Source organism: Pagrus major, chromosome 14 (genome assembly GCF_040436345.1).
Source record: "Pagrus major chromosome 14, Pma_NU_1.0".
NCBI lineage: Eukaryota > Metazoa > Chordata > Actinopteri > Spariformes > Sparidae > Pagrus > Pagrus major.
The window spans coordinates 19,098,604-19,242,782 of record NC_133228.1 but is presented as its reverse complement, the minus strand read 5'-3'; the positions used below and the strand labels follow the sequence as shown (position 1 = coordinate 19,242,782).

Sequence of the window (144,179 nt, the reverse complement as noted above, 5' to 3'; positions counted from 1 at the left end):
CTCCATCTATCTCACCATCCGTCCTCCATCCCCACACCTTGCCTCCCCAGATGTTGTGTCCTACTTATGCTAACTTGATCACAGAAACTCAGAGCTCACACAGACGCAAACCCAGGCCCGCAGAGGTGTGAAATTCCCAATTCAGAAATATTTGTGCCGCTTCTCTTTTCATGACCCCTCCTCGCCATCTCCACGACCAGGGAAACTATGTTCGAGAAAAGTTTTCTTAAATATCTGATGTATTTCTTGCAAGACGACATTCAACGCAGTTTTTTCGTGCAGGCGAGATATTCTGTGTATTCTGGGTGTATTAGCTGTGCTGTTTTCTGTGGTCTTGTGAAAAACAGAGTTAGGAGTTTGCGTTAGCTTGAAGTGGAGAAGCTTAGTTTGGATGCCAGAGGCAGCGTTTAATGCAAAATCAAGTGGGTTTGTTGGTACAGTGTGTTTCAAACCGGAGAGTTTACAGCCCTAACACTCATTCAGCAGCCGAGTTATTCGACTGAACTGTTTCCATGTTATTTCTATTTTCAAGATAATACACGAAGAATATGCACCGCATTTGGCATTTGGACTCATTCAGTGTCACAGATTCTAAAATGAAAAATATACAGTTGAAATGATTTCCACATGAAATTGTACAGATCCCTGAAGGTTTAACTTGATGGTGTCACTAAAATTACTCATTTATTTTAACGTAATCATCATAATTAGCTGTTGCTAGCAGCTTTTGTCAGCTCCAGTCAGATAACTAAGCTAACAATGGCTCCAAGAGTTGGTTGACAACACTGCCGTCGCCTGGCTTTTTGATTTTTACAGCTGACATATTTTTAAAACAAGAACAGTGTCAAAGTCTCTTATATATAGGCTACACTTGACGCGACTTGACGATCCATTTAAGCTTACATTAGAGCAGATAACTGTCTTGTTTTTATGTTTGGGAAAGGCTAAGTTAAGAAATATTCCTCTAAACTCTGCCAAACATCGTTCCTGCTGCTTCAGCTTGTTAGAAAAGCCAAACCTCAACAAGCCTGCTGGGCCTTCGTACAGTCTAGCAGTCAGTTATTATTATCACAATATCAATCATTAAATGTGTTGTGAGTTTTGTCTACAAAGTCATCAGACAGTCATATTATTGTTCTGACACAGCTTAAATTCATTCAGGACTTCGTGTCACCCTCTTCAGCCCGACACACACAAACCCACGATCACACACACAAAACACTGCAGGCGCTAACAAATGCACGCGCCCCGCTGAGAGTCTAAACTGCTCTGTTGTCGCGGCCTCGTCTCGGCAGGGCCACAGAGACCTCTCGTTATGTCGGCAGACTCTTGAACACACTATTATAGGGAGATGAATATGTCATAAAGACTACGCAAGGATGGGACGACGAAAGATGAAGCAGCGGCGTCGGCCTTGGTGCCGGCGAGCGCGGTGTTTACAGTTAAGGTCAGTGTGATTTAGAATATACAGCGGACCTACAGGAGGTTTAATAATGGATGCAGAGAGAGTTATTCTGCGGCCATGAGTGTATTTCCGTCCTGGCTTTTTTAAGTTACATGTCAATTTCTCTGCACTTACATGCACACCATTATTTATGAACATGTTTCTTTATTCAGAGAGTTAAAGTCCCTCTCCTGACAATAATTAACCCCCTGAAAACTCATCTCTGTCACTCACAATACATACCTACAACATAACCTCGTTGGTGGAGGTAATTATGAAATACAATTATTGATTTCAGTTAGACATAGAAAAACGTAGACTTCACATTTGTCGTTGGTGGCTAAAAAGCTAAAATTAGCTACGTGAGTTACCTGAAAACGCCGCATCTGACTAACTTTTGAAACTGTTTTTTACAGCCGCCAGTGTCCGTCGACTACACAAAAACTTGTTCATTTCTCTCAGAATAATGCTTTAATGGAGCTTGATTTAAAAAATCTGATATATTTAGGTGGCTGCCAGGCTATCGAGTGTGTATAAAAGAAGAAGTTTGCGCTCTACTTAGTGCCATTCTAGTTTTTCCTGTGAAACACGGGATCGTTTTTCATTTTCAGTCCTTGAAAAAAAAAAATTAAAATTACAACACGGTCTGCTAAAAAAATCCTTTTTTGCTTAACCTGCTTACAGTTCGTAGAAATGTGTGATCTTTGACGAGGAGTCATGAGTGATGATGATTACTTAAACACAACTGTTACCATCAAAATGATTTCTGAGCTGTTGTAGAGATGCACCGAATGTAATTTTCTCGGCCGATTCCAGTTTTTTAAAAGTCTGACTTGACCTGATTCTGATTTTCTGTCTTTCTAAGAACTTTATTTAACCACATGCACTTTTTATAACCTTTTTTTATTTTAAATTAAATTGTATGTTTGTAATAAAACAGCCTGCCAACTCCCCTCCAGTCAGTTAGAACTGAGGAAAGCCTCTTGGACGAGAGGTGAAACATCTTCAAGAAACTGAAACAAATCCAACTGCCTACGATACAGCACTTACTCACGATAATGACCTGGATGACTGAGAACATTCATCAACATGGAATAAAACACTGACTATTAAATAACTAATAGAAATAACAAGTTGTGAGCTATTTTAATGGCCTGTTGTCTGAACCTGATATATCTGACTGTAACGGGCCAGTTGGTGCATCTCTAAGCTGTTATTTTAAGGTAGAGTCGTTACATAAAGTTGCTTTAAAGGGTCACAAGCCACATCTGTTGGACGGTTGTGGCGGCAGATATCTCTAAGTCTCTTCGTGTATAAGCATGCACGGTAGGATATGTGTCTGCATGTGACTCCATAGCTTTGTCTTGTAGCTGCGTTTCCTCCGTGGTCATGAAGGATGAGATCTGTGGTCGCAGCGAGGGCACCGCGAGGTCACGGCACCATCATTTGTTTTCTGCCCGTGCGCTCAGCTATTGATTCTGACACCGGTGCTCAAGCCAAATGTCGTCGGCGTTTACCCAGATTAATTAAAAAGTCCCTCACGTCACGTTGCCTGGAGGCGTGAGCTCTCTCTGTCAATACAGCCATTAAAACTTTTACAACACATCGCGCTGATATCTTAACCTCGGCTGCTGTCCCTCAGATCGGTCAGGCTCCACTTCAACAGCCAATCCAGGGAAAATCATTATGAACTGCCATGTTGTTTTATAAGAAGTGCCACTGATCCAGCCATTAGTGCTGTCATAGTCGCCCGCTCACATGGAGCCGGCGATTAGGAAGGTGAGGGTCAATCACAAAAGCACACACTTTGCTTATTAATCATGAGAGATCTTTGTTTTTTCCCTTTTGTCTCCCTGCAACACACACTCACACTCTCAACCTGCCCACTCTGTAAAGAGCACGACAATTACGGCTGCAATTACAAAATAATTGTTTTCATTATCAACCCAGGTAATGCTGTTTGTCAAACTTTAGAACGGATCGTGACTATTGTTCCCACTTACCCCGTGTTTTAAAAAGCTGCATGGTGCCTGCACACCGGAGCACACAAATCTATATTTAGTAATGTGGTTGAGACAAAGATAATGTGGAGTGCATTTGCGTAGGGACGTTTAATTGTCACCTAGGTTTTTATCTACATTGCAGTATATTGCAGCGAGCAAGTAAAAAGCACTTGGCCCCGTAAAAGGAAGAAACATTTTAGCCACTTGTCATCAGCACTATTTTACACCTGCAGGCAGATAAAGAAATTGTATGTGATCATTTTTATCTGCAGAAATTGTTTACGGGTGCTTTAAGAGACGGTGTTGATGTACCGCACAGCTGATTGATTACGAGAATAGATGTAGAGAGTCCCGGCACAGTGCAGTTTTCTTTACCCGAGGTTCACTGTGCATCTTCTAATCTTAAGATAAATGATTGCCTCGTTTAGGAGTTGCTATTAAAATCTAAACCTTGTATGAATGCCAATTAATTTGTTGGCATTGGTACAACTACAGCTCTCGTGAAGTGGGAGTGTTGTACATCATCGTAACTGTTTCTTCTTTATCCTTCAACTTTGTCCTCAGCCAAAAAAAATTGTCCTCACAGCCCCCCTGTCTCTCTCTCTTGGGATTTGATTTCCCTTCCTCTTAACTTAGACACGTCTCACTAATCAAAAAAAATGCCGTACTTGCGGCTCATGCCTGAGCATGCGAGATCCCTGCAGGACTTAATCTGCAATTTGCAAGCGACAATTAAACCGGCTCCGGTCTCAGTCCATCAAGCTCGTGCCGTTAACTCGAGACAATCTCAGGTTTGTGGGAAATGATGTTTGTTAAAGGCTACTAATAACAGAAATATTAAATTAACAGTGCTTTTACACTGTTTGCACGCCTGTCCAGGGGCATCTTGGAAGCCTAGTGTGGTTAAAGCTCAAACCATATAATTGCAACGTCCCCAAGTCAGTTTTTTCTACAGAGCCTAACATCACAAATCATAATTTGCCTCAGAGAGCGTCACAGTCCATACAGTATTCAACGCCCTCTGTCCTTCGACCCTCGGTTGGTTAAAACTCCCTTTTAATGGGGACAGACAAACATGTAATACATGTCGATAAGTAGATCCAATAAATCAACAAAAGACTATGGATCCAGGTGTGATTATGAGCCGTGTAATTCTCCTCTTTCCACTTGTTTCCTTTCCTAGAATCAATCACACGACATACTGTAGAGCAAGGTTATATTGTGGGGCAGTATTTTTAGTAATGTGTCGGTTTGAGTTATGACTCTGAAACAGGTATCCGGTACAGATAATGCCCTTTTTTTTACCCGTCTGAGTATCATCGGAGTCAAATGTGTAAATATCCGAACTCATGATGAAGAAAAATGTTCAAGTTTCTGAAAAACTTTTCTGGCAGTAGTTCTGAGGCTGTTCTGTAAAGTAGTTTTCAAATAAATAATAAATATAGCAACTTCTGACCCGAGAATATCAATTTCAGGGACAAACTTACTACTTTTGGAAGTAAGTGAAACCATTACTGTCCACACGTACGGAGGTATTTCCTAAAACAAAGCTTTTCTGTGCATTTTGGCCTTTTGTACACACATGAACAGCATTTTAGTTGACTTATAAAGGACCTTTTTGTCTGGACGGTAAAACGATGACGCTTCCTAACTGGGTATTATCTGTGTATGCAGCATCATTGACAAATCCGGAGTCGGACTGTTATAATATCAGAGTATTTGAGTTTGTACATTGATGGATTGGATGTCGTGTTGTCTATATTTAGAGGGACACAATCAAACTTGATAACACAGTGATGAAAAAGAGGGACAACAACAGCTGCTGACTGCTTTCACAAGAATAGCATTATCCAGGACTATTCTTTGAAGAGATGTCACGTTTCCCTGCCTTTTCATGTTATTTACTGTAACTAAGTAACCAACCAGAGTAATCAATCTGCTTCTTGTGTTGGTGCAAAATAATGCTTAAACGCTCAACAGGAAAGAGATGATTTTATTTAAACACCTTGTTTCCAAAAATGGGGCTCCGATGCTTCTCAAACAGTAAATGTATCTGTATCTACTGTATCAACTTCACCATCTGGACTTGAGCACTAAGTTTCTCTCCGTCCATCCTTTTGTTCGCAGGTGATGTCATCGTCTACATCAACGATGTGTGCGTCCTGGGAACCACCCACGCCGACGTGGTCAAACTCTTCCAGTCGGTGCCGATCGGCCAAAGCGTCACCCTCGTCTTGTGCCGTGGCTACCCTCTGCCCTACGACCCGGAGGATGCCGCCAACACCAACAACAACACCACCACCACCATCATCTCCCCGCTGGGCATCATGGAGCAGCGGCCCATCATGGTGAACGGCAGGACGGGCTACGACAACTACCTGGACTATCTCTCCCGCACGACGCGCTTCGTCGCTGACCCCGGTCAGGACCAGGCCAACGCCCAGCAGTCGCTGCTCACCCCTCACCCGGGTGACACCCACCTGGACGGCTCGCTTCCTCCCACCACCGGCACCACGCCTCCTGACAGCGTCTCCATGGCGTCGTCAGGTGCGACCCAAGGGGAACTACTCACCCTGACCATGGTGAAGGGCGTGGATGGTTTTGGCTTCACTATCGCGGACAGCGCTACTGGCCAGCGGGTCAAACAAGTGCTGGAGCCTCTGGGCTGCCCGGGCCTGTGCGAGGGCGACCTGATTGTGGAAATTAACAAGCAGCCAGTGCAGGGATTCACACACTCGCAGGTGGTGGAGCTTCTCAAGGAGTGCGGCGTCGGAGTCGAGACCTGCCTGGTGATTCAGAGAGGCGGAACAGGTGAGATCAGAAGTGCTGCAGGTAGGGATGGTGCAGAAGATGTTTGGCTTTCTCGCCGCATATCTGTCTGCCTGTTCATCTCTGTCATCTTCTGTAGCCAAGTGAGTCTATGTGTGGCCACAGAAACCTATTATGCAGTCCTGCAGAGCTCAACAATGGCTGACTGATGCACAGCTCCTCTCAAGTGCCCTTCCTAGTCCTCTTTTCTTTACCCAGGGAGAAAAACAGCTTTGCTCCACTCTACCTAAGTAGACCCTTCTGTGCTCTGCTCACTGAGCCGTACCTCCTAGTGGTCAACAAATGTCGCCTGATTGAAGTGCATTGTTTTCGCAGGGCTTGGTTATTTTGAAAGACTCTTTTTAGATTTTTGCCGTCATGTCAGTTTTTATACATATGGTATGTTTTACCTTCTTTTGAGCCACGAGAATAAGACCCCGAATTAAAGTGTGTCAGAAGTAGCAGAGCTTTTGCACAAAAATACTGCAAATGGCTCTGAAGTGCTTTTCTACCCTGTGTTTTTCAGAATGTGTGGCCCCCTTGACAGTCATAATTATGCACTGCAGTCTGTCGTGACTCACACAAAGGTTGTGATTTGCAGAATCAACAGGTTGCTGCTTTCAGCTCTGTGAGTGTGTGTGTGGTGCGTTGCAGCGGGTGTTTGTGGAGTGTGTTTAAAACGTCCTCAAAGAGCCTGAAACCTTCAGACAGCGGACTTCTAATGGCGACATTTGTGACATTGAAACAAAAGGAAAGGTTCGCTCTCACGTCCCCTCTGAATTTGTATACGGCTCAAATGACACAACGTAAGTTATTTGTGAGCCTGCTGTGCCTACAAACCGAGTCTGCCCTCTCATTGAATTATAGAAGTAGTGCATCTGCCAGGGATGAGTCAGCCGAAGCTCCGATGTTGAAGATTAAAACGTTTTAATTACATCTAGAAAACAGCAACATCGGCGTTTCATCACCCCAAACAGATACGATCCATCTGGAATCCTTGTTGTTAAATGTTGTTAAATGATTCTGCTCTTTGAGTCTACCTGTCCTCCATTTATCTTGGCATCGACAGGTGACGACATGTGAATTTAAGCACTTATTTGTCGGGGCGAGCTGGAAGCCAAGCGGATTGAGAAACTAATACTGATTTTGTGGAACCAGTTTGTAGTTGTGCATTTTGCCTTTTTGTGTCGTGTAATGTCACATACCGATCATAATGCCAGCTGCCTGGTGCCACAGACACCACTGAGAATCACCCACAAAAGGTCAGCAGCCGTCCTCTGAATAGATTTATTTGCCATTTATTTCTTTATTAGGCCGCACATGTCTCTGTCAGTGAGCAGGAAGCCAACAAAGACGAAGAGGAGAGACGGAGCGAAGTCTTGTAGGGGTGGAAAATGTGGATATTTTCTCACCCACAAAAGGGAGATGAATGAATATTTTAAAGCCTCGATGTCATCTGCCAGCACATAAACACACACACACACGCATGGGAGAGGTTAAAAGTTTTGTGCCACCGTCTCAAAAAATCTCCAATCTGTCGACACACTCCCCACACACACAAACATAAAAACCGCACAGTCTCCCATCTGCGCGGGAAGCCAACGGTGAAGCGCCTCCCGCCATCTGTCCGGGTTCTTCACTCAACGGAGGAGCTTTAGAAGGTCGGAACAAGCGCTCCCGTCTAAAAAAGCAGCCCGCTGGCCCGTGGAGACTAACGCCAACCTTATTTACATGCTATATTTCATCTCATTATTCCGAATGTGGATATGGCTCGGCTCCGCTACGCAACAATACGCCAGGGTGCAGTGTCGCATCTGCTCGTGTTGATTTTCTGTGACATGACAAGCTGTGGGCGCTAGAGGTGGGAAAAAAAAACGTCCGTGCCACCCAGTCTGCTCCGGCGGTAGCATGACTGCTTGTGGCACATATGTGTAGGAATGAGTACAGCTAAGAAAAGATGCCAGAGTATCCCAGTCAGCCCAGTGGCTTTTAAGGCATCTCTTAAGAGTATTTTTGTGATTTAAAGAGAAAAACTCTGTCAGACTTTAAACTCATTAAGATCAGAGTCTTTAGACCCTCCTGAGAGAAAACAGTCACAATAAAGTATTTATGATTTTTGTCTGTAAACTCTTCTTTTCATGACTAAGAAGAAAACCACATATCTCAATTTTTTTTCATGTGGCAAAGCTAATGATCTGTTATTCTTTCTAAAGTCTTGTGATGTTGGCTTTGTTGACTTTTACCTCTTTAGTCTCGCTTTTCCACACACTTTAAAATGGTAATACAGTCAGGGGTTAGTGTGATGTTTTTTATGCTATTACGGGCAGAAATTCGAGCTGTGGCTCCCGGCATGAGGGTCAACGAGGAACCCAGTGGGTCACGAGATGATTACTCCAGTCGACCACACACCGTGTGCTAACTGCGTCTGATGCAACACAGCGTCAGATGCTCGCTGTCCAACAATGTAGACAAGGGTGTCTTTGCCTTCTTCCTCCTAAAATCAACAATCAGCCTCTTTTGCCGACACTGAGCAGTAGATTGTTCTCTGTACACCACTCTGCAAGGCTGTTGATTGCCTCCTGATATGAACTCTTGCAATGCAGCCAGGATATTATGCTAGCAGTTAAAGTGTCTGCAGTCCACACTAATGTCCAAGGTTGACATTTGTACCCAACGTGGCATATCTTGTTCACATTATATGCTTATTAGCCACCTGTCGCAGCAGGAGGCGGCGGGGGGGATGTGGTGGCATTATTACAAGCCAACAGGGCTGCCAAACAGGCGACCGCAGTTCATATCACACCACTGGATATTTATAACTTTTGATTAATTTCATGCCGACAAAGCCAGGTGTTTTTTTTTAGAAAGCTGCTGACATTTGCAGTGGTGTTTCTTGGGACCCAAACCAGCTAGTTTTCAGGTGAAGCTGGACCATCTACATCCGTGAGCGTGGCGACCAAAACAGGTATTTTAAGCCAAACCATGATGCTCTCGTAACCCTGACCAAGTGTTTTTTGTGCCTAAACCTAACCAGAGCATAAGCACAGCGTTGTGACAAAAGAGAAATAGAAAATTCAATCTTTACAAACATTAGGATGCAAAATAAAGAAACGTCTATATGGAAGATGGAATCAAGCATGTGAAGACTGAGTGTTGGGCAGTGGTTATGGCACCGTCGGGTCCAGGCTGGCAGGGACGTTGTCTTTCTCCATCAGGATGGGTGCGTGAGCCACTGGACGGTAGTCATTGAGACAGGGACGATGGTACTCTCCTGTTGATGGTAGAGGTATATTATCTGTACCAGCAGCCTCATTGATATTCACTCTCAGGAGGATTTGGATTAATGTCTTGAATGTGTTGGTTTCCAGTGAAGTCCATCCCAGTGAAGTTTTGGCTCTCAGTGAAAGTTTTGAAGTAAATCTAGTATAAAAAATGTTGTTGGTCACTTTCATTTCATGAGATCTGAGCTGTGAAATGTCTGAGATGTCTTATTTATTTATTTTACGTTGAAATTGACTATCGCAGACTGTACCCCGATACGAAAATCTACTACTTTCGTGTCATGACATTTGAAGTCTTGGGACTTGGGACATTTGTTGTGGCGAATATTTGTGTTTCCGCACTCAATTATCAGCAACATAAACGCTCCAGACTGTGAGATTTTGAGTTGCGGCTCATTCTCTCAGAAAAGGCCAACTCCGAGCGTTCAGCCAAGCTATTACCCATCCTAATAAAACTGTCACCATGCTGCTGGAATGATGTTCCACCTCTTAACACACCACAATTTGGCCCGCTCGTTTGGACCGCTGGACACCAGCCACACAATCTAATAGAACTGGCTGTTTTCTCTCGTTAAGGACTTGTGCCACTAGCTGGTGTAGTAGAGAGGGAGCGAGAGTCGACCGACTGATATCCGTCACCAAACAACTGTTACGCTCCCGTCTCTCTCCAAATATTTGTCAGTTCAGGGACGAGCAAACAGCTCATCACTTTTTGCTGAAAACACAATCTGAAGCGGGGGACGGAAGAAGCGCCGGGAGCTGACTAAAGTTTAAAAGAGTGCGAGTGTGCATATTTCTGCATGACTGAATTTTGTTGGAACGACTGCGTGTTTATCCTGCGGACAGACCCTACCACCTCTCACTATCTGGTCTGAGGGAGACGAGCATTATCGGCTTCCCTCCCACACATTTGTTGAATTACAATCCCAACGAGTACATGTAGCGTTTTTAGCATCAACAAGTCATTACCACTATCATTTGGAGACATGCAGTAGGTATAATCATCATGAACAAAAGAGACAATCATGGTGGAAAAGTGGCAGTTTCTCACAGTCTTCTTCACTGCGTCAGACTGCAGACAGAAAGCTGCAGATTTGCTCTTTCACTCGGCAGTTTCAGTGCAAATAGAGCAGAAGCTTGTGGGCTGAGTGGAAAAGAAAATCTTCCTCCCGTTCACAATAACGTCAGACGACTAGTGAATTAATCAACTAATTATTTCAGCACTGTAATAATTACACTTAGCCTAATAATCAAGAATGAATTGCCACTTTGTTTCACTTCATTTATTCAGCCCAGCGTTGTCTTCATGTAGGCTGATTTCCTGTTTTGCAGTGAGGGTTACTTTGTTTTGTTTTAACCTAATCAATCAGTAGTAGTGACCAGATCTGGTCTGTTCCTATACATGTCGGGGGCATCTGTGTTGTGGCTGCCGTATCTGGTACACATCTGGACCTGATTCATTGCTGGATGTGGGCCAGATGTAAGTGGCTGTACGACTCTGAGGATCTGATCAGTTGACGGGCAGAAACAGCCATCATCATTTGCAACAAGTCATATTTTAATAGCTGAGGAAATCAAAGGCCTGGGCAGTGATTCAGATGCTGTATCTGGAAACAGGCTAAATATCACCAAGCGAGCAATATGTGCTGACGAGAATGTTGTTGTCACTGTGCGGCTGCCAAGGAACAAGCAGAGATTTCAGGAAGAAATAGTCCAGCTCATAACCCTGAGTAAAGCTGTGTCTTGAATTTACACGTCAGTGTTTGTCTAATATGTTAACTATTGAGCTTTAAAGGTGCTTGTAGGTAGATTTTGTAGTCTTCTGAGAGAGCTACGCTAGCAATTTCCCCCCATTTCCAATGAGCTCAATCTTCTTATCCAACTCTGTTCAAAGAGGTACATAAGCGTACTTCCCCAAATCGCAAAATGTTTCTTAAAAGTTCTCATGAGACAGCTAGCAGAGAGCTGTTTGATTCCTGTAAAAACAGGAAGCTAGGGAGGGGCTGGTCGTGGATATTGATTAGTGTTAATGGTAGCCAATAGCACTGAATGTGCGGCTCGGATCACTAGCTGCACGGCTAACGGAGCTAAAATAAAGCTACTGTCAATCAGGAAACTGTGTAAATGAGTTGAGGGGGGGAAATCGGAGAGAAAACCAGCGAATGTTTCTCCAAAAATATGACCAACTTTCACCCAAATCAGCAAATAAGGTAATAATAAAGTAAATTTGTATTTTTGTCCTGTAATCAATGAAACCCAGACCCAAAAAAAGGCCAAGTGCAGGATGGGTTGTTATTATTTTCCAGGAAAAAACACAGAGATCTATTTCAGTTTCATGGGAACATGATTATGTTCTGGATGTCATTGTAATCATGTGGAACCTTGTTACTTTCTAACAGGTTTATATTTTTGACGTTCCCCCTGCTATCTGTCACAACGCTCACGAAGAACTCGCCATCGAAAGCGAGACACCAGAGCCGACGTGACCGCCGGTTCACCGTCTAAATACGAAGCCATTTACGACCAAACCATCCCGTCAATTAAGCCCCATCACCTTGAAAAAGCCCACGCTCGTAATATAGTTATGATATTTAGCCATCCCTTAAATTTTCACTTTGACTCCAGCAGCCGATTTTCGCCCAACAAATGGGCTCTCATCACCCGTAATCATTGTGCCTATTTGTGTGTGTGTGTGCCAGCGCTCGTGTGTGTGTGTGTGTGTGTGTGCGTGCATGGCAGACAGCCTCATTAGCGGCTATCTAGACCATTAACAGGCTGTGTCCTCGTTGCCACACCAGCAGAGACGCGGGGCTGTAATTAGCAGCAGAGACTTTCAGCTCGTTCACATGTACGCTCGCCCATTTCGCTTCCTCCAACTTGCCGCATTCTCCCCCGCTGCCGCCCACCGCCCACCCACACACTCACACACACACACACACACACACACACACACACACACACACACACACACACACACACACACAAACGCTGAGCCACATGGTTTGGTTCACACAGGTTTTGCACGCACACCTACACGCCAGCCAGGCACACACACTTTCCTCGTCTTATACGCACACATCTCCAAGGCATCGTTCAGCACACACGCCCACGCACGCTTACATAAACTCCCCTTCCCTGGTACCACCCTGGGTAAATTGTACATTATGACTCAGCTGCCTGGTTTGACCTTTAACCTGAGATCGGTCGTGTGCACACGGATGACCTCGGGGCCGCTCTGAGAACCACGCAGAAGGTTTGTAGACAAAGAAAAGAAGAAGGAGGGTTTGATTCACCGAGCCTCCTCCTGCCTCCGAGGGAATCGGTGTGTAACTAGACAGTGATTCATTGGATGTGTGCGAGCACGAAGTTGGAAACAAAAGAGAGGAAGGGAAAGGAGAGAGCCAAGGAGTGATGACTTCGGCTCTCTGCCAGGAGAACACAGACTGTCGGCCATGTTCACACTTACAGCTCTGTCCCCACCGGCTCCACCAGACCCAGAGGAGCTGCTCGCCAGGGATCGATATCCCCGTCCAGTCGGCCTCGGGGAAACCAGCCAAGGGAGAGATTAGATCAGAACAGAAAGGGTTAAAACAAAGCTGATGGAGTTTAGTCTTATCTGTCAAAATTAGATCATGGATGCAAAAGTTTGCTCAACATCTCCTCCCTGCGTGTGGGAGGAGAAGAATTACCAACACCGGCGCCTCTTAAACAAATCAAGCGCTCCTATTTGAGCTTTAATGAGACGGAGTGATTACCCAGTGATTGCGCGAGCGTGGTTAAATAAATTGTGCTTGTTTGGAGCATTAATATCATGCATATTCAACCGAGCACCCCTCAAATAATTTTGTTTTGCACACAAGACAGCTGGTTCTCTGAGAACATCCGGAGCGGACATCTGAATAGAGGTGGATAGTCAGTTTTCTGCCGCGGATGTTAATGTGACGCCGCCAGCAGCGCTCGTGAGATGGAGATACATATTCATAACGGCCTGAAAGATTCACACGCGCTGCAATCCATTGTAGTGTCATCACGGGCTCATTTGAATAATTCAAGGGCTAGTATTAGCCTCTCGTTGTGGAAATTAAAGAGAGATCTGTGGTTTTTTTTGTGGGTGGACGAACGTGGCTCTATGTGTGTTAAGTGGTCGGATGTGTGTCCACCTTCGGCAGCTTCGTTTAACGTGGCGCCCACACGCCGGTTTGATTTATTCAAATTTGACTAAATTCAAGTCGCAGGTGGCTTTAAACAAACTTAGGATGAATGTAATTATGAGAAAGCATGAATATTTTTACTACTAAATTCTTGAATCTTGAATTAATTAAATTCATCACATTAACTTGAATAATTGAAGATAAGAGCTCAGATATCCTTTTCTTCTAATATCTGTTTATCTGGCATCTAATAACTTTATTACTTCTGTAGGAATTTAATCATTTTGTTACATGAAAGGCAGTTAATAAGATATTATTTGAAGCAGCACCATCTTCTTCTTCTTTGCCTGGTTAAAGGTTAATCGTTGTATTTTTAAATCGGGGCCCTATTTTTACTTTTTGAGGCGTAAATGTTGCTGCTGTTTACGTCAAAGGACTCTGGTATGAAGAGCAACGTAACAGCTGTTATTGTCTTTATCTCTGTCGGGATCCTTTCCATAATGTTGTCAGCAGTGACGGAAGTACATCTACTCAAGTACTGTACTTTAGTTCAGTTTAAAATTACTTGTACTTGAGTATTTCTGTTACTTTATACTTTGACTGCACTACATGTATTTGACTGACTCAAGTTACGAGTTACTTTGATTTAACAGCTTTTACTTTTAATATTGATACTTAAAGAGTTTTAGTTGTGCAACTCCAAAGTTATATTTTAACACAACATCTTTACTTTTAATGAAGTATAACTTGTGTACTTTTTACAACACTGGTTGTCAGACACTGAGAACAACAATCTGAGCCTGTCGGTGGCAAAAACGAGAACTTTTAATGCTCACGGCTGCCAGCTGAGGCGATCTAATGGACCAATTGCAAAACTTTTAGTAGCTGTTAGTCATTTAGAAAATATAGAAAAATGGGGGCTAGTTTCAAAAATGTCAGAATTACTCTTTAACCTCATTCAGTAACCCAAAAATCATCGACATTCAGTGAAATTTGAGCTTTTGGAGTCTGAAGGCAGTCGCCCTCTTTACTCAAGATCCATCATCACACCTACCTCTGCTTTTTGAAATTTTAAGGCCATTTTCTCGGCACTCTTTTGTGCATTATGAATCATTGGGACGCTTATTGTCAGTCAAAATGTGCAGCAGCTGAGGATCCATATTGGTGCAGCTGTGTGCAATCTGGCGTGGGCATAGAAAAGCATATTAAAGCATATAGAAACACCATCGTAATCAATTTGAGATGTCTTGCTTTTGCATCTACATCTCCCTGGGTCGAAGTTTCAACTCGCTGGCACTGAGTCTGATCAAAAAGGCACTATTATCGCCGGAGGAAGTAGACGACTCAGCACCGTTGGAGCGGAAAAAAAGCCTCCTTGGAAACACTTCCCAGTTCAGGACTCTTTAATTGCAGTTTTGGCTAGAAACTGAAAACGAGCCACAACTTGAACCATTTGAAGCCGTGCCAGGGGCTGAGGAGGAGGGTGTGGATTTAGGGTTTGTTGCCTTCTCATTACGGAGGATGCATAAGTGAGATATCCTGCAGAAAGACAACACACCGGTTAGCTTAGACCCAAAGGTGCAAGTTTGACACCACAGTTCATGTAGCTTCCTGCAGCCGAGCTGACAAGTCTGGTTAGCGCTCGGTCTAAAGGCTTTCAGCACCACGGACAGCTCCTTTCACTCTCTCTCTCTTCCTCCCAGTCTTTGGCCCAGTCTCTCAGCCCTTCTTCTACAACTTTTAGCCACGGGGCACGCTGACACCCCCGGTCCAACTTAAATGTCTGGTACGCCTGAGCGAGCAGCGACTCTACCCTGTGGAGCACCTCCGTCACCGTTGCCTGGTAGTGTTCCCCCCTCTCTCTCCTGTCCGACCAGCTCAGCTCAGGCTCAGTCGCCTCACTCTGAGGAAAAGCTCCGTCGCTCTTTGTTCGCCGTGTCCTTCGCACTCACTCAGATTGTAGGTATTCTGGAGAGAAAGCCGTCCATCGATTGACCTTCTTTGGCAAGAAAAGGAAACAAATATGCTCTTTCTTTGCCGTTAGCGTACTTTTTGTTTGGTGCTGGCAAAATATCCCCGAGGTGCATTGAGAGTGGAAATGGCATCGAGTTCAAAGTTGTAACTGTTTTCTATACAGCGAGATACTGAGTCTTTGTGTAGCTTTTCATATTGTCACCGTTCCAGTGAAACAAATGTTTTTTACAGTGTGACTGGAGTCTCGCCAGGCCGAGACTGGGAAGGCTGGTGCATCATTCAAGCAGTCACCTCATAACTCTTATCGCTTCGTTTGCATATGCTCGTAGCATCCCAGATGGGAGAGTGTGGCAGCACTCGAAAGACAAGAAGGACAGGAAGTAAATCATGAAGATGGAGCATGCACCTTTTTTTAGTGCTACAGTATGTTTCGTTACGTCTGCTACTTCTGTTTTTGCTTTTTCACTGATTGTTTTCTTTCATCATCCGAGATAGATTTCTGGGTTTTGCGCTTGAACAAACAGCAAAACTGCGTGGCGTACCTTTTCTAAAGGTCAGAACAAGATGAATGGGGAAGTCAAAGGAAAACATGTGGCCTTTACCTTTCTGCACCACGTTACAAACTGAAAACACTTTATTGTGCGGGGCAGTCATCCTGAACCCACTTAAGTGAAGCACTGCCTTTTCAATGTCACTGCTGAGGCCTCTGACAGAACTATTATAGACTCATAAAAGCCCAATTCTGGACAATGAGGAAAGAAAAACATTCCTATAATCGCTGATATTTGACAAGATTTCAGCTGAAGATAGATGAAAGGTCTTTATTTGCACTAAACGGCTTTATTAAATAATGTTTTAACTAACAATGGATCACATGACTCCTTTCATGTTACTGTTTTGATTCAGTCTCACCTGTCTTTGTGTTTTTTTTTATCAAAAAAGTCACTAACTGGTGAACATAGTTCATTGTAGCAGCTAAAGAGGCAGATATTTGGTGGTGGAGACCAAAAACAGAGCAAAAAGACAGTAAATATTGGACATCAGGTGGCCAGAAACACAACAAATGAATGCTGATGTTGCAACTGTTCACCATATCAACTAAGAGAGGTTCTCCAGAGGGTCGTCTGATAATGTGCCTCAGCGTCTGTAGAAGATTGAGTTTGTTTGTCTCGGTGGTGTTTGTAGGTTATTTCTCGATTTAGCATTTTAATTATACTTAATTCTCAGCCATAGTTTTGTGTTTACGTTCCTTCAGACAAAATAAGAAATGCTAAAATGTGTCACTAAGTATACTTTAGTGGCCGTTAATAAACCTGGGCGGCCATCCAAGTACAGTCTATGTGTGGGAAACGAGAGCGAGAGAAGAAAATCAATACATGGCGGCCAATTTTACTATCGTGGCCACAAATAAATGAATGTATGGGAAACACTGTCTCTCTCCGTACTTTTGTGACATGATAGTAGTTATTTTGGAGTTCGCCTTTATTGAGTCTATATTTAGGAAAAACAACAAAAGGTTACCTGAATATCTGAATCCCAAGATTGGAAACCGAATACCTACCCAACAAACGAATATTCAAATAGTCAGATATTCGTTTCCAGCTTTCGTTAGTGTTGCAGCTTGTTTCTGTCGCCCCCTGGTGGCCGAAAAATCTGTTAATGCAGCTTTAATGAACATTTTTCTCATTGTAGACTCGTAAAAAACATTCTCATCTCTGGTGGAAGGGAAGAATTCATCACCCGCCTTTAAAATATCCTCTCTGACACCTGTTGATCACCGTCTGTCATGTTTGTTCATCTCCATCATTTCAATATCAAGACATCTCATTTTATATTCCAGCTCTGCCGTCTTATTTTAATCTCTCTGCCTTCACAATACACTTTACCGCCTCATAGAAATGTATTCACCATCGTCTGCTTTTGTGCCTTTATCCTGTTTCGAGTCTGTGCTTTTTTTCTTTCAAACACATTATATTCATGTCACATCCTTGTTTTCATCTAGTTTATCTGTATTTGGTTGATAATGTTGTTTCTTTCTTCACTTTATTATCCACAAAAATCCTCCTGGAATCGGCTCTCACAAAGCTTTTTCATCTCACGATCTGTTTCCACCATCTTTTTCAGTCTAAAGCATTTTTTTTTTTTGTTCTCTCACCATTGCAGGTCACTATTCACCCTGGAAGACCCCTAAGCAGGTAAAACGTACCAGCCTCTAAAAAACTGTCCACCATTTCTGCTTTTCAGTCATTAATATACAGCAGGTTTTCACTTTAGCGCCGATGGCTGCAGCGTGCATACTGTCAAAGATGTATAAATGACTTTTCGACCCATCTTTCGCCGACACTAACTCTACTGATAATTCACAATATGTCCGTGGCTTTCACAGCAGCCCTTTCTTTATTGTATCAAAGGTCAAGAAGCCGGCTCGTAACACTACTACACTCTTGATCTTTGCAAGTTAAGAGCTAATTCATAACCTGACTCGGTGCCATCGGGGGTTATCCACACTCGGGGCTGTTTGAATTATGCGATCGAGCTGCCGAGTCTCTGTTCTAACTGCTTTGGCAATGCTCAGACGCATTTCCATCTTCATTTTATAACATTTTTCAGATACTTTAAAAGCCTTTTTTCGCACTTTCTTACAACTCTACCTCGGCTTTATTTTCCATTTGTGTCACATTAAGCGAAAGCCTGCATGTGGTATCTCTTTTCTAGCTTCTCTGCCACCGTTAATACTCTACTGTAGTATCATCTGCTGTCCCTCGGCCCACTAGGAAAAAAAACTCAAACATCCTTTCAGATCAGTCTTTTTGTGTATTTGTCACACTCACATACCCACACACGAGTGTGTTTTTTTGCCTGTCTTTCTTTTGTTTCTCTTTGTGCGACTATGTGTGTAATCCATTTCATGCCTGGACGTCCTCCCAGCGCTGCTCTGACCAGCTCCTGACCCTCAACTCCTGTTGTCCTCATTTCCCCAGATCACAAATAGCATCACCGCCATCGTGCTGCTTTTTTTTTGTTTGAGACACTTGCCCCTTGTCATTTCTTCTCTCTCAATTTTAATCAATCTCCTCCATCTCCCTCTGAATAATTGTAATTCTGAGCTCCGAGGGGGAAAAAAAAAAAGCTTTGAACGTCACAAAATAGCAGGCGGCACGCTGAGCCTCGCTCTCTGTTGTCTCGTCTGTTCACATCTCTGGTTCGTCACCCCGCGGTGTTCATTTGTTGGCCGCCCCGCCCCGCCTGGCCCATCTCTGAACCCCCCCGCCACCACCACCACACACCAGAGTTCAGGCTCGGTTTAATTGGGTATCATTCGTTACAGGAAGAGTTGTGCTGTGCTCTGAAAATGAAATATGGAGGTATTTGACTAATAAGGCAAGAACAGGGGGGGGGGGGATCACCTAATTGTCATACGGACTTACAGTCAAGCTCAGCCTGCAGCTCCCGGGAGTTTCATTTTTTTTGCAAACGAGCTTATCAAGATTCGTCCGTCAAATCCATCTAATACTGAAGGCAACAGCTGGAAACACGTGCAGGTGTCTTTATATCCATAAGTCCTGCCTGCCTGCAGTGTCCTCCATCCATTTGACCAACTAGATTATAGCCAGAGTGAACTCGCTTCAGCGCTCCTAATCAAACAGAGACAGAAGCAAAAAAAGAGAGATCAGGATGCAGCTAGTCTAATCCCGGCCTTAACAAGGTCCCCAGCCTCAGCAGCCTGCCCCTGTTGCAGACACGAGTAAAAGTACAAAGAGTGGAAACACTTTTGATTCAGTCTCTGAGCTTTTTTTTTTTTTTCTTTTCTACGAAGCTGATATTTATTCTCGCTACGTCTTGAACCAGATGCCCCCGTAACTCTCGATATTAAAGCGTTGCCATATGCAGCCAGTCGCACCGTCTCAGTTTCCAAAAAAAAGCTGTTGTCATTCCCCTCCGGATCCGTCCCTCACACTTTCTGACATGTCAGCGTGTCATCGTGGCGATCTGCTTAGTGTCGTGCTGCGACTTGAGCTGCCGCGCTTATCTGACACATCAAGGCTGACAACTCTGACTGACTGGTGTTGTCAAAACTGCCGCCGTCACCTCAGACAGTTGACAGCACATTTCCGAATGTGTTTTTGAATGAAGCCTATGAAAATCGGGTATAATATATAGTGTACAACTTTATGCACTGACCAGTAGGGATAATAAAGTACCAGATTTGCTGTCATCCTCTAAAATAGGGCCATATTTATCTGTTTATCATTTTCTTCTAAATGTTTTTGTCTGGAGTTGTTTTGCTTGTTTCAGCTACTAACCTCACTAACTCTCCGGCTTCCTGTCTGTCGGCTAGCATGATTTGATCGTTTGCTAAACCCCACCCCTAAAGGGCGATTGTCCAATCAAAGCATAGCAACTGTAACTAAAAAAGGCCTGTCAAGCTTCTGATTTCTCCACATGCCAAACGGTGTTAAGTCGGCTTTTTTATCGCCTGTTTAAAACACAAAAACACAAAAAAATCTTCTCTAACGCGAGCTGTAAATGTTAGCATAACCAGCTAACTAGCTTACCTCAGACAGGAGTAATCCAGCGTTACTTTAAAGGCATTAGCTAATTATACCAAGTGGGTAATAGGGTGATATCTAAATAGTTTGGAGGCTTGTGACTTTTTTAATCACCTGTTTAAAACCAAAAACACAAAAAAAAAATCTGCTATAGATGTTAGCATAACAAGCTAACTAGCTTACTGCAGACAGGAGTAATCCAGCATTATTTCAAGATCTGGGTACTTCTTCCACCACTTATAAATAATACTGTAGCCTACCATAATACTCGGGCTAACTGCTCCTTTATTTCCATCCTCTATGGATCATCAGATGGTGAGGATCTTAGCCCGGGAGTTTTTAGCCTCAATTATTCAGCAGTTTATCATTTATGTAGCCATCATGTGCATAGCTTAGGTCCTTTTAGAGGCTTTTCATTTTTAAACAAATGTGCAGGGAACATTAAACATTCAGCCGGATAAAGAGAGTTTCTCAACCGCTTAGCTAACGGACTTGTAGCCTAGCGCCTAAACCTTTTAGCACTAGCATTAGCTTTTGAAGCTAGCTGTTGTCATTTCAGCCAACAATAAATGACAAACCTTTCTGTCTGTAATGGTTAAACTGCCACTATTCTCACCATAAACTGTGTGTGTGCTCTGAGAGAACAGAAGCTTGACAGGAGTGCTAACCTGGGGATTAGCGAACGGTCAAAAATCATAACTATGCTTCAGTTTTTCAGTGTTGTTGTCATGGTGACAGGTGAAAATCAAAGTGCCACGAGTGGGAAAAGGTTGGAAGTGAAATACTGACCCCCCCTCCTGCCGATTGTGCTTCACAGGTGCTGGAGCAGTGGGAGTCCCAGCAGGGCCCGGGCAGCCCCGCTCAGACCAGCCTCTCAGCCCCTGTTATCCCCCACAGCGCCCCCTTCCCAACCCACCATCTCCACAGGGCCTCGGTGCCAGACTCAGCCTCCGAGGTCTTAGCCCTGGCTAAACCAGACCCCTATGACCTTTATGAGAAGTCCAGGGCTATCTTTGAGAGTAGGCGTAAGTACCAGAGCTGATACTGCAGGTGTTAGCGTTGTGACAAACACTCCTCTCTAAGCACTGAAGAAAGCTGGAGGACTCCTGATTGGGAAGGTGGAGTACTGAAGATGCATCACTCTTTCTTTCTTTCTTCTCTCTCTCTCTCACAAACACCCACAACTTCTTTGTTGTCGTCTTTTGCTGCTTTACAGAAAACTTGAAAAGCTCTTTCTAGACGAGCCTGACCTCTTTCAATCAAACCGAGAGATCTGTTGATGAATCCTCGGCACAAACACCACGGCTTTACGAGGCTCGTCAGACGATTTGCTGATTTACGCATTTTGCAGCTGCTAATTCCTCATATTATCTCGCTTGATCTCGGCTCGTTGAACACACACACGAGTCAACACGCACCAGGTAAACAAACACAAACCTGCCCGTCAGCTCGTTCTTTTTCCCTGACTGGACGTCTCAAGACGCTGGCGTTCGTCCAGCTCACTTCATAGACAGAGATAATAAACATAGTGCTTTGGTTGCCAGCAGTGTAACCATCCTCTGACTTGTAAAATGTGGGAAAAGCAATTTCATCTTGTTATGATATTATCATGAGTTTAATGCCACAGGCAGGAGAAACTTGTATATGTGGATGTGTACAATTCAGATGTTTTCAAAAAGTAGGTCTTATTTAAATTAGATAATTTAATTGAGTTAGCTGTCTTGTATTTCCCATCGTAAAGGTTTAAATGCTTTAATGCAAGGTCTTCTCCACATTTCCTGGAATAAATACTGTTGAATCTTTTATTTATTGACCTAAAAGTGGTGAGAAATTACATTCCCGACCATGTGTAAAGTTTTAATTGCTTTGCACGGGCTGCCAAAAACCCCAAACTCCCCAGAAAACTCCTGAGAATCGTCCACAATGGCTTAAAAGTAAACATTATGATGTCTGTATATTGTTTTTGCAGAGATATCTATTGAAGTTAGCATGCTAACCAGCTAGCCCAAAGCTCCCGTGCAAGCTGTGTGAACACAAACACTCACCTGGTCCCTCAGCTCCCAGTCCGAACCACTAGCAGCACAGCTAACTGAGCTAACTAGCTAAAGGCAGCTACAGTTAGCAGCAGCTTGTGTGTTGTCGGTTTTTTTTGTCGTCTTTGCGCTGACATGAGTTAGTAAGTTGTCACAGAGAGGACAGGTGTTCCTTCTTCCTGCTACTGAAGAGGACGTGGCTGTCAGACCTCATCAAACCTTCTTCCTGGATCCCTCCTCGCTCCTCTTACAGTGAGCGGCGTAGCATCCACTCTCCTCCTGCTCTCAGTAAAAGGTCAGGGGTCACGTCGGGTGAGGCCCGGCGGGGGAATAGGCACGGACAGATTTATTTAGGACTGCTCCATTTGCTCCGCTAGCTGGTGTGGGTGAAGCAGGTTGTGACCTTTTTTTTTGGCAGCGTCGCGACCTCGGGCTGCTGGTGAAGCTCTGTGAGCTGCTAATGTTGGTTCGTCTTCATCTTCTCTGAGCCTTAATAGATCAATGTCAGCGCTTACGCAACCGGGACGGGTGAAAAGGTCACCCAGACTGCTCTCACAGCCTCCTGTGGTGGAGGCAGATATTTCAGTTTAATGAATGCTCACTGTGTTTTCTGCAGAATAATAGGACACTGATTCTGGAGAGAGTGGGTCAAACTATCTGTGAGAGCAAGTTTAATGTCGGTTGTTCTGTTCGGGTTAACAAATCCTTTAAATGATCCCTGACTGATGCAGAGAGAGAGCTGACGTCAGTCTCATGTCCGTCATTTCATGTAGTATCAACCCCGATCGATGGAGTGGTTGTTTTTCAGTAGATTCCTGCAGAGATGTTATTAAAAAACTGTGGATTTCTTCTTTATTTCCTCTGAGCAGCTCATCTGGAGCATTATATCGTACGGCATGATCTCCATCAGCAGCTGAAGTTCTCATCATAGACACAAAATGACAGTTTGACTCACTGCCTGTATGTTTATGAACAACACTTCTGTTTACACAACCTCCATCAGGTACAAGCATCACTGTAGTAAACTGTAGATGATCCAGTCAGAAGCCACACAAATCAGATAAACCTCGTCATTTATACTGTTCCTTTCCCTCGTGTATCTTTGTCATCTGTTTTATTCTCTTGTCAGTATGTTTTTAAAAGTCAAAATGCCTTTTTTACCTAATTAACTGAGTGTGTAATTAACCGGAGTTGACCTCATTTGTGTGATTATATTATAGTTTATGGAACAGCAGCGAGGTTTGATCATCTGATGTTTATTTACTGATTTGTTCCAGCTCGAAAAACCACCGAGGACGTGTCCTTTTTCACAACAGTGTCAGGATGTGTGAGAAAACAGTTGAACAACGACAAACAACAATGTTTTTTATTTTAAAATAGAGGATCAGTATAACTTAGAGTAAAACAATGAACAGAAGAGTATCCATGAGAAGCACTGCATGGGGTTCTGTGGTAACAGCTGTGTCACTCCTCGTGTCGTCATGAGTCCCGGCGGAGCGCTCAGCGTGATTAAAACAGTTACAATTGAAATCAATTTTTCATCCGCAGCCTCTCGTCTGCGCTCGAGTTCATTTTTGCAAATCGTGTCGTTGTGCGAAGCAGCTGATTGCAGATCAGTGCTCGCGTCCCACCTCACTCTGTAAATAAAGGACGGGTATATTACACGCTGTAAGCACTTCCTGACTTTTATGGATGATGCTGAAATTCGGCGGTGACATTAACGCTGAGGCAGGGCCTTTCTGCCTTGTTCTAGCCTTTATGGGAGAATGTGTGTGTGTGCTGGTGTGCCGACTGTCGATGTGTGTGTTTGTTGGGTGACTGTGTTTGTATAATATTTGTTGTTAACGTGTACTTCCTGCATCTTTTCTCTTTTTTTTTCAGAACCTGGCCAGCCGAGGACTGTTTTTCCTGTGGACTCCTCAGGTAAAAACCTTCATCTCTGCAGGGAAACTGTTAAAAAAACAAACTGTTCACAACCTTAAAACATGCAGGATATCAGGGGCCTCATTACAGGAAGTCTGAAATCTTATCTTATCTCATTGGAGGATGACATTTAAGATCTTTGGTGTTATAAAAACATGTTTTCTCACTGCATTTAGGAAAAAAAACAAACATCTCATCTGAGAAGAGAAATGTATCTGTTACAGAACCATGTACACTGCGCGAAACTTACACTGATGTTAGCCTGTGGAGAAGCTAATACTGATGTCTGCTTGTTGAAGAAGCTAACACTGATGTGAGCCTGTTGGAGAAGCTAGCACTGATGTTAGCCTGTTAGAGGAGCTAACACCGTTCCGAGTCTGTTGGAGAAGCTAAAACTTGACTCTGACTAGCCTGTTTGCGAAACTAATATTGATGTTAGCCTGTTGGAGAGGCTAAGACTGTTGTATGCTTGTTAGAGAAGCTAACATTGATATCAACCTATTTCTAGAAGTTAATGCTGATGTTAGCCTGCTGCTACTTTCCCTGACCATGTGACGCGGTTATACATCCTCCCCTCCACCGACACGGTTTGATTCACCAAAGCTACAGTAAACCTGAACGTCTGTCTTGTCTTGTCCATCATTAGCAAGCTAAGAGCAAGCCTAAACTTAAGCTGACGAGGCCCCTGGACTTTAACATTATCTGTGGTGGTGTCGCCTCAGGAGCGGAGTACCAGGACATCGAGGTTCACCTGCGCAGACAGAAGTCCGGCTTCGGTTTCCGGGTGCTGGGCGGGGACGAGGCCGGGCAGCCTGTGAGTCCGGAGACGCGTGAGAAGGCTCGTATGGCGATGGGCGTGGAACCCTGTCATTTTCTCCTCTCTAACCTACTACACACACACTGTGTACACCTAACCCTGACCTCTGACCCCTGAGAGAGTGCTGGCTCTGGCTGCCTTTGTGTCTTTTGCTGTCTGTTAAAGTAACAAAAACAATAATTCAGTCACCTTATTCAGCTTATTTGTGTGTCAGTATAACAAACCACCTTAACAAACACTGCATGTGACACTCACAGTTTAGCATCTGAAGTCCAGTCCTCCACTTCCTGTTTGTAACGGTCTACGTGTGATAACAGATCTTGATCGGCGCGATCATCGAGAAGAGTCCAGCCGACCTGGACGGACGCTTACGGCCCGGTGACGAGCTGCTGTTTGTGGACGGGATCCCGGTGGTGGGGAAGCCTCACAGATACGTGATCGACTTGATGCACGGGGCGGCACGTAACGGCCAGGTGAACCTGGTGATCAGGAGGAGGGTGCAGCCAGGTGAGGACACTAAAGACCAAATATTTACATCTTCTAGCTTCTCAGATGCAAAGATGTGCTGCTTTTCTCTATTTTTATGCCTCTGCAGCGGGAACAGCCGTGACCGACGGCGATATGTTTTCAGGTTTTGGCGTTCAGAGGTCGAACATCTGTCTTATTCTTGTGAACGAGATAACTGAAGCCTCGAGGGAATTTCTTAGGTCACAGTGACCTCACAAAACTCATTTTTGCCCATTACTCGACAATTCATATGGTAATAATGACCTCTGCAGCACAAAACATAGAAATGACATCAAAACTGTCCTTTTTATTCACATTCTGTTAATAATTTGTTCTTTTTTGAAGGTTTTCAACTAAAATTCTCACATATTTCGCCTTTAAATGATGAGACTTGTGATATTACATATATTTTATAATAAAAAGACCAAAACCAGCAATGAATGTGTCCTACTAAAAAGTAATATCTGTTTATCAGCAGCTTTTGTCCAAAAACTACTTAAAAACGCATCAAGGAGCCGCACTGTTGCACCGGGCGACGCTTTCTTTCATTACCTTGAACACACACAGTGAAGTCCATTTTGAATTAAAGCCACATGAACCGACCTGCTGCTGTAAAAACTCGCCAGAGCACAACATGTGTAATAATCCATGAACTGTAAATAGTCTCAGATTAAATGCACTCCTTACTCCTGCTGGAGGAAATAGTGGTAGAGCTGGAGTTTACTAAGAAGCTGCAGCGTCCAGGTGTGATTGATTTCAAAAAATGAAATATTTATGAGCTGTTTTAAACCTTCAGAAGTTGCTGAACGAACACATTTTTAGAGTTTTTGATGATTAGAAAAATATAAATCATAGTCAGACGAACCCTTCACATGGTCAGTGGTTGGACGTGGTTAATCCTGCACAGAGCAGCTTTACGACACTGTTTTTATAAAGCGAATTGATGCGACACGTCTCTGTCCGTCCTCCTTCTTCTCCTCTCTCCTTGATTCTCATCCTGAACCGATTCAAGGAAATTAATCAGTCGTAAAACTGAAGCACTAATCTCTGTCTTTGTGTGTAATTACGTCCGAAAAACCCTCCACATTCACACACTCTGGCTCAAACACCGTCGCTCTCTGGACGTTGGGCAGATTTCCGTGAACTCCGGCCTTCCCCTTCTTCTCATTATTACCGCCTCCCCACACTCTCTTCTCAGCAATCCACTTCTTCCCACTCTCTGTCAATTCCTTCTCACCAAAGCCTCCCGCCTGACTCACGCCCGGCCTCCTCTGCAGCCCTCACTTCCATCCTAATTGTCTGACTCCCACTGGCACTTTGCAAAGGTGTCTGACTCCTGCTCCCTCTGCTCTGAGCTCGCTCGTACTTCTGCCTGCACCTCATGACCCTGATTTTTAAACACGATTCATTATCTTTTCTCTCGACTACTTAAAATAATATTTGTGCACTTCTCAGTGTAAAGAAACGACGACGTAACAGTAAAGCTGAAGCTACGGTTTCAATTCGTAGCTGTTTAACTACATTAAAAAACCGCGGCGCTGCTTCCCGGCGAGCAATCAAAAGAACGACGCTAGGGTTTGATCCCGCGGTGCGACAGGCGAGAGGTGTAAGAAGATGCGGAAGAAGAAGAAGATGCTTCTCGCTCTGGCTGCTGCTGCATTTTAATGATGTGTTTTACTAGTTGTGTGTGACAGTTGCCTTTTGCTTCTCTTGTTTTGTTTTTGCTTGTTCTCGATCGTTCACAAAGGATGAGATTCAGCTCCGGCTCGTCTGATTTTAAGGGGAAAGACAGAAGACAAAAAGTCCTCGTGCCTGTAAAATTAATTGTGTTTGCACATGAAGAATCATCCTCAGATTCCTTCCAACGCAAATTATGCAGCACATTGAGTAATTCCTCTCTCAGTAAAAAGAGGGAGAGCGTCAGGAATCTTAAGTCGCCTTTAATCAATAAGGGAGATGTTGTGATTGACAGGCTGCATTTGATCTCCGGCGAATGTTGCTCGTGTTTGTCCACCAATTATATCCAACACAGAGTCGGAGAGTGAATTTATTCAAGTGCTTTATTTAAATCTGTGGTTCTTGATTATTTCATGCAACTTCTCTGCTACTTTATACTTTATTTTAATGGTTGTTGGACTCTAAACCTGCAAGATCCCCCGTTTGTACTCGCTCACAGATACTAGGCACCGAAATATGCATGATTTTTTTCAGTATTCCTTGAGAAATAATTGAAAAAAAGAAAGTGAGATCCACACCATAAGTTATTGGGGTCTATTCTGGGCTGGGACCGATCCTCCATCCAAGTTTCATGGAAATCCTTTTAGTAGTTTTTGTGAAATCCTGATCACAAACCAACAAACCAAACATAACCTCATAATATATTAATCTGACAAAAATACAGCACGTAATTAAAGATTAAAGCAGTAGATTCATTTAAACAACTGTTCCCGAGTTGGGAAGTCGTTCTCCCGACTTCAGTTTGTCGGTGGGCATCGTGTTGGATTGTGGAGGCAACATGGACGCCAAGAAGAAAGTTATTTTGCTTATTTTGGTTTCCAGCTATTTGAGTGACGAGGAAGAGCAAAGGAAACGATACGATCATAACTTGGTAAAAGTTTACTTTCATCCACCATGTTTCAGCGTCATATGACGGCAATTCAGCAACTCGTATACCAACATTTTCTCCAACTTTCCGAGTTTTCTCGTGATTTTTCCCATTATGAAAGGTTTTCCAGTAACTCTGATACCACACGACCACACAGCACGGCCTCAAATGTAGAAAATACTGGTATTGTGCAGGACAGTTGTGATGGAGAGGCACAAGCTTTGGATTTAACCAGTCGATCTGTGTTCCAGCTCTCAGCTCATTAGCTTTGGATAGTGACCAAAAGAATGAGGTCACTGATACAAGTGAGCTTCCTCCACTGAGTGGCTCGACTCACCCTTAAGGATGAGCGTAGCGGCTTAGCTAACGCCTCTAAAGCCTTAAAAGTGCCCCGCAGTTCATCAGTTATTATGATACTTTGTTACTTATGCTGGTTCCTACGAGCACCTGAAGTATCGTCCATAATCACTTCTGCAGTAACCTCCCCTGGACACTTGTAGACAGTCGCTGCTCCTTCACATCAAAAAGGAGCTATTTGAAGTGAGGTTTGGGCATCTGGTCAGGATGCTGCTGGGCGGCCTCCTTTGGAGGGTTTCCGAGCACATCCAACTGGCAGGAGACACCGGGCCAGATTCAGAACAAGCTGGAGGGATTATATATCTCATCTGGCCTGGCGAAGCTTAGGGTCCCTCGAGAGGAGCTGGAAAAACCTGCTTAGCACTGCTGCTAACCAGGAGAAGATGGATGGATGGTTAAGACTGAGAAAATGCTTTTTGTCTCCCCCTACAGGTGAGTCCTGTCCGGAGAACGGACGTAGCCCCGGCTCGGTCTCCACGCAGCACAGCTCCCCCCGCAGCGACTTCACATATGCCAACAGCACCATCACCACCCAGGCGCCCAACGCCGCCGACAGGACGACGCCCAACACGCAGCCCAGCGACGTCATCATCAACCGCAAGGAGAGCGAAGGCTTCGGCTTCGTCATCATCAGCTCGCTCAACCGGCCCGAGGCGGCCGCCACCAACAGTGAGTCCATTGATTGTTTTAGTGGCGTTTCACAGAGTCGAGTACACGTTCAGCCGTCCTCTGTACTGCAGAACAAGTGCTGATCTTCATGTGGAGGCTCTTAGACACATATAAACCACCAGGTCAGCTTAATATAGTGTCAAGATAAGAGTCAAAGTTAAGTATAAGGAGGGGTAATGGCTCAATAAAACGTGAAGCACCTCTCATTCCCTCTCTCTTCAATTATACATGCCCTCCCACGATACGTCAGTCACACACATCTCCAGTAAGCGGCTATGAGCATCAGTGCATCGCCCACACACGTTAAAAAAAAAAACTTGGATGCCTTACGTAAGCCTGGGGTGAATAGCAAAATGTGAGAGACAGAGACATATTCAGTCAGTCAGTTAAGGAGTGGTGTATGAGCACAGACAGGCGTAATCCTCCAATCTGCTGCTGCTGCTGCTGCTGCTGCTGAGCGTCTAACCTGCATGTGTGTCGGCGTCTGAATCTCTCCAACAGCTGTGCCACATAAAATTGGCCGCATCATCGAGGGCAGCCCGGCCGACCGCTGCGGGAAGCTGAAGGTGGGAGACAGGATACTGGCGGTGAACAGCCAGTCCATCGTCAACATGCCGCACGCCGACATCGTTAAGCTGATCAAGGACGCGGGCCTCAGCGTCACCCTGAGGATCATACCGCAGGAAGGTGAGAGGAACACGTGGACGAGACGGATGATGAGGAAACTGTGATCCTTGATTTATGACGGCGCTCCATTAAATGAAAGTTTTAACACCAAAGTGTTTCTTTTTTAGATTTGCTGTCACATATTCATGAGTTGTGTTTCTTCTCTTCGCTCCATAACTCTCTTGCATGCAGGTGCTTGAATGCTGAAAAATGTGTGTGATTTCAGTTTCCTGGTGATTTCTTCTTATATGCTGCATGTAGATTTTAGGATTTTAATCCAAATCAGTCTCAGACTTGGTCCCCTGCAACAGATTAAAAAGATAAAGCAAGTAAGACTGACTGACGAATGATTTTCAGTGAATACTCACATCATTTCTGTCTTGTTCCTGTAATAATGGTCTATTTTTTACCTCCATCGAGGAGCTTAACTGTTGGTTTGTCAGCAGGATTACACAAAAACTACCAGATTTCTTTAACTTGGATGGAGGATAGGTCTCCGTCCAGAATAACGGATAAAGAAACAGATCCAGGAATTAGTTCTAACTTTCTTTAACTTTGTGTTTGTCGACATTTTCATTAATTTCTCAGGAAATAAATGCACAGATCTTGTAAAATTAGGTGTATTTAGGTGGCTGATATCCTTGAGTGAGTACAGTTTGATGGTGAATCCGGCTGGATTGAACTAAAGGAGACTACTGGGCCTCTGCTGCAGGTTACATGATTTTCGTCTGAGTGACAGATGTGGCAGTGTGCTAACAAAGACAATGAAGAAGAAGACGAACACATTTTTTAGACCTCAGAATCACATCAGATCAAAATGTTAGGTTGCTGGCAGAGATGAACCCTCAGAGAGCAGTCAGCTGAATCTGCAGCTCCTTTTCTATCAACTTTACAGTTTCGGTTCACTCTCAGCGCTCTTATTTTGTCATTTTGGTCACGACAGGCAGCTGTTCTCAGAGATAAAACCACCTGCCAGCACCGAACGGCAGATGTAAAAAAGTGACTAGCTGCTGAACAGAGTGGAGGATTTAACAGCTAAAGAACCAGATATTTACTTTAGAAGTTGGTAGAGACCAAAAACAGACCAGGTGAACATAAACAAGACATATTTGTCATATAAACTTTATAAGTTTAGTTTTTCAGGGGTCTTTGCTGTTTTGTTTCAGTCTCTCTGCTCTCTACTGCATCTTTTCCAGCAGCGCTGAGTGGGTGTTTATCAGCAAATAACACTTTTCTGTAAAATTAGCAACTAGCTGGTGGACATAGTGGAGATTTTAGCAGCTAAAGAGACAGATATTTCTCAGAGGAGTTGCTGGAGAACAAAAACAAAGCTAAAAGGAGAATAAATATTGATAAAACTTTATACGGTGATAATATTTGAATGTGTTAATTCGTTGCCAGCTGCTTCCAAGTAGGCAAAAAGTCGATTCATGCAGATTTAAGCCCTGAAAAAGACTAATTAAAGCTAAAAAAGTACATGTTCTGATCCGATTTGTCCTGCAGAGATCAGCAACCCCCCATCAGCCCCCAGCTCAGAGAAGCAGAGCCCCATGGCCCACCAGCACAGCCCCAAGATCCAGCCGAGCTCCACCGCCTCACAGCCCAACCCGGCGGTGACAGAACCCAACGCCTCCATCAGCCAGCCGAACCCGTCTGTTAACCAGCCCAACCCCGTGCCCCACCAGAGCCCTGTGACCCAGCTGCCCGCCCCTCCGCCTCAGACCTACACCCACGAGAGCAGGTAAGACACCACTTGGAAGGATTTTCACGTAGCCTAACAAACCGTTGCAATAAAAGCCGTTACGGCGTCACATCTGCAGCTGTCTCCATTTTCTGATGCAGTGAAGCATGTTTATAGACTCGCCCCTCGATCTGTCTCTGGGGCACAAAGCTCTGCTCCTCTGAGGATACAGGTACGACTGAGTGGTACTTTCATCCCCTCGTCCTCATTCTCTCTGACTTTCTCTAACTTTTTTTATTCTTTGTCTCACAGATTCTTCCTCTCGCTTCCACCTTTTCTCTTTTTCTATATCACTGCTCTCTTTATTCACCTCTCACCCTCCCCTCTCGCTCTCCACCGGTTTGTTGTATAACATCACTTAACTCTTATGGACTGCTGAATTATTTACACAAATTGCTTCTTTATAGAGATCTGTTGAATATTTTAGCAAGAACTAGAGGGGTCCAAAATCTACAATGTCATTGCCTCCCCTCCCCTCTTCCTTCCCACAGAATCCACATTTCTTTTTCCTCTGCATCGCCGGCCTCTGAGAGAACTTGTTTTTATTATTAACATTTTATGTGATGTGCAAGAAAAAACTGTTTAATTTGCTCACTGAAGTCTTGTTTAATGGTTGTCAGTGCGAAACCAAAACAAGTCATCTCTATCAGCGCCGGGTGAGCCGGCAGCGTGTCGGGAAGCATTATTTTCTCAGCACGCTGAGGGCCGAAACATTACGAGTGAATTAGGTTTTGATGACGGTCGTAGAAGTTCTTCCTTCATGCTGATTGGTCTGTTAGTTACAGGTCGGAGGTGAAGGCGAGGCAGGATGTTAAACCGGACATCAGACAGCCGCCGTTCACAGATTACAGACAGCCGCCGGTGGACTACCGGCACCCTCCTGTGGCGGACTACAGGCAGCCGCCCACGTTGGACTACAGACACCCGCCGCTGCTGGACTACAGACAGCTAGCTACCGACGCCAGGCAGTTCACCATCCCAGAATACAGGATGCCTCCAGTTCAGGTAAGGATGGAGAGTTATTTCTTAATTCCTGACATGAGAACAGTGACTGAGACTGGATGTGAGGCATCGACCCCTTCTACAGTTCACTGTAGGTCTTCAGAGCATGTTGGTGTCTTTCAGCTCGTTGTTTTGTTTTTTACAGCCCGTAAGTTTACTGTTTTGGTTGTGACTCTCATCAGCCTTATTTCCAAAGGAAGGAAGGAAGAAGGAAGGAAAGAAAGAAAGACAGAAAAGGAAGATAGAAAGGAAGAAGGAAGGAAGGAAGGAAGGATAGAAAGGAAGATAGAAAGGAACAAGGAAGGAAGGAAATAGAAACTTTTCTTCAGACCCTTGTTTTTTTGCAGATATTCTGACATATTTATAGTTTTTACTCCAGATGACCTCGTTATTATTTTTGTGTATATACTTTATATTTTCTCTGCCTCCGATCAGGCGACACTCTGCTACAATTCTTCAATCTATACACCTTCACATATACTGTTATCAGGTTTTTTACAAATTGAAGTCGTATATTTCTACTTAAAGCCGACACTGACAGTTTAAAAGAAGATAATACTTTATTTCCTCAAGGGAAATCAGGGATACACAAACTGTTTGCATGTAAAGCTGCATTTTAAAGAGCTTGTATCACCAGCAGTAGTTTTTTTGTGAGCAGCTCCCTTGTTTACCTTTTTAATGCCTTTTATAACACAAGGTGAGGTCTAATATAATTCTTGGTTGTGCTTTGTTTACCTTGCCTTTACCTAATTCTTATTCATTTGTCTTTGCTGAGTCCTGAGGTTATTTTTCTGCTGTAGTGGCCTTAATCTAATCACATCTGATCTGTGCTCGTCCCAGCTCACACAGGACTTCGACTTCTTCACAGTGGAGCTGGAGAAAAGCGTGAAAGGCTTCGGTTTCAGCATCCGCGGAGGGCGGGAGTACAAGATGGACCTGTTTGTCCTACGGCTGGCGGAGGACGGACCGGCCATCCGCAACGGGAGGATGAGGGTTAGTTTGATGGTGTCGTTTTCTTTTAAGGAAGCCACTAACACCCGCTTTAAAAGGTTAAGCTGCTTTCTATCTTTGTGGATTACATGGCAGACGCTCACTGTAATTGTCTGATGTTATCAAAGCTGCAACGGCAACTTTTTCAGAGCCGGTTAAGAAATAATCTGTCAAAATAACCCAGAGATGCTTTCGTCCTTTTGTGGCTGAGAGTTTTTTTAGACGCTCGTCTCCTCCCAAAGTTTCTAAAACTCTCCGCTGCATTTAGTAACAGATAATATTCATAAAGATAAAGACAGATTAAAGATTTAAGTGGGCCAACTTAGACTGTACTTTAATGTTTCTCCCTCCAGCTACAGTTGCTACTACCGACTGGAGAAAGCAGGCACATGTTTTCTGAAATTTCCAACTAATTTTCCCTTCTTGGTCTCCATTTCCTGCTAGCAAAACATAAATCTGAACTTCCACAGAAGCTTTTCTCTGTTTGTTAATGCAGAATTACAGCCGACACCTCTTCCTCTTCCTCGATTTCCAACGTCCTCCTTCCCTTTTTCTCTTTCCTGAAAGTTTCTCCGATCTTTACGTCTGGAGCTGATAGCTTCAGTCTGCTCTACATTCCTTATCTGTAATGAACCTGTCAAAGATAATTTGTTCAAAATGCCCCCGGGGGAGGTATTACTTCTGTCGTTGGTGTAGTCGATGGAGGCCAGTGGGGCCTCGGCGCAGGTGGAAGAGGAGGAGGATGGGATTTCTCCTGAGCTTAATCTAAAGACTGCGTACGAGCTCGGTGGAGTCTGATGAGTTGTGTAAGACACTGATACAAGAATCAGAAAATACTCTTTTAGAAGTGTCATATATTAAAGGGTACAACAGCATAAAAACAGCATTCATAGTAATATTAATAGTAATATTACGGCAGCTAGGGCGCCAAAAAAACTAAAAAATACAGTTATTTTCCAGGTTTTTGTACGTATCAGAGCTGAGCAGGCAGTGGAGCAAAGTCAAGTGGTGTCTTCACAGTAAAGTTGCTAACTAGCTTGTCAAAGACGCTGCTGGAACGTTGATAAAAACAAATGTATTCAACATTTTTGTTGTGAAAACTCAATTAACAAACAAATCTATGTAAAACTATGGAACCAACACTTTCACTTTATCTAATTTTATAAATGCAATTATTAACGTAATTATTTGTGAAATTATAATACATGTTTCTTTTTTAAGGACCAAAAACATCATAGCAAACACAGCAATATCGTTTACTTTGTTCCATACATTTTTCTAGTTTCTACACCAAAACCTGACGCCTACGTTACCCACAATGCAACTCAGCCTCTGACATTTTGGTTGGAGATTCAGGTGTCTTATGCTAGAAGTAGCTAATGTATAGCGCAGACAAAAAAATGATGTTTTTAATACACATATCTTATGTTTTTGTAAAATCTTGAACTGAAAAGTAACTTTAGCTGTCAAATAAACAAAGTAGAGTAAAAAGTACAAACTTCCTTCTGAAGTGTCGTGAAGTAGACGTATAAAGTTGTAAAAAAATGGAAACACTCCCTCGAAATTTTAGATGAACGGCCTCACAGTAACGCTGCTGGTCGGATATTGAAAAGCAGCCCGACTCTGTGCTGCTGAATAGATTTCAGAGAACAAGGTGCAGAGAACACTTTGATCCCCCCGTCCAATCATCCTCGATCTATACTGCCGAGTGCAGAGACGAATCAATCTGCATTTAACTTAAGTAAATGTGAGCGTCTGCTTAAAAAGCTTTTGACATGCCTGTCACTTTGGATTCGAGCGGCACTTTGACACGTTTTGAGGTGCTGAAACCAAAAGCCCACTTGCTCCGTGACTCCCTGCCGAGTCGGTCTTCTTTGTCACATCTTTAAAAAAACCAAGAAAAGATCTATTTTGATCCTGGTAGCCACAAACTAATCAGTAACAAGGAGCGCTAACTTATTCTAACAAGCTCGTTTTGAGGGTTCAAGTGTCAGCTCAGAGGCTTTTAAGAAAATTGTATGAAGTGATTGGTTATTACAGATAATCATTCAGCTCATTTAATCACCTCTGGGAGCTTTAAACCGTCTCTAACGGAGGGAGTTGGTGCATGGGCTCCTGCTTCACCATTCATGTGCCACGGTCAAAAAAATCCAGCTCCCTCTTTATTAAAGATGAAAATGGAGATCGCTCTCCTCTGCTGTTAGGAGGTGAGGATTAATGAGCGACCCGTCTTGCCTTCCACCTCTCTTCAGACCATCGTAATGACACCTAATGACTCCCCCCCCTCTCTCCAGACTCGAGTCCGCTCCTGACTTTCAAATTACCCCGGCCATTACCGGAGGACTTCTCCATTTGTAAGCGTAATTGGGCGCCATGTTTTGTCCCGTTCCCCGCAAGTCCTCCCCCATTAGTCAAACCTCGTCTCTTGAAGGCCTGCGAGGTGAGAGTCTTGACGGAGGGAGGACTGAAGTTTAACCCGTCAGGCAGGAAGTTGCCACAACAGGAAGAGAGAGTCCAGTTAATACTTACATTAGCTGCGTCCAGGTTATTGGTATTCATCATGGCGTCCCTGATATGTTCCTCGGCAGGCCCGTGAGAACCGGTCCGCCGTATTTCCATCCGAACGACATGTCGAAATTACTGCCAAAATTAATTACAGCGGTTCATGGCGGGTAATGCTTATTAACGCTTACAGGAGCTCACAGGGAAGCCGGTGAATTATAGATCCATATTGATCCTTATAAATCACTGTCGTCCAGAATAACAGAAGCTTGTTAATATTCAATTTCATATGTAGTGCGCTCATTTACAAACCTGCCACATCGTAATCGACTCAATCTCAGGCGTGCCAACACATTCATTAATTTGCTCCTCTTTATTTTCGCCTTTGTGAACTGTGACGGGCAATATGATGGCTAATATTAGGTTTCTATCAATCATTTCTCCAGTACGCACTTTAGGAAGGGATCCTCAAATGCTGTAAATACACAAACATGTCAATAACGTAAGTGTTTTAGTAATTGCAAGAGCTTTACTGGACCTCTAAAATCTATAAAAACAGCGTCAGTGCTTGAAGTTCCTGAAGTTTTCAGCAGCTAAAAGTCCACAAAACATTACAACAAGACAGCGTAGCAGCGTGCTGGATGAGCCACATGGAGCCATTTTAACGTTTATGTAATTATGTTTAAAAGCAGTATGAGAATCTTTTGTTTGAGCAAAACCCTGATTTGGAAGGCGGGAAACTTATTATTAATGATTACACACAAATTTTGGCATTTAGAAGCCGTACATATAAACATTTAATAACATTTAATCACTATAATTTACTTGTCAGCAGCTATACAGCCATTATTAAGTGTTAGATTACCAGACATTATCTCTCTGTTATTCAGTTTCCCTCATATTTGTAGCGACTGATATTAAATCAGTGCAGAAGTTTACGATGGCACTTGAGATATTAATTCAAGGTGAGCCACACCTTTCAAAGCTGAGGTCACTGAGCCTCGGCTATGGCAACCACATGGATCAATATGTCAAACTTTTGACCCTGGCTGCAGAGATTTGCTCCCAATTAGCCGTAAGAGCGTTGATCTTCATCCCAAAGGCGCTCGGGAGGGTCGGGAGTCGAGGCTCTGAGCAACTTCTTTAAAACAAACTCTAAAAACTTTTCCTTGGTGGACCTTGTTTCCAAAATGTTTTGCTTGTTGGCTGGGTGTTCACCAGGTCCGATGGATGGTTACATCTCCTTTTGATTAGGTTATCATCCGAACTCTGGTTTAGTCTCATTTTCGGGACGGTTATTATCAACATCGCTGCTTGTATTTCGGGACTATCACAAATTTTCCAGGACGTCTGGTCGCCCTCCGGCCACATGCGCTCTCACATTATGTTGTTATTTGTCTTTTCTTTAATGGTTATATGCTTTTTTTTAATGTCTGCAACTATTTTAAATGTGCTGCTGCCTGTCTTGGCCAGGAAACTCTCTCTCTTAAAACAGAACAGGGCCCGACCCAAACCACTGCCAAAATGCAAGAAGCACGATTTTGTCTGAAATATCATTATTTCAGGGTCCAGGCCGTGAGAAAACTGCCCCCAAGAACAAAGCAGTACGCACACATTTCCTCTCTCTCTGTTTACGACTTCATTTCCGTCCTGACACCCAGGTCGGGGACCAAATCATCGAGATCAACGGGGAGAGCACCCGGGACATGACCCACGCCAGAGCCATCGAGCTGATCAAGTCCGGAGGCCGGCGCGTTCGTCTCCTCCTGAAGAGGGGAACAGGGCAGGTCCCCGAGTACGGTAAGTACCCACAACAAACTCTATCTTCACAATCATTCCTAACACGTAGACTGTTCTCTCTTCACTGTCTTAATATCACTTTAACTCTTGATAATACTGTTCTAGCATGCATCTATATTCATGTTATATCTTTATAAACTCGCTGTATTCTTGTATTTCTCTCTGTAAAAAAAAAAAGACTAATCATTTGTCTCTTCTATCTTGACTAACATTAGTTTATCTTCTGTCCATTTCAGTGACCTATCACTAATTGATTGGTCTAGGTTGTTACTTCCCCTTCTATAGGAATGGTATCTTCCAGTCTCTCCATGTGCATGAAAAGTGACAAGCATGGCTCCCCCTATTTCTTCCTAACGGGCCACTCTAAAGACACGGTTTGTGACCATACGAATGTTTTTCTCTTCACTTTAACCCCTGGCTTTCTGTGCTGTGGTTCTGTGTGTTGTTTATTCTTGTAACCACCTGTTTCGAGAAGCGTTTTGGCTCCTAAAGTAATCAGCAAATCTGGCTTCAAGCTGCAGGAGGCTGGAAAATTAGGGAACACAGCTCTTCCCCTGACTGAAAGATAAATCGGCAGCCAGCAGCTTCCTACAAGCGCCCAGAAATATAGCATTATGAGCGTTCACCCCGGGTCAGCCAGAGGAGATGAACGTGAAATATTTCGGCAGATTATTTACCCAACGCAGCATGAATCCAGCCTGGGAGGGGACATTTATTTCCGTGACACCGCGGGTAATGAAACGCCGATGCGTCACTCAGTCCCGTGGCCTCTGCACCAGCGTGACGCTCACTTTTCTACATCCTCCCACTAGAGTGAAAGACGTTTAAGGGGAACGCCACGACGCTAAAAAAAAAGCCTGCACAATCATCAGGCCTCGTCGGTCATCCTCCAGCCCTTAAACACAGGAAACAGGCTGATGTGATGTTGTCAGCCCGAGACTTAATCTCTCTGTGCGGAGAGCTTTTGTCATGCTCGCCTCGAGGTTGTTCTTGAAACAATACACGCAGGGAGTCTTACTGTGGTCGGCCAGAAGACGCAGTTCTCCATCATTAGAGATCTTTTGTTTTCAGTTGGAAGCTGCGTGTTTTTTTAAACCCACATGTTTCTCCTCTGTGTGGGCTCGATTCAGCGTTTCATCACTCGTAGTTTGCAGGCTCTTTAATTGCATACTGGAAGGTTATGCAAATCATCTACAGTGATTAATTTGGCTATTTAAAACATTAGCATAATGATGTTTCAAAGGAGCGAAGTTATTTTTGTTTCAGGTTCGCGTGCACTTTTTAGGAAACAGCTGAACACACAAAGAAGAACAAAATGAAAGGATATAAGGAGTGTGATGTTTGCATTAAAAGCATTGATTATGGGCATGTGCATGATATTGTGTGGCTGTTTGTGTGCAGCATTGTGTGTGTTTTTGTGCCTTTAGTACTAAAGTGTTAGATCTGCACTTCAAGGGTATATAGACAGCAAAAAATCCTAAAAATTACACTTAAGAACACAAAGAACACCCGAAAGACCAATATATGTAGAAATTACCAGGAAGTAGGCTTCACCTTATCAATAGGGTAGTTTAAAAGGGCTATAATCAATATTTCTACAACAACACTGACTATATAAATGGCATATAATATGAAAGTGGTCACTTGTGAGAATTATCACCCACATTTGGGAGTTCCACTTGGCTTTATGGAGCTTTGTATTGAATTTTGGCTCATTGCTTTGGTTTTCCAGACTTCAACTTCACTGATTTGTTTCACTTTTCCTGCTCTCATAACATCGTTTAAGCTAACATGCTCTCAGAGCCGACCTTACACCACCCAGCCAGCCCCAAAGAGCAGACAGACACAGTAAGCGACTAGCTGGTGAACATAGTTGAGCATTTAGCAGCTAAAAAGCCAGATAGTTCCCTCAGGAGGCGGTGGAGACCAAAAACAGAGCAAAAAGTGTGAATATTGGATCCTCATTTTGTTATATACGAACTGCATCGTGGTCGCATGACTTCAACAAGCCTCCTACTACACTACTTTACTATAATCTGATCAATGTAGAAGTTGTAAAGTTAGAGTTAGAATAGTTTGTAACTATAGTCGGCCCGTAGAGACGGACTAGTGAGTCTCTGTGTTTGGCCTGATGATGTTTAATGTCCCCGACAGCCTCTGTAGTCTCATTTAGCCTCTTGTTAGCAACCACCGTTTTCAAGGACTCATAAACACTTTAAAATTCACACGTTGGGAATTTTTATGTCTTAGAACAAAACGTGTTAACAGAAACAGACCCACAAACCCATCGACTTCACGACGAGGGAATTGCTAAACAATGCTAACTTATTTCAAGGTTTTAGCTGAAAACATGTCAGTGTTTTGCCCCCAAGTGGCCAAATAATCACTTCCTGCAGTTCTAAGAAGTGAAAATCCAAAATTTTAATGAGCACAGGCCCAATTATAGGACGAACGTACATAATGTAGTTTGTGTTGTGGTGACTCAGCAGAGTTGTAAGCTGACGGCAGGCGTTAACGCAGCATGTGATGATCACGGGGTTCAACGATCACACGTCGTACCTTACATACTGCAGGTAAAAGCCTGTCCCAGCGTACTTAGACATGACCAGTTACTCTCACTCCCTCTTTAAGTCGTGGATCTAATATGCTCCAGCGCTGCATTACAGTCTGCTTATAATTGGGCCTCGTGGCGCTGGTGTAGCCCGCCTAGCCTCTGCCCCCTGCCTAGGCCGGCTGAAAATGACTGATGGCCGAGGGACCGAGACTCATCGGTGCAGTAACAGGAGCTAACAGTCCGTGAGAGTGGAGCGTTGTGGAGGAGCACGCTGTAGATTCACTGCAGCTGCTGCACTCCATACTGACTTCTTCAGGCTTAAGAGAGAGAGAGAGAGACGGAGGCACCCGGCCCCTGAGGTTTTCATTCGCGCTAAAGCACCACCCTATTGGGCACATCATCCATTTCATTAAACCTGTTTTCGATTTTCCGCCAAGGTTTTAGATTGGCCGAGGCTTTAAAGAGAGCTATGGGGAGGCTGATTGATGCCGTCTAAAAGTAGACACGTTCGGAAGTAGGTTGTAGTCCTGCTCGGATATTTACTTTAATGCTTTCAGCTTGTAGAATAGGAATGATTGCTGTGTTTATTGCTTTCTGATTTTTTTTATTTATTGTGTGGTTTTGCAGTGGCATGCTTGCAAGCTTTAAAGCAGAGTGTGTGTGTGTGTGTGTGTGTGCGTGTGTGTGTGTGTGTGTGTGTGTGTGCGTGTGTGTGTGTGTGATTTTCATTCATTACTGACTGTGTGTTTGTGCTCCAGATAATGCCGCCCCATGGGATGCTCGCCCTTCAGCCTCCCCAAGCCTGTCGGAAGTAGCCCCTCCCATCGACAGCCTTTCCATGTCATCGCCCTCATCCCATCTGGCCCCGGCCCCCGACCCACCTCTCCTGCCGCCTCTGGACATCCCTCGAGACGCGGTGGCAGGAGACAGCAGGAAGGAGCGTTCGAAGAGCCCCCAGAAGGCCGAGCTGCTGAGCACAGATCCGAACAGCCACGGGAGGAGAGCGGCTACAACCGGCGGGAGCGGCAGAGCCAAGAAGGAGGGTGGCAGGTCCACCCACAAGGGGCACAGGGTGCAGCCCACTACTGAGGGGGACGGGGGCAAGGAGGGGTTGGAGCCCAAATCTTCCAGGAGCACCAGAGGGAGATCCAAGGAGAGACACACTGGGGACAACAGAGAATCCAGCGCCTCCAAGCTCCCACACACCAACGGGAACAGCAGGGAGGATGTGGAACGTTACGGTGGCGGGCAGCAGCAGCAGCAGCAGCAGGCGGAGTCGGGCCTGGGAGAGAGCCGACCCAGCCTGCCCAACAAGAGCACCGGCGGCGGCGCAGCAGGGAGGAAGGCCACGGTCTCTCCTGGGCCTTGGAAGATCCCCGGATCAGACAAGCTGCCCAGCACGCTGCGCACAGGCACGTCCACGCTGAGCAGATAACAGCGCGGCTCCAGCAGAACACAGTGGTCATCTGGACTGAAACATCTGGATTTAAAAACCACCATCCTCACACCTTTCCTGTGCTCCTTTATCCCCCCCCTCCATTTCTCCCATAGACCACAGAGTCAAAACCAAGGGGGGGGGGCAGGGTGATCTGGACCACGTGTTTTTAGAGTTTTATTTATGATACTGTACTCTAAATTATTTTGAGAAATATTTTACACCCACCACCTTAAGAAACTGGAAAAAATCATCCACTTTTTGAGAAGAGCAACTAGAATGTGTGTGTGTGTGTAGCGTGGCGGGGAATCATTCGCGGGGTACGAACTTTTATTTTGAAAGAACTAGTCGAGTTCCCCAAACAGAACATGCAAATATAAACAACTGACAGGAAGCACCTGCTGGTTGCCATTGGATTTTTTTTTATATATATCTTCACAGTGGAGTCTGATTTATGAACTGGAATGTTAAAAAACAAAACAAAAAAAAAAGGTTTGCCTGTTTTTGACGAAAGCGAATGGAATAACGAGTGACAGCGAGGATGAAATCAGCAGAACTTTGCCTTAACGGAGACTGTGTGGACCTGAATCTGTCTTGAAGAAATCTATCAGATGATTATAGACATGGATATATTATAATGAATATGAATATGTGGGATCATTTTTGTAAATAAGATAATCTTTAAGTGAACAGAACCTTAGTTGCGCCGATGGAAATTCTGGTCCATTCTCAAGACGACGTGTACGACGTGGACGCAGAACTTTCACCGCACCAACTTCTCTTCTCTCTTCTACACTCCCGTTCAGCCCTGTGATTGCAGTCGGAGGGGGGGGGCCTCGCTGCGGTTGACTGCACGGCCTATTTGCGCTTGAATCATCCCCGAGTTCAGCGGGGGTGTCGTGTCAATCCATTTTTTTCTCATTTCTGTGCTTAACGAACAAAGCAAATCCGCGACGGTGGTGTCCAGCCGGACGCCGAGACGGGAGAAGGAGCTCGCACGATACCGACCGAGGGGGCAGAGTGCCTTAGACTGACAGAGGGGTTCAACTCCAAAACACCTGAGAGGGTTCGAAACAGGCTGCTATACAAACATCAACTTTACAGATACAGATAATAAACAGTATTTTTTCAGAGTGTGATATGGTGAAATATATGATTTATTTCACAAGCTGATGTATGAAAATTAGTCCATTACCAGAGGCGTTTGATGGTTTGTGAAAGTGGTTCATTCTGGGTCATGATAGTTTTCACTACTGATTTCTTAATGAGGTCTGACTCTTGTAATTTCCATGAAGAATTGCTCATATGAGATGATCAGATGTTAGCACAGAGCTCCGAGCAGCCAAACCAAACTCAACCGGTAAAGTCTTGATATATTGAATCAATCTCACGTGTCAGAAGCTCGCTCGTCTAACGATCTGTTACCTGAGGATGAAACGTTTCTATAATTTCCAGACCGGCTGAGATGAAGTTGCACCTGTCACAGCCGCTAACAGCTGCTGAATCTGATTTGTGTTTGGGTGGATTTTGTTCGACACTGTGTGATATTAAGAAGTACGTCTCTGTGCCAAAGCTCCCCGTGGATTTTCATTCGCTTCACTTTACACGTACCTGCCCCAGAATCTGACTCTGTTTGAAGGCAATGTGCTGAACATCAGCATCAATGTACAGGTGTACATTTTTATACAACCTGATAACTGACAATTCACTTCGTCTGGTGCTCTCTTAGTTACTGTTGATATGTTTGCTCCATTCACATAATAACAGTGGCAGATTTCCTGATAATTAATGAAAAAATGCTCCCTTTGTTTCAGACAGAAGTGAACGGAAGCAGCTTCTCATTTCTAGCAGCCAGCTGATGATTTTGACTGGCAGGTTTTATCAGCTGTAGCTAGCTAGCTGATGAAGCTAACGTTAGCTCTGGCTGACTTTTGAAAACAAGAAACTTGCAATAAAGAGTCTTAAATATACATTGAAAGGCCTTTACACACTGGGGACGTGACGAGTAAACAGCTCGAAAATACAAAATGATTCACACCGGCAGCGACGGCGATTTGGGATACTGTGCTCCCATTAGAGAATTTGCATTGCGGATATATTATCACATTTAAATTGCCAGAGATTCAGAGACCTGAAAACAACCTGTAGACAGTCATTGACATATGTCACATACATGAAGAGAATACACACAACAGGTGAAGGGCAGTTTTTGTCCTGTGCCTGCTCTGTCTCTTTCAATGAAGGGAAAGTATCAGTAGCCACGCAGGATATGTGCCCCGCTCTGTAAACCCCACACATACAGCAGTCTGTCTGTGCAGGAAGTGATCGAGGTCACTCATCCCAATTCACCTTTGTCACAGGGTCGTGACCAACATGAGCAACCGACGGGTCCAACATGAGCTGTGACACGACGTCCGTTTCACACAACATGATTGGTCGATGCCTTCAGTCACAGTGTGAAAGCTCAGAAAACACTTTCTGTGTTACAGTTCAAAAGACAGATGATGTGAATGAAACACCCCCAGTGTGTACAGGCCTTGAAGCTGCATGTTAGCATCTTCACACGATCATGTAGAGATAAAGGAACGGCATTATTCTCATAGTGCAGGGTAGAGCTAGTGAGTCCTAATATTTTAAGTATGCTAATAAAAAACATTAGATCAGACTGTTATTTCATTCTAACACCATCACTTGTCATTTAAACGGTGTCTTTTAGGATGAGGACTGACTGATGAAGGAGGCAAACATGACTGTCTTGACTAACATTTCCCAAAAATGTCCTCTAACCCTTAAACATAATATGCATGGGGAGGCTGTGAAGATAATCTCGCCCTGGACACAAGCTAGAAGACCAGTAAGCCGGACATGCTAACGATTGCAGCTTCACAGCAGATAATCACACAGGTTAATTGATCCCTAACACTCCTGCTCCTGTGATTTAAGTCGTCTTTCAGGCTTTTTAAATGTTGAGAGTTGCTCGTACGTTGCTTCAACTTGTGGGGAAATCAAAGTTTGACAGGCCCTGCAGTGCTCACAGTGTTTAAGCTGTTATTGCACACTCGCCGTTCAGAACAGAGGATTACACAAAAGGTCAATTTTTAGATCGACAAATCTTTTCACGGCATCTGCACCCTCTCTGCAGACGTGAACATTCAGAGTGGTAGTTTCTCCTCCTGAACGAGCCTCGAGCCATCGCACCAGAACAAAAGTTGTCCCCCTCCTCCTCCTCTCTGCTGAGGGAAGTGCAAGCAGTGTTTAAAGCCATTATGTTTTGCCATTGTGATCCGTAATTACTCGAGGAATAAGCAGCCTGACTTTAAAGCACAATCTCACACCGAGGGGTCTGGGATGTGAATTATTATGTCGGAGGGAATCGTCAGCGAGGCACAAACGGCTTAGCCCCTCAATCACTTGTAGATGGCGCGCGGGGGACAGTATCACACAAAAAAATGAAGCCCCAAAACTAAAATTTTTACATTTGTCAGACTGAAGGTTAGTGTGCTGCCTACATACAGAATCATTCTGCTCTTTGCTCATTTTATTTTTGAGACTTCTGTTTGAAGCAGAAACAAAAAAAAAAGATATAAAAAAATGTGCGTATTTTTGCTCAGCCTTTGCACAACTCACTGCTTTTCCACATCTGAGCTGTTTCCATTGAGCCAAACTGTAAGTAGTTTTCTACAGAAACCATAAAGAACAAAAAAATAAAGAGATTTTTCTTGTTTTGCAGAGTGTGTGTGTTGAAGCAACAGCACGCGCTCCACCATAAACTCCCACCCAAAGCGGCTCAGTATCACTGTGTAGTGTTCTAGCAGTGTGTAGACCCTGAACAAATATCTCTATAAATATGACTCAGTGTACTATTGATGGTCACAAAGACTGTAAGTGGAGCAACTATTTTTATGAAATGCAACACTATGGATATATTAACTTTTGCAGAAATCTTGTTTACCTGTATGATATTCTGAAACGCTGTCAAAATAAAAGAAAATCTTGACACATGACAGATTTATTGAGGAGGCGCTGCTGTGTGATTTATTACGGCTGTCTGTTTTTGTTAAAGCGTTGCGGTTCATATAGAAGAAGAGCGGGTGCAACACTTTACGCCCCTGTTCAGCCCTTTAAAGCAGTAAATACTGGTTCATAACACACTATAATGTAGTTGTAAACACATAAAAGGACATTTCAGGTGTTTATGATTGTATTACAACTATAACTCCTTGTGTATGAACTGAATACACGAATGATAACACTGCTGTAACCCTATTTAAAGGATAAATTCATCAAAAAATGAAAATTCAGTCATTTTCTACAAACTCATGCTGATGGAAAGTCTCAGCATTCTCCTAATCAACCGAAGTAGATGGGGACTTGTGTTAAGACATTAAAAAACAACTGAAAGAAAACAAAATGTCTCCGTACAGCTCGACTGGTGTAATCCAAGTCTCCAGACGTCCTCCTCGACATGTTTAGAAGAACGCTGCAACGCTGTTTTGCTGTGAAGCTCCAGAAATGTTTCACGGACGAGGAAACCTCACCTTACTTCTATCCACACGGGAGAAAGTAGATAATGACTCAATTTTCTTTTTCTTTTTTGGGTGAACTTATCCTTTAAAGGGTCGTTTCGGCTATTTAGTATCACTCTTCCATAATGTCTAGTATCATTTAATCTCCAAAAACACGCACATATTTCAACTTCAACACCTTCGGTTTGTAAAACAGGCTTTCCATAGATTTTGATGACATCACTGTGACATCATCAGGGTCATTTTTGCAAACTTTAAGCTCCCTGTCAGGGGCACAGAAGATATTTTTAAATACTCTTCCCTAAACTGAACTGAACTACTTACTAACAAGGTCTCCTTTAGCTCTTTCAGCTGCGTCTCATGTAGTTCGCACTTTATTACCAAAGCTAGTATTATATAAATGATTAATTATCTTTTTACACGAGACAGATTTGTTATAGGAGAAGTTGTTTAGAGATACATGAATAAACACTATAGTTATAAGCTACTTATGCAGTGTTTATATGCTGCTTATAAATACTAAATAGGCAGACAGGGTTAAAATAAAGTGTAACCAGTGCAGGAAGAAAACCTCCTGTGTGAGCTCCTTTCCTAAAATCTGTATCCTGTTGTAATGCCACTATTTGGCCACATGGAGGCATCTGATGAACCAGGTCAGATAAGGTAGAGTGCTCACTTTAAATATAAGGAATTCATCCTAATGGGTTGATTGGCTCAGGAGAGTATTAGCTTTAAATGTACAGAATATATAATCACTGATAGTTTCCTTGTGCAGGTTGAACAGAAACTCCATAAGGGTTTTTTATGTCCTGTGTGCACATCCTCCATGTGTCCACTAGAGGTCAGTACAGACCAGGCTTTTATTCCTGTGCTGCTTGGTTTCATAATTGTTGAACTTACATAAAGTTATTAGTTAGACATTTCCTCTTACAAAATGTTACAGGGATTTTGACATCCAGTGTGACGATAAAGAATATTACATCATATTTTTTTATGCATGCACGTCCACGTTTGAATAACATATGATGATACATGAGTGTACACACTTCCTCCAGTTGGTGTTGTGGTTTTCACAGGTACATCCTGTTGCAATATGCATGAAAAACACGTGAAACACACACTGCAGTTCATGTCCTGATTAATTCATTACATTTTAGCACAACATAAACTTGATGTAAGGTGTCCTACATGTGATGCTGCTGCTATCTTGTCTTTATTTGATCACATATCTGGCAAGTGAGAAGGTGTCTTCACTGCTGTGCATCAAACAAACAGGAAAGAGACGCAGAAGAAGGCAGAGTGTGAGAGATGAAGCCCTGCAGCAGCAGCATGACGAGCCCTCCTGCAGAGGCAGCGCTGGTCGGGGCCGCCTGCTGCCAGCTGGAAGCTGCTGGCTGGTGCCTGTAGTCTCCACAGGGGCGAATCAATCCAGAGCTGTGCACATGTCTCCACCGGGAGAACGACGAGCTGTGCAGACCTCACCAGGCTGCTCTGCTCTTTCTGAAGAGTCTTACATGTTCATCATCAGACAATGAAGGCAATAACTTATATTTTAGACACTGTTGTGTTCAAATCATTAATAATATCCTGTGAATAAATAATAATTTTGACATTATGTATTGTGAGTGAACACCAACACTCCCCTGGGCCCCCGAGCTCCTATCCAGCTGCACGGCTAACTAGCTAAGGGCAGCTACAGTTGAAGAACCACCTTCGACATGTTCATCAAATGGCAATGATTTATATTTTATACATTACTGGGCTCAAATCTTTAGTAATATTCTGCAGAGAGAGTTTAATGAGTTGAACGTGTTCATTTAAAGCAGCTTTATGTAGGAATTTCTGTTGAAAACATTCAAAACTGATCGACAGAAATGCGAATAAATAGACATTTTGACATTAAGACGTCTGTGTATTGTGTTGCAGAGATAGCTACCAGAGTTAGCATGCTTACCAGCCCGAACCACTAGCTGCATGGCTAACTGAGCTAACTAAGGGCAGCCACAGTAAGCAGCAGTTAGCTAAATACGCTCACAATGTTAAAGAAAGCGAGATTACGTTCCTGAATTCATCCCTTTATTCGGATCCCCATCAGAACTTAATGGGGTCTTTTCAGGGCCGGGACACGTCCTCCATCCAAGTTTCATGGAAATTCATTAAGTAGTTTTTGTGTAACCCTGCTGACAAACCAACCAACCAACAAAGACAGGGTGGAGGCACTAATCAACTCATTTGGGAGCAACACAGGCTGTAGAAAGCCCTGAGCGTGCACAGCTCCATGCTCTTTAATCTTGAAACACATTTTAAACACAGTGCAGCACCCTCGGCTGAATTAAATAATGCATGCAGTGTTTCAGCCATGACTTTCGAATCAACATCCCTGCAATCAGAGAGAAATGTAGACCTGGATCGTGGTGGGAGGCCTCTGACGAAAAACTAAAAATTAAAGGGACGGCAAATAATTTGTTGCACAACAGGGATTACATGCAGAAAAAAGGCAAAGGGGTCGCCCTGTTCATGCGTGCCACTTTGAGGTTTGTGGGTCAAAGCCCGGTGTGTAGCCGGCTCTTTAAAGTTGCGTTGCCTTCAGATTGTTGGGGGAAAAAAAGAAAAGATCAGACATTATTTCACACTGTCTGCTGAACCCAGAGAGTTTTGTCATCCTGTTTTCATAATTTCACGGCTGAATAGAGATTTTATTTGCCGATTGTATTACTGTTATTGCGCAGCTGAGGCGAAAAAGCAAAGCCCTTCAGCTAAGTGCACTGAAACTATGATCGACTGTGAGTCATAATCAAAGCAGTAAGATGTTGAATAATGGCACCGACTGGAGGTTTAAGTGTCCTCCAGCAGGTAACAGGCTGGCTCTAATGACCGATGTGGCGGTATTTGATGCCTGGTACTTGATTACTTTGATTATGCGTCAGTGTTTTGCAACGAGCGAGGCGAATTATCTACTTTGAATGTTTTTACGTGGGCGTCAATAGAAAAAGGGGGCTTGTTCCAGCATGCTGCTTTAGCTGCGCAATGAACAATGAGGCTCAGTTTAAGAGGGATCAATGGATCATTTTATGGTAGGAGATAAGTCGTGTACTGTTTCAGATGATTTAGAGGCATCATTGAGTGGACATGGATAATGTTTGGGTGCATGATGATGAAAATTAATTTGATCTTATCTCATTAGTGTGATTGTTTATGACCAGATTTGATGCTCTTCCCAGAAACGAATGGTCAACTTGGGAGCGGTTCAGGTCACGTTTCAAGAGCGAACGAGATTATTCACAGGCTGCAGTCATTTTCTTGGATCTTAGTATGCATCACAAGTACAGTAGGCAGTAAAGCTACTGATTAGAGTGGATAGAGATATGGCATGAAGAATATCGCACTCATCCTCATATAATCTCTGAGGTGGTTTCAGCTATAATCAGTGTCCTGAAGTCTTCAAGCCCTCGCCCTCCTTTGAAACTCGAATTATAATATTTACTAATATATTTTAATATTAATGAGGTAATAATACAAACTCCGAAATATGTATTTTTTTCCATAACTGAATAAACAAGCTGTTCTCAGAGGAAAATAAGGTCCCCAGAAGACTGTTTGAAGCTAGAAAGGCGGCAGGGTCCGCCACAAAAGTATGAAATTGTGTTTTCCTTTAAGGTCAGTTCGTGTATTTAGTTTATTCAGTCATACAAATGAAGAGAGTTTGTTTGTTTACATATTAAAAATCAGGCAATGGTGAGCTTCCTCAATTTCTTCCCAAAACTACATAGTGCACCTTTAAACTTCATATTTAAATGAAAAAAAAATACGTTTATATTTGTGTTTGGCATATGCCGAACTTGACATTGTGATGATTCAGAGAATACGTCCCGCTTTCCGCATCTCATAGAACAACGTTCACGCCAGCCGCGTTAACTTCGCAGATTTTTGAATGAAGTTTGGCGTGGCGCTCGGTCTCGCATACGACAGAACGGCGTGTACCGGCGGGACTAGGGGAGGGCCCACGGGCGGGGTGACGCGCCCTGCCCACCCACTATCTCGTGTGTGTGTGTGTAGCAGTCTGTCTGGCTGCAGCAGTCCGCAGACAGACAGGCAGTCGGCGGGGCCGGACTGGGCTTTTATAACGGTGGAAGTATCCCAGCAGCCAGAGCCCAGGGGCGGCCGGTGGGAGGAGGCAGAGAGTCCGCAGCTGCCGCACCGCACAGCCTCTTTGAAACCCGCAAGAGGAAGGAGCCGCCCGCATCAAACGATGTCCACGGTAAGAAAGCATTATATTTATTTCTGTTATTTATTTATTTTTGTTGATTGTGGGTGCTGTGGAGCGGGGGAGGCGTCGTGGCACGGAGCATCTTTCACTGGTTTCGTCGGCTGTGCGGTCGCAGCAGCGGGAGTGAGCATCACCACGCCGGGGCTGAACATGTCTCCGAGCAGTCGGTCCAAAAAAAAAAAATCAGAGTGTTTGCGGCTTTTTTTCCCCAATTTTTTATTGTTTTGGACTCAACGCGGGAGTTGTGTGAGGATGGAGTCCGCTCCATTCCTGTAAGTTGTGGCCGCCTCCGACGGCAGGGCGGCGGGCAGCTGTGGAGCTCGAGCCGCAGTCAGCGTGGAGCCGCCGGGAGGAGGAGGGGCAAGCTGACGGCTGCTAGCACCGACCAGACAGGAAGCGGGGACAGGGACTTTCAAAAGAAAAGCGTTCACTGTATTACAAATTAAAAGGAAAAAAATGTACATCTAACCACCTGTCAGATGCATTTAGGAAGCTTTTAAAGCTTTTTTATTAAAAGTAGTGTGTATTAAATCATTCTACGGCCAATAATGGAAAACACTTGAGGAACTCTGCGACAAAATTGGTCTTAACAACCAGTGTTTTCATTTAATTCAGGACAAAATGTCATCACACTGGAGCTCTTTTACAAGTAGACAAGAAGGATCAACTTGTATATCACTAATATAGTAGTATACAAGTATACTAGACAACCACTACTACTATACTACTACTAGACAAGTAGTGTATGCATACTACTTGTCTAGTAGTAGTGTTGTAGTAGTAGTGTTACTAGTATAGCATACTTTCATACTGCTGTACTAGTAGTTTACAAGTATACTATACTCCTTGTCTAGTCTACTACTAGACAAGTATGTATACTATTACTGGAGTATATTTTACATATGTGAGAGAGCTTGATAAAGCTTAATAGTTTCTAAACTATTAAGCTAATTGTAAAGTGATTTAAAAGCAATGCTGGATTTTTACATTTTGTTTCACATCATGGGCATAATAGGTTTTCAACAGGCCTATTATCTGCTGCCATTACATTTTAATTTCAGCAAAAAGTAGACTACTAGTTTTATTTTGAAAACATCCACCGGAAGTGATGTTATATAAACATGTCTACCTTGGCTCTGTCGACTGGAGACTGTTGGCACGTAATAATGATAAATAAAAGCGTTTAGTTCATGGTCACATTATTTTGTAGCTGTCAGGATGATAAAAACAGTGTTTGTGTAGAAAAATGAGCCACAGTTAGAAAAAACTGAAGATCTCAGCGTGTGTGTGTGTGTGTGTGTGTGTGTGTGTGTGTGTGTGTGTGTGTGTGTGTGTGTGTGTGTGTGGTTTGCCATGTGGAGGCGAACCATTTGAATCACCTCCTCTCTGATGAGCTCTTGCTCAGCGGTCTGGGCTGAGATGACAGAGAGCCCAGCTGACTCTCCTGATCATGAATGTGCAGCTGGTCAGCAGCAGCATGTAGCAGCAGCAGTTAGCAGCAGCAGCAGACTGTGTTCACATCTCAGTCTGTGGCTCTTGAGGCAGATCAGCTCTGGCCCCTCACATCACACCACAGACCATAATTGTAACGGAAATGTCCTGCCTGACCCCAGATCTGAGAAGATGTGGTGTTGCATGTGATTTTCTTTTACTTTAGACTCAGAGACAGGAGCTTGGATCAGTGCTGTGTTTACATTTTTAAACATGGAGGAGGAAACTCCCATGATAACTACTGGACCGGCCGGCTCTGCATCTACAGCCACTACATGCCTCTCTTATCACTGTGTGTGTGTTATCATGATAACTTGCTGTTTCCCCTTTTTAGGCAACAGTAAAAGGCCCTAAAATTAGATTAGATGTCTTCAAACAATCACTAATTATATATTTTTTAGTCACTGTGGTTAAGCGATTACAGACCGCAGTGTGAGGTCGTCATCGGTTGAGCTTTATTTTGTGTTATTAGCTCCAGGAAGCACTTTAAACAAACAGATAAAGGTGCATTACGTAGTTCTGGGGAAGAACGTTTAAGCAGAAGATGAAGATCTTTATTTGACGTGATTGTTTTTGTGCTTAAACAAACTATTCGTAAGCAAACTGGCTTTAAAAGGACGACATAGTTTCATACTGTTTTGCTTTGTTTATATGTGGCGGACCCTGCCACCTTTTCTAGCTTCAAACAGTGTTCTGGGGACCTTTCTTTCCTCTGAGAACAGCTTGTTTATTCATAAATATATCTGAGTTTGTGTCGTTACCTCATTAATATTGTAAATATTGTTCAGCGCCCCTTTAAGTTTTCCCACACAGGCCAAAATAACATCTTTACATTTTGTATTTTTACTGACTAACAGTCCAAAACCACGAAATATTCAGTTAACATTCATATAAAACAGAGAAAACCTGCAAAATTTGGCCATCTTGTGGATGAAAAACGACTTTGATAATCAAAACAGCTGCAGATTAAGTATCTATTGATCAATGAATCACCTGTCAATCCCTACAAAAGTGTTTAATTGTTTTTTTTAAGTCCACCGCTGTGTATTTTTCCATTTTCCCACAATAAGCCAATAAAAGCCTAAACGCAGATCGATGTTAGACGCTTTATCTTGTGTAATAAATTGACTGTGATGAGGTCAAACAAGACTGAGGTCAAGTTCATGTGTTATGAATGCGTGACGCCTCAGCTGCTGAAATATATCACCGTCGGGACTATCGGTGCATCATATGGAGCAAACTGTGAGCAGATTTCCCCGTCGAAAGGTGTTTTGACGTGTTGTCGTAAATTTAGCTCGTCACCATCCGAGAGCAAAGTGAGAAAAGTGTCTTGGGCTGATTTTCTAAATCGAGATCACAAATAGAGCTCTAATTATCATCACGAGATGACCTATATTTTGTTCTCAGATAAGTGTTAGGTAGGTGTTCGTGTATGTGTGCTCATTTATGTATTTATAGCCACATCGATGCTGCCGGGAGGTATGTTACTTCACACGTGTGGCTACTTTAACGTGTCTGAGGAGTTTACAGACGTGAGATTTCATTACAAAGTTCCTCTTTTGTCCTGCGGGTTCATCACTTGCCTTGTTTACATCCTCCTGTGATCTCGTACCTCAAGCCACAACCGTTCCTACAAACCCCCGCAGCTCTCTATCCTTTCACCTCAAGCGCTTCCTCTTCCTCCTCCTGTTGCAGGTCTCCATAAATCTTAATGCCAAGTAGGTGTGTTGCTGCTCTTTCCTCTAGTATGCTACACTGATTGTGGAGGCAGTGCTGGAGACGACAGTTTCAGGTGGTTTGAGAAGGCTGTGATGTAGAGGTGCGGTCTGGGCTGAGGGGATTGCAGCGTGCCGCCTCTTCAGCAGTCAGCGGATAAACCGCCGCTGCGAGGATGTTAAATCTCTTTATATCGTCAGTGGAAGAGGAGGAGAGGAAGCCACACTGTGCACTGCCACCTTTTGGCGTCGTCTTTCAGCCTCAGATGTTATCACTCGTTAAAATGTGACGTAACACGTGATGGATCATGCGTGCGGAGAGGAGAATTTTTGAGATGCTTGTGACCATGATTCACTCAGCGAAGCCTACTGGCTTACTTACTCTATCAGTAAGGGTTAGGGTGCACCTGAGGTTAAACGTCATCAGGAAGAAATCTGTGAAATTTAAGGTCATGGATCAACATTTTTTATCTAGAAGTACAGTCAGAACAGTATTTTGTTATCATGCTAACATACTTACAAAAAATGCTGTTGTTAACCGTCTTACTTTAGCTTGTTAGCATGCTAGCATGTGCTAATTGACACTAAACCCAAAGTTCATCTGAGGCTTTTCAGAACGTCAATATTCTGTCAGTTGCGTAAATTAACAGCTCTGGTCTCAACTATTTGACATGTGATTGCTTATCCACCAACACGGTGAGGCAACGTGACAAACGACACTCGATGCTTCATCTTTACTGTCATGTGACGGTGTGGAAATATTGGTTGATCCACATTGTTCTTCCTTTATTGTCTTCTAACCACAGGGCGGTTCTGTGTTGATCTTGATGTCACGCCGGTCAAACCAGATGCCGGTCAAGTGGAAAAAACAATCGAAAGCCTCGTCAAGTGAACAGTAAACAAAAGATTTGTGTGTTTAATGAAAAAAAAATTGCTTTTACTAGATCAGCTAAAAGTAGCACACAGTGCAGTGTCTTTTTCTTCAGAGCCAGGCCAGGGGGGTAATGAAGGAACGGCGTCCCTGCACCTGTGGTTTCTCATGGGAGGATCCGGATCGGCTCGAATCAGCAATCGGCTCGAATGCTGTGGATGTTGTAGGAAAAAATGAGCACAAGAAAGAGGCCAAGGCTGTTAAAGGGAGGGGAGTGTGTAGGTCAACTGCAGGATCGTCCTGTAAGGAGGACTGTAAAGTGTCTGACTGTATACCAAAGACCCTGCTTGTTGGTTTTCATACTGTATGAAACTGATTGAACTGAGTGTTCAAAATCTGTGGCATTGGTCCTTTTTAATTTGAATGCTCAAGCAGATGTTGTAAATTAGCATGGGTCACCTTGCAACACTCTCTCCATCTGTGGTTCCTGTGTGCTGTTAATAACCACACGGGGATATTCACAGTTGGTTGTATGACATTGACCCTCCTGTGACATGTGTGCTCTTTTAACAGCATGTCACAGGAGGGTAATGGAGACGATTTACAGGCGCTTTCCTCGCAGTGAGTCACCCAAGTGTTGATTAACGGAGCCAGTGATCGCTACATGGATTAGGGCTTTCTGAACAACCTTCTAAGATGTCTTTACGAGGTCTGTAGATCACCGTCGGCTGGATTTATAATCACATAGCACTTTGCAGAAATGATTACAAAGTGCCTCAGTGAAAGCAGTGAATACACTTTGCAAAATGTGAAGTAAGCGGGCGGTTGTTGCAACATTACTTTCCCCGGATTACATTGATCTGATGTCAGGGGCGTTGTTGCTTCTCAGGAAACATGATGGTGCAGGTGGTGCGGGGTTTCCAAGATTACACATTTACAAGAATTTATGCAACTCAACACAGATAAATCCAAAGGGTGTGGCCGCAGGACTGTCATCTGTGTTCGCACAAGTCCAAAGAAATCTTAAATACATGAGGGTTTACTGTATAAGAGGAGAAGTTGAGTAATCCACCACCAAGGATGGAAAAGCAGGGTCCTGATCAGGCTCTTTTACAGCCGCCAGAGGAGAAAAAACATGTATTTGCTCATAGTTTGACATTAATCATAACCTCTTGAGCGCATGTCTTTACCTCTTAATGTCATATTTGTTTTGTGCAGGATGAAACTAGAAGTCTATAAAAGGAGGGAGCTGTGTTGTGCTTTCAGTTTTGCTTTAAAAGTCGTCATCAGGAGAACATACCCAGGATTCATTAGCTGTGATTGTGTAACATGTGCAAAAATGTCTCATATTAATGTACTACATAATCTTGTGGAGGTCATAACTCACATATTAATAGAGACTTGACCTGTTATCACAGTCTCCTATAGTATTGACCTTGTTATCGTTGGACTTTCGGCAGTTTTAGTTGCTGTTGCAGGATCTTTAGTGGACTCTTGGTAAATAAAACACCAAGAGTTGAATCACCGGAACGCAAAGTTCCTCATTTTTGAGCCGTTGGGAAGTTGGAGCTCCGACTGTTTGTCAAACAAGTGCATCCTTCCCGACACGAACAACACTCTCCATCACATGAGGCTACAGCTGGACTGCAGGCCGTTCATGCCTGAGGCTATCCTGATGTTTTTTTGTAAAGTTTACCTTTCTCTTCAGATACTGTCTGTCCTATTTCTCAACTCGAGGGCTTTGTTTTTTGAAGGATTAAAAGGAATAAGCCTCTGGGGGCTAATTTGAAGTGATGTTCGTCTCGGACCCCATTAAGAGATGTCTGTGACAGGGTGGCCCAACCTCGCTGTCTGTGTCTGGGACATTTTGGACGAACGCCCAGCCCTCGCATGCACGGACAATATGGCCGGCAGCCAAGTCAATGCATATCTTCCTCTATATACTTTACAGTCTTTTCTTTCCCTGAGACCTGAGAATAATTGTCTCGCATGGTGTTTCCTCTCACTCGCCCACTGATTAGTCCAACAAAGCTCATTGTGATCGCATCCTCCACACAGGCAACACAATGCATCACAGTATTGGTCTGCTGCAGAGGAGATAAAGGCAGAAACTCCCAGGGCTGCTTTGAAGTGAACCAAGCAGTCGTTAAAGGAATAATTGAGGTGGATCAAAGACAGTAAATCCCGGTTTATCTGGTATTTAATAAAGCCCTGTAGCAGGTTGTTATTGACTGTGTGGCCTTTTCTTCTCCCCTTGTATTTACTGTACATGTCAAAGCCATTACATTATGCTCTGGGTTCTGATTAATTGATAATGAACACAAAATTGACATCACCATGAAAATACTTGCTTATTTACACATCAAGCAGACTTGCAGTAACATTAGCATTTATTTGGGAGTCATGTTTCTGGCCACAAGTCCCATATTCACTCACTTTGAGCTCAGGTTTGGTCTCCACCAACCATCTGGCTCCTTAGCTGCTAAATGCTCTGCTATGTTCTCCAGCTAGCTGCTAACTGAGTAGGTGGTGTACGGTCAATGAATCAGAGCTGAAGCTAGACACAAGTTTAGTGAGAGTTGTGGGAGTGATCCAAAATATTAAAATTGTGATCTGTAAAATCAAAACAATTAGCTGAAAGACACTAAACAGCTTTGTATTGTAGCTGCCTTTAGCGAGGTTAGCTTAGTTTACCGTGCAGCTAGCAGGCCCGACTGGGAGCTAGGTTGGGGCTAGCTGGTTAGCATGCTAACTTCAGTAGATAACTCTGTAGCACATTACATGGACATCTTTGACATAACATCAAAACTGTTGTTTCTTCAAATTTTGTTGATAACTTTAATTAATTTTTTAATGTTTTAAGCTAAAATTCTCACATTTTGCACCTTTAAGTCATTCATCAAGAAAAATACGACATATTTGACAGTTTTCAGCCTCTGAAATGTGAGAATCTCCTTCTTTTCTCTGTCATTATATCATCGTAATTTGAACATCTTGAATATCTATTTTACAGATTAAACCTTTTAATTAATTGACAGCGCTAAAATGATTAGCCGATTGATCGACAGCAAACTACAGTAATTGCTTACAATTTTCGATAACCTGTTAATTATTTAAGTTGTTTATCAAGCAAGAATGCAAAACAATCTCATATTAGCTCCTCAAATGAGCGGATTTGATGATTTTCTTGGTTTTGTATTCTTTTAAACTGAGTATCTTTGGGTTTTAGATTGTTAGTCAGGCAAAACAAACCATTAACTTGGGCTGTGGGTACAGTATTTTGTGAAATTTTAGCAACTTACTACAGTAATGAGACTCTTGTAGTCATCCCCTTATTGCTAACTGCAGAGTTTGTTTACTACCTGTTCAAATTAAGCCTAAAAGCGCCTTAAATCTTGAAAGACCCCACGTTGACCCCATAAAAAGATGAACAGTTTTAGACCACTTCGGTCACCCTGGAAGCAAAGTACAGCTCTAAGTGGACCGCATCCCAGCTCCAATCCTAGGAAGAGAGCAGCCTTTTCTTTTAATCTCTCTGCCGAGCCTTGTACCCAGCAGACAGCCAAAGCTGATTGCATCCTCTCTTCCCTGAAACACACAAACACACACACACACACACACACACACACACACTCCTACATCAACAACATCCCCGTCCTTCTGGCCCAGATTTATTTGTCTTCCATTCACAGAAACCGGCAACAACCACTCCGCTGTGTTTTAAAGGTTGTTCATCTCATCATACGCTTCAGATACTATCAGTGCACCGAGCCACACGTGTGATTTTGGGTCGCACTCACCGACGATAAAAAGATTACGATGGTATAGTGTTTGGATCCTGTTGCATTACTCCGTCCTAATCTGTCCACTAGCAGCGTAAATCTGAAATAATCTGTGGATGTTCATGCCTCTCGTGTCCAAAAACCACCAGTGGGGTTGTGTTTTCCACCGCGATTGATGGATGGATGGATGAGATACTCACCAACTGATGCCAGAGATCCCTTGTCATTAATTATAAACCTGGCTGGCAGCACTGTGTATGTGTGTGTGTGTGTGTGTGTGTATAAAGTAGTACATTACTCTTACTCTGCACCGGATACTTGATTAAATGACTAGGTCACACATATTGGTTTCCATGCAAGGGAGCTGATTGTTGTTCAAAGGCACGGACAAGTCAGGAAGTACGAGATGCAGTATCGCTACAATACATCACGCTGTCGAGGCTTCAGCTTTACATTCATGCATTTAAATGTGACTATTACATGTGAAACCGTTGGGTCAAGAGGAAATAGTCCTCCTGATATGGATCTTGGTGCACGTATATATCCTGGCATGGTGAATCTATTTAAAATGCATGTAAGATAAGAGGTTGTGATCCATAAGAGTATCAAAAAGCATTGAAACATTAGTTATAACTTTAGTTATAAATGTAGTTTTGGCTGTTTTGGGAGATGTCACACATAAACCTACATTCGGCCTTATTGTCCCTACTGGTTTGCCGTCTTTTTTGACTCGTATGACTGTGGAAATAGTCAAACTATGAGGTATTAAAGGGTCCGCTCAGATATCAGACGTAACATTAAAGCAGGACAGTAACTCATAATGTAGTTTTTAATGAAATGACCACAGTTACAAAACCAAATGACATCTTATACAAAGTTAAGTCAAACGGTTTCGACTAACAGCCGCGTCTATAACTGCTCATATTGTGATAACGTTTCCTAGAAATTTAATTTGTTACTAATTCAAATCAATTGGTGTGCTTCCAATAAATTAATTCCAACTAACTGCCTGAGCGAGCAAGAGTCTTTAATCAGATCAGCTCACCATGCAGTAATATGAAATCTGTCTACAAGCAAGAACACAGGTTAGTTCAACAATAAAATGAAGAATGAAGTTTCCAATTATAGATTGTTAAATGATTATTTAGAAGTGAATGGGGTCTATTCTGGGCCGAGACTCATCCTCCATCCAAGTTTTCGGGGAAATCTGTTCAGTAGTTTTTGTGCAGTCCTGGTCACAAACCAACAAACGGACACAGGTGAAAAAATAATACAATATATCTTGGCATGGGCAATGTAAATCAGTACACATGAAAATATCAAAAGGTAACACTTTCTTTTCAGGGTTCATAGTGTCCCAGCAAGTTTCCCAGAAATTTAATTTGGTTCTCATTAAAGGGAAGTGGAAATCAATTGGTGTGCTTCCAATTAATTAATTCCAACTAATTGCCAGTACAAGCTAGAGTCTTTAATCAGACCAGTTTACCAGGCAAAAGTGTGAAAATGTGTCTAAAATAGAATTAGAATAGAAATACGAATTAGTTTTCCAATTATAAACGTATTAAATTAAATTAAATCGAGTTTTACTTTCAAGAAATTGTCCTATTTTCACTTTAATCAGTACCGAATTGCAAAGATCTTTCCAGGAAACGTCCTTGAAGATTATTAGGAAACAACAGACTCTTAACAAACATTAACAAAAAAGCAACATAATAGTTTGTTTGGAATCAATAATTTAGATGAAAGTTAATCAACAGTCATATCGATAATCATCCAGCGTGAACACGTTATATGGATCAGTGCGTGCCTCACTGATATCCTGCTTCAGCCTCTCTCCACTTTAGGAAAATGAGCCTGCAGGATAAGTGACGGGGCAGCTGTGGCCTGTGACCCAGTCTTTTTCTGTTTCTCTGATAAGGACTTGAAACCGCCTCACCAATCGAGGCGCGTTCCCATCATCGTCTACATATGTGAGCTCGTCAGGCTGCAGATAGCGAGGGTGTCTTTTGTCAGCCCGGCTGCCTCGAGTGAATCATATAAAAAGACCGGCGGGCTCTCTGCAGCTGTGGGTATTTTTTTGTCATTTCCAAAAATTTGGAAGGCGCACTAAGCTCTCAGTGCATGCTGGGTGAAGATGAAACAAATCAGAGGCTGCGTCCTAAAACACTCCCTCACTCATTATCCCTCACTGTTAAATGCTCAAAAGTGAGTTGAGATTGTGAGATATTTGATGGATGAATCATCCATTTTGCAGCGCCGCTAACAAGCGTGGTGTTGCATAGTGGAAATTTACTCATCTAGTACAGGAAAAGCATTGCATTCTGGGGGTTTTCTTTCAACAAGAACTCGTGTGCATGCTGCAGCCTGATGGTGCTGGATTTTGAGACTGATACAGCAATATCTGGGAGTCTCTTGTTGTTTATCTGTTTGTATACGCTATATAAATGCAGTTTATGTGTTATTTTATGGGTTTTTTCAAAGCGGGTAAAGTACATTTAAGGGCCCAGACGCAACAAACCAACATCAAAGAACGAATGCCGACGTAGGCGGACTGTTGCGTCGCCTCGTGTCGTCCTTGTCTCGTCCAAAAAGCTGCACTTGAACTCACGACAAAGACCACAGCAAACTTCTGCAGCGTTTCCCACACATATATTATACCGGGGTGGTCAACACAGGTATATAAATGGCCGCCCAGGTGTATTTGGTGACCGCGATTGATGACTAGTACACAGGGTCAGGGTTATGGATCCTACAGCGACAGGCTTGAGGAGCTTTACCTTCTCCAGCACTCTTCACAGCCAATCAGAGTGATTTCTCTCATCGACGGGCTCCACTGCCAGCTGAACATCGTCTACTGGCACCGACGAGGGCCGACTAGTGCCAACGGTGCAGGACACAACACACTAGGGCCATAGACAGCCGACCATTGATCTGGCGTCAAGGCCCAGGTTATTGCTTTATTTCAAACACGTTTATTTTCCCATCTTTCTCACACTCGTGCCACATTTGTGTGACAGAGAGCTCTGCTGTTTTTTGACAACATTACATTTAAGTGTTGTTTTTAGTAAAGATGAACTGTTTACTCTCCAGGCTCAGACTCTCATACATAACAGACACAATTATAGGCTATTGGATCCCTAATTATTGAGAGATATGTGGATTTGTTACTGGAGAGAGGTGCGTGGGATCCAGACCACGATCACCACAAGTGCGAGTTCATGACCTCTTGGCCCGGCCGCCGCACTCGGAGTACGGTTGCCAAGTCTGGGTCTGAGCCAGGCGTTAACTGACACCACAGCACCCAGAGGCTCTGTCACTCAGAGACGGCTGGTGTAATTACAGAATCCCTCTGCGATCGGACACAATGTGGACAATGCTCTGATGCACGTGTATGTGAACACAGAAACATAAGCTCCAACACACAATCTCCTGTGGCCAGATATCTGATCGTGAGCAACGACCTTCATGTGTAGATTGGAAACTGGTTCTTGGTTTAAAAAAAAAAAAAAAGGAAAAAGATTAAATTAAAGAGACACTACTTAAATCCTTGAAGCCCATGGCTAATATAATTAATTCTAATTAGATTAGCCTTTAGCTGCCTCGGAGAAAAAAATGAAGTGGAGGAGAGGACCTGCTGGTTTTTTTGTGCAGTAATGCAATCTTGGATGAAGAGTGCTGTGCGTAAGAAGTGCCGTTCAATTACGTGGGTTTGTGCAAAAGGGCCAATGTCACAGCCTCATATATACACTGGAGAGATGGGAGACAAGATGGAGGATGCTGGAAATGTTTAACAGTGACGCATCGATGAGAGTTTGGGCTAGCTGGCTCACCACGCCGATGCTAACCGAGTTAAGCCTAATGTAAGCAGCTCTACTCTGTTGTTTTTTGGGGGATTTTTGGAAGTTTATACTCAAGAAGAGATGACGTTTTGTTCAACAAGGAGCTAGTTCGTCCTCATCCTTTAAAAATCTTTTCCGCTGTAACGCTAAAAAAATGCTTACAGGCCAGCCCGACCTACATAAAAATATAAACAAAAGACATGTAAATCTAGGGGGGAATGCCCCAATGTCCACTACTTGGAAAGTAAATCAATAAACAAATGCCTTCACAAACAGGGTGTCATCACACCCTGACTGGCTGGGAGGGAAATGTCCCAAGCTGCTTCCACTCCTCAATCAGGAGTCAGTCTCCTCACCTGTGCACAGGTGATCTGAATCCTCTGCAGTTAGAGGGAAGCTTGAGGGAAGATAAAGACAAAGACAAAGACAAGACAGCAAGTCTCCAACAATGGGACTGCTACAAGTGTGTGGATTTACAGGTTATGTTTAACAAAGGCCTAGTCACAATTCCCCACTGTGGAAGCTGATGCTAACAGAGTTTAGGCTAACATAAGAGTTTACACTCAAGAAATGTCAGTCAACATTACCTCATCAGTTTGACAGCTAGCGAACATTAGCATTTCTGTCTTGCTTAGATTAGTCTAAGTCTATTCTAGCAACTGTAGCTTTAGCGTAGAAAGTGTTACGTGTTTGACAACTTCATCGGTAAGTCCTCATCCTCAAAGTGTTTTTTTTCTTGAAATGTAAAAGACAAACATACTGTTTGGAAAATACAAATAAGTAGGCTAGGCTAACAGGCTAACTAGCAACCACTATAACAATACTGGCCTCCATGGATCATCGACTAGTTAGGATACTACTTTTTGCCTGAGACATGTAGCTTTAGCCTCTGTGTTTAGCATGACATGTAGCGGTATATAACGTTAGCCAACAAGTGAATATTCAACAGCCTTTCTACTATATTTCTGTTTTTAAAGTTAGCTTGAAACATTGAAGACTTAACCAAAGAATACTTTTTTTAACCAGCTCATGAAGCTACGGTATGGCTATAAATGTTATCGCTCTAAATGCTACACTCGTGCTTAAACAGAAAGCAGTAGGAACAGTAAGTAAGGGGTGCACAGTGAGCTAACAGTCAGTGTGACAAGTACTCAGCTAATACATTTTATTAATCTAATCTCATGATCCGGTCACTCGCCCGGCCTCATCCTCTCCCTCTGGGTAAAGAGAGACTGGGACTCATTTCCTCTCTACTTGAGATTGTCACAGAGACAAGAACCAGAAAATGCTTTAAACATGGTCAAAACCAGGAACATTATTGTTTGTGGAGCGAGATCGTCATGCCTTCTTTGCCGATTACGGCTCGCTGTGGACGGGCGATGTCCTTAATTGTGAATGCAGGACACGCTGGCCCTGCACAGGAAGCCTTTCAGCTGCACTTTTGAGTCATCACCTGGTTCAGTCAGTCCAGCTGTCTACAAAGGCAAGCGTCACTGCTTTTGTAGCTTCTTTTCAGGTTTATATTCCCCCATTTCATGTGCCTAGGTACAGTGTATTTGGCTTCGAGCACTGCCAAATCCGGGGTGACCTACAATTCAAACTGTGCCTGAACACGTCCTGTGTAGACGGAGCAGTGAAGCTGCCGCCGCTGCTGCTGCTGCTGCTGCTGTGTGGACACGGTGTGTGCGCTGGTTTAAATCCTGTGAGTTTTTTGGATCCTTGTTTGGCACCCTGAAACAATCCCCGTCTCCTGGCTTGAAAATTACTAGTTGGACCTCCGTCTTTTCAGAAGTGTCCATGTTGGCAGAGGGATGTTAAAACGACTGGTAGTACACTTAACTCAGCTTTTCAGGGGTTTTTTTTTTTTACAATGTTGGCACTGTGTTATTTAGTGAAAGGGGGCTGACTTCTCCTGTGTGCTGCCTGGCACTGGCATTCAACTTGACTAATGCTGCTTTAATTATTGGCTGCATTTTGCACTTTCTATTTTTCCCACACTCCCCTCCCTTCCCTCCCTCCGCTCCTGCCTCTGTCGCCTTTTGTCCATTTTATAATGGTCTTTGCCGGCGTGCAGCTGTGGAGCTCGATTTTTGCCCGTGTCTCCAGCAGCACTCAGCTGACCCACTAATAGAAGGTTTGTGTGAGGAAAGGCCGGAGGCAGCAGAAGGACTGCAGAGCCGCGGCTTAAAACAACCCGCCTCCGACAAACGGCGTGGACCTCCCGGGGAAAACCCCTCAGACGGAAGAAAAAGGAGACGTGAAATAAAGGCCAGAGTGCAGCGGCGTTATCTGCACACAGCAGTAAATCTCTGCAGATGAGCTGTGTTCTTACGCCCTCCCCGAGCGTCTTCCAACTTTATTTCTCGCAATGACCCTGATTGACTTTGAGCATGACGCGCTACTTTGTCAAGATGGCATCATAACCTGAGAAGCTGGTCCCTGAAGGTTTTAGCGCTCGTCCTCGCTGCCCAGTACTTTTCCTTTCGAGTCATAACGCAGACTCTCAAAAGGCTGCTGTCTCATTCATCAGCATCAACACAACAAGGTTAATGCTGACAGACAGAAGCCGTATGAGCTTTATTCTGCTTGTCTCTTTACCGTTAGTGTGATTGACGAGGTCGAACGGGACGAAGCTCAGGAGACTTCTGTTGTATTAAAAATAGTGTTAATTCACAATCTTTTTGCTTGAGACCTTTTTTAAACGGCTATCCCCTTCATGGTTCCCCCTCATCACAGGGATCTTCCTTATCAGACTGTTCAACTTAAATCATTTCGAGAGGCCTGAAGATGTGAAATCATCAGTATTTCATGTTGTGGTAAACATTTCATCTGTTTCATACACAAACACAAATACACCCTGGCCTGTTATCAGGAGCGCTGGATATAAACTCTCAGTACGTTTTTGACTTCATTCATGTACGTTCAGGTCATTTTTTACACATTCTTTGATCAGATATTTTCTTATTTAGATCATAACGGTCAATTACATGCAAATATACGTTTGGTTTGTCGAGTTAAATGAATCTAATACTCAAGTTAGTGATGTTTTAAAGATAAAGTGACATAAGATTCAGTCATTTTGGCGTCTTTTTGGATAAATCCTCCCATTTTTTTTTCCTTTTTTAGACACTGATGGACAATTATCACTTTTTTCTTACATTTTATCATTGTGAAAATAATCTATAACAACATTTCTTCTTCTCCTTGTTGGATGTCTGTACAAAGAAAGAGAGTCAGTGTAGCTCCTGCCTCCATGTTGGCTTGTCATCATCAGGCATGGGGTGAGGCAGGAGGTGGGGGTTTGTCTAACCTAAGAAGAATGCAGCAGCAGTGGGTGTATAGTTGTGTGTATCTGGTGTGCCATGAATCTGGGATGTGCGCGTCCATTCCAGCACTTTTCCAGCTGCAGGAACATTTCCATTGTCAGGCGTTAATCCGTAGTGACTTTCAGCCCCTCTGCCCTTGTCCTCGTGTCCACGGGGAATCTCTGCTGAAGCACAAAGCTGGAATGTCAGGGGCCTCGGAGGAGGACCTCGACTGACCCTTTTTATTTAGTGTCTGTGCATACAGCGTAGTAAATCTGCAGATATTACTTTGTCTGTAAGTAGATCTCGACCTCGGCTTGGCTCCTTTTGCTCGAAACCCAGGGTTTAGTTTCTGTGATGCCTCTTTTCCACTGCAAACAAGTGGAAGAATAAATCAAATACACGCACTCGCTCTCTCTGTAATTCAATATCGCATGCACAGAAGGCAGACTGGAAGGAAAAGCAAGTAAATACAAGATTGTTTTGTTATCTGGGCCACGTTTGGCTCAGGAGGATTTGGTTTCCGTCTTCAGTCTTCGGGCAGACATGCCGGGAATCTGCAGCCCAGGAGAGAGGATGAAAGAAGCGAGGAGGGGAGGAGGGAAGAAAAAAAAAACTCATCTTGAGCACAAATCACAGCTCCAGTGAATCACTAAAAAAAGTGCTGATCGAGCGTCTATCTTGGCTAAACGTAGTGCTAATGTTGCCAAACATTTTGCAAGCAGGCATCCCAATCAGCCCTGTTTTTTTTTTTTTTTTACAGGCTGGTTGGTAAGTGATGCCAACCAGAGCCGGGAAGCTGTCATCACTTACAACACAATGCTTTGATGGGAGAGTCGCACAGAAAACACAGCCGAAGTCACATGACGGCTCAGATTGAAAAAAAGGGGCAAAGTCTCGTCTCGTAAACAATCGTCTTGTTCTGCTCATGTAGGTAAAAAGCCAGATAGTTACAGATTACCTGAGCTGTGAGTGACACCAAGACTTTAACGAGGTGGTTGCTTGTTGTTCACAGTTCACTCAAGCTGTATCTGAAATCATACGCTATAATTTATTTAGATATCCCCGCCACAGACGCTGGTGTAACTCGTGTAATGGGCTTTAACGAGTGCAATGATGAACTGCTTTTTAAGATTCGATGGAAAGATTCTCGTCTCGCTTTGAAGTTTTATTAGCACTCGTGTTGATATCATATCCATCATCTACACGAGGCTTTTCCGCAGCCATAAACTTCCCAAATGCACTCGCTCATTTCCTCAAGTGCCTATAAATGCCTGCTGTAGCATTGTTGTCTCAAAGGGCGACCTCTCCCTCTGAAGTTGCCGGGAGAAGATGAAATACATTTCGATTGTATTGGACTAAAGTGGATCTGAGACAACAGCAACACTGAAAAGGAGATGATCAGACATAAAATATCCAGGATTGGATGTTTTTTCATGCAAAAATGCCAAAAATGTGATCCACCTCCTCTACTGCTTTTGCTTGTCTCTACATTGTAGTAACATGAATATTTTTTGGTTTCAGACTCTGAGTCAGACAAAACAAGACACTGGAAGACATTGTTATATTGCCAGCAGATTAATTGATTATGAAAATGACTGCTATTTGCAGCCCTAGCTGTGAGTACGGCTGCAAACTATTTTCTTTCCGCTACCGATGAAGTGCCGTTTTATCGCCCAGGCCTCGTACAAATAACACAAATTTACACTTTCAATTGTAGTGCAGTACATACGCTAAACCTTTCCATTCGCTTCAGTGGAGAGCAGATCTGTTAGCGACCCTTGTCGATGTTTAACATTTTGAAACGATCACAATTTGGTTTGATTTCAGTACAACAAAACCATTCAGTTAGGTTTAGGAAAAGATGACGTTACATCTGTTAAAGTAAGTGACAGTGACTTTTGGTTTCACACGGGGCACAAACACCGGTCTTCTGGGAAAAAGTCCTGTGTTTTTATTTAACCCATCCATCAACCCCAGCGTCCACCATGCTTTGACTTTTTTCGCACTTATACTACGGTCACCTGACATTTCTTATCGTGGTATTCGTCTGTTTTCCACAGAGCTTGATAGGAAAGATTGACGCATCACATGGACACATTTGACAGGTTGAACAAACCGAGATACTGAAATATTAATAACGGACAATGCCAAAACTGTCACCATGGCAGGATTCTACCAGAGATAAGTGGTCATTTGTATTTTGCAGTCGACAGGAAAAAGAAATCTGCTCATTAAAGAGCCAACTGTTGCCTCAAGATAATATGTGACCAGTTCATGAGCACTGGGAGCAGAGTCAGAACCTAATGACCAGTATCAGAAGCCACATCAGCCTCTATCCGGTGCCTCTGTGCTAATCAGGACCCTGTTGGACCTGGCCGCCTGCCACTGCTAAAGCAGCAGACGCAGCTCCTGATTTATTGTATTGAGTTGGCCCAAATAAGCAGACACAGTCCATTACACCGCCACCATTAGAGTGCAATTGATCCAATTAAGTTGACGTAGAACGAGGGCGGCTGGACGTCCAGGAACACATCAGAAATAAGTGAAAGAATGACGAGGAGTGCAACTCTGGGTCACTTTATCTTGAGTAAATGTGTGTCTTAGCAGGGCAAAGCAGGAGCGTTCTTCATTCTGACTGCGATTCAATGGGCTAAGATTGTTGTGTAAATCTTGTGGCTAACCGGCAGCGCCTCCAGCTGATGTGGATCCACATCTCGCATAAAACTAAGACCTTGCGAAACGACAGAGCGCTCACAGGAATGAAAGCATATGCAGGGATGGCTGGTGAGGTCGCGCAATGTCACCCAAACAAGGTTAAAAGTGTTTGTGGGAGATAATCCAGTGGAATATTGTCTTGTATTGTTGATTGTGGTTGTAAATCCCGAGCTGCTGTGGTTTGAGTTGTTTGATTGAGGAGGGCAGAGATCGTAGAGCCGTGAGGTCACAGCTGTGTGTGTGTTCATGTTCGACTCTGGTCACTTCAAAAGATTCAGCGTCATTGACTGTTTCTGTGCAAAGCCGGATGATACGGTTGAAATATTCTGTATCCTTGTATATCGTGAAAATGACAAAATCACATATCAAATAGGGCTGCAGCCGACGATTATTGTCAATCGTGATTAATCTTCCAGTTGTTTTTATTTTTTCGTTTAATCTTTCCCAGTGTGACGTCTTCAAATGGCTTCTTTTGTCCAACCAACAGTCCAAAACTCAGAGATGCTTCATTTATTATGATAAATGACAAAGAAAAGCAGCAAATCCTTAAATCTGAGAAGCTGGAACCAGCAAATGTTTGACATTTCTGCTTGAAAAATGACTGTAACGATGAATAGATTGTCAAAATAGCTGCCAGTTTTCTTTCGGTTGACTAATCGTTGCAGCAGAACAGTTTCACTTTCATGCAGTACATTAGGAAACTCTTCAAGGGTGTGAAATAACAACTTTAATGATTAATGTTGTGAGTTTTTATTACAAATTGGGCTAAAATTAACATTTATTTGTTCAATTATAATACAAACGATTATTTTCTTGACTAATCTGTTCATGTTTAGGTAAACAAAGAGTCCAATGTCCAATCCAAACACCAAAGTTCATTTGTTTACGATCACAACAGGGGAAGAAAACCAGCAAATATTCACATTTAGGAAGCTCGAGCCAGTGAATGTTCAGCTCAAAATTGTTAATACCAATAATTAATAGTTACGTTAAAACTCAACAAACAATAGTAGTGAATTTTTGTATTAATAATCAAGTGTAAGTGTGTTATTGGAATATTTATCCAGCGAAAAAGCAACAACATTCACTCGTCTCAGGCTCTCAGAAGGAGGATTTCCAGGTCTTCTCTGTTACATGTCATTTTAAATGTAATACTTTGGGGGATTTTTATGTTGGTGAGACTAAACAAGATGTTTGAAAATGTTACTTTGGGCTGTGGGAAATTATAATAGTTTAGACAGTTTCACTATTTGTATCCACATTTAATAATAAAAATGGTTATTTATTGAAAATAGAGCAAAACAAATTTGCAGATTGGTTGATCAACACACTATTTACAATCATTGTAAGCAAGAATGCCTCAAATTCACTTGTCTTGCCTTGAAAGTGGATGTTTGCTGATTTATTTATTTTTTTTGGTCTTCCATGATAGTAAAGGGAATATACTAATTCCTCAAACAGCTAATTGTAAAAATAATATGTGGTTGCAGCCCACAACTTTCACTTCTCCTCTGCAGCGCAGCCTTTTCCTGTGGACACACACACACATGACAAATCGCCCCTGAACGTTGCCCTCTCTCCATCCGCCTGTATGAATATTCATCTGATTTGCATTGTAGTTGCATGTTTCTCCTGGCAGTCTGAAGGTCAGAGAGAGATAACACCAGCGATCCTCTGTTTTGAATGTGTTGAAATGTGTTTTTCCCCCCAAAATACATCAAACTGAAGCAATTTAAAGTCTGTACATTCATGCAAAACTCAGATTTGGCTTCTCCACGAACCGCTTCATTACTGAAACTTGTGTATTCACAAATAGGCCCACTTCCTGATACAGTATTTAAAGTATGTGGCTGCCAGCCCTCACTCACATCCTCCTCCTCCTCCTCCTCCTCCTGTCTCTGCAGGAGCTGTCAGAAGACCGGGACCTCGCCGGGTTGGGAGAACAGGCAACAGACGGACACACCACGCTGACCGACATCTGCAGCGGCACAGCGGGCAGCAGGATGGCATCCATCGCTGAATACTACGCCGGCAAGAACGTGCTGATCACGGGAGCCACGGGCTTCATGGGGAAAGTGCTGGTGGAGAAGCTGCTGAGGTCATGCCCCGAGGTCAAGGCTCTCTACCTGCTGGTCAGACCCAAAGCCGGTCAGTCGATGCAGCAGAGGGTCAGCGACATGATGACGTGCAAGGTAAGAGCTGAATAATGTGTAGGAGTTTATTAATCACTCAGCTTATTATTCTTTAATGTGCTTGAACATCTGGTTTGGACACATGTTAAAGGGATAATTCAGGTTTTTTTTAAATAAGTGGGGTTATATGAGTGTAGATGGCGCTCGGCACGCCCCCATTTTGGCGAAGCAGCGGGAGCACTACCCCAGAAGCTAAGAGATGTACTGCTGTGGACGTCGGCAGCACCAAAACATATTTTAGATAATTTCCAATGCTTTCTGACAGAAAACTTGAGCCATGAAATCGCTGTCTCCAAAGCCACCAGACTCCATTGGAAAAAACAGTCATTTTAACTGATTCAGGCAGCGATAAACCACCAACTGCGTTCTGCAAGATGGTTTGTTTGTGTTATTGTGCGACTTTGCTGAGTCCAAACTAACCCTTTAAAAACACCTAAGTGGACGCTGACTTCCATCTACTTTAGGTATTACACTATGGATAAGTACCTTATTAAGCTCAGACTATCCCTTTAATATGTTAGCGGCATTACATTTTCTTGCCGTCTTTAGTTTGCGAATGTGGAAAATGACAGACTCTAATAGCTAAAGCACTCTGGCAGTACTCATTTTGGCGACAGCTAATGGTCTTGTAGTAATTTAAAACACAGCGGGCAATTAATCAGGAAAAAAGCATCAAAAAGAGAACAACTTGTTGAAAAAGTGCTGCTGTTAAACCATCGGAGCAGCACTTCTGAGGCCATTCAGCCCGGTGACATTCACTGCATGTGGACGTTTTGACTAGTGGGCTGTTGATTCAAATCATCATTCAAACCCAGGGTTGTACAAATGACGCTTCGGTCATCAGTGCGTTTACAGAGCAATAAAAAATTTGCCTGCAAATTATAGCAGCAGCTGCTGTTGCCATGGTGCAACGAGCCTAATGACCCCCGAAAGAGTCCAACAGTTCAGATTTGAGTTTCATCCGAGAGGGACGGAGAGTCAGAGAGCAAAACACGGAGTCTGATGAAGAATGCTAAAAGGTTATTTGAACTTGAAACTACCTCACTGAGGATATCTGGGTGTGTTGGAGCAGAAGGTGAGAGCGAGGAGTCGGATAATGAGGAGGTGAGGAAAGGAACAGGGGCCAGAGAGATCAGAGCAGAGGGAGGAAGAGGAGAGAGGTAAGAGGGGAAAAGGAGGGGGGAGGCTCCAAATATGAGTCGTCAGCTGTTTCAGGCCAAGCAGCAAAACATGACTCAACTAAAACCTCCAAACCTCCATATGTTGGACTTAATGAGGGCCGAAGGATCGACGCTGGGTGCGTATTGATGTGCTCAGAAGCAGCTGCTGCTCTGCTCGGCTGTTGTTGGCCTCAAACTGTCAGTACACCTAAGAAAATCACACTTTCGCTGTATTCCCCTTTCTCTTTCTCTCTCTCAGTCTAATAGCATCTATTTTTACTGCTCCCATTGAACCTCTGTGCTGCATTCATTACTCCACTCACTGCTGTAATAGTGGCAGCAGCAGCAGTTTGACAATTTGTCTCTTAATGTAGCCTCGCACTGATGTTTCTTCTGCCTTTTTTCTTTTATTGCAACCTTTCTTTTGTCAAGGCGAGTGTGATGCTTTTGGCCGTCCAGGATTCACCTCATACCATGTAATCATTTCACTCTGACACAACAGTACTGTAAAAGTGGCATTTAACAGCACCCTGTAATTTCTGCACAGCATAAATGGAAAGAGTGGGCGGCGGAGAGATGATTTTATATATATGAACAGCATTTTAAATGTGTGTTCCTCCCTTGTTATTGCTTTTAAGGAAGAAGAAAAAGCAGGAATAACCAACCTGCATCTGTATTCGCTAACGTATTAGCAACGGAGCATAAACCCACCGTGAAGTTCGTGGACGACCGTTTCGAAGCTACTGTTACTGATTGGATCTGACTGAGAACCCGCTGTACACGCTGATGTAGAGACTTATCAATCATAAAGTAGTGCGCCTGGAAACATACCCTGCTTTATCGTCTGTTTCACTCCAAATGGGAACTTAATTTACAAACTGAGCATCACGCTGTGTTGAGGGAGACTTTAAACTAGCGATCGAGACCATAAACTCATTAGGAAACTGTTTACTGAGGCAATAATTCAAATGAGAAGCAGCGTCGTTTTCTCATGAGCTTACATAAAATGGGACTTCTGTTTGAAACCAGTGGAAAATGACCAAAACGAGAGCTTAAGCTTCTACAGCATGCCGACAATAACAATGTCAACACGTTGATGCAGGTAGTATATCTTTTACCTGTGTAACGAGCCAGGCAAGCTTGTCTCTGGTCTTCAACTGCTACGAGAGAAGCATCCATTGTCTCATCTAACTCTGCATAAAAGCATATTCCCAGAGACGATGTCAGGGAGGAGATAAACCGCTTAAAGCATACTGGAAATAAAAGTGTGTTATCACAGCCTGACCGGCAATTATGTTGTTGCTGCAGACAGATTTCAAATAAGCGTGACAGGAGGAGGATATCAGGCAAATGCGCAGGATTACCAAGAAAGGTGACATTATTCAAACATTAGACTGTAAACTCCGTCCTGTCGTTGCTGTCTGGATTGAGTCATAAGAGAAGCTGGTGTCCTGAAACCTTGCACATGTGTAGTAGAAGCATTTTAAACCTTATTTTGGTTCAAGGTCGCCAAACTTTTTAAGTGTTTTCTACCAGATTTGAGAGGTGACTCTACACATCCAGTTTTTATGTGCCAGTGACCAATGAAAGTGAAGTTCTGGCTCTCTTCCCATTCATTTTAAATAGGGGCCTGGTCTTGTTAGCCCAAATTATTTGCCTGGGGGCGTTGCCAAGTGGCAAGACTCACCTAAATTGACTTTGGTATTTCCCAAAATGAACTATTCTTTTCAGGTGGGTCTGTATTTGATCCACTGGTCAGCTTTGCGAAGCTATAACGGAAGAGAGAGAAGATAAAAGGTGTCAACTGTGTCATGTAGAATATCAAAAGTCCAGAAATCTGACATGGGTCGAGTAGGCAAATGTGTAAAATGTATAAATCCCTGTTGCATTTCAGTCAGAAGGTATTTAACCCACTTGATTTTCCCAGATATTGACATGTAATTTATCTCCCGTCTGTGTTTGCACTATTTGTCCCCCAACAATTTTCCATTGGATTTGGCATCAGACTAATAGTGTCTGCTATCAGCACGCCGCTTGATACTCGGCCGTGTACAGACTTCACTCACGCTCGGCCCGCATTCACAAGTGATGTCATTAAATTTCCATGACCAAAGCCTCGAGTACTAATTGCTATTCATGCGAGTCCTCGGGTCACTGTTATTCTGCTCAGCCCCAGGATAATTTATGAGGAGAACAGTGGTTGTGTCTCTCGAGTAGCCTCTCCTCTCATCCTTCAAGCCAGGCCAGTATCTTTCTTACCACCTGTTGCTAGGTAACGACAAAGAGATCTGTCCCGTGGCGTTGTTCAAAGGATGAAATCAGGGGAGCTGCCCCGAGCAGGAAAGGAACAAACCGATAGGAATCTCATTGTCTGTGGCCATCTCCCCGCCACTGCACCAACTTTGACATTTAAGCGCCGTCTGTCTGTGCGGAGCTCTCTTTGATCCAGTGGAAATGTTTAGACGCCTGCAGCTCTTGCCGCGCTGCCAGGCACTGAATGGTATGTCAGGCACCTGATAGAAGTGGGCCTGTGGGTACACGGGGCTGCTCTCCTGCTCTGTGGCATGCCTCTCTCGCCCACCGGCGAGCTGTTGAACACAGCAACGGACTTAAAGAGATATTTCATAGCGAGAAAGACGGTCTTTTCATCAAACTTGTAGAAGGAAATATCTTTGAAATTAGATTAGGGAAGCGATACGGTGGCAAATGATCTTGTATTAAGGTGAACATTTTAAGCAAGATAATAGAAAATACAGTAAGATAATCTCAGCTCTCTCTCTCTCTCTGTTGATTCAACTTCTATACGTTTTTATCTCCACGGAGGCGGGAATATAAAAACACGTACCTAAACGCCTCACCCGGCCAGCACGTTCCCACTCCCGAGGCGTCACCGTAAGTTTGATGCTGCAGTTACCCCTCGTCAGGGGGTAGCTGGGATGGTTGGGTGGATATTCGCAGGACTTTACCCTTGGAGACAGTGGTTCACGTCCCATTTATGACCAAGAGTCAGCAGGGATTTGTTTTTAAGTTATATAAAGTAAATCAGTCAACTTATGTAACTGATGTCACTTACGTTTGGTTACTTAAACTCACATTTTGAAACTGAACGCAGTTATTATAACCCAAAGTACGATCTTTTCCTAACCGAACCGAAGCTGTTTGACCAGGCAGCTTTAAGTGAGAAAAAGTTCCTGGATCGGTCCCTTTTTTCTGGATCCACACAAAAAGTTAATTCAAGTCTATTCTGGGCCGAGACCCGTCCTCCATACAAGTTTCATTGAAATCTGACCAGGAGATTTTGTGTAATCCTGCTGACAAACCAACCAACACACAAACGGACAAGGGTGAAACATAACCTCCTTTTTTTTTTAAAGTTGTTGACTCACGTTGGTGTGGCCTTCATCCTTCCTCTGTCATCCTCTCATGTCAGCGTGATGTCAGCACACCCTTAACTGATTCATGCTGTGCATCGGCTCGAGAGATGTCTGCTGATTACTGTGTTTAAAGCGTATTCAGCAGCCACATTTAGAGTCCAGTTACATAAGAGCTTCCAACCTGCCCGAAGCCATCACGTGGCTTCACGTGGACATCACTGCAAAGGAGATAAGCCACACCTGTATCTGTTTTATATACTAATGAAGGGTCTGGATGAGTTTAAAATGTAGGGCCTGTTGGTGAATGTTGTCAGGCACTTTTATCTTGCACATACCAGCAAAACCACACTGTTGATTAAAGCGGTAGCGAGGTCTGACAAACAGTTATCGCTCTTAAAGAAACGGATGTCGTCAGTATCTTGATGTATCTTGATCTTCGAGTTGAGCAATGTCTTTGTTTTCTCTGCAGGAGACTCATGCATGTTTCTCTGAGGCTTTGGTAACTACCAGCAACTACTAAAATATTAATAGTGGTGCATCTTAGAGACACTTGGATGCACAGTAACATACAGAGCATGGAGGTTTGTGCATGTGCAGTTACTCACCCTCTGACTTTCTCTGATTTTCTGCTGTTGTCGCTGCAAAACAAGAAGCTCAGAAGTAAATCCTAGACTGAGAGCAGCCCTCCCTCTTCAGTGTTGTTATTGTTGTTGTCTGGGTTCACAGGGCATTTCAAGCCATATTTGTGCTGACAAAAAATGCACATTTTTCACGAGAAGTCGGGGAAACTCCAACCGTGTTTGTGCTGATAAAAATCTATCTTTTTTTCCATAGAAATCAGGACATTTCCAGCTGTTTTTGTGCCGACAAAAATAGGATATTTTTCATGAGAAGTCTGGACAACTCCTGGCAAAACATTATTCATGAGAAGCAGGGAAATCCAGACCCTCATCACAGCGTTCTCAGAGCATAAAACTTAAAACTTAAACCGAAAGAAACATAAAGTTGAAACATAAAGAAGTGTAAAGTTTGAACATATCCATGGTTTGCATAAAGGTACATTCCCAACATTTATTCTGGTGATTGGGTTGTGTTTGCTCCAGACTCTGACTCTGTGTTCAGGCGCAGCCACCTGCTCTGTGGCTTCCAGTCGTTTTCCTATTATCACACTTTGATCCAACATGACTCCATTGTTGTATTGATCTCCTCTTGTTTGCATCCAGAGCCAGGTGATCTTTTCAACAGTATAAATATTCAGGATTTATTGATTCCCGCCGGCTCAGACAGGCAGCTCTGTGTTCCCACTTGTGGAGCTGATGAAATTCTGAATTTTTAATGCCGGCTGTCAGCGCAGACACACCTGAAGCATTTGTCTCTCGATCCTGGAGCGAGAACGAACCATTTCTAACACGCCTCCCTGCCATTCAGTCAGACCTCATAAGCTAAATCCTGATGATAATGTGTGTTCTTAAGGCGTGTCAAGCTCTTTCAGTGATGAGAGAGCGGGGTGACTTGGGGCATTTGCTGTGTTGCGTCAGGGACTCTGACGGGGGGGGGAGAGGCTGTGGCTGCCAGACTGGAACATTTGCGAGGCATTTGCTGCTCATCTGTGGTTGGTTGGCATGCAGCGAGGCAGGCGAGCAGACGGAGAGACAACCAATAGCCCGACAACTCCTCCCCAGAGAGGGTGACAACGGGGAACCGATGCTTTTGCGTATAATTAGGCCGCAAATTAACTTCAGTTTATGAAACAAATTAGCACATTAAAACGTTGCTGGCGAAGTCATTACGGCGGTGCAGACATGCGTAGTGAAGACTCAGTTCTTCAGGGGCACGGTTGTAGCCCAGTGCCTCCACAGCATGTGGAGAATCTGCCAACCAGTTTCCTCTCTCTCCACATCCATATGGCTCGTATGGCAGGAGGCCCTCTGAGATGTGATGTAATGGGTTTTGCCACTTCATTAAGGCCACAGTGTCCTTCTGAAGAGGACACTGTATTCATCTATACGTGAAACGTGCAATTTTAAAGAGCGAGGCCACTTTAAAGTGCCTTTATTTGTCTTTTGGCATTTCTGTTATTGGATTTGCTTTAACGGATGGCTATTAAAGCTCAAACTAACCCTGGAGCAAAGGGAAAGAAGTCAACAAATGGATCTTATTGAAGTATAGAAAAGCATTATTGTGGGTTTGCTTGTCCACACAGTATTATTTGGACATTGGTTGATAGTGTTTGTGTGTATGTGGGCGTTATTGATTGGCTCTTGATGAATGAAAGCCTGCTTTTTGTCTGAAAGGTGGGGCAGAAGGTTGGTAGAGGCTCCGGGGCCTTGCTGGCAGGACAGATGAGAAGCCGCTCTCCATATCAGAGAGGATCATGTTCATCAAGATTACAACCCGCAGTAACTGTGTTTCAGTGACGTCTGAAACCAGTCTGATGTCTGTTTCTATAGCGGTGCCTGTGAGACATGTTCGCTCTTGTCAGGACCGTCAAACGTTACGGTAAAGTGGTTCACAGGAAGTGTTTTTTGGAACAATACCACATGTTCCTCTGCGGTTGCTGCAGGGTGAGAAAGATGTCATCACAGCTTGTTGTGTAATCTCTATTTGCCTCTGTTTTCTCTGGTCAGGTAGCACCAAATTTCAAAAATATTTGTCTTTCTTTAGCATAGACAGCACAGTTTAGTCTCTGAAATGTCAACATGAGACCCAACTTGGACTCGACTTCTCTGAGGCTTGACGCTACAAAAATTCAACTTGAGACTTGAGAGGGGAAAAAACATCGACTCAGTAAAGTTGCAGGACAATAAAAATCAACCTGACGGCATCAGGCAGGCTAACACAACCATAATGCATGACTTCCTTTTAAATTATGGACAAGTTTCCCGTGGCCCGGACAAAGTCAAGTCTGTCTACAGTCATGAGATTATTTTTCGGCCAGATCGCCTTCTTCCACCCACGAAGACTTGGGATTTGACTTCTCTCAGATGAGTTTAGAAGACCAATATTTTGGCTTTCTTCTCCGTTTCTAATTGCTTATACCTTTTTAGTGAAGATACAAAGGCGTACAGGCGTACTAAAAACATCATAAACTCTCTTATTTCTGTCCTTTTGCTCTTGGAGGGTAATAAAATTCTCCCTGGCTCAGCATCAGGTCGCCGTCTGAAAGACTGGAATGCGACGCCACCAGCATACCGAACGCCCAAAGTCCAGAAACTCTACATTTGCTGTCACTGTAAACCTTATTACTCTGCTCATATTGATCTTTTCAATTGAGTTGTGTACAATGATAGCCCCGAGCCAGACATGAGAAAACTCTCCATTTTCATTAGTTTGCTGTGATGAGCTGCTCACTGCAATCCTTGATCACTCCCCCTAAGCTCTTAAGAAGCTGTGAGATTCAGGGTCGTTGAGTTGAATAAAGAGATACAGCCGGCACGGTCTCTCTTAAGTGGACCTCTCCAAGAAATATAACACGGTCTGTAGACAGTGCCCACCTTCAGATAAAGCAGAACACTTGATCCCTCATGCGTATCAAATTGTGTGCTTTAATTGACCTTTTTCTCCGACATTAATCAGAGTTTTTCTTCCAGGAATGCACAAGCGAGACTCAGACTGAAGGTTTTTGCTCAGGAGTAGTGTTGAAATGGCAGAGGCAGGGATGGATTAAAGATGAACCCTTTTCCTCCCTAATATACAGACAGCCCCGGGGGTTAGTCGTGTCTGTCCTCCGTCACAGCTTCCCATGAGATTCCTCACATTTCTGTTTCCCCCCTCTGAGGTTTGCTATCCGTACGACGAGGCCTCGTCAGTTTTGGCAGATGACAAAGAGAAGCTCTCTGGTGTCTGAGAAATAATGACGGCTGCCCACATCCTCCTTCATGCGTGAGCTTTTGCGCCCAATTGTCGAGTAGCTGGAGTTTTTGGGCATTGTTAATAACTTTTTCGGAAAAAACCTCTTCTGTCAGTGATCCTGCTCGCATCTTATCACTCGACTAATTTAGACGGTGCATGTCAGGAAATGGAGGTCATCGCTGAGGGTGCAGCCGTTAATTGCTTCTGTCTGACACAGTTTGGCAGACCGTCCGCAGCTACAGTAAATTTTCCAGCTTGTTCGTTTCCGATCGGTCGTATCCGGCTTACTCAGCAGGGAACGAACCAGCTGACTCGGACAGGAACAGTGTCGGTGTTCAAAACTAATTGTGAGTTTCTTTGTTTGTTTGTAAAGACACTGAACTGTTTCAATGCTAAAGACTCCTCGAAGCCGGGGGAATACTTGAGTACCGATTAAAACAAGAAAAAGCCACAAATTCTCTGATTTGAGAAGCTGGAAGTACCAAATGTTTGGCACTGTTTCTTGAAAAAGGATTTCAATTTAATCTGCAACAATTTTGATAATTAGCTGCTTGAGTCTGCAGTTGTGACCTCCAGTCTGTCAAGGAGTTACCCCTCACCTCTGAAAGTGTGAAGAGCACGGCCATCATTAACTCTGCTTCACACTGTGTCTCAGCGTGACCTCCCTCATGCACGCTGACCCTCCAGAAGACCTGGCTGAGGTGACATTTTGCTGCCATAAACTTTTTTTTTTTTTTGCACAATGCACTAAAAAGAAAACACTTTCCTCGCCACTTTTCTTCCTCTTCTACTTTTCTTTTTTCTTTCCCTCTCTGTCGTCCCTGTGCTCCAGGGGAAAGGGCTGCATGAAGGGGGCTGTGAAAGAGTGGAGCCCATTTAAAGGGCAGTTAGTGAGAAGAGAGGCTGTGTGAATGGCATCTCGGGTTGCTGGGCTGAAAGCAAAGTGCCATTAGTGTTGGGTTTCTGTGAAAGTCCACAGAGCAGCGGCTGCTTCAAGCACTCTTGATGGAAGATTTGTTGCCCTCGGGGTATTAAAAATGGAAGTGTCCAGGTCAGAGTAAAGGACAAATGGTGACCGCATGTCCAGTACGAGTTAACAAAGGGAAGTGACATACAGAACTGACTATTTCGTTGCCGTTCCATAAGATGCACCATAAAAACACTTGTGGCTGCCCTACAGGGACGGCTGTGGCGATGTTTTTATCTCCTCACCGAGTTGGAGGAAACTGGTAGGCTATTGTCTTCTTGTACAAGGCAGTTTGCTCATTGATGCCCGTGGGTCGGGGAAGGGTGTGATGGTAAATGCGAGCGGTCGAAGGCTGGCACAAGAAAAGAGCCCTTTCACAAAACAACGCCACAGTCCCGCGATGCCATTCTCTGCCTGCGCCCATAACAAAGAGCCCTCTGAAGCCCACATTCGACAGCCTCATTCACCCTCCTGACCCCGTTGCACTTTCTCCATTCTGGGTCTTTCTATAATTTAACTTTGGCTTAGTGGTGCTTCACAAATATCTTTTTTGTGCTGAGTATTGCCTGGTAGATACTCGTGCTGCTATTTCAGCTGGGTAGTAGCTCGTAGAGTGAGAGTGGGCACTGAATAGTTGGGTTTTCTGTTTTATCTTGAACAGTAACAGCCCTGTGTGGTGTCATTATCGTGACGTGGCACCAGCTGGGGAAAGATGTAAAGATATAATATGCAACATTTCCGCATTTATCTCCCTAGCTGACAAATGAGGGGATTGAGGTCATTGTTCATGGCAAGTTCAACAGGCTAACCCTCTAAATAAACAGTGAAGCAACATAAAAAAATGGCAAAACTTACAGGTTTCCATTTTTTAAGCAAATCCTGCTTTTGTACTGGCCCTCTTGGAGAAAGCAGCCCAAAGTGTTTAACTTAGTGAACACATTTAAAGACCCAGACACACCAAACCAACATCTAAGAACTGCTGGCGATAAAGGCCGCCTGTTGTGTCGCCTTACCTCCCTCGTGTCTTGACTAAAAAGCTGCATTTGAATACACAGCAGACTGGCGTAGAGACAGAGAGAGGTACAATAAGTAGAAACGGCCTTCAATTTCCTCTAATGCACTGGTTTTCTTGGCTGAAAAGCCACTCAGACTGATATCTGACGCTCACCAACAGACCAACGTAACCCGCGTGTCGTGGTCCTGAGAGCTTTCCAGTTGCTGTGGAGACGTTTCCTTTAAAAGTTAATTCCCTGGGTCTTCACTTCCTCTGATGGTTGAAGTAGACGAAGACATTCTCGACTTGCTCGTACCGTCCATATCTTTGTCTTATTGGAGACAGCATTAGTGAGGACAATTGTATTTAATGGATATAACCCCAGCTCTACGAGTGAAGGTCATCGGAGCCACAGTAAAGCACATTATTTCTAATTACGGTACTGAAAAATCCATGTCGTGGAACAAAGGTGACGAAACCGGCATACCAGCCACCCCTGTCACCAACACCTGCTGCTGATCTTGGCAGGTGAGACACATACTTTAGACTGCGTCACTGCCTCCTTGTATTGTGTGGTTACAAAGCCAGTCACACAACATATTGTGTCTTAATTGAAATATACCGAAAGTGTTTCAATGAGTCATCAGTACAAACAGAATCAAAACAAGTGACGGTTGAAATACAAGACTGCTGATGCATGTTGGTGCTGCAGCTGCTGCCACACCAGCACTGCCAGTTAGACTTGTGCAGACCATTTATAATTGAAGGCTAATTAATATATTTAAAGTCTGTGGTGCTGCTCTTCTTCTGCATGTTTGATAGGACGCATTTATGTATTTATGACCAACCGACTATGATAGATATCATCTCCAAACCGCTCGCCATCAGACTTATTCGTATGAATCCACAGTCTGCCTAAAAACAGCACAGAGCCTTTGGAAGTTTCCATCATCGACGATCCTACTATTTAAAAAATTCAGAGACGTTAGCGCCGTGAGGAGAGGCTGTCCTCAGTCCTCCTCTCACTGCTGTCACGGCCCAACAAAAACTGAAAGCAGTGTGGGTTTTTTTGGCAAAACTTTAAATTTGCTTCAAACTGTTTCTGAAGCATGTCGGAGTTACTGTCGTGATGGATGTTTGATGAAAGATATATATTTTGGCAATCCCACATTTATTGGCTGCAAATAAATCCACTTTGAAACATCTAAAATCTGAAGCTCGGGTCTAAAATAAATACACGGCCCTCTTCTCTTTCGCTGGGTTTTTGCATCGAAAAGCAGCGTTTTCTCTCCTCGACGTCACATAAGAGTTACCTCCACCGAGGAGGTTGTCTCAGAATAGACCACATTAACTTTTGGTGCAGATTAAGGGTCTGGGGTCCGGATTAAGGCCGCATTCAGACAGAATCTGGCGTGGCAGTATCATTCCACGGCCTGTTTGTTTGGCGTCATGTTGTGAACTTTAACCCCCCCGCTGCGACTGTTTGTCCACATCCACAGATTAAAAATAAGAGTAAACAAAGAGGATACGAAGCATATGATTACGATGGGTTGTCAGCATCCACATTTTTGATAATTTCTCAGGGAATAATGGCTGGATTTTGATGCACGATATCACAATAGTATGCTCTCTACCGAATGCCATCGTACTTCTTTCTAATATTCTGTCGTAGAAGTCTCTATTTTTCTTTCCAGATGTGTTTCCTGTTCCTCATCTTTCTTCTTCTTGTGTGCAAATAAGTTTTTCCCGTCCTCAGGTCTGCCACTTTTTTGCTCACTCATGCACAGAAAAAAATCTGTCTAATGCAACGAAACATTTCCATTGCTGTTGTTTAGAAAAACATGTATTAGCACCTTTTTATTCCTGTTTACAATCATTTACATGATGTGTGAAGAAAATTAATAGGTGCACCTAAATTATGTGCTGGTGCAAACAGTGTAGAAACTCAGTCCGAAGCCCTGGATGATGAGATATTTAGAGAATAGTGACATTTGGCATCACAGCTGGACTGCTTTGACGCATTTCATTGTGGACCTACGTTAGTATCGGATCAAGACCTTGATGTTTGCGAGACATTCCTGGTATTTGCAGGTCCTTTCTTTTTCTTTAACGAAACTACGAACACTTTCCGAGAAACACGTTTGTGGTTAAGAGTTCCTCCTCAGCGGCTTATCTTTTCTTCTTTGTGCTGCTTCTGGTGTGAATGTTCTCAAGTGGTTTTTGTCTCGGTTGCAAACCTCAAGTGTGAGATCGAATGTGCTTCTTGATTCAAAAAAGAAGCAGCTATGAAACAGTTTTTTTGCTGTTTTTAAGCTCCAAGGCGGGTGAGGCGTCATCAAGCCCGGCTGTTTTTGCCAGTTCTTGTCACACTGACCTCCTGACAGGTACGGTATGTGACAGCGCTATAAGAGGACTTCACATTTATTGTAACTTTCTTATAAACTTCCTCATCGCCGGGTGAAGCACCGCTGCTAGAATCTGGGTGGTTTGTTGTTGTTGCCAGGATACACACCCTCAAGGGGAAGTTGAACTGAGGTCATAACATGACATCAACTGCTCTGCAAATCACACCATAAAGAGGGAACAGTTTGTGCGGCGAAAACACACCGATTTGGTGTTTTTGGAAAGATTTTATTTTTTTTGAGAACGCTGCACTCTGAATCTCTTCTCCTCTGCAGACTGTAGCTCTCTGTTGCTGCCAGCTGTTGGCCTGCAGCAGAGGGAGGGGAATCACTATTATTCTTGCCTTACATAATGATAGCAGAGCTACACTATCATGCAGAAAATACCGCATGCATCCGCCTCCCCCGGTTGGGAATAGCTCTGGGTTATGACATTACATACTGTACAACACGGAGTTGTGCCTAATATGGACAGCGCGGGGTATGTTGGAGAGGAGAGGGAGAGCATTGCAAAGCAGAAGATTGATGTGGATACAGAACATGAATATAAACAGCTGTTTGAAGCTGTTTAATTCAACATCTGTCCTCTTCAGCAGTGAGTGCTCTGCTCGCAGGGACAGCTGAAGCGCGCACACACACAGAGCGGCAATTTCATAACAGAGAGGACGCACTTTGATGCCAATCCCTTCACTTCCTCCCTCATTCACCCTTTTCATCGCATGCCATCCCTAAATATCCGTCTGTAAAATGTTTCTGTGCAGAGAAAATGCACTCTACGTGACATGAGACCGACTCTCTCTGCAGGGGGGGCACTCTGATGCAAGGGTGTCGGGCTGCAGAGGGGGTCGTGCGATTCCTGAGCCGGTAAGCGTAGACGAGGGTTCGCTTATCCGCCCTCCATGTTGGAATGTCGTCGGCAGCCCTCGGTGAGCAAAGAGCAGTGTAAACAGGTGTAATAATATCACACAAGCGGGGCTTTGTGTGGAGCTACATGCAGAATATGAACCGCAACGAACACATGTGCTGACACACTTGTCGTCGTCAGTCAGGCAGTCCCAGACAGGCATGTTTGTGACTGAGGGAGGAACTCTTTACCTCTGCAGTTTTTGTTCATCAGTTATCATTTGTCATTCAGATGCCAGACATTAACCGCCTCCAGCTCTTTGGAAATTGATCTATCTTTGAGTTCTGGACTGTTTGGACTGAAAAATAATCATTCTCGCAGCCTTACAGCCCTGAACAAAGAGGTTTAACGCTGCCATTCTACTCAGATTCCACTGTACAGAGGTGTGTATGTTCAGTCTTACATTGTTTGATATAGGGTTTGTTTGCAAAGCACTGATAGTCTTATGTATACAACAGAGAGTCCATTCCTTCAGTACGTGTGTGTGTGTGTGGTGTGTGTGTGTTCAGACTTGGACGTTCGTCAGGAAACACGCCTTAGTCTGACTCATAGCTCCGACAAATGAAACTCAGTCTTCCGCAGCAGAAAGGATTCTTCTGAACTCCACGTCACACCCGCGCAGGGCCGAGGTAGCGCTCCATATAAAAAAGCAAATATTGACTCAGTCACATTTCCTTTATGTTGAATAATAAGGCGGCTAATTAGCCATCAAATCGGATGACTTTGATTAATGTGTGTCTCGGCAGTAAAGGTCAAACTCTTTTCTTTCCTCTTCTTTTATAAGAGGGAACATTTTGTGTTCCCACATTGGTGTGTTGTAGTTGCTTCCAACAAGCAATAACACATAATGTGCATGGTGAGACTACATGAATGAGTTATTCTGCCAGCAGTTTAGACGATCTATGAGCGGGACTGCTGGACTAGGTCAATACTAGGTAGTTGCCAACTATATTGATAATCAATTAATCGTTTCAGTCATTTTTTTTAAAGATATTTTTTGTTCCAGCTTGTAAAGATTTGCTGCTTTTCTTTGTCATTCATGACAGTAAAATGAAGAGTCTTTGAGTTTTTGACTGTTGGTTGGGCAAATATGCTGTTTGAAGATGTTCGTTTGGCTTCTGGGAAGTTGTTATAAGCATTTTTGAGTAAATGTACTAAGTTACTTTCCGACACCGGCTGCAACAGTTATTTCTGTCCATCTCTCAGCCCTATCTAACTGTATAATCTATCAAATGTCAAATATCAACAGTTAAAATTGTACATTTTGTCAGATAAACAGTAAAGAGCCCCAAAAACAAGTTAAACATTGCATGTAATGCAAACACACAAGCAAATCTGTCCCTCTGTTGGGCTGCAACAACTGCTCTCCACTGTTAACGACTATTTTTAACTTCAACACTGAAGCTTGATGAATAATTTCAGCCAGTTATTAATAGCTGTCAGTTTGAAGGAGTACAAGTTTTCACACGGTGTTCTGCGAGGGAAGGTCACATTCTCATTACCACGTCTCTGACAGACACTCGGCCCGCAGCGCGAGGATCGCGGTCGCCTGATCCTCCCGTCTGACCCGTTTCATGAGGTTCATGTTCGCTGTTATTGTTTCCTTGAAAAGAAACAGGACACACACATCAGATCAGAAACAAATCTGGAGGTGAATCTTTACCGGCACACGTGTGTGGTTTCTCCCTGAGGGGTTTATGCAAAATAACACATTTGCTTCCTTTTGCTGACGTGAGATCATTTGCATTCCTTGTCATGCTATTTTAGTGTTTAGCTGTCGACACTCGAGTCAGTTTATATAGTGGATGTGCCCTCCGGCTCCTGTACAATATGGGCTTAATTATAAGTGGCATTTAAGTCTGTCGCTCTTTATTTTGTTGACCGCTGCTGCTGACTAAGTTGCATCTTTCTCTGTGTGTGTTTTCTGTCTCTGGCAGCTTTTCGACCGCGTGCGGGAGGACAACCCCGACTTCCATCAGAAGATCATCCCCATCAGCAGCGAGCTGACGCAGCCCGGCCTCGCCATCAGCCCGGAGGACGTGGAGAAGCTCACCGGCTGCATCGACATCGTCTTCCACTGCGCCGCCACCATCCGCTTCGACGAGCCGCTCAAGTGAGGATCGCGTCAAAACACAAACCCTCTCGTCTGCTCTTTTTTTTTACTGTCCCTCCACTCTGACACTGTTTGTCTTCTAAAACAATTGAAAACCAGTTTGACATTTCAAACCAAAAATATTATCCAAATCATGCACATCTGGTTATTGTTGGGTAAATTAGTCCTTACAAGCAGGAACTTCCTGTTGTGAGACGTCAGTCCAGAGAGAACATGCTGCACTGTTTTTAGTAATTTACACCAAAGAGGAAGTACAACTGTTCATTACTAAAGGATGAGGATGTGGAGAAACCAACTGTTTGTAAAAACACAAAGTCACTCACAGCACAGTGTGACAGTCCTTTAAACAATAGACGCTTCCTTCTTGATTCAGGAGGTCACAAGAAGCCTGTGTGATCGAACCAGAAGATATTGTATGTCGAAGACAAATTGCAGTTATCGTGTTGTAGCAGTCCAACTGTTTGTACCACCCAAAATTGCAGCAATCACAGGGGAATGCAAAAACAGAAATGCACGCGACTCACGCGAAAAATGCATCTGATTGCCGCATCCACTGCCGTAGCTTGTGGCAAGTAATGTGTGCAATAATCAATGTCCTGATACGTACAACATTCCCAAGTTACATCCCTGATCAGATTCAGCACCGCTGCCGCAATCCGACAAGGATGAGACAGTTCAGGGTTTTAATCTCTCAGGTGTTGTGATCCTCAGCAGTGTGGTTTTATTGATGACATGTTGGAGGTGAATCAGATGTTCAGCTGTCACAGTTGTTTCATCAATCACTCAAAGCATTTTAAGATAAAATCATTTGTGGAAATGGATTTCTATACGGCCTGAACTCACTGATGACATCGGAGCAGTGTGACATCACTCGTCTGCTGCAGCCTCAGGCCACTGTGCTGTTATTGGTGTGGGGACAGTGCATTTAACTATATATAATAGTGACCCAGTTATCTTTTCTTGTGTGGATGATGTGCTGGTTGCTCTGCTGCAGCTCATCAGTGCCCGGGAAGTTTAAGTCCAGCGTCAGTCCATCCTGTAGCCACTGAACTCACTTGGTGCACCAGTATGAAGCACAACATGCATGTTCTGTTTGATCAGACGTGGAGGATGTTAGATTGATTTGTAACGAACATGTTGAGGAGTCGGTGTTGCGTCTGGCGTCTCTCTCCTGCATGTGTGGAAGGGGGATTACTCATGTTCGAGGTGTTTGGAGGCGGGGACACCTGTTGGCGTTGAGTGACGGCTCAGTTTGGATGAAGCTGCTTCACATTGATCTCTTACTGCCTTCACGCCTCGCTCTGCGCCTCTCGTCTGACCGGCTCTCCTCTCGCCGTTGCTTCTACTTCCATCTTTCTCTCTAAATTGGCCTTCACCTTATCTTTGTTTTCACCCCCATCTTCACTCTCTCTCTTCCCTCCCCGTCTCTGAGTCATTACTCTTGTGTATCGGCCTTGTAAGCAGCGCGGAGGCATAAATCAGACGAGTCTGTTTGAGGTTTCACAGTCGGTTCTTTTCACGCTGACACCTCAGCTGGTCTTTATCCTCTGCAAGTCTCTATCCACACTTAAAGGATAATTCCTGTTTATTTAGTTTTGGCTATAATTTATAAATGTTATAATAACGTTGTACTCACTTAGAGTCCAACGAGGCGAGAAACACGACCAGTTGGAGGTTAGCCAAGAGGAGACAAAGATGGAACAGTGCTATCAGTGTTATCCATCAATCTGACCACAGCCATTAAAATGCCCATCACAATATCCGAGAGCTGCAGCAATTAGTCTGTTAATCTCTTAATGGATCAAAGAATATTAGTCACCAACTATTTTGCCCATTTTTCAAGGCAAACATGTCAAACATTTGCTGGTCCAAGCTTCTTAAATTGAAATATCTGCTGCTTTTCTTTGTTATTAATGATAGAAAATGAAGAGTCTTTGGGGTTTTGGACAGAAGGAGCTCTGGAAAATAGTGATTAACATTTGTCGCACCTTTTTTTTTTTTTTTTCATTTCAATGACTCAATGATTGATCGATAGTGAAAATAATTGTTAGTTGCTGCTCTACAGCCTCCTCAAGCCCAGGATGGTGTCATTAAATTGCTTATTTGTACCAAACAACAGTCCAGAACTCAAAGAGATCCAGTTTACAATCACACCAGACAAAGAAAGGCAGCAAATCCTCTCAGTTTGGAGCTGGAGCAGGGAAATGCTTAATTAAAACGATCAATCGATTATCAAAATATGTGCATTAAATATCATTAAATCTTTGCAGCTTTAGCTTAAATTGTTAACATTCATTAACTAAAGCAATTGCCGTAGTTGTGCGCACACTGTTAAGTTTTATAGGCCTGAAAAGTAAAAACTGATGAGACATCTCTGAGAAAAGCAATTTCATGTGGCAGACATTTGTTTTTTAATATTTGCTAACTCGTTACTCGGATTTGTTCTGCGACTCAGTAATAAAGTCAGATAAATATTAAAGTAGTGATGTTCCCTGATCCCTGTAATTAATCTGATGGGTACAGTATTACCAGAAGTGTCGACACAACTAGAAAAATAAGACCCGAGCTGTGTGAAGTCGTTATAAATGCTCTTTGAGGTGGCACCCAGCAGTTCTCTTACATCCAAATGATAATAGAGAAAACAGATGGGTGTTGAGTCAGACGCAGGAAGACACACAGCGGTGCGTCTATCCTTTTTCTGACTGTCCTGTTGCCGTGACGCCCTGCATATGGTCCCAGCAGGTTGCGAGAAGACGACGTGCCCACGCACTCAGCTCGTTCTCTAATGACCGCCATCGCCGCCCTCCCTCATCGACGCAACTGTCACCGCTTTGCTGCCTAACAAGCTGGCACCACCTGATTCGAGCCGGTGAACCCGCCGCCCACACACACACCAACACACACTGTCCATCTCTCATACTCTCCCTGTCACACACACACACACACACACACACATATATACCTCTCGAGCTACACCGCCCACACAGAGCCAGAGAAGCTCTCGTATCTCAGAGTGTCTGTTTCAACTGATCCTCAGTTTTTCTCTCTGTCGCCTCGGGCTCAGTGGACTCGGCAGTGGACACAGATCCACTGCTGAATGCAAAGGTTTGCCGAGCGATGGAGAGAAACTCTGAGGTTTTGGTTTGTGGCCTGCAGGAGGTTAAAGCTGGAGAATTCAGGATAGAACGAGAACCCACGATGCTCAACAGGACCAGAGTTGATGAATGCAGTATTTCTGCATCAAATATCTAAAAACGACGAGAACTCTGATGTATATTTTGTTGATTTGTGTACATTTTATTCAAGTTAATGGTAAATGGAGTTGCATCTCTACAGTGCTTTTTCCAGTCTACTGCCGCTCAAAGCGCTTTACAACACTTGTCACATTCACCCATTAACACACACATTCATAATCTGAATGCAAGGTGCCGACCTGCTCATTAGGAGCAATTTTGGGTTCAGTATCTTACTCAAGGAGACTTGGGAACATTTTTTTTATGTTGAAGATGTGCAAAATTTCCAAAATTCCCAGGCGTAACTTCCTTGTTTGTTCCAAGTTTCTAGTTTCTTAAGATTTTAGGGTTTGTTTATGTTTTGTGATTTATGTGATTTGGCTGCTGTTTCCCTTGAGCTTTAATAAAATATTTAGCTGGCGCCATTGAAAAATTAGCTGAATTAGCTACTAACAGTTGCTGTTTGCGGTGGACTCATGAATATACGGACAGATATCACCACTTATCTTTGATTCTTACGGAAACTTAAAAACGTGATATTCTCAGTGGAGTTCTGCAGTTTATAAGGAAATTTTATTTTATGATTTCTAAGTGGATTAATGGACGTTTATTCATGATGCATCCCACTTCCCTCCACTACTCTGTTTGTGTACTTTATGTAGATCAATAACAATCCTGATAATGGATTTATCATTAGGATCACGCATACCAGCATCCCCTGCCTGTGGTGGTGGCTAATGTTTGTTTTATGGTGTTGTTTTGCACTGTAATAATATGAAAACCGCTTCTTCATGTAATAAACATACTTTGTAAACATTGTTTGTAAAGCAAATTTGGATCCATAATTCATTTTAAGTCATTTATCGAGCAAAAAATAACAAACATCAGCCGGTTGCAGCTTCTCAAATGTGACGATTTTCTGCTTTTCTCTTTCTTTCAGTCATTTTAAATAACATATCGTTGGTTTTTGACATCAAATTTTACATGAAATGGGCTCTTGGGAAACTGTGATGGGTATTTTTCACAATTGTCTGACATTTCTAGGCAAAGCAATTATTGGTAAAAAGAACAAATAACATGGCACAGCTGCAAATTATTAGAATCACCATAATTATTGGTTCCCGCTCTGTTGTGACTCACTTTTGATTATTTTATTTTGTTCCTCTGAAGCTTTTTGTTTCTCTCTCTCTCTCACAAACAGCTTTGATTTGCTTTTATTCCTGCCTCCTCCGCCTGTGCATCATCACATGGTCCGACGCGGTCTTGACATTTATTTATTGCAATCTACAGAGAGATTAGAGAAACTTCAGGAAGAGCAACAGATTTCTCTTCTAGAGTCCTCTCGTCCTCCCCCTCCTGTTTGGTTTCATGTCTCACCGTCCTGTCGTGACGTTCTGCTCCGACTTATAATCATGTTTCCTGCTAGTCTGCAAATTCTCATTTGAATGGAGCGCTCGGGAGTCGGCAAATACAAACGTTCTCGCATGCAAATGCTCAAACAGAGATATTAGCAGTCTGGCAAATACACCCTCGAAGCCTTTTCCCCACACACACACATTTAATCTCGAGCACACACGAACCTTTAACTCCTACGCACTCACACGAGGATGCACAGTGTTTGACGGTTTTATCTCTCTCTTCTCTCCGGCAGACACGCCCTGCAGCTGAACGTGATCGCCACGCAGCAGCTCCTCAGCCTGGCCAAGCAGATGCAGCACCTCGAGGCCTTCATTCACATCTCCACCGCCTATGCAAACTGCAACCGCAAGCACATCGACGAGGTCATCTACCCGCCGCCCGTCGAGCCCAAGAAGCTCATAGAGTCTCTCGAGTGAGTGGATGAAAAGCTCGTTGTGCCCCGAGGACGTGGAATCGATCCTTGTCCTCTTTTGATCCATATCAAATGAAATATGATTTAATATATTTAATTTTATCATATATTAACTATGATTGGGGACTATTTTCAGTGGCGGATTAATCCACATGTTGCTTTAGTGAGTGTTTACAGCAGCAGAGTGTGTGTAGGATTGAGTTAAAGCAAACAACAGTGTGTGTGTGTTCATGGTGATGAAGGAAAATGTCGGCCAGTGCAACAGCGTGGCTCACTGATGTGTTTTTAATAGTTTTTGGGGAAAATAATGGAGATCTGTGGCACAGAGGAAGAAGATATCAGGCTTTGGAAAGAGAGAAAATAATCATTAGCTGCAGTCTTTAACTGTAAAACAGATGTAGTGGAGTAAAAAAGTGTAATATTTCCCTCTGTTATGTAGTGGGCAATAAGTGTGAAGTAGTGGGAAATGTTTTGTTCCAGTTCTGACACTGATTCTGGAAAGGCACTAGAAAGAAAGGCACTCAGTAGAGCACATACCTCCGCCAAGGCCCAACAATCCTTTAATCCAATCATGTAGTCCAATATCAAATACAACATATTTAAATCCACTACATATGGATTTTTTATTTGGATCTGCATCAAATTTTACTCACAGCCACCTAAATATGCCTGTTTTTTCCTACTAAAATTAACCAAAATGTAAAAAAAACCACCCCATCTCTCAATGTTAAAGAAAGTGAGATAAAAATAAATCTGTCCCTTTTTTATCTGGATCCACACCAAAAGATAATGAGGTCTATTCTGGGCCGAGAACCCGTCCTCCATCCAAGTTTCGTGGAAATCTGTTAAGTAGTTTTTGGGTAATCCTGCTGACAAACCAAACATGGGGGATACGGAGATAAAAAAAAGCAAAGAATTCTGGCTCAACTATGTATCAGAGTTTCAACTTTAGATAATTAACATGTCCAGGACTCGATGACATGTCTCCTTCTGCACTGAGTTTGATATCCGGCTCCAGCCTGGTTCCAAATCACTGCCCACATCTTCCGATTTGTTCGCTGATCCCACACGGAAATGGACAGAAGTAATGAAGAAATTCAGCCTCATCATCAGACCAAACCCTGTCCTGACATTTACTGTATTTTTAACGAGGCATTAATGGGCAACAGAAGAAATACTGCTTCTATATCGAGCACCAGGGAAGCTGAGTTTCCTGTTCAGTTTAATTAAAAACATGGAGATACAGAAAGTCTATCAGCTTCTTCAAACATCAGTCTTAATCTTTAAAAGTACATCTGTAGAATACCTTAAAAACAATATGGACTTCTGAATGAAAAATGACCAAGTTGTGCCTTTACCGAGTAGTATCTAGTTACAGACAGTGTTATAGCCCTCATGTGATGATTATGAACCATAACAATACATTCCTGTCTCCAGGTGGATGGACGACGGCATCGTGCGTGACATCACACCGCGGCTCATCGGCGACAGGCCCAACACGTACACCTACACCAAAGCCCTGGCCGAGTTCGTGGTGCAGCAGGAGCAGGACAAGCTCAACATCGCCATCATCAGACCCTCCATAGTGGGAGCCAGCTGGCAGGAGCCTTTCCCCGTGAGCCCACTCAATATTTGACTCTGATATATGTGTCTGCTGTTATGAAGCATGACTCATATCTTTCTCATCGCTGCTCGTAAATGTTAATCAACATGTTTAAAAGACTCCGGTCACGTTGTCTTGATCCTGGGCTCATTACGTGTCAGTGAAATGAATGGAAATAAAGATATCGATCGATGTAATCCTGCACGGGTCAATGCCGCTCCCCTGTGGGTTATATCTTAAGTGGCGCGGGATTAAAACAAATTGGTTAATATCTTGAGCTGAAGAGCGTTTTCGACCGAGTGCTCAACAGCTGCTGCTGGGATGGAGTTCAGGGTGGCGGAGAAATGGGACACCGAGGGCGGAGACACGCTGACAAAACTGAATGTCACATTGAGGGCGGGAAGTTGGAGAGAGCAGAGAAGTTCATGTAAGGGCTACACTAAGAGATCAGCACAGTTTAACTTGAAAGTGGAGAATTTCCATGATTAAGCTGCTTTCTGTCAAGCTGCTGGTGCTGCAGGCGTCCTGACATCTTCACTTTTTAAAACTGTGAGGAAGGACAGAAATATTACGCCCTCTCAGAGTGAGGTCTTCCTTCTCTCTATACGTAAAGAGGAAATCATTATTCCCTCATCCATTGCAAGTAAACACCCATAAATCCCCTTAAAGCTTAAAGAAAAAAGACGCTTCTTATAAGAATGCAGAACTTGCTTAAGAAACATCACGTTTTTACAATTCCTGCAGTATCAAAGTAAACCAGTGACAGCTGTCTGTATATTCATGAGTGCATTGTGAACTATAAGTGCTAATAGATAATTCTGCTTATTTTTAATGATGTTAACTTGCAGAAATTTGAATTTTAAAGAAGCAGGAATCAGAGAATTTTGACTTTTTAAGCGATTTTTAATGGTTGGAAACTGATCGATAAATCAACCGTTACAGCTCTAAAGACATCCCTTTATTCTAAGAGCCCTACTTCAAGTCGAAGATTATTTTGGATCGTTGTGGTTGATTCTGCCTTTAAAGGTCATTATTTTTAGCTCGTTGTATGCAGTCAGATGAAAGCTGCTCTTTAGACGCTTACGGTCGTTCAGAACCTTCCTGTGAAATAATCAAAGCCACTCAGAGATTCAGAAATGATGCTGCGTAGATAAAATAGCAGAACAACACAGGAAAGTCCTTGTTTATATGGCGTCAGGAAATGTCGGCCTCGTGTGTGTGTGTGTGCGCGCGCTGGGACTGTGACGGCAGCTCCTGGCTCCGTGCTCAGCCTTCAGTTGTAAGCTCGGCCTGGCAGCGGCTCTTCAAAGGGCCTCGCTCACGCTTGGCCATGCAATCGCCTTGGCAGCTCGTGCCAGTAGGCGCTGTGAGGCAGAGGGGGGGATGGGACTGCCTGTTTGTATGTTTGTGTTGATGTGTGGTGTGTTTACAACCACAGTGTGCATCTAGTTCGGTCATTTCATGACTCTTATATCCTCATTTAACCACCATATACGATGCAGATTCATAGAAATGTGTGCTACTTAAGCCTGGCAGGAAGCCATCAACAGATTGCGGTGCTAAAATCGCCGCTGGCCTCAGTGGCCTGTTCCTCTTTGCACTCTATCTGCAGCAGAACATATTATTAGACGCAGGACAAGACCACATAATGGGACTCCAGTCGGATACGCTGGAAACTGCAGCAGTCTATAACCAGTGGTTTCATCCATTTTTAATGGCCTCTAATTGAAGTCGACAATCAGTGCTACCCAGCCTCCCCGGTTCTCCCACCACAGGAAGGAACATGAGACTGACCGGCTGATTCAGCAGCACGTACACAACCACATACGTGTTTCTGTTTGGATCTATAACTGACATCCTGTTCACACCTGGTATTGAAAAGGGATCTGATGTTTTCCGGATAAAAAGTGATCCAATCTGAGATCTCTGTCCCCTGTGAGGAATTTGAGGTCCCAGACTCCCTTTAAAAAATCAGAGTTTTGCGGATTTTTGAGTAACGGGAAACTTTATAAACTTTGTGAAACGGTATCTGTGACAAATTCTTAATTATTTGTCCCCTCTTGTAAATTCGGCATATTTAATACATTAAGTTATTCCTTTCTTCATATAAAAATATTGTGTCAGGTTGTCCTGACATCGCAGAACCGGCATGTTGGCTTCTCGCTGACTAGATAAAGGATCTGCTTCATTAACAGCAGATTAGCTGCACAGTTGTTATTTCTTACTGTACATCATTAATTTTCCACCCGATTTCTTCAATTTATCACACTGTTCTGTTGAATAACACAACTTTTGTCACTTTCATGGCACAAAACAGACTTAATCAGTAACTGGAGATGTGTTTCCTTCAGCTTTCATGCTTACTAAATCTCAACAACAACCTCTATCTTACCTCACTAAAAACAAATATCTGTTCACAACACATTTACACCTTGTATTAATATGCATTTTTCCTTATCCAGAGAATGTGTCCAGATATAGATCAGATTTTAATATCAGGTGTAAACGTGTGTTAATGTCCAATTTGTCGTACGTCTCTAATGATTTTCATGTTCTCTGTTGTTGCTCTTCAGGGTTGGATCGACAACTTCAACGGACCAAGTGGAGTCTTTATAGCTGTAAGTAAAAGAGCTCCTCAGTGTCAGTTTACAACATGGTGAAGACCCGAACACAAAACACCACAGCAGGCAGGTTAAGAAACAAAAAGCGATCTTTAAGTTGGCTGAACGCGAGGAGCAAACACAGTGACACCGGGAACAAAACTGACAAAGACTAAGCTAAAGACATACACAGAAAAAGGCCATAAAGACACAAAGACAGGAAGTGGAAAGTCAGATGAGGATGAATTCTACAAAATAAAACAGGAAACATCTAAACTGAAAACTAAAACAATGACACTAAGACACTGTTTGTCTGTTTTCAGGCTGGAAAGGGGATCTTGCGCACCATGAGAGCCAACAACGACGCCGTGGCTGATCTGATCCCCGTAGACGTGGTCATCAACCTCACCCTGTCTGCCGGCTGGTACACAGCTGTACACAGGTGAGCGCCAGAACAACGGGTTTGTCCTGGCAATGAATACGGGTCATTTTCAAACCCGCATTAGAGGGGCAGTGAAAGAACAATGATTTTTATTTGAACAGTTAAAAAGAAAAAATGAGAATAAACATTTGTGATGATCAGAAACAAGTTAATTGAGGAAAAGCTGGAATAGTGAATGATGAAATGAATAGGCCTTTTACTTATTTATTTATTTCATCTTACAATAACACAAACAAATCGATCAAGGCAAACCAGCACCTCTTGTGTTCTGTGTGCTTAAATTGCTGTTTTTGTCCATGGAGTCTGGTGAGCAATTGCTCGGAGGGAGGGACTTCTTGTATTTATTAGTCATTTAGACAGCAAGGTATGTAAAAATAGACTCCGGGTTAAAAATACTGGAATGACCCTTTAATGTCTGAAGTGATAGAGGAAGTTAGAAGAGAAAAGGTCACACACGAGGTGCAAACTGTTCGAGCTGTCTTCAGTTTACTTCAGAGTTTAAGCGCAAGTCAGAACAAACAAATGAGATTAACAGATTAAAGATATTTGTTGGTACAACATGTCTTTTTTTATTGAACCTATTATGGCAGCAAGCAGCTAGCAAAGATGCTGAAGGCTCCTCAGCCAGAGAGAAGAAGTGGGGGGAAAATAAGATCCACTTAGTCATGACAAAAGTTTTCCTTGGAAAATGTCTTACTCACCAAAAAAAACTTCTAACTCACTTCTCGGCCAAAACTGAGCGGGTCAGATTTTGCATGCTGGAGAGAAAGTGGAGGAAAAGCTGAGCCGACCACTCCCGTATGATATAAGATAGAAAAACCAATAAACCTGAAACAGCTGAGTTTCAGACCCAAATTAGATCCAAACAGACATTTTTCATAAAAGGGGAAACAGCTCATATCTCACAAATGTAATAATGCATCAACTTTGCCACCTGTTATGTGACTATAGCAGTGTTTGTGCACCAGAATGCAGAGCAGCTTAAGCAGGAATACAGACTGGCATAACAACAACCTTCTTCTCCCGCAGACCCAAATCAGCTCTGGTGTACAACTGCACGACCGGCGGCATCAACCCGTTCCACTGGGGAGAGATCGGTAGGTACACTGTTTGTTGTCTTGCTCAAAGGTAATAGAAACCTGTCACTGCACGAGGATATTTATAGAGCTGTTTTCGTCTGCGCCCGCTGGCATCCCGCAGTATTGTTGTCCCGGTTCACGTTCATCATCACAAATCAATACCCCAGTGTTGTGACATAATGTCCCTGTGATGTAGTTAAGTCGAGGTGTTTGTGGTCGGGGCTCTTGTGGGGAGTGTGTGCCACCTGCTGGAAGGAGACAGGAGATGGATTTAAACATTTGGAGGGTGTAAGCAGGAGACTTCAGACATGTTTTCATATCATAGGAGGTCAGCTGGATGTTTTGGTTTGTTCTTGAGAGCAAGGATAAAACCGGTTTCTAAGATAAGCTCAATTACTTTCAAAGGTTTACGCTGTGAAACCCTGTTTGGGAAGATCTCAGCACTATGCCCTTAAATTATCTTTGTTATTCTACTTTAACCCACAAGTCTTAAAATCAATCAGCTTTTTCGTTTTTTTGTTTCTTTTTAATTGAATTATTAAATGTACGTTCTGTTTCCACATGATAACGTCCCAATATTTGATAGAAAAGTCCCCAAGGGGATGTTTTTTATATGAACAGAGATGAAGATTAACTTTTGATTAAACTCAGTCGCTGTCATCAGGTCAAAATGTTTTCGTTTTAATACCAAAAAAACCTGCAAAACCCAGGGTCTCATTCCCATGAGCCTCAGCTGAATTTTGTGCTACTTTGCAAACATGCTGAACTAAGATGGTGAAGAAACACTTTAAAAGTTCTACTTCCTGAACATTAGCATGTGTGACAGCCCTCAGCACTCTTGACTTCTTTGGTTGGAGGGAGGCAAGAAACCTTAAAAAAAAAAAAAAAGAAGGAAGGGTCATTATGTCACTGAATCTCGCCTTGGGGCCGGACTGTGGTGTCAGCTGTAGTGAAGTCAACGAGAGATGCAGTGAGAAACTCACTAAAACCCAACATATCTACATTGTATGACTCCTGATGAAGAAATGCCTCCAGAACACACATCAGAGAGAAGGTTAACGACTTCAGTACAGATTATACCACGGTCTGGCACCAAAGCAAGATTCGGTGACGTAATGACCCTTCCTTCTTTTTTAGGTTCATTGGAGGGAAGCAGGAAGTGCACCACTAATTACCACCTGTGACTGCTGCTCCTCAGTTATATAAGCTGGTGGATTCAGCTGTTTTCTCTCTCTCAACCATGTAACTGATGTTACAGATTTACATACTGTTTATCGTCCTTTTGAGGATGTTAGCATGCTTACGTTGGCACGGGAAAAGCCCCACCATGTGTAGGTCTAGCCTCACATAGCCAGCATGACTACAAACACTTGGTGTTTTTAAAAATGACGTGCGAAAGTCAATCATGCGGCTACAAAGAGACACAACACTGACACAAAATGATTGTGCCCTGGGGTTGTTCCTCGTAATCTGTCCGTGCATCTGGCACCGATTGTGATGCCTTTGCTCATAATAAACAGGAACAAAATACAAGTTGAATCACTCATAATTATTATTACATTTACCCCGATTCATGAAAAATACAAATGACTGCCTTGTTTTTGCTCGCTGGAAGCAAAAACGTATCGTACTCATGAGCTGTGCTGTCTGTAATCACACATAGTTCTTAGACGTGTTTATTTACAGACAGTTTTTATCGTTACATCATTTCCTCTCTGAATTTTAAGCAGATTTGTGATGTATTCAGGCGCAGTCGATGTGAATCTGAGCCTGTGTAGTTTGTGATACTTGTTCTCGTTCTGAGGTCACGATAGCAGCGTTGATATCACACATGAAGACTGAAAAACTCTCATTGTTTCCATCCCAGCGGTCATCAGATACAGTGAGATTAGAGGGCTGTGTAGATGTCGGGCTGGCAGGATGACAAAGGACCCTCTCTCCCCCTGTTTCCTCTCAGATTAGCAAACACGCTCCCTTCACCGAGGAAATTGCGACCAGATGGCTCGTAGCAGGATTAGGTCTCATCGCTGCAACTCGCTGTTATGAAAGCCGTGTTCTCTAATCTCACTCTCACCGAATGAGACGAAGGAATGAAGCTAATCTGAAAACACGGGGATTAGAAGAGGCCGAAAAACAATAGATGATGTTAGGAGATGATGCGTTATGACAAGTGAAGCAGGAGGATCCAGCCCCTTCGTCTCCACTCCCACACCTCGGAGGGCAGCTCAAGGTTAGCGGCGATACTCGGGCCGCGAGGGGGGCCGAGCCACAGCTGGCTGTCACCTCGGATCTGGTCATCCCGGCCCCTGCAACCACCGCACATCTGTTGCCATGGAAACTAACGGTTGGGAGGCCTAGTTTGCTTGCTGTGTGTGATGTAATGTCTGTAGTCACATGGCTGCTCTCCGGGTCTGTGGATGGCTGCTGCTGCTGGATTCTGGGAGAAAGGGGGGGGGGGAGGAAGAGGAGGAGGTGCTGCCCAGCGGGGGGAGTCATTGTGTGGCTGCTTTTCCGCCTGATATTCCCCCGAGAACCAGAGCTGAAAAACCATGTTATGATTTAGGGCAGCCATGTTTCCTGGAAGTCATGATCCTTATGTTGAAACTGTAATCTGTCCGTTCGCTTAACCATTTTTTTAAGTTTCGGGTCAGTGGGTGTTGACAAGCTGGACTACTAGAAAAAGCTTTAAAGGACAGTTATTTCTCTGCATTGCATCATGAAATCCACACCGACTTTATTATCATTACATTCAGGCTACAGAGCGAAGTTAGGCCGGTTGATGCAGAGAACATCAAGCCTCTTATGCCAACTCTTTATCATGATGGTCCACCGGCAGATGCAGACACAATGCTTTTAGAAATGTGCACATTCACTGTGCAACATGCTGTAAGAAAACCACTTTGTCAACAGGTCACGTCACATGCACACAAAGCGCCATCTTGTCGGAAATTTCATGTTAAAGTCTTTATCGGCCGATAGCAATGACATGCTGTTATCGTACATCCTCGGTTGTTTAGAGGAGTGTTAGCTCAGTGGTTTGCAGTAATGAGACACACGAATCGGATTGATATTTTCCCTTATTTCAGAGAAAAAGACTTTATTATGTTGTTTAATTAACCCCTCCTTGTGCACCTTCTGCAGAGCACCATGTGATGTCGTCCTTCAAGAGGAACCCTCTGGAGCAGGCGTTTCGCAGGCCAAACGCCAACATCACCTCCAACTACTTGATCAACCAGTACTGGATCCTGGTCAGCCACAAGTTCCCCGCCCTGATCTACGACCTCTTCCTTCGACTTTCTGGACAGAAGCCGCAGTAAGACTCACAGCGATCTGTCTCATACTTGTAATCTCAAGAGGAGGTCAACAGTGTTGTAGCCTCTGACCTCCATCTGTCTCCCTCTAGGATGATGCGCATCTTTAACCGTCTGCACAAGGCCATCAGCCTGCTGGAGTATTTTAGCAGTCAGGACTGGGAGTGGAACTCGGAGAACTTGAACATGCTGATGAGCCAGCTCACCCCAGAGGACAGGAAGGTCGGTTCATCCACGCACATGCTGCCAGTTTGGGCCAAATATTCTACTTTCTGAGCTTAGTTAGGATGCAGATACTCACAAAAGACAGTTTCATGATTCTCAACTGAACGGCCGTTATAAACCATGTACCGCACTCAAGTATTCCTATTTTATTCCACTTTTAGAGCTGCAGCACTTAATCGATTAGCTCTCAATTATTTTGATAGTTGGTTCATCGGTTTGAGTAATTTTTTAACAAATGAAAGTCAAAATTCTCTGATTCCAGCTTCTTAAATGTGAATATGTTCTGGTTTCTTTACTCCTTTATTTCAGTAAACTGAATATCTTTGGGTTGACGACAAAACACAACATTTGAGGACGTCATCTTGGAATTCGGGAAACAATGAAGGACATTTTATCGACCAAACAACTAATCGGTTAATCGGGAATATTAATCGACAATGAAAATAATTGTTAGTTGTGGCCATTAGTCACTTTATATTTATATTTAACTACATTTCAGGAAGAAATATTGTACATTTTACTGTAGTTCACAAAGACAAGACAAAGTATGTTATCAGCTTGCAAAATATGATTAATTTCTATAAATCAAACTACCCATCAGTATTCGAAGTAGTTAAAATTGGCCCCATGTTGACTAAATACACTGTTATGTAATTGTTGCTTCATATCATTGCAATAATATCGATAAAACGGTTAAGAAGTCATTCTCCACAATGAGTACTTTACTTTTGATACTTTTAGTGCATTTTACTTATAAAACTGTATGTTTACTTAAGTTAAAGTAATTTAACCCTCATGGTTGAGAGAGAAAGTAGTTCTCTCTGGGAACAAACTACATTTAAATGCTGTTCTGGAGTCAGTTGCACCACCTAGTGAGTGAAAGTGGAATTTCATTCATTTTCAATTACAAACTTAGAGCCTTTTTTTTGTCCTAACCATCTTCTCCATCTTACAGACGTTTAACTTTGACGTGCGCCAGCTGAACTGGCCCGAGTACATTGAGAATTACTGCATCGGCACCAAGAAGTACGTCCTGAATGAAGACATGTCCGACATTCCTGCTGCCAGGCAGCATCTGAGGAAGTAAGTGGACGAGAGACAACAACATACAGTAAACACAACAGAACTGGGAGGGGGTCAGTCTGTGCTCTACATTACCCATACTTATCTTAAAATTAATGACTGGTGTTTTGTTCTAATGCAACATTGAGAAGTGTCCGTACAGGTTTCATAAATAATCCTTTCTGTATACTCTGTTAAGAGGCACAGCAGATGCTAGTTTGCATAAAAGTCAACTTTTATATTAGAAAAAGTAGTAAACAAGAGAAATTACAGCTTCAACCTCTCAAAATTATCCAAAAGATAAGAAATTGTCCTCAGGATCCATTTAACTACATTTTCTGCACAAAATGCAAAATGAGTTATCGCTGCATTTTTTAAACCCCTCCTTATTCCTCCTCTCCTTTTCCTCTTTCTCAGACTGAGGAACATCCGCTACACCTTCAACACCCTGCTGGTGGTTTTCATCTGGAGGGTGTTTATCGCCCGCTCCCAGATGGCCAGGAACATCTGGTACTTTGTGGTCAGCCTCTGTTTCAAGTTTCTGTCCTACTTCCGCGCATCCAGCACCTTAACCAACTGAGTCTTCCTCGCCGCCTCAAGCCAGAGACAAGCAGCGCTCACCTTTACATCCGAGACTCTGACCATCTACAAAGGACGCTCTAAATCCTCCTTTGAGTGTGGATTATAAAGGAAGCTCTCTACAGGTGGGGGCTGCAGTTGAGTGAAGCACTCAGAAGGGAAAAAAAGAGGTCTACTAGCCATGAATTATTTGTTTAGTTCCTGTCATCAGTACATGCACTGTTCAGTCATCAGACCCCGTCCAGAAAAAAAGTGTTGCTATCATTTTGTACCTACTGTTTTCCTCTCAAAGTGGCCAATTATATATGCAACAACAAGCCTTTTGTGTGACTTCCATTTTCTTTCCCCACGTCATTGTTTCCATCCTCTTGAATCTCGGTACATCGCCTTGCCTTGTGATAATTTTTTTTCATACTTGAAATATGGCAGCGCTTCAGTGGAGGGCGATTTCTATACGATAATTTTGTTTTCTACTGTGGAGATATCCAACTCCTCTCTTTAATACGCAGGTGATTTGGATATCTGTATGTCTTGCGTTACGTGTATCTACCGCCTTTTTAAGATTACACCCAAAAAAACTAAGTGGTGGTTCTGTCTCAAGGCCAATCCACAGATTATTGAGATGAGTATTAAAGCTGATTCTGACCACACAAGACAACTTATCACTATTTAAACCAAAACATACAGATCTGCCATCGTCCCTGCTGTTGAGGTTGTCACTTTTAACTATCACTTTGAACGTAAACCTTGTTTGTTTGAATGCTCATCCACTTTTTGCCTGTTTGTACAGCAGTTTGTACTGAAACTAAGTTTACTACTTTTACATCTTTATACTTGCGTCAAAGGCTAGTCTGATATATGTGGTAGACCTTGGCAGTGTATTATATATAAATAAGAGTACTTCAGAGTCGAGTTTATTTGTATAGCCCAGTATCACATCCTGTACAATGTCTCCCAACCGAGCCCAAGTTTTCTGGGACAAACTCGCTCAAAGCCCAAAAGGAATTGGGGTTGAAGTTGGAGCCATAAGTGGGGAAATTACAAACTTAACATTAAGTTAGAAATACCAGTGGGATTCTAAAAGGTCCAATGCTAATGTTGTGAATCCAAAATTAAGGAGTCCAAGGAACGGGTCCAGTTAAAGAAGTCCAAAATCAATGATCCATGTCAGAATTGTAGGTATGTGGTGTTGGGGGACCAAGCTAAGATGAAGGAGTCCTTGCCCCAGGTCGTGCCTCTCACCATTACAGTTAACCATCTATTTCTCCATGAAATAATTACCTGGAGATGTCAGAAAATCCCAGGAGGTTGTTTAAGAACACTAACTGTTGTTTTGAAGGTATTTCTAGAAACCTCAGACTCCTAAGAAGATTTATTTTAGTTCTTGAGGCAGGCCTCTGGATACTGAAAAGGTCATGAGGTTTGTTAGATATGTCTGAGAAAGATCATATGTTTATATGTTAGGGTAGATCATAAAAATCAGGCCTAGCATGAAATGTAAGCCAAAGCAGGGAGGCCACAATTGGTCAAATTGGGCTGAAAGCTGGCAGCACATCATCAGAGTAACCGCTAACTGATGCTAACTGTAGCTGCCCTTAGCTAGTTAGCTCAGTTAGCAATGAGTGTTTGCGTTAACAGCGCTTGCAGAGGAGTTTGGGACCAGGGCTAGCTCGTTAGCATGCTAACTTCAGTTGATATCTCTGCAACAAAATACATACACATCACAATATCAAAATAGATATTTATTCACAATTCTGTTGATAATGTATTTGAAAATTTCTCATATAGCCCCTTTAAACCAGAAAAAAGAGTGTTTCGGCTTCTTCTATATGTAAGAAAAGCAAGATCTTTCTCAGACAGCTAGTAAACATGGCAGAGCGTGAAGCGATCATTACAGCTGATTGCAATATAAAGTTTAGTGTCGTCTGCATAGAGTGTATTCACACAGCGGACATTTTCCTCCAGGGTGGGAAACTTGATTAACAGATTAAACCACTTTACAGTTGCTGATCAATCAGGAAATGGTGAAATGATAAGAATTTTGCACACAGCAGTACATTTGAGCTTCCCACCCTGAGTGTGACGTCAGATGAAAATGGCCACCGTGTGAATATGGTCTATTGAAGCAAAGATTCATGCTGCAGCTGTGCATGATTTTTCCAAACAGAAGAATATTGTGAAAGTTAGTGGTCCGAGTACAGAGCCTTGAGGGACACCACACCTTATCTGATGGAGAGATGGACTACTATTCTTGACCTGTGACCTGTTAGTCTGGACTTAAAATCACAAAAGTATGAGGTTATTAAGCGAGGGAGTCCTGGTGTTACATCCTTGACCCGAGTTTTGAAGATCTGTAAATAGTTGAACTATATATTATTCTTATAGAGTACCAAAAAATTGTATTTGACTGTTGATTTTTTGCTTGGTGAGTGTCTTCATAGGATTCCACCACAGAGCTTCCCACAGAGTCTACCAAAAGTGTTAAGTGTGACAGGCAAGTCTGATTTTTACTAAACAAACGAGGAAAACTGTGTACAGTATTGTATGTATTGACTCTTGACAGAATACAAATACATAACAGTTATGAGCCTTTATGGGAGAAAAGGGACAAAAACTAAATAAATGTTTATGCAAAGCCCGTGTCTGTGGTGTAGTCATGGTAACTGTCCTCTCACTTTCAGAGTCGTACGAGGCCTGTATGATGAAGTGGTTTCGTCAGATTTGTTCTTACAGAGCTACAAGGCTTTTGCAACGCTGTCGTTTTGCTCTTCTGTGTGTCCTGTTTGACCGAATTTGCAAACCAAATGCAGAGTGCCGCTCGTAAAAAAAGGGAACCGATTACTTCATCGTATACTTTCTGGTGTCATTTGCAAAAATGTTTGAGCACCTTCATTCCCCCTGCTCTGACAACACTTCATTCAAGTCTGCTTGGCAAAACTGAAATAAAATAAAAGAGAAAAAGTGCAAGTGTGCTGCAGTCCATTCAACTCACCTTCTACCTCCGCTTGTAGTTTCTTCATAAATCCATTACCGGCTTCTTTCACCTGAGACGTTTGGCCTTTTGATAAATAATGTTATTTATTTCTGGCATTTCAGCTGCGTACAGGTGAATGTGACATGTCATTTGTCAGGAGGAGAGAACACAGCGAGTGAAAACAGTAAATGTTTAATGTCTTGTTCCTTTTTTTCTTTTTTTATTTGTTTGAAGTAAAATATCCCAGTGATGTCGTCAGCATTATCTCAGCTTTGGTTCAAAGGCTTTACAAACTGAGCACGTGGAGTTTGAAGGTCACAGACATTTACTATGCAACAGCTCTACAAAAGAAGTGGTTTAGTTGCATTATGGGAAATGTAGGATCCAGGGGTTTGGAGCTTAATTCACACTAGGGACTTAAAAGTCATGATATTTTGGTCTCGGCTGCTTTTATTTATAACCGTTCTTTTTAATACAAATAAAACAGAGCCTGACTGATAGTCGATTGTTTTGGGCTGTTGCTAATACCAGTATTGGGGAGTTAAAACAATAACAGCCAATTGATATAAAGGTCGGGCTCCGAAGCACAGTGGTAAATAACAGGTATGCCCTTTAAGCTTTTATGCAGTAACAGAGCAGTTTAGGGCATTTTTCAGTTCTATAAGACTCCTAATTTTGTGTTTCATGTTCTCTTGTTAAGTCTCCAGACTTCAAATTACCTTATTTTCTTTGCTATTCACACTCCAATGAGCTTATGAATTCACCAGATACACTCACTTGCTGCACCTAAAATATCAGTTATTAGCGATTTTTGAATTTTTTTGAACCGAACCCAATGAAGAGATCCACGTATTTGAAGACCATCTATCTGTTTTTTTTGTGACTCTTATGAAGATTGAAATGTTTTCCACAGATTCAAATCACAGACATACTTTTTTTAATTCAGGGATGTTTTAAACTTTAATGGATGCTATTACAGCAAATGGAACATAAAGCCTGACAACATTTCTTAAGAAACACCATCACAGGTGTTAAAAAGGAAATGTTATAAAAGGCATGTATAAAGTTAACAAAAGCACAATAAATACAAAGTGGTGGACAGAAATATGTATGAAAAGTCTGTAAAACACTTTAAATATTTAACAGTACAGTGTTTAACAGACTGCTTTACATTTTTAAGTAGAAAAACAATTTCATGAGGTATTGTAATGTGGAAAATTAAAAAACACATATAGTAACACAGGACTGATATGTCAGGACAGAAGGCAGAATCAGCAGTTTGACGATGGCCGCTACTCCTGAGGGACGTTGTCAGCCAACAACGGAGTCTGGTGATTGTTTAGATTGTTCATGTGGTTGTGCAGCTGCACATCCTGCAACAGATTCAGCACAGGTACGTCTATTAGATCTGCTTCAAGGTGAAAAACCACTGATTTTAAAGGTGCAACATGTAAGACATGGTCACTCCAAAACAACAGGGGGCAGCATATTACCACAGTAACCACCAACTGCTGCTCACTATACTCTTTGCTGTAGCTATTAGCTGCTGTTAGCTGGTTAGCTAATGGCCCTATTAGCTGACTGGAGGCTCCAAGACCGACGGAGGTCAGCTTGAATACAGGGGGATACAGTATGGAGGTGATTTACAGCCGCTTTTCTGCTTAATAAGTAAAATAAGTGTAAGAATATTTCCTTTATTGATATTTTGTGAGCTTATTTTGCATCTTTTTGAGACCAAAAAAGCTAAGACACCTGTATTTTTGATATGGTAAAGACTCACCTCTCTGGGCCGATATACTCCAAGTTTGAAGCGACAGCAGACAACATCGAAAAAGAAGCCAACAAGTCCATGGAGCATGCCTTTAACAGAGGAACACAGCAATGAAAACTAAACTAGCTGAACTTGTTTTTACTTTGAATTCAAAATTGCAGAATCCAGGGCTTCAAATTGACTTTAGCTAAACGCCCCACGTCCTTCACTTATGTTGCATTTCTTCTTCCTGTGTGCCACTGTTGACACCAGACTTGCCTGTGGTGGAGAATATTCCCCCGATGATGCCACACAGTCGCACCAGGAACTGCCACAGCGGCATGTGCTGCTCGCTGACCGTCACCATCAGAGAGCTGGTGTCGTACTTCACAAAGATGCCGGAAACGCCGTGACTGCCCGCTGCGTGGTTTATCACCCGCTCCTGGAAAAAATAAGACCGCTTCTGTTTTAACTCTCCATCCTCTGTGCATCCCTCCTGTAGCTTATTGATATTATTGGGTTTTGAATACTTCTTACTCACCCGCTCAGTCACAGAGAACTGGTGTGTGTCTGCAGATATCTTGTATGTGTTCAGCCTGGTTGGAACCACTGTGATGAAGTACTGGAACATCTGGTTATCTGGAGTAAAACAAGGTAATAATGTGTGACAAATCCCAATATTATAGGCGTTTACATCAATTTAATGAAGGAAAACTATGCTAAACCACAGCTATCTGTAAAAAAAAAAACTCTTTCCAATAACACCTACTTAGCAGTGATCATCCAAGGTGAGCTAAGGACAGTTTGGGTTAATTCACGATGCAATAAATGTCTCTACACGTCATTAATTCTGCTGAAAACTCAGTTCGAATATAGGAAACCACTCCATCATGTGTTTTATCCTCTCCTATCTCCTGAAAAACTGCAGTAACTTACTGTTGTAGGTGATTTTCTCGGTGCCGTCCAGAGGATTGATGATGCCTGGTATCTCCTCCCCGAAAGATAAATGGTCTATTCGATGGGAGAAGTTGTACGCTGGAACGCAAAGATGAGAGGAAGCGCAGGTTCAGTCAAGGACGCGGGGAGTCACTGAGTGAAACTGGAAAAAAAGCCTGCATATAATGCTTTTTAAGTAATTACTCAGTATTATAGATAGGAAAAAAACAGCTTTCAAATGCAGTTATTTTGCTCTTAAGCAAGCCAAGGAAAGTAAGAATGCAATGCAAGCATAAACAGAAAAAACAGTTACATACTGTCGTGGCTCACAAAAGCTGCAATGTGGGCGTGACCCTGAGGATGGTGAATGGGCCTGAAAAAGACGAAAGAGGTCCATCAGCTCTATGTAGCAATGTCAGTTAATCATGTCAACTCAACTCATGTTGAGGAATTCACTGCTAGACTCCCTAAAAACCAGATATTTCACACATTGGAGAGCTCCATGACGGTTTCGGCCCACGCTCTCAGCTCTGAGGTAACCTTGTTTTCCTATAATTTGAATATTTGGTTTCACACCTGCAGTATTTACTGTGAGATAGAAAGTGATTGTCTGCCTTGTAGGCCAGTTTGGGCGGTTTTAATGGATGTCTGCTCTTAGGAAGTGTTTAGGAAGTCTGGTGACATGGTATAAAGCAGAACTAAGTCCACATAGGGAGCCTGTCACAGTGGATGCGAGGGTTTAGGGCTGTTCCACTGTCAAATCATCAGGTGCAGGAAGGCTCTCCCGCAGACATTTTAATCCCTTTATAGCCACTTTCCAGAAGTCCACATTTCTGCAGACTTTTCCTGAGGGAATTACCCACAGTTCATAGAGTGGTAATCAAACACAGGGTTACCATCGGTTACCAGGGGACACCTGAAAAAGCTTTTAAATAACCAATCTCGATGATGCCGCTCTTAAATATGTGATTCATTTCATAATTCTTGCAACAAAAATGCCCACGAGGCTCACAAACACAAACACTACCAAGTTTTCAGGGAGTCCAGTGTAGTCTTAACGTGGAGCTGAGCGACCTCTAGTTCTATCTGTCAGCTCCTTTTTGAACAGATCGTTTCTTACTTTCCAACAGTGATGTGAAGGTTTCCTGCCACCTTGTTGACGTAGGCGTGCCCATGTATCCTGCAGGCGTTGAGCGGCTCCATAGAGGCATCCTCCCTGCAAACACACAGGCAGAATATATACCAATACAGCTCCGACATAATATCTACTTTAATATTGTCTATAATAATGTTCAAGGTTTTCTTACGCTATGACAGTGGTGTTAATTATATGTTTCAGCAGTGAGGTCATAACTGTACTGAGCTGCATTACATTCAGCAGTGTTTTTTTAATATTCTGCCTCCATCAAGCAGGACTGAATTGCATTAGATCGTACATGTGTACCTAATAAATTGGCCACAGACTGTTAACTGACTCCTTAATTGTTCATCAGCAGTATATCTGAGCAGCTATACCAGAAAAAGTCACTTTATTCTGTTCAAATAAGAACAAAACTTAATTGTTTTATTTGTTTTTGTAAAATAAATGAAGAATTGATCACGTCTGAAACTAACCGTGGCGGCAGGGCAGTGGGACCTCCTTTGAGCAGAGTTTTGTAAAGGACTTCCTGAAGAGCGTGTTCCTCTCTCAGCCGGCTCTGAATGACCGTCAACGTGCTGAGTACGAAAAAAACATGGACACATGCGAGGCACAGCTGAGCGCTTCAGGAACGACTTCAAATACAATAACTGAAAGGACAAAGAATCTCGACAGATGAAATGTCTATTCAAGTTTTTCTACATAATGTTCTGCTTTCCATGGCCACAAAAATAAAGTTTCTTCTTCAGTGTGGCTGCAAGTTTTATCACTTTTAATACACTTTTTGAGGTCGTAAAAATGATGAAGATAATCGCAAAAAAGACGACTAAGAATGAAAGAAAAACAACATTTTTATCAGACCTTTTAACCTGAATCTAAGTAATAAAACACCGTATTTAAGTACATGAAAACCTTCAAATTTGATAACATAATTCTAAATTTTAAAAGATTTTAAGGTACCTGTAGACATCTTGTTGTTTGCTTACCTTTGCCACAGCCTCTGATTTGGGGTCAGCTCAAAAATCGCCTGAAAAAACATGCAAAAGAAGAGATGCAGTTGTGAAAAACAATGAAAAGTAAAATAAATTTGAATGCCTTTTGTCTTCTGCACAACAAAACAATTTAACACAGAATCAAACCTGACTTAAAGTTCGGAGACACATTTTTTTTACTCACAGGCTCGTAGTGGAGGCCGTTGGAAGTGATCATGGTCTCAGCCAGGTCCAGAATATCTGCTCCAACATCTGCAAACATAGACAGAAAACACACATGATTACTGCAGTAACTGGCACATATTTACACCTGTAATGCACTTTAATGAGTAAATTATCTATGTGAGAGACAGAGTACTCACGCTGGCATTTCATGGCGACTGTAATGTCAACGTTTATTCTCAATTTACTGAAAAGATAAGAGAATAATTTAAGTTGTACAGTAATTTCCTGCAATATGCTGTGATTTTGAGCATGTAAGAAGGTGGATAGAAGTCAAAAGAAAGTCTGCCTCTCTTTGAAAGCAGGAAGCTTACCTGGAGAAGTCCTTGTCGACCTCATATTCGTATTTCATCCAAGTGTCTCTATAAACAAAGAACTCTAAGATAGCCAGAAGAGCCATGGCACTGAAAGCTATCAGGGACACTGTGGATGAGACAGACAGGGGTTGTTAGCGTCGTGTCAAACCAGGTTTGTCAGCAAACGTCTGATATCTTCACTGTGAGACGAGTGACTCACCTGTTCCTCCGGAGGCTGACGTCTCCACATAGCTCTCAGACACTTTGGGGAAGGCGTCCAGCTCCTTCACCAGGCTCAGGGCTTTCTTACGTGACAGACGCCTCATCATCAGGTTCTGGGCTGATCTCCACCTCCTCAATCACAAATATAGAACAGAGCCTCAGTGTTATATTCAGGACTCCAGTCTGCAACCAACAGCTTTATACTTCTGTTATTAGAAGAAAACACCACCATGTGTCTACTGTCTAGCAGTGGAGCTGAACAATTAGACGGCAATACTGACATTAACATTACAGATTGCAGACATCGTAAAACACTCTTCATTAGCAGCTTTCCTGATTTAATAATAACACCACACTGTTTCCAATCACTGAAAGACATTAGCACAAATTACTTCAACTTAGATTAATTAAACAGGCAGTATATTTTACATATTAAAAAAATAACTCTTTGCTTTGATGATATAACTGAGTTTTTAAAAAAAACATGAAATAAAATGGTGACTAATAAACATAAAATTAAATAATATTTTCAAGTGGCTTCCAAATATTGAAGCTTTTTTTGTATTTATTTCAATAAAACAAAATGTATTTCATTAAAAAAATACCAAAAAAATGTGATAATCAAACACACTGCATTGTCAATAATATTACACTGGATTATCAAAATCGCACCCATATATATCACACTTATAACACTTGATATTGGACCCAAAACCACATATGCTGAATAAGTCATGCACTTTAAATACCCCTATACAACATAATAATATAAAATATATTAAAAAATATAAATAAAATAATAATATTCTATCGTATCACCATCAGATACGACAGAATAATATAAACTAAGGTTACTATACAGTCAGTACTGACTATAACAGATAGGCTAAACCTTTGGAAACAGTCTTAACACTGGAAATGTTTGATAAACGGTGATATTAATCTACTGACCGTCTCCCTAAAGCATTAAAACCTTTTATTTATCCTTCATCTTACCTCTTGTATCATATATTCAGGTGTTAACTCGCGGTAAAGTGTCCATTGAAGCCACAGTCGTCATGTTATGACAGCTGCCTGGATGATACCTGGATGTCGCTGCACCTTGATGCCTCCATGCTAGCTCTCAGAGGAGGGGGGCGGGGCTCGCTTCTTCCTCGTTTGGGTACGACGTGACGTCAGCGCGTCCGTAGCGTGCGGCGTGACCGCGCAGGGAACACTGACGCGCTTCAGACAGGAGGTGGCGCTTTAATACTGACATGCTGCCCCCTCTTTGTAGAGTCCTGTCTGAATTAAAGGGGCAATGTGTAGTTTTGGAGATGTATTTATAATATTGATGAGGTAATAATACAAACTCAGGATATTTATGAATAAACAAGCTGTTCTCAGAGGTAAATAAGGTCTCCAGGACACTGAAAGGTGGCAGGGTCCGCCACATATAAACAAAGTAAAACAGCATGAAATTGTGTTGTCCTTTTAAAGTCAGTTTGTTTATTCAGTTTATTCTGTCATGAAAACTAAGAGAGTTTGTTTATTTTGGTAAGGCATTAAAAAAAAGATCTTTGTCTAGTTTGAGAAAAGAAATCCCGTTGATTTTACGCTTGATTTCGAAAACACTAAATGAGTCGTGAGCAGTGGCGGAGGAAGTTTTCACATCATTTACTATGCTGTAAAAAAAAAGTACTTGAAAATTGAAAATGTTATCAAATAAGATTAGACAAGTTAAAATATAACTTTTTTCAATCCTGAAGGAAATTATTGTGCCAGAAAATTCTCAAATAAACAGTTACATCAGATAAAAATACAAAAACACAGTAGACTAATAATTTAAAAAAAGTATAAAAGTAGTAAATGCTGACATTAGTGCCTAATAGAATAAGAATACATATAGAATAAGGTACATTTTGGAAGAGATGTGTAACCTGGTGAACAGTGAAAAAGTAATATTGCACCTGATATTGTAAAAAGTTGTATTGCAAATACTAATGAAGATAAAAGTAATGAGTATATGCGTATAATCAATTAAAATGTACCTGATTACTCATATAACAAGTTTGCATTATCTGATGATACTTTAAAAATGATATACAGCACACCATTGTCCATTTCATCTGTAACACACTTAGACATTTTTTCAGACAGTCTAGTTTTAAAATGATCTGACTGATTAATATGAACATTTAAAGTCCTTATTTGCAGTGAAATCCAAAGCCAACACAGCAAAATCTTGTTCTGATTACTTAGAGCTTACTTTCAATTTCCATATTTTGATATAGATGTTAAAGTCTGTATGTTTGTATAAAGGGGAATTACATTTTGTAACATCAGCCCATAAACTAACCACATAATGTATTATTAATGGTAATCAAGCACTGATGATGTTCATTTTCAGGTGGCATAAACTGGCCTGTTAACACTTAGTGATCACAGGATTCATGTCAGGAGTGGAGAAGTTGTCTGTAGCCATTCATCAGCAGTGACACTAACACATCTTAAGAAGCACTGACCTCCACTTACAAGAGATAATTAACTTCCAGCAGCAGGCATGTGGTGGATCTGCATCTGCACAGCAGACACGAAGCTGCACTGCTCACACTGAGCTGACAGGAGAGAAAACCTGAAGTGAAGACATGATAATGATCTACTACAAACGAGTGCTGCAGGCTGCTATTATCACCCTGAGGACAAACAAAGAAGATGTTTACATCTTGGCTGTTGGCTGAGAATGCACTAAAGACAGAAATCAGACTGAGATGTGCACATGAACCGGGTGAATCACATGTGTCTTCATGAGTGTCTGCATGCACCGAGCCTGCTTGCCTATGCAGAGCAGCACAGATGGGCGTGTGGGGGGATGGGTGCTGTCAGCTCACAGATCAAGCTGTGGGTCGGTGGTCCCATTGCTATTCACCACACAAGCACGTAGGGCATGTCAGACACGTTCCACGGAGACATACCAGGGGTGGATATTGTGTTCTTATGCTTGTGTCTGAGAACATGGACAGAGGAACCGGCTCTTCAATGAGAACAGAAGGGAGATAAACTCTGCTACTGTGCAGATATTCTGCTGAGAGAGCAGCTTTGGATTGTGTGACATAATTATGCTTTTATTTCTTTATGTCTTATCAGCCGCTTTTATAGGTCACTGATAAGTCGATGCTGATGCTGCACATTTGGAAGTTATTCCAGGCAGCTGGTCTTAACAGCGTTTAATGTATTGTTAATTTTTGTCTGCTTTAGTTACAGCATTACAGAATAAAATGTGAATATTTAAGGCATTGATTTTTATGGTTTCATTATTACGCGAATCAATATCTGGAATAATGTAGAGTAGACTGAAACATGACACACTGGTATCAATGGGGCGATTCAAAAAATGTGGTTGGAGGTTTAATTGACTGTTTTACATAATATGATTTAGATGTTTTAAAATCTTTTTTTATACCTCGGCAAAGACATTTAAGAATGCATTAATTTATTAAAATCAGTTATCTAGTTATATTGTCAAGTTGTGGTCTATGGCATGTTATATGTATTATATGGTCTATATCAAGGCTGCCCAAAGCCCACATTTAATTTGGCCAACCAGATGTTTCTAGCAAAAAATAAACCACATTTTAGAATATTATAATATAAATCACTGTTTATGATGAGGTAAAAATGCTCTTCAAACATGTTGGATCCCTAATTATAAATTACTATTCATGATTTGTGAGTGAGTGCAAAAGTCAATCAATTAAGCGAACTTGGGATCCTCGTTACAGAAACCCTGAGGTGCAAGTGTAAAACAAAATTAAGGAAAACATTTTTTTTTTTTTTTACACGTTCTTAAGTTTTGTCATGCTGTTGTCTATATGACTGTATATTTAAATATTTTTCTTTATTTCTGTATCATTACCATTTTTATTTTCATTCCAGTCTATTTTCTTTTTCACTACTCACTTGTACATGAGATCTTGATCCAATTAAATTTAATGTATATACATACTTTTAAATGTGCATTGATTCATCCTATTATATAAGGATATATATATGTAATATCATCATATTTTCTGTGTGGACATCAATTTAAGACAGACATCTTGGAGGGTCTTCATGAGTTTGTAATGATAAAGTAGGTTGAGTGGGTTAAATTAACACATCTACAGAAATTTAGCAAGAGTAACATTTTAAAGAATATCCTCACATAATGTTAACTGATATAATAACATACTATATATGACATAATTTACTCATTAAGGCCTATGAGGCTCACACATGTCCCTTCATTTAGTCTACAAAACATCAGATTTCGTTGAGAATAAGTTCCCCCATATTGTAAAAAAAATTGACAAAATGCCCGAAACAGTCCCGTTATGTCATTCCTTTGTTGGAAAAAGTTTGTGTCTATTGTTGGTGTGCCCACACAACCAGATGGAAATGAATAATTTGGAAACTGACGTCAGAGGTGGGATTGCCTAGAATGGAGGACCTCGTGCGCGCTCGGCTCGGCCCTCGGCTACTTCCGGACGTTGGGCTGAGTCCCCGCCCCGTTCCATTCCTGCGTTGTTTGGGGACAGTAGGAAGATGGCGGCGGCCCCGCTGTACTGTGTCTGCCGGCAGCCCTACGATGTGAGCCGGTTCATGATCGAGTGCGACATCTGTAAAGACTGGTTTCACGGCAGGTACGTCGGTTATAATGTCTTTCGTGGACGTGGCTCGTCGGAAGCGACGAACACCGGTTGTTTCTCAGAGAAAAGCGACGGTTCTGTGAGCGGTGTAGACTGGTGGCTAACTTAGCTTGCTAACGCTAGCGGTGGGCGACGGGGGTTTTAAACCGTCTATTGACACGACTTTACGAAAGAAAGTGGGGCTTCGCTCTCTGAAAAATCTCGTAAATTGTTCTGGTAGTGACGCCAAAACATACGACACGTATCTGCTCTTTGTAATCATGCCGATAAGGAACGTTATTGACTCTAATATAGCCCAAAGCAAGTAGTTTTTTATCCACTAATACGCGGATCTATTAGGATCGCCGAGCTGTGTCAGTCAACCTGAGTGATCAAAAGCTTTGCCGGGGTCATCGTGACATGCAAGCCCTGCACGTCTGCCAGTTTCTTGTTATCGCTTCGGAGATAAGTTTAATGTTTGATTTAATGAGATTAAAATGCAGTTGGACCAGTTGTTGTAAACCGCTGTGAGGACCAAAAACCTCGGAATCTGGCTCACCAAGTTAGGTTATTCAAGGTAATGGCAACCGCAGCCAAACCCATGTACTTTAAACTTATCCTCATCAGATCTATTTTACATACAACTTCTATTTCTTTGGACACCATCTCTAGGTTTTTCTTACATCAGATTAATTAATATTCCATTTTTTTTTATAACATACACATTTCAAGCTGTGTATGTAACTTGTGTTTTTTGTGTTCTGGTGTGTATCTTGTGTTTTTATATTATAAGAAAGCCAATGGTAGAGAACAAGGAGCTTGTTATGGTCGGGCTTTTGATTGACAGCTTGAGAAATTTAAATCCCCCTTTCAAGCAGAGGAGGCACATGGCAGGGGACCCCTAGTGGTGAGCAGGGGGACTTTTTAAAGGGGACCAGACTGGAATACATCCCTGAATTGCTTATGGTTATGTTTTGTCCTATTTTTGTATTTTTAAGTGTCTTATCCTCATTTCATGTTACAAGCAGGCCAGTGGTTTTACAGATGTGTTGTATGAGTCATGCTATGTGTGGGTGGGTGATGTCAAACTCAAAATGGGAAATGTGTTGTTGTGTAATCAAACCCTTTTGTGTCTGGGCATGTATGGACTAAATTGTCAGATTTCAGTCATACATGCTCTAGTCCACACATGATGGTAAGACAAACACCCTATGCTTTGCGGTTAAGATCGTTCTTTACTGTTTTGGTGTGACAGAGTTAATTGTACAGATTGTGTCAGGTAGTGTAAAGCCTGCCAAAGTGACAAGACAGGGTTGTTGTTTGGCTCACTGTGTGCTCTGATCCTTAGAGAAGCAGGATTACAAGATTTCCTCATGGGTATCAAGAACTTTTGTTGACTTATTAGAGCTGCAGCGATTTATCGAGTAGTTGTCAACTACTTTGACAGATAAGAATTGATTAATCGGCTTGAGGAAGAGAGAAAGGAGTCAAAGTCACTCTTCTTAAATGTTAATATTTTCTTCTTCTTTTTTTAACATAATCAACAATGATAATAGTCTTTATTTGCAGCCCTACAAATGATAATTTGTGTGTCAGACACATGTAGTCAGCAAGACCTGACCTGACTGTATAACTGTCACTTTTTATCTACGTTGCTCTAAGTCCATAGGCCGACTTGGACAAGAGTTACACATGCCCCGTTCTTTGAATCAGCCTGTGTGGGCGCATCTCCACGGCAACTGTTTATGAATACAATAATCTGTATTTGCTCGTGTTGAAATGACGGAAGCCATTGCGTAACCACATTCAGCATTCTGCCAAAAAACTTGGCGGCCAGCGATTGTGGCGAATCGGAGCCAAAAAAGACTGGCTGTGTGTCATGCGCCAGCAAGAAAAGGAACAAATGTTGGAGCTTCCCCCATTGATGACTAATAAGCAGATACTCACACACACGCAAAGCGGAGCTCCAAAAACGGCCACATTTCCTGCCTCTTTCCCACGAGGCTGGCCAGAAGGAAAGGGATATTCTCTGGCTGTGGATGGTGGCACGCCGATGGAGTGGAAAGGAGAGGAGCTCAACCTCCTGGTGCCCGTTTGTCAGTGTGCTAGCTGAGTTGTTGTTTGTGTGGGGGACTTTGTCTCGCTGCTTCAGTTTCTGGAAAGTGTCCTGTTTTCCATCACCTGTATCCCTCAGTGCACAATACAGCCCGGGACTCTAATGGGATGAAGACTTGAGTCTGGTAAACAAGACCCTGTGTGGTTTATCTGTTCGGGAGGCGTGATCAGTGAAGTAATTTTTGTTGTTGTTGGAGTTGCACCAAGTTTTTCCTCCCCTGATACTGATACTGATTCAGCTCAGAGTATTTGCCAATATCTGATTTCCCCACATTTGAAATCTGTATACTTCACTGCAGTGGTACAGTGGTAAATGCGGCCTATTATTAGATCAGTCAGTCGGAGGTCGATCAGGACTGGACTGTAGAAGGCCGATAAAATAAGGAGAGCAGATAGCTAAATGCACAGTATGTAATTTTCTGGCAGTAGAGGTCTTTCAGTCAAAACAAACAAAAGACATGCGTAGGGTGGGATCAGGGGAGTTGTTGGCATCATTGTTTAATGTCCACCATTGCCAGTGAAAATCTGTCTGCGTGACTCAGAAAGAAATGTTCACGAATGAGGTAACACTTAAAATTTTTATTCGTGTAATTTTTAGTCTTGTTCACCGACTTTTATAGTTATAGCGTCAGTCGACCAAATGAAATATAACTGTTACTTTGAACAAAATTATGGAAACCTTTAGCATAATGTAAGTAAACAACTCAACCAAATGTTTAACAATAGTAAAGTCGTTTTTAGACAATTGAGCGCACAAATGTTATGTATAATATCTGATTATGATCAAATTATAACATTGTTCATGTTGTTTGTGGATATCTGGATCCCTAGTTGCAGTGCTTCTTAAACCTTTTGGCTTATGTGTGAAGGCATGTCATTCATTGATCTGATCAACTTAAGACTTATTTCCCTGCTTAAATAGTTTAATCTGAAAAACCCTGAGGGGCTAAAACTAGCCACCATTTCCCGAGAAAATTACATTTTCTTGTGACCCAGATTCATCCTGAATGCCACTGCTCTGACAGAATCATCTAGGCAGGCACTGAAACCCACTACGAGGTCCTGTGGTTTGGATTACAAATGTTAGTTTGAACTCTGTTATTTACCATTTAGAGACTTGCCTAATTACAAGACCTGCTTCTGGACATGGATTGTTTCCAGGGCTTCCTAGATGCCAATTTACGTCAACACTCTGGATGTTGGCATGCTGGAAATCCTCACTGGGTCAAGTGAGATCACAGGGTTTACCCCGGCGTAGGTGTCAGGCACTCCGGTCAGCCCATTGTCTGATTTAGGTATGGTTGTGGGGGCGTGATGATAGACCAGTGGGGCGCAATGGGGACAGAAGGAAAGATTGATGGGCGCTCCGGCTAGCCAAGTTCAATGCACGATCCGTCACTGTCGCACAGAGTGTGAGCACACTAAAGAGAGATGGATAGCCTCTCGGAGTGCCTTTTTAATGTTTACGCTAAGTGGATGGATGGATGAGTGGAAAGATTCTTCTCTTTTTTTTTTTAAACCAGTGTTGTTCAAGAAAGAGACATTTCAAATCGTCTGTTTGGATGTGTGTTAAAATAATTAGCCAGAGTAAAGAGCGACATCGTAGCTCTTGTTCAAAGCAATGTTTACATTCATTAACAAGGCTGTCTCATGGGGGCAGGTAAACTGCATTACTCTTAGTTTAATCAATGTTGATTAGGGGTCAACGGCCTCATGTATTGATTACCAGTCAGATTGAATTATGATATTAAAGATATATCACTTCTGGCTTAAGAAATATCACTCTGCAATAGAGCTGCAACGGTTAGTCGATAGAAAGAAAATTAATCGCCAACTATTTTGATTATCTATTTTTTGTTTTAGTCATTTTTCAAGTAAAATGTTCAAATGTTTGCTGGTTCTCACTTCCTACTTGTGAGGATTTGCTGCTTTTATTTGACATTTATGAGAGCAAATAAAAAGTTTTTGAGTCTTGGACTGTTGGTTAGATAAAATAAGCAGTTTGAAGACGTGCCAGTGTTTGGTTTGTTCGTTCTGGGATATTGTAGAAATGTGGTGGACCCCGTTGATTCTTACTTTCAGATGATTATAAACTAATGAAAAAATAACAATGAATATTGGATTCCTTTTCTTCCCCTAAATCCTAAACACTAGACCTTATGAATTGGGAGTGGATTTAGATCTCTCTATCATATTGAATCCAAATTCAATGGAAAACTGTCAAGACTGGCTAAAATATAAATGGACAGCTTAGTTATTAATTGTGTCCACAAACCAGTCAGTCTTTAGGTGAGTTCAGACTGAGTTTGTCCTCTGATGTGTTTCAGCAGCAGACACTCAAAAGACTGATGACTTTGTAGGTTTTACAGGGGCGCTGGGGGCCCTTAAGACAACCATGCTGAAGACATGTGTGAAAACAGAGCCCCAGTGCTCAGAGCCTCAAGGCAACTCAACCTGCACCAAAAACAATTAAGTTGTTAAAACTCCCTGGGGCTCCCATGACGCCCCATAAACAACAAAGTGATCCTCTTTTGTTGTTTACCAGCTGACTACAGAGAAGCCCGCGGCCTCCTTCAAGCTGTAACCACTGCAGGGATGTTGGGTCGCTTTTTACACATTGCTTGCTAAAATGATTTAACCAGGAAGGCCAAAAATGACAGATCCCTATCCATCTGTCAGGGCTCAGTGGCTCTTACCGCTGTCAAAGTCCTGTGCTGTTTATGTAAGCTTTGGCTGAGTGCATTAGGGAGAATGGCCGGAGGAGTCAGGTGCTCCTCTGGGGTAGATAAAGATAGCCAGGTGTGTTTAACTGCCCTCATCTCCTCACTATCTCTATCTCTTACCACCCATCCATTAGGGATCTGCCAGATCCCTAATGTGGGCGTGTCGCTGCCCCATGCAGAGCAGTTATTTAGAGCTTAAAATAATGGTGATGCCCGCCTCCAGCTTTTGTGTTTCTGCACCGATCATGGAGGACAATGAACCCCTCACAGTGCATGGACTAATGAATAAGCCCTCTCAGTCACACAGGAAGGAGGCCCTTGATGAGAGGAAGTGGAGGGAGAGGGGCTGTTGATGGCAGGGGTTTAGCCAAGTACACACACATCTCCTCATTCAGGAAGGGATGTTTTGCTTGGTAATCTGCTGCAGTGCCGTCACACAATAACCCTCCAGTGTGAATAAGGCGAGGTTTTGTTTTAATCTCTGTGACACATTGACTGTACTCTCTTTCACCTTCTCTAACAATACGCTCTGTTGTTGTCCCACAACATTTGATAACACTATCTCATTAAGTATGAAGATGACGCAAGTTCTCTCCTCTCCAATCTGATCCTCGCTCTGATTGCTTTCGAAGCAACTGAAGTTCACATTGGTTCAAGAGCTGTTTGCACACTCACCAGCTCTGCGATGATGCAACACATCATAAAGCCCTAGCAAGGCAGGCAGAAAATACTTGGCCCTCTTTCCCTTTCAGCTGAGCTTCCTTCCCTCCCCTCTTTTTTTACATTCTCTGTCTCAAGTCCACACAGTTTCACAAGCTCGGGTGCCTTGTTAAGCAATAATCATTACAGGTGACGAATAAACTGAGTCAGGCCAGCGTATGTGGCACAGTGCCCTGATTTCCCGCTGTGGCATTACATAAAGGAAAGTGAGCTGAGGACAACGAAGTCACCTCGCTGCTCTCACACCAGGACAAAGCTGATGGCAGAGGCTGTGTGTGACTCATGCTTTCCCCCAGCGAACAGGCACATGTTTGAACCGAGATTCCTGATACATGAGCTAGTTTTAATACTACAGCCAAGCACTGCACTGTGTTATTGTTGGTCATCCGCTCGCTCACGTGCAGGAGCAGGAGTGTTTCTTAAGCCTCTTTTTGCCATTTCCTCTTGATTTTTTTCCCAGGTTTGCTTTTTTTTTTATTGAAGTTGAAGGCAACTTGTGAAAAAGATAACTCTGATATAAACTGGCCTTTTTAATGGTAAATAAAACACTTGAAATGGAGATATTCCACCAGTAACAGCAAAACTGATGATGTATTTGTTTAGAAAGCTGCTTTTACCTGTCAATTGTTAAGGCGCTTGGGGACTAGGGTTTGCCAGGCTTTTGTGGCATTGCAATGTTCTCTTAGGGCCGCTGTCGGTTCATGATGCGGTGGCATGGATCATCAGGTTTTGCGTGGACTTGTGGGGTCCATGCCGGCTTGGGTGTGTGTTGTCATCAAAACAGGAGGTGGACATACCGGGTGCTGAGATATTCTGTAATCCACATGCATATTTCAGGGATTTGGCTTTTTCAGAGTGCAGGGTGGAGGTGTTTGACTGATGGTCTTAGACTTTTACAGCATGTATTTTATGAATTATAACATTTTATTTATGTAATTTACTAATGACAGCTTTCTATCTCTGTATTTTATTGATGGCATTTTATTTACATGTTTTACTAATGACAATGTTCTATCTCTGTTTTTATTGATGGCATCCTCTTGACAGTTGTACTGTATATGCTTGTCTGCTTTGCAAATGCGGTTTTTCAACAAATGGGTGTTTGCAGTGCAGCCAATAATAGCACAGAATTGCATACGTGGTGAACGGGGGTGCATGAGCTACTGTTTATATCCTGTTAGTGCACCGGGGTGATTGGGGCCAGCATTCACACAAGCTCACCACTTCCTGATGAGTTAATGGCCCTCAGCTTTATTTCCTTTACAGTTTCCTGCAATTTCTTGTAGATCAAAGCTGATAGCAGGCCGTGAGTAGCTCCATCCCTCCTGCAGGCGTCCACCTTTTTAAAAACAGAGGATACACCAACAACAAATCTGTCATTTATATGTCACTCACTGTCAAACTGAAGCCAGTGACCAGTGTCAGTTCTCTTGTATGAGGCTCTCTCTTGCTCTTAAAGCAAGTTAAGCATCTAACTTGCTTTCAATCAGATTTTCCAGACTTTATGTTGTCCAAGTTATCCACATTTTTTTTATTTTTTAGCATTTAAGCAAAGTAAATAAATGCCCACGGGTTGCCAAAGGAGTATTAGAAACAGACATCTAAAAAATACAGCCAGATGATATTTAATGGTTTTCCAGGTCAAGTGGGGACATGCCATATGATCTCATAAAACGCACTCACTGTCTTCAGAGCTCAAAAATCACTTTAAAATGAAAAGCATAATGGCGGCCTACAAGTACAGAGGGTCCTTTGTGTGCGACCTCTTCACCACTTAGTGAGCACCACTTAACCATAAAAATGACTTGTGCACATACTTGAGTCACACAAATATGCACCTTGCAGGTTTTTCTACCTCTAAATAGCCATTGGTGTCCATTCAGGCTGAATGGCAACTGGGTTGCTGCTCAACCCATGCTGCTCTGGAATGAAGCTCTGGTATGCAACAGAGGAATGCATGTGTGTTGGTGCCTGTGGTTCGGCTGTTGCAGGACAGTCGGGGGTAGAGTTAGCACCATTGCAAATCCATGGGAGAAAACGGCAAGACTGCGGTAAATGTCACTATCTGTGCAAGCGGTTGATGCACAGCCAAGTTTTTGACTTTATGCTGTTGTCACATAATGACAGCAGAATGGGAAGAACAGGAAACCTCCCATTATTTCAACATCGGAGTGAAAACAAATTGTGTGTAGTTCCTTTAAAATAAGCTGAGCCGATTGTATAAGTGTTAATTACAGCTGCACAGTTATTCGAAAAATTATCTGAATTGCAATATGGCAAAGTACAATACCAAAGTCGTTGAAGTTGCAATGTTTTGAGGCGGGTAAATTGTGCGACAAAACTTTTTTGTCAGTTCAAAAAATTCAAAATCTAAACTTCAGTATTATAATGAAGTAGTGTAGTGCTGCAGAGATGTCCTGACGTACCAGTCTTGTTGTTGTTTTTGTTTGATACAGACCCCAACAAATGTCACATCATCAGGATTTTAATAGTTTTATTTGGTCAAAATGAAAATTGTGAAGCAAAAATTATCATGAACTCTTTGAGAATCATATCGCAATCAAAGTATCTGTCAAAAATAATCACAATATGATTTGTTTTGTTTTACATTATCGCATACCACTAGTGTTATTAATAGATTCTTAAATGCATCTGCCATATGTGCTGTTTTTTCAGCAACACTTCTTGAAGCCCTATATCTTTGACTCTGGATCACAGCTTGTACAACATTTGTTTGGAAAAATGGATTAGAGCAAAGGTCATTTTCTAGACACAAACTGTACTTTGCAGTTCCTCAGTGTTTGTTTATCCAGAACGTGTAACCCCTGACATCTCCTCTGGTAACACAAACGGTGCTTGACAGTTTGACGTTAGCTTGGGTGTGATTTAACTGTTTCAACTTGTCCAAGTCAGACAAAGAACTCAACGGTGCCCACAAATTTAGTCAACACAGCTGGAGTTGATACATGCACTTGCACATCTGCTTCACTGAAACAATTTAAACCTCTGTTCACTCAAAATCATTTTAAAAGATTTAACTAGCAACTGTTTAAACCCCAGCGCATCAAGTGTTACTCGTTTCTGGATTTCTTCGTCTTTTATGATAGTAAACTGGCCGGTATTTTATCGAGACCCTGCCACAAAGAGGTTTCACATGAGGTTGGCAAGAGCCTGAATCAGGTTTAAATGTGTTTGAAAGCGCGTGAACTTGTTCTAACTCTGTCTCCTGTCCATCTCCAGCTGTGTGCAGGTAGAAGAGCATCAGGCTGTGGATATCGATGTTTACCACTGTCCCAACTGTGATGTCCTACAAGGACCCTCCCTGAGTGAGTACAGCCGTTTGTCATTAGTGGCTTTTTCTTTTTCTGTCTCTGTCTCCCTCTCTTCTCAGTCATAACATGTATATATCTCATTCATCAAACTCTCAGTCCTCTCAGTCTCTGCCTCACATTTACATGTCTTACCCTTGTTCCATTCAGTTTTTCCCCTCCCACCCCTGTCTCTGTATGTTGGACTGGTCCCAGGGGGAAAGGGTCATTCTCTGCAAGTCTGATTTTTTTCTTCTTTAAATGGGGGGATGGGTCAACCTCGAGGAGCCCAGAGGGCAGACATTAACCGGCTAATTGAATGGTGTTGTAAGCCCTCCGCTTTGATTGGACAAGCCCCCCCTCCATCTCCATCTCTGAGCACAGGGGTTGAGTGGAGAATTCATGTCCTTACAAAAAGTGGTGGCAATGTGCATAATTCACCACTTTTGGGAGCTTCGAGAGGGACATGATAAAATTGGAATGAAACAGCCCTGTGACCCTCCGCTGTCTCCGTTTGTTGCAGTGAAAAAGCGCAACAACTGGCACAGGCATGACTACACGGAGCCAGACGATGGATCGAAGCCAGTGCAGGCTGGCACCTCAGTATTTATCAAGGAGCTCCAGAGCAGGACCTTCGCCAGGTAGATATCAATTTGGACACATGGACATGTACACACATGAATTGCCTCATCTGTCAACCTGTTAATTTGAACACTGACATATAACTCATCTTTATGAAGCACTCAAGTCACTCAAAATGTTGCCTTTTTGTAAAGAAAATGCCAATAAAATGTTAATAGATCAAGTTTACTGAACTTTGTATGATCTTGTTTCAGTGGTGAGGAGATTATGAGGCGGATGAAGGGCGAGCTGGTGACACCCAGGTACCTGGAGAGACACGGCTTCCACTACCCCATAGGGGTCACAGAGATGGAGGCCCTGGGACTCAAGCTACCTCCTCCTACTTTCTCCGTCAAAGATGTCGAGCAGTATGTGGGTAAGTTAAATGCAAAAAATGTAATTTCTGCCACTAGGGGGGTTTCTCAAATCTAAAAGGACCTCTGGAGGAGAGAGTCGGGTGTAGAGCCAAACATTCTGGAGGAATAAACAACCAAAGTTTTTACAGATGTATGTTTAGTCACGTTCGGCCACTTCCTTCCTCACTCTCTGACTCTCTCCCGGAAGTTATTGCGACAGGTGACAAAATTAAATGCACCGCTAACTTGAGTAAACTTGTTGATTTTCTGGGTTTGAACCTTGTTAGAAATATTTAGGATAATGTAATAAGTACACAGCTCAAGAAAATATATATATGTAATCGACATTTAAACACAGAAATGTTACATACTGTATCTGTTGTGTCGTCAGCTGTATCAAATTAACAATAACTCGTTAATGTTTATCCTTTGGGAAGGATATGGATTGGGATACACAGTAGCCTCAAGTCTGCTTAAAAGCTTATGAACCACCCAACAGCAGCCAGCTAAGTGGCCATTGCTGAGCAGGCGCCATCTGTGTGTCAACATGAACAGGTTTCCAGGTTCATGGGGTTTTAACCCACTTATCGGGCATCAGGCGATGGCTGAATGAGTCCTAAATGAGTGACGTCTAAGCTTTCACTACCCTCTCTGTGACCACTACGCTTCCTTAGTGAAACAGCCTGCCACTTCCCAGCTCCTATTACAAGACCATTACCAAGCCCACTGGTGTTTTTATCATTAAGTTCAGATTACAGACTCCCCCTCTCACTTTATCTCTCTCTCCCATGCCCTATTGAGCATTAAGCCAAGGCACAGGTGTTGTGACCGAGGGACTGAGTGTCGGGTTACGTTTCTTACAGTTAGAAGACAATGAGAGAACGGGAGTGGACGCTGATGTCTTGTGTGACTCACTAATGTGTAAGCAGTTGTGTAGCCAACTTCGTGTGTGGCCCATGATTGAGCCCAAACCTCGTTTTATGATGGAGGTTCCATAAATGTAGCTTGTACTAAAGGTTTGATAGAGATAGACACATTGAAGAGAATAATTGTTACTTGCAGCCTTACTACATAGAGTGCAGGTCCTATATGTGGACACATTCTTTAAAACACGCAGCACACCAGGAACAATACATGGACACTTGAGATTAGACTTGAATTGGATTGAATTGACAGAATAATTGATCAGTTTTGGGGTTGAATACAAGCATCATCACAGAAAAGATGTTAAAGGCATGCTGGTTAAGACATCAGGGACCTTTTGACTCTTTCTCTGTCCCAATATTTTCTGTCTGTATCTCTATTGTTGCGAAGAAAAATGCCAAAAACGTAAGAAACTGATGTCTGATTTAGTTGTGGCAACATCCGATGATTTAATAATCCAACAATCGTGCATATATATGTTTATATATCTGTGACCTTTATACAATAGCACTTCGACGCAGACCTCAAGAGGAGAAGTCAGAATTGTACTTTATTGCCTGCATTCCCACAGCAAGCTTTGTCTTTAAATTTATATTTATGATCTTTAAAGAAATCAACTTTCTGCCTGGAATGATGAAATGTATTCTCAGGCCAAAGCCAACATTTAAATCTAACATTTCCTCAGGCCTGTGCAGCTGACTTGACATTCTTCCAGTGAAGAAGATCAGAGCGTCTCTGGATTTAAACGCTCATTTGACCCCGGGCAGGTGCTTTATCTTTCCAGACAGACAGTACACATCTGTGAGATCACAAAACTACCTTTTGAAGAAGCTAAAGAGTAATAACGTTTTGACTTTTTCCATGAGGTTACTCCCAAACTAATTGGTTAATGTCGCCGCTCTGTAGTGCAGTAAGAAGAGTTTCTGGTTGACAAGGACATATTTGCTGCTATTACCCTAATTAATGGGCTCTTTAACATTACTGGCTGTTGTGATATATTATAGTTGTAACAATAGGACATGAAGTAGCTGAAGTGCCTTTCGAGCGGCTTCAGTACTGTAGCTTTTGGACAAGATAAAAGGCTTCTTGCTGTTGGGTTTGTGAAGCTGGTGTTTGAGCTCGGCGTTGTGTGGTTTCCATGCAGCTTTGTCTCTCACTGTGTGACTGACTGCCTTTACTCCAGCTGTTCTCTGTCATCAGACGCTGGCCAGCTGGGCCTTCAGAGGTGTATGTGAGTGCATGCATGCGTGTGTGTGTGTGTGTGTGTGTGTGTTTGAGGGGGAGGGAGGGAGAACACGCAAAGGGGCAATAAAAAAGGTGAGTGGGAGGGGTGTGGGGAAAATACAACAACCAGCTGTCTTGCTGCACACACTGCAGCTCGGTCTTACTTCCGGCCCCAGTTGTCACCCGAGTGTGATTTGTAGCGTCCCAACTGTTAGCTGTGTATTCTCTGCTTTGACTCGTTTTTTCTTTTCTTTTTTAAGCATCTGTTTTCTGTCTCATACGCGCAAAAATGCGCCACACGAAGCCTGTACATGTACACACTTTCTCACATCTATAAACGTATTCGCCGCTGTGTTTGAGGTCTCCCACGCACACATAGGCGTTAAAAAGCAGCAGCCCTCTCACCTCCACCCACGCCCCCTCCTCAGGGACTGCTGGTCTGGACAGATTGACAGATTGTCTCGCTTGTACAACCCTTCCCCACGCTGCCATATTGGTGCCAGTTTCCCTCAGGGCTTGATCTCTAAAAGCACATGGAGATGCCAGCAGGCCACTGACCTCAGTGAACCCAACGCCTACTCAGCAGCCAATTAAAAAGTTGAAGATACTTCTCATTCAACACTACAGAACTTCTCCATCTGACGACATATGGACTAAGTGGTGCTTATCTCCCATGTAGGTGGCGACAAAGTCATCGATGTGATAGATGTTGCACGGCAGGCGGACAGCAAGATGAAGCTCAGCGAGTTCATCAAGTATTTCACCACGCCGCATCGACCGAAGGTCCTCAACCTCATCAGCCTGGAGTTCTCTGACACTAAGTAAGCTATGCTCCTGTCTGATCGCTCTGTTGGCTCAAGGAAGAGCTTCAGGAAGCACAGAGTCCTAATTAACGCAAGCAGTACAAGTCAGTCAAGGCATGTCACACACTGGCTGTGTGACAAAAATGTCTAACATTTTTTTAGAGTTTATGTTTTGCAATTTTATTTGAGCTTCCAGTCTTATCAAGTGAATCTTAAGTAGTTTTACTTTGTCAACTTTTTTTACGATCAACTTTTTTTCATTGTTTTGCTTCAAACACATACAAACAAAACACAATAACAACAGAAAACAAAACAAGGAGTGGCCTTAAACACTATTATCAGTTTCCTTTGTGAATTATAAGGTGTTGCTGACAGTTACATTTTTGTTTTCTGTATTGCAATAGCTTGTTACTTTTCTGCTGGCATACATACCAATACAAATATATCTGCAATAAGCTAACATTAGCCTGGGCCACTTATCGACTTCATGGTCTTTGAATTCAGTTACTTAGATGAAACCAGTTACATGTTTGGGTTTTCAGTATGCCAGGTAGAGATGGGTTTTGTTAAGATTTAATCGATACTGATTCAATTTATCGGTTCGGTTCTTTATTGGTGCTCTGATACATTGTTTCTAGATGAGCAACAGTAATCTTTACGACAGAGTCTAACCACACTTTTGTTTCGCCCATTAAGGATGTCAGAGTTGGTGGAGGTGCCTGACGTGGCTCAGAAGATGTCCTGGGTAGAGAACTACTGGCCAGATGACTCCTTCTTCCCCAAGCCCTTTGTCCAGAAGTACTGCCTTATGGGAGTCAAGGACAGCTACACAGATTTCCACATAGACTTCGGAGGCACCTCGGTCTGGTACCATGTTCTCTGGGTGAGTGTGTGCATGAAATCAGGCAAGAATCGACAATGACATATTCCAGGGTAAATTAGCTGCTTGTTTGTTGTTTAATCTGGGACCACGCTGCCCTTTCATTTGTCAAGCTGGGTGATTTTCAATGTGTTTGTATATACGGAGGTATTTAGGGCAGGCAGTCACGGCTGATTGGCTACCACTTGCTGAAAGGTCACCCTGCTTCTCACATCACATCTATTCATCAGGCAGCTCCGGGGGCAGCACTGCTGTGCCCGTTGTGATGATCTCACCCTGCCTTTTCCATGAACTAAAGCTGACCTTAATTTCAAGGTGTTCATGGGTGTTTATAGCAGCAGCATCACCACAGCTGCCTTGATCTGACACACAACATCTTAGTTTGCCGATCATTAATTCAAACCTCTGTTTTTCTGCTCTTCAGGGTGAGAAGGTCTTCTACTTGATCAAACCCACTCCCGCCAACCTTGCACTATACGAGGCATGGAGCTCCTCGCCCAATCAGAGTGAAGTGTTCTTTGGGGACAAAGTGGAGAAGTGTTACAAGTGTATTGTGCCCCAAGGAACCACCCTGCTCATCCCTACAGGTTTGTGGCTTTGTTTATGCTTGTGTGAAGTTTCTGTTGATCATAAAGTCCAAAGTTCCTCTACTAAGGTTCTGGTCTGGTCTGGTCTGTGTTCACACTGACTTTTTACAAATGCGCCAAGAACTGAAAAACAGGAAGCCATTAGCCACGCTTCCACCACAGGAACTTACCCCAGGGAATAGGAACCTTAGTAGGAACTTGGATTTCCAACTGCAGGGGTCAGGGTCTAAATTAAGCCCTGGTGACATTATTTTACCTCCTAAAAATGTCCTGCTCAAGGGGTAGTACTTTCCAAAAGTACAGGAACTTTGGCGGTGGGGTTTGCAGCACTGAACATTTCTGATTTGGTGTGGAAGCTTTTAATTATAGCCACCATTTTTAAAAGTCTAAAGCCAATACACCTGTTTTCTTTTTGTTTGTTATGCTTTAACACATCGACATGGAGTTGAAGAAGAAAGCATAAGACGAATGGCAAATGTCATGTGCAAAAATGAAAAACAAAATCATACATCAGTGGACTGACCTGCCTAACCTTTGCAGGTTTTTGAACTGCAGTGTAGTTACAGACAACTAGCTAAAGAAACTTTTTGAAAAGCAGTTCCTTGGAATAAAAAATTCCAGGGTAGAAACGCAGCTATTCAGACTGATGTGTTCTTACTGATGAACACAAAGTAGTTTCCATCCTTCAAGTAGGACTCAAACCAGTTTAGGACTGTGCCAGAAAGTTCCACCTTGTTTCTGGTCTTTCTAGAAATACGTTGTGGTTGAGTGTGTTGGAAGCATCCCTGAGGTCTAATGAAAAAACATACCAGGGCTCGATTGTTCCGAACCAAGCAGGTTAGACATGAAAGCACCCTTGGAGTCTTTGTGGTTTCCAAGCACAATACATTTTGGACATGCAGTACAGCTATCTGTTTCACTAATGTTGTATCAGTGGCTACGTTTACATTTACATTCTTGATTTTATACGCTGTCATGTAAACAGCATATTCGTTTTAGATATTCTGAATTGGGACGTAGCATTTTCTGATTGAGGTCAGCTCTGTGCGTGGAGGCTGGGGTAGAGACGTCTTTTTCCTTTATTCATCCAAGGTAGAGACTCCAGATTAAAGACAAGCCCACATTTCTGTTTGGAAGGAGAGACACACCTACTTTTAAACATCACGACTTAGATATCAACAGGTTTTTGGATATGCATAAATATCAGGAACAGAAATATCAGTGGGATATTCTTTTTCAGTAGCTATGAAAGCAGCTTAGAAGGGCAAAAAACAAAAAATATTTCGCATGTGTAAACGTAGTCGGTGTAGCTGTCGTCTGACTAACTCTTGAGTGCCAACCCAGCTGACCTGTTGTCGGGATTTGTTTGTCTTTTCACATGCGTTCAAAAGTGAAAATAATCATGCTTCCCAGGGCTGCTGCCAGGAAAATACAGGCCTCTTGAAGGTCCTCTGTCATTGCCAGGGGAAAATAACAGAGAGGGAATTTCTTCCTGAGCAACAACCCAAACAGTTCTTAATGATCATGATTACACTGGAAAAATGAAGAGAAACAGTGCTATTATATAATATGATGAAAGTAGCAGTGATGCTGCAGATCACAGCTTTCCCTGCACATGACTTTGTAAGCTGACATTACTTTAACCAGCAGGGTAAGAAGATGTTTGTGTTACGTGTCACTAACAGAATATGACATGCTTTCTCTCACGAAAGTGACGCTAACGTCTCCCGTCATACAATTACCCATCCATCAGTCTCTCAAAAGAGTTTTTAAGCCGATCAAGTTCCTTTGCTGTCCCCGTGCACCCGGACACAGAAAGCTCAGTTCAGTCCGTCAACTGCTGGACAATCAGTCTATAGCAATGCTTTCTAAGCAGGCTGAAGCAGCGTTGTAAAGAAGAGCTTTTTTGGCAGAGAGGGTGTGGAGAGGTGGGAATTAAGTGGGGGTCAGAGAGCACAGTAGGTCAGTCAACCAGTGCATTATCAGGCCTGTCTATCAGACTTAAAGAAACCCCCTTAGACTCTGCTTTCTCTCACTTTATGTTGTAGAAGGAGGAATGTTTATCAGAGGGAGAACCCGTCATTTAACAGACAACCTTATCTTTTTAAGGGCGGACTGTGGGTGGGAAAGAAGTTTGTTTTTGTCCAGACACGGGAGTTTTTTGTGCACGATCAGACATATAAGTGCCGTAAATATCTGTTCGTACAAAGTCCTAAAAAGTTTGGAAAATGCTTAATTTTAACCATTATGTTTTCACTGTCACAAGAATTCAATTATCACAATCAAAACATACCTTGAAAGTTCTTGAATTTTGCTCTTACAACCCTGAAGTAGCCTTTATTGAGTTATCTATTTAGCTGTCATCTCTTTAAGTGTGTTATTGTTGTCAGTCTGTGTGTGCATTGCGTAAACCTCTGTGCTCTGGCGCCCCCTGCAGGCTGGATCCATGCTGTTCTCACCTCTCAGGATTGCATGGCGTTTGGAGGGAACTTCCTTCACAACCTCAATATTGGCATGCAGCTCAGGTAAACAGCACATAAAATACAAGGATGGCTCCATTTATGTTAATTTGCTTTACGTTTATCACCGAACCATTTTGTGCTCCATCTGTTGGTTTGCAGGTGTTATGAAATGGAGCGTCGTCTGAAAACCCCAGACCTCTTTAAGTTTCCGTACTTTGAGGCCATCTGTTGGTATGTGGCCAAGAACCTCTTGGAAATGCTAAAAGGTGAGAGACAAATGGTAATATGTACAAACACAGAAGAAGTAAGATGTTTTACACATCAGATCTGTCAGGACTATAATAATAAGAATAGATAAAAGGCTGTAAATGTAAAGCAGGTGGTTGCTTTTGTAGGAGCATCTGTTCTAACGTGTGCAGTATTAAAGTGTGCAGACACTATTAGTTATGATAATGGTCCAGGCTCAGGCCCAGAGTGGCTCAAAAACTGCTGTGCTGTGGATACATTTTATCTCCACTGGCAAAAGTATTGATGCGCTCTGATACCACGTGAATAAAAACGTTGCAATTTTGGCAACCTAAAAAGAAACGCTTACAACGGTGTTTTTGCTCTCAGTGATGTCATTTCTAGGAATATCTCCAAATGTTTCATGTCCTTAAAATCTGTACAACCTCAGCTAGAAAGGCTACACTAAAGCATAATAGATGATAAAAGTAAGGAAATTATATTAAAAGTAAAAACAGAAAACATATTGATCCAAAACAAAATACATCTTAACTCTATAACTTATTTGAACAATGTTCATATTTTAGTAGCAGAAGTCTTCTGCAGAAAGAATGAGCGTTCAGGCTATAAAGGTTTTTGTGTCAGATCGATTTAAACAGGATTATGTAAAAAACGATCGCCTGCGGGAGATCAGTTTTCATAGAGTTGATACTTTTGTGTATATGAAAAATTTTAAATCTCAGAATTTGTGTGGTTTCTGCTGGATGAGAGACGATGGTGGTCAGGTTAAATCTTCCCACCAAGGTCTAAATATTATGTATCTTGGGACGTTTGAGTACAAAATGATTCTCCTTTTAATATTTTCCAGTTTTCTCTCTGCTGTTTTTAGAAGTTTAACTCTTGTATTATTTCTTTTTTCTTTCCCTTTCTCAGAGCTACGAGAGGACAACTGTCCGCCACCAACCTACCTAGTGGAGGGAGTGAAGGCTTTAATCAGTGCACTGAGGACCTGGTTGAAACGAGAGGTGAGAGTTCTCACGGTCATCTCAACCGTCCAGATGGTTATTGTTACACGGTCTGGGACATCGACGCTGTTTGTTCTTATCTGCTGGATGTGTCAGTGATCAACAACAGACTTCTTTCTGTTCTCAATGTGCTCTGCTGTTGCTTTGCAGGTGACTGAGCCCACCAGTGAGGTACCGGATCATATCAGGCCTAACCATCTCATTAAAGAGCTGACTAAGGAAATCCGCTACCTCGAGGTAAGAGGGAAAGAAGAGGGAAGGATATAAGATATATGCAGCTATTTTCAGGAGCTAAGGCCCTGAGTAGATACATCAGTGCTGGATTGAATTATAATAAATTGTCCTGAAAACAAGTAACAGCCACAGCTTTTTGTAGCATCTCAGACTCTTCTCTTTCGTTTATACACGACTGTTACCAGATTCATTTTGCCTTGTTGACGTAATTTTGAGGAGCACTCTGGTTTTTCTGTTTTATTTGATGGCCTTTGTTACTCTACGTAACTCACAACTTGGCCTGAACTCACATCCCACCCACAGGAGACACAGAAAGCCAAACTGACATCTGATTATGAGGCTACTTGAACAGAAAACTTTCAAACATCTTCCAGGCAATTCATGAACTTCAGTCACTGACTTCTGTAGTAACTTGACTCCATGATGTGTTTGCTGCTTAGGAGGAACCAGTCAGCGGTAGCAAGCCAGTGAAATCTCAGGGAAGCGGGTGTGGAGTAGCATCTGGATCAAACGGCTGCCCGGCCACTCGCTCCACACTGGAGAAGCTGTGCCAGGCCCGGCAGGCGAGAAGGGCGGCCAGGCGGCTGAGGGAGCAGCAGCGACAGGCCCCCAAGGTGCCCTCGAACCTGGACATCTTGGAGCGGCACACCAGGGAGGTGCTGAGGAGGCTGGAGGTGGGCCCGCTGGAGGAGGTGAGGAGGAAGATCACAAAATCTGCTTTTATCATTTTTATTATTATTTGCTTTTTTTATGTTTATTGACTGATGGTCTGTTCCATTTAGGATGCCGCGTTCTGTGCCAAGGTTCATGGGAAGCTCAACAAAGTGTCGACTGCATCGGCTGCTGCTGCAGAGTCTTTAGACGACAACCACCTCCGACTAATGCTGGTCAACGGCAGAATCATCAGGTGAGAGCTCGCTTCACTTCGGTCTTCTTATTAATGAAGGCTCAGTGGTCATTTGTTATAAGTTACTGCTGTTGAAACACCAGCTTTTCTTGATTTTTACGCTTTTAAAAAAAAATTAAATGTGTTTGCAGCTGAATTAGTGAAGCTTTATTAGCGGTTATTCTTCGATAGCACTGTGGGGAGAACAAGTATTTACAGCCGCTCCTTTGGCCACTACTCAAGACAAGTGCATCAACAGTTAAAGACACACCTTTTAAGCGGGTAGCTTAAATGCTAATCCCTGCTGCGCTGGGCTGATGTGCTGAGTCAAACTGACACAAGTTGAGCCAGCACATGTGTATAAGTCGGTCAACCTAAGTTTGGAAGACTTGTTTTATTTATGTGCACAACACCACATTGAACTGTTCAGAAACGTTGGAATAATATGCTCATTTAGAAAATAATTACAGCTCTGTGCAGATATAAAATCCTTCTAGTTTTGTAAAAATATCTCATCGTAATAAAATCTTAATGAAAACAGAAACCAACAATGTCAATGTGTCAACAATCACAACAACATACATTAATAAAAAAACATAATATCAGCCTGTACGCAGGGAATACAATTTTAGAGAGATTTTTTAGAGACTAACACTTGATGGTGTGAATTTATATTCTGCAGTCAGGATTCTCTATATTTCATGGCGAGGTTACATCGTGTTACATCATTTAAACATGTGTCTTTGTGCGTGCAGAGATATGAGGCGGCCGGCCAGCAGCCCGGTGAAGACGGAGGGTGAACGGTCACCAGTCGGCCAGGGCCCACCAAAGAGTTGTGTGGATGTGAAGTTGGAGAGGACACACGACGGTCACGAGCAGCACAGCATGGTCGACAAACCCACAGTCCTCAGTAAGTCACTGCTTTCAGCTCTTTCGCAGAGTAGTTTAGATCATTATCAACATTTTAAGCTCAAAGTGTGTTTGTGTGTTTGCCAGGGGGTCTGGAGAGGATGAAGACTGAACTCAGGGAAGAAGTCTCAGGACACTCCAGTGTGTCAGACATGGAGTCAGACAGTGACTCTCCCACAGAGGTAAGAACCTCAGGATCATGTGTCACACTGATTGAAAGAAAGGAAAACCACAATCAATACTGAGCTGTTTAAAAACATCAACTGCCAACACCTTTCTTCTACACTGAAGTACGTGCGGCTCAAACACATGAAATCTCTGTTAATGCAGCATAAATCGTCATCGTCGTCATCGTCGTCGTCGTCGTCGTCGTCATCGTCGTCCTCCTCATCCTCTTCTGACGAGGATTCGGAGAGCTCCCAGGAGGACGAGGAGGAGAAGCAGAAAGGCTCAGGGCACACCATAGAGCTGGACCAGTCTGGCCAGAAACTCAGGCACAAACACAAACCACTCAAACGGTAAGAAATGCCTGAAAATAGTCCCGTCAGTTGTTGTTTTTAAGTGACTGAGATGTAAACAAGTCCTGTGTTCTCCCTGCAGAGAACGTCCTACCTCACCCAGCACAGAAGAGGCCATTCAGGGGATGCTGTCTATGGCTGGTCTGCTGTGCTCCTCCAAGCCAGAGAAGGTAGCCTCGCCCCAGAAACCCTGGTGGTCCAGCCCCGGCCAGTGCTCGCCGCTGGAGCAGAGGGAGGCGGCCCAGCACCGACTGCAGGGGGAAAACAGCCCGATGGACAGCCAGGGCAACAGCAGCGAGGCCTGGGACAATCAGGGGCTGCCCAGCCCTCTCAACCGGAGCCACGGCAGCAGCCCCGAGACGAACTACCAGTACTGTGACCCCTCAATGTCTCCACCGCTGCACCCCTCCAAGAGGCACGCCCCCAACCCCCCACCTATCAGCAATCAGGCCACGAAAGGTTTGGAGATCAGATTATCTTTTACGTCTTTTTACTGTGAAGAGACAGCAGACGGATGTTTTCACGTTCACCTGCTGAAGAGGGAAAGTTTCTCAAATGTGATATGGAAAAATATTTACACATTTATAGAATGTAGAAAGTTGTTTTTCTTTTTTTTATTAGAAAAGTAGTTGCCTCAAAATTCTTTTTCATCTGCTACACAACTTACCTTCTCAATAAGAACGATCCTTTAGTACTGACATACTTTTACAAGCTGATGGCCGGATGTCACAAGCAAACATTAGTCACTGCCATCGATGAAAGTCATCTTATTGCTGACAGGTCGATAGCAGTCAATGAGGCGAATATTGGCCGATAATGATGTCAGTCGATTAAGCGGTGCAGCATTATGCTTAATTCTCCTCTAATTAATTATTTCCATTAACATTCAGTCTTCTTTGTTTTTCTTTCTTCAGGCAAGCGGCCCAAAAAAGGAATGGCCACAGCCAAGCAGAGACTGGGGAAGATCCTGAAACTCAACAGACACAGTCGCGTCTTCGTCTAACACTCCAAATCTTCATCGGCAAAATGAAAACGTGGGGATGTATTCTTGAAGAAAAAGAAGACAAAAAAACATTTGTGTTTTTGTTTCCAGACACTTTTGTGCCGTAGAAATGGGGGAAAAAAAGAGAGGACTCACTGCCTGGAGACGACCGCAACTGAACGAAAACCTTTACACGTTTAAAAAAACACGCTCACTGTGCATGCTTAGGAGACAGGGTATTGGATTTGAAATAAGCAAGTGCACGACTTCACTACAAGCACACGCAGAACAAAAACAGAAAAAAAAAGGAGCGACGGGAAGAGGAGACGACGAGCATGTTATGAAATGCTGCTGCAGGGAAAAGGTGGACTGAAGCTCCTGCGGGCATTCAAACGGACAAAGACGTAGGAGGTCTAATAAACAGATAAACAACAGAAATGCTCGCTTTGCCGGGGAGCAGCATGATCTCTACTGCTTCTGATGCCAACATCATCTGCATCACATTTACTAAGATTTCCTCCCTTCCTGCCTCCCTCCCTTCAACCTTTACTCGCTTCATGGCCGACGATCTGAACGGGACGGAGGAGCGAAGAAGCTCCAGCAGGGTGCTTTTTTTTTTTACCCTCTGGCCCTGAGAGGAGGAAACGAGGTGCTAACGGAGAACTGAAATTTCAAAATGGTGCTTATTTGTTTGTACTTTTCTCCACTCATGCTTGCCCCCCTTCCCTCCCTCGATTCCCCCCCCCCCCCCCCACTTTTATCTCAATCACACCAGCAATAATGACTTGGAGGAGAGGACAGAGTGAGAGGCAGCACTTTGCCACGTTCTTCCCCGTTTGAAAAATCAAAAATCGGTGCGTTTAGACTTGCACATGTTCGTGCGAAGGTATCCTCTCAAATCTGCACTCGGGATCTGTGTTTCTGAGTCAAAGTGCTGCCTCTCTGAATTTGTTTAAAAATAGGAATTACGAGTCTTTCGCTCAGGTCTGATGACGAATGACTCGCTCGATATCCTGCTTAATTTATTTCTCGTTTTATCTGTGATGTTGAATTTTTTTTTTTTATGTGTTATTTTTATGGATTCTGAATGATGTATTTATTAATTGAAAGAGATAATGATTTTATTATATTTGGACCCTAAAACCTCAGCTATTCTGAGGTTTTTTTTTCCTTTTTATAGGGTTTTTCCGCTTTTTTTTTTTTTATCTTTAACACATACTTTTTGTAAATGTGGATGTTTTAGAGTTCATGTGATCACCATCTGTTGAGTAGCATTACCTACAAATCCTTTTCACGACTCTTTTTCTCCCCCAGTTGAATAGATCCTGTGTTGATTCTTGTCTGTTCTGGTTTCCTCTTCTCCCTGTAGCCGGAGGTGTTTGGGGCTATGTGCGAATAGAAACTAGGTTAGGTTGAGAAACTTCCATATCTACACCTGAGCTTTTTCAACTAGTGCCACTTCTCACTTAGCAAAAAAAAAAAACAAGTATTCTGAGCCACTGTGGTCGATCCAAAGTAGTCGATGCATTCAGAAGAAGTGAACATTTGAGGAACTTCAATGGGATGAGTGAGGTTTTACCTTTTTTTAGTAAAAAAAAAAAAAAAAGAAAGAAAAAAAAAAAAATTCCAGTGCTGATGTGTGTTTTGCTCGGGGTGTGCAGTTCTTCACTCTCAGGGAATGATGCCATGGACATAAACCTTCGATTAACCACCAGCCACATCATGGATGCAGACAGGATGCTCTCAGCACTCGCTCAAGACTTTAAAAGATTCACCTCATGCTCTGCAGTCGCTGAGGTCTGTTTGTTTTTTCATTGTTTTTAAAAAAAATGATTTCCTGGTCGTGGTTTTCAAGTTGTGATGATACGCTGTGCTTTAACCAGTCAGTCATTGTATCTTTTAGGCTCACTTTTACAACTTCTGTTAACATGGGTTTGGTATTGTCCCCCCCCCCACACTGCTTCCATAAAGGGCAACTCCACCAATTTTACACATTAAAGTGTGTTTATAGGTCTTGTGGAGTCCTACTGCACATGTGGGGAAAAAAGTAGTATAAAGCCTTTTGTGGCTCCAGAGGAAGCTGCATGTAATCTGATAAATTGCCTCCAGTGATGTCAATCTGTAAGTGAAATCACTGGAGAGTAATTATCAGATTACACGCAGCTTCCTCTGGAGCTACAAAAGGCTTTATACTACTTTGTTCACATATGCAGCAGTACTCCTCAAGACCTGTAAACACACTTTAATGTGTAACATTGGTGGAGTCGCCCTTTAACACACGTTCAGCTCAGTGTTAAAGTAGAAAAACTTCCTTGTGACTCTATTAAGACATTTCACACATGTTGCCAAGTAGCTTTAAGACGACTCTTTGAACAGCATGAGACTTTGAAGGCTTTGCTCAGGTTGACCGATCATTCAGACCTGATGACGTGTTCCACATAACCTACAACACGAGCGTTAATCACATTGCCAGACTGACTTCCTCCCTTTTTCTTACACTACACTTTAACCTTTTGAACTCTTTGCATGTCAAAAACACACGAGCTGGCCCGCAGGCAGGGTTTGTTATAAGCTGTTAGTATTCATCGTACAGGATCTGTCCCCTCTTTGCTTTTATACACAGCTCCCTTGGCATTTGTGTTATGTGCGTTGGTTCTTGCAATGTTTTTTTTTTTCTCCAGATTTAAATGGCTTATGATTTAAAATATACAAACACTGGCTAACTGTGACACTGTTGATGCGTTGCATTTTGTTTCTGCATTTCAAAAAATTGCGTGTAAATAAAACTAATGAAATAACATGCTTTTGTCTCATTGTCTAACAACTCACAAATACCTGTAAAATGTTGGTTTAACATTAAAAAAAGACAACAGTTTAGCATATTTAAAGATAATTTTATTAGTCTATGTACAACAATGACTTTCAGACTTTCCTGAAGATTTCCACAAAGACTTGCCCAGCAGCTTGGATCCTTCATGGTGATCTACAAATAAAAGACAACAGAAAATGTTTACAACAGTGGACATAAACAAACGCAACACTCTCAAACAACAGCTCTGCAATAAACCCAAACATCATAAAGACTCAGATCATTTTGGAGGCTGTAGTTTCTGGTGCAAATATGACACAAATTAAGGCAAAATTCAACCCCGATTCCAAAAAAGGTTGGACTCTGTAAAACAAATAAACAGAATGGGCTCATTTTCAACTTCTTTATGATATTTAACCAATTAAAAAATAGCACGAAGCCAATACATTTTATAAATATAGGCTTAGTCTGAATTTGAAGCCAGCAACACATTTCAAACAAGTTGGGACAGGAGCAGCAAAAGACTGGGGACGTTGTGAAACGCTCCAAAAACACCTGTGGAACATTCCACAGGTAAACAGGCTCACTGGTAACAGATGACGGCTCTTTATATTTTATACAACCTCCCACATAGTTTGGAATCTGGTTTGCACTTGCAAAAATGGATTCTCGGGGTAATGACGGTGGATTCGTAGACAGTGTTAGCGGTCAATTTTACTCGTCTACAAATTCAGAGACATTCCTGGAAACAAGACGTAGCACTCAAACCAAGAAGTGCATTTAAAGTCTCCCATCAGGTGCGTATGTTGAATACATTTTGTCACAATCAAGAGAAGAGACGCCACATAAATGCAAAAATGTCAAGAAATCACATGCTGTACATTTAGAGGATAATCTTCACATGAGATTTGACATCTCAGAGCAGAAAAAACACAGGTGTGAACAATTAATTATAATTAAATTGACTGCCATGGGTTACTGTGACGACTGAATAGAACGACACCCTAATCAATGTAATTACCAACACCTGTTCCTTTCTTACTATGACAGCTCAAAATCTCTTCTGTGAATAGGGCCTATTGTGCAGAAGTCTCTCCAGTTAAATGGGTCTGTGGGGCTTTTACAAAAATGTTTTATGTGACGAGAGAGAAAATGGCCCTGTTCTGCCACGACATAAAGGGTTTTCATGTCCAAGTGCATTTCCACCACAGACACATCACTATCATCTTTAAACACTGGAAAAACAACTCCTATGTGACAGTTTTTGACACGAATGATACTCATAAAAACAACTGGAACAAAATGTTGAGTTCTTCGTCTAATCAGAGCTAAAATAATTCAGATGTTTCTAAATATTAAAGACAAGAGATCTTGACAATCCGTAGATTTAGATTTCAGGGTTACATTTAGTGGACGAGCACGTTCCAATCCTGTGTTTTGACTTTTTGACAGCGAGCTAACCTTATTCTTCGTCATCTGCTGGGATTCCAAGCTCCTCGTCCGTCCACTGGGAAGCATCAGGCCAGGGGAAGTGACCCTGCACAAGACGGACATTTCCATATCAGGTTTTTACATTACTGCATACTGTGAGTAAACACAACTATTAAAAGTCCACATATTAGAATTAAAGACAACCTAACTCCTGGAGCTACTCCTTAAATGGCCTTGAGTCTGTGCCACTGAGCAGGATTCGTGTAAAAGCAGTTAACTTCAGGTTTAAAATCGGGTTCTCCTGTATCACAAGTCTGGCAGCACTTTTAACCAGGTTAGATCACCATGGTAACCTATGCTGCACGGTTAACCTGCACTGGAGCAGGATGGATCAAAACCAGCCAACAGCCTCACGGTCAAAATGTCGTAATATCAGTTTGTGTAAAATATCTTTTTTGTATTTTTTAAATGACATATTACTTGTATTCTAATATAATCCATTTTCTCAGACCAGTATTTTGGGTTTTATTTAGATAGATCTGAAAAACAAGTATCTGTAATCTGTTACTGTAAAATACTCCTTGATATATTTGTGACACGTAATAAAGACTAGGCCTAATAGATGTTTTTATAGGTCAGTAGAAATACCTAATGTAGGTATAGTTTACCACACTGCACACATCAGGACAATTATGTCATTACCAGCAGGATTCTTGAGTGCAGATTGCTTCTAGACTCTTATTCTATCAGTCCTATTGTTAGTTCAGAAGAACACGGGGCAACTTTGTGATGATGATTGATAACAGGAAGTACACTCCCTGCTGTGGTTTCTTATAAAATAATCAAAGCGCTGCTAAATACCTCCCATGGATAACAACATTTCAATCAGACAGACCTCATCAGACATCAACTACTTTTCCTCTCCTCTCGCTTTGGCAGTGGAAACAGTCTGACAGGTTAACTTTTCACTTATTCATTAGGGGTTTAACATCGGACAAAGAAGAAAATAAACTCACTCTACACTAGAGACGTGTAATAATCCCCAAATGTAATTATTTGTAGTGTTTCTACAGCTTTGTTTTCTATTTTAGTTTAATTATATAAGTTTCTCGCCTGCAAATACTGTATATCTGTGACTTTTCATTTCTTAGTGTTATGTACTTGGGTCATTTTTCACTTGTAAATTGAATACTTTATGTGAGGCTCTTTCACGGATCCTACTTTGGATCTGCACCCCATCAGAGATTCTCAAGAGACTTATAGAGAAGCAGCAATTCATTGACTGATTGTCAACTACTAAATTAGTTGCCCTTCTCACAGGCTTCTGTTACGGGACCTCTGCTGATGCACTTAAGAGGCAACTGAAAACTGATTTATTCAAACTGGCCTTTGACTCAGCTACTGCTATCTACTATTGCAATATGTGTATTTTTATGTGTTGTTGCTTATGTTTGTTGAGTTTAAATGATACAATGTTCTCACTGATTTTATTTGCTAAGCTCTCTGTGACCTTGCTCATTGAAAAGTGCTATAATAAATAAACATTACATACTTAATTATTTTGATGATCAACAGGTCTGTGTATTAGTTTGTTTTTTAAGAATAACAGTTCTCTGATCTCAATTTCTTAAATGTTAATATTTTCTGGTCCCTTTACTGGTATATGACAATAAACTGAACATCTTTGGGTTGTGGATATAAAACAAGACATATGAGGACGTCATCTTGGGCTTTGGGAAGCACTGATCAACGCTAAAATGTTAACAGTTTGTTACTTGGTCATGATTAAAGGGCTACATCTGGGCACAAGTCCTTATGCTTGTTTGTGTTCTTTTGTTATCTAGATCATAATGTTCAATACTGCATTATAACCTAGTTGTTGGGGTCCACCACTCCTGAATGCATGTAGATGAAACACTATAAAATAATTGTTTGTTGCAGCTCTAGCAGTGTCATACTCAGCGCAAATGGATCTCGACAGTGTAAACAACGTGTTTACTTACCGTGACTGCATCAGGGTCGTGCCAACAGTGCCAGAGGATCCAAAACCACATGACACTGCTGATTAATTCTGCCTCAAATTTCTGGTTCTTGGTTATCTGTGGATACTGCCTGTACTGTGGCTCAATGTGAGGCCCACCACCAGCCCTGAAACAATAACAAAAAAATTAAAAACATGAAAAATATTCCATTTGAGTCACTATCAGACAGCTTGAAATACAGAGTGACATTTAAGATTAGGTGCTGAGGTTGTTTGTTTGTTTTAATGTAGCGTTGTGTTAGCAAGTGGTTGCAATAGCTACTAGCTAAGATGCTAGCGGGCTGGACGATACTTACTTTCTGGTCGTTATCCTCTGAGGACCGCGTCCGACGAGCCGAGATCCTGCCCGGAGGATTCCCAACGCCCTTCCAAAAGAAGACATGGCTGCTTACCTACGAAACAACCCTCTTCTTTTGGGTAATAAAGTAAGATTTGTGCGAACTACTGCCCTGCTTGTCGAGGAGTCACCTTCTCCCCTTGTCAATAAACGACCTCCCAACAACGACAGCTGCGATTGGACGGAGAGTGACGAGCTCCGGTGTTCCTTTGCGCTGATTGGCTGAACGAAAAATACGTGTTTAAAACACAGCGCCCTCTACTGTTCTGCTCTGAATATGACTTCCCCTTTAAGTTGTGCAGTCAATTCTCTATTTTATAGTTTTTACCTGCAAATTATACAATTAAACATGACAAACTAAGTCGACTGATAGCTATGAATGCTTTATTTTGTTTAAACCAAGAGATGCGTTGTGTTTTATATAATTGGTTTGGAACGAGGATGAATATTTGTACCTTAAAGGTGCACTATGTAGTTTTGGGAAAGACATTATAATCAGAAAAGAAAGACTGTTTTTCTAAGCCTATACAAGCTAACTTAACAATGTCTCTTCATTTTCATGACTGAATAAACAAACACAAGTTCATACTGTTTCGCTTTGTTTATATGTGGCGGACCCTGCCACCTTTCTGGC

General features: G+C 42.7%; 5 protein-coding genes across 11 annotated transcripts in view; 3 read left to right on the top strand and 2 right to left on the bottom strand.

The window, feature by feature from the left end:
• The window catches only part of magi2a (membrane associated guanylate kinase, WW and PDZ domain containing 2a), a 236,973-nt gene extending 191,157 nt beyond the window's left edge, over positions 1-45,816 (top strand). The window contains exons 10-23 of one of the 6 annotated variants that reach the window (XM_073480364.1): positions 5,575-6,258; positions 17,825-17,856; positions 21,029-21,236; positions 24,126-24,167; positions 24,890-25,005; positions 25,302-25,491; positions 28,886-29,122; positions 29,624-29,809; positions 31,292-31,529; positions 32,309-32,534; positions 33,372-33,524; positions 37,685-37,823; positions 38,109-38,197; positions 41,136-41,275. In XM_073480364.1, the coding sequence (XP_073336465.1) occupies positions 5,575-6,258; positions 17,825-17,856; positions 21,029-21,236; positions 24,126-24,167; positions 24,890-25,005; positions 25,302-25,491; positions 28,886-29,122; positions 29,624-29,809; positions 31,292-31,529; positions 32,309-32,534; positions 33,372-33,524; positions 37,685-37,823; positions 38,109-38,197; positions 41,136-41,192 (2,597 nt within the window). In that variant the 3' untranslated portion in view covers positions 41,193-41,275. Of the gene's footprint in view, positions 1-5,574; positions 6,259-17,824; positions 17,857-21,028; positions 21,237-24,125; positions 24,168-24,889; positions 25,006-25,301; positions 25,492-28,885; positions 29,123-29,623; positions 29,810-31,291; positions 31,530-32,308; positions 32,535-33,371; positions 33,525-37,684; positions 37,824-38,059; positions 38,198-41,135 lie in introns of those variants that run through there. The other 5 variants (XM_073480365.1, XM_073480362.1, XM_073480361.1 and 2 more) reach the window with 5 other exon arrangements.
• A 4,588-nt stretch (positions 45,817-50,404) lies between these two features.
• On the top strand, positions 50,405-105,213 carry LOC141008676 (fatty acyl-CoA reductase 1). Of its 2 annotated transcripts, none has more exons than XM_073481125.1 (12): positions 50,405-50,596; positions 70,231-70,518; positions 86,109-86,284; positions 91,169-91,348; positions 92,786-92,963; positions 95,525-95,569; positions 95,875-95,993; positions 97,023-97,090; positions 100,214-100,385; positions 100,476-100,605; positions 101,564-101,691; positions 102,088-105,213. In XM_073481125.1, the coding sequence occupies exons 1-12, from the start codon at positions 50,588-50,590 to the stop codon at positions 102,248-102,250; spliced, it is 1,656 nt and encodes a 551-aa protein (XP_073337226.1). In that variant the 5' UTR covers positions 50,405-50,587; the 3' UTR covers positions 102,251-105,213. The 2 variants fall into 2 exon arrangements, with proteins under 2 accessions (XP_073337226.1, XP_073337225.1); XM_073481124.1 differs by lacking the exon at positions 50,405-50,596 and adding an exon at positions 62,747-62,766 and having other exon boundaries at positions 102,088-104,884.
• Positions 105,214-106,175: 962 nt separating this feature from the next.
• LOC141008479 (endoplasmic reticulum-Golgi intermediate compartment protein 2-like) lies at positions 106,176-111,869 on the bottom strand. The gene is made up of 14 exons (XM_073480856.1): positions 111,776-111,869; positions 110,778-110,911; positions 110,576-110,684; positions 110,402-110,448; positions 110,224-110,291; positions 110,034-110,074; positions 109,524-109,625; positions 109,030-109,125; positions 108,227-108,282; positions 107,910-108,008; positions 107,515-107,612; positions 107,253-107,415; positions 107,004-107,083; positions 106,176-106,596 (listed from the first exon to the last, which is right to left on the bottom strand). The coding sequence occupies exons 2-14, from the start codon at positions 110,884-110,886 to the stop codon at positions 106,516-106,518; spliced, it is 1,149 nt and encodes a 382-aa protein (XP_073336957.1). The 5' UTR covers positions 110,887-110,911; positions 111,776-111,869; the 3' UTR covers positions 106,176-106,515.
• Positions 111,870-115,330: 3,461 nt separating this feature from the next.
• On the top strand, positions 115,331-138,514 carry kdm7aa (lysine (K)-specific demethylase 7Aa). Its single transcript, XM_073480463.1, has 18 exons — positions 115,331-115,440; positions 124,224-124,309; positions 124,815-124,932; positions 125,128-125,288; positions 128,096-128,237; positions 128,916-129,102; positions 129,524-129,686; positions 132,124-132,211; positions 132,308-132,414; positions 133,307-133,398; positions 133,549-133,635; positions 134,073-134,324; positions 134,415-134,539; positions 135,274-135,428; positions 135,515-135,609; positions 135,758-135,945; positions 136,028-136,404; positions 136,860-138,514. Exons 1-18 carry the CDS (start codon positions 115,343-115,345, stop codon positions 136,946-136,948), a joined length of 2,610 nt encoding a protein of 869 aa, XP_073336564.1. The 5' UTR covers positions 115,331-115,342; the 3' UTR covers positions 136,949-138,514.
• A 1,286-nt stretch (positions 138,515-139,800) lies between these two features.
• Positions 139,801-143,711, bottom strand: ndufb2 (NADH:ubiquinone oxidoreductase subunit B2). The gene is made up of 4 exons (XM_073480464.1): positions 143,505-143,711; positions 143,171-143,315; positions 141,198-141,273; positions 139,801-139,910 (listed from the first exon to the last, which is right to left on the bottom strand). Exons 1-3 carry the CDS (start codon positions 143,588-143,590, stop codon positions 141,199-141,201), a joined length of 306 nt encoding a protein of 101 aa, XP_073336565.1. The 5' UTR covers positions 143,591-143,711; the 3' UTR covers positions 139,801-139,910; position 141,198.
• Positions 143,712-144,179: the final 468 nt, after the last annotated feature.

Excerpts from the sequence above, each read along its gene's own strand:
- LOC141008676 (XM_073481124.1), top strand. Across the intron at positions 70,519-86,108 it reads GCGACATGATGACGTGCAAG|CTTTTCGACCGCGTGCGGGA; the intron begins GTAAGAGCTGAA and ends TGTCTCTGGCAG. Across the intron at positions 91,349-92,785 it reads AAGCTCATAGAGTCTCTCGA|GTGGATGGACGACGGCATCG; the intron begins GTGAGTGGATGA and ends TCCTGTCTCCAG.
- kdm7aa (XM_073480463.1), top strand. The coding sequence starts at position 115,343 with ATGGCGGCGGCCCCGCTGTACTGTGTCTGCCGGCAGCCCTACGATGTG. Across the intron at positions 124,310-124,814 it reads CCTACAAGGACCCTCCCTGA|TGAAAAAGCGCAACAACTGG; the intron begins GTGAGTACAGCC and ends CGTTTGTTGCAG. Across the intron at positions 135,946-136,027 it reads AAACACAAACCACTCAAACG|AGAACGTCCTACCTCACCCA; the intron begins GTAAGAAATGCC and ends TTCTCCCTGCAG.
- ndufb2 (XM_073480464.1), bottom strand. The coding sequence starts at position 143,590 with ATGTCTTCTTTTGGAAGGGCGTTGGGAATCCTCCGGGCAGGATCTCGG. Across the intron at positions 143,316-143,504 it reads CAGAGGATAACGACCAGAAA|GGCTGGTGGTGGGCCTCACA; the intron begins GTAAGTATCGTC and ends TTATTGTTTCAG. Across the intron at positions 141,274-143,170 it reads ACGACCCTGATGCAGTCACG|GGTCACTTCCCCTGGCCTGA; the intron begins GTAAGTAAACAC and ends CGTCTTGTGCAG.
- LOC141008479 (XM_073480856.1), bottom strand. The coding sequence starts at position 110,886 with ATGATGAGGCGTCTGTCACGTAAGAAAGCCCTGAGCCTGGTGAAGGAG. Across the intron at positions 109,126-109,523 it reads CCCACTGCCCTGCCGCCACG|GGAGGATGCCTCTATGGAGC; the intron begins GTTAGTTTCAGA and ends GTGTGTTTGCAG. Across the intron at positions 107,613-107,909 it reads CGAGAAAATCACCTACAACA|ATAACCAGATGTTCCAGTAC; the intron begins GTAAGTTACTGC and ends GTTTTACTCCAG.